Here is a 144,179-nt window from a genome sequence, read left to right on the forward strand (position 1 = left end):
TCTGTCGCTCCTGGCTAGAGAACAATGTTCCCATGATGGAATACATCTCATCCCACGTATAAGTATTTGGCCCCAGGAACTGATCTAATTGTTCAGCCAGGCCCATGGGGTCCTCCAGGAGGCCCTTCATCTCCCTCTTGTAATTCCGTACTTCAGTACTCGTTAAGGGGACGTTCACATATCCCGTCCCTCCTTCCGCGCCTCCCATGGGCACTTCCCGGAGTGGATTCACTCTTGCAATCGGGACAGAGTTCCGTCTGTGACTCTTTTCAGCTTGAGATCTAGTCTGTAATCCTGAGGCACCTGGTGGTTCCTCCCCACTTTCTTCCCCTTCCCCTGAATCGTCGCCACCCGAAGGACCATTTTGCGGGGCCGACGGGGTCACGTAGGGCGGCGGTAAGTGATCTAAAGGTTCCCATTCTTTCTGCCCTTTCGAGTCTTCATTGGTTACCTTCATTTTGCAAGATAGTGTGACTGGCAGCCAACAAAGGGCGTAATCACTTTCCCCCCGAGTAACATTAGGTTTCGAATTGACATATAAAATTAGAGCTTGCCGGACCCAGTCTTCGTCAGTGCCGAATTTAGGCCACCACACTGAGTCTCCCTGAATAGGTGTTTGGGACCACGTTTGACAGTATCTCACCATCTTCTTTCTAGATTTTCCTTTTCTCCTACCCTGATCCCAATTATTTAACATTATTCCTAACGGACTATCGGCAGATACCCCGGGGTATTTTTCATTGTCTACGCTCAAGCCTACCTTTCCCTTATTCGTCTTGGATCCCTTACTTCCCATTGCCGAGGACTTTGTAAAATCGGAGATTCCAGTATTATCCCGTGATAATCTATCACTATGTAGCCAATTCCCGGACCTTCAGTCCCGTGATCGCCCAGGTCCCTTTGCAGGCACCCCCGGTCTTTGGATTCCTGTGTCCTACGTCTCTGTGAAACAGATCACAGGCACCCCGTAGGTCCACATTCCTCCGCAAACACGGTCTCTGCAAAATCCCGCACAGACGAGCCCCGGTCTGTAGATTCCTGAGTCCCACGTCTCTGTAGAAAAATCTACAGGCACTCCGCAGGTCCCCAGTCCTCCGGAAAGACGGTCCCCGCAAGTCTGTTCTTACCTGGGTTCGGTGCACCGAAATTACTCGATCGTTAACCGTCCCCACTGCCTCGGCCACACCCCTCCTTTGTTCTCCTGAGCCTTCCGGATATCGCTCGCTCAAGCCGCGCGGGGCGACAAGCAAGGAATCAGGGACTGCCGAACTCGGCAGGGTGCACCTTCTCCGATGTCCTTCCTCAGCCCCCCCTCGCGGCCGGAGTGTTGATCGGACGAGCCCCCAAGTTTGTTAGAAACGAAAATCGCTTCTCAATAATCGCTCTAGACAAATTCAGGAAAACAAAGTTTTATTAGCAAGTCTGCAGAGTTGGGCACTCTTCTGAGAAAAGCGCGCCAGGCTAACAAAGTTTTCGATTAAATACAGTTCAAGCTCCTCCCTTCTATAGCTCTAAAGAGTCACGAGGTTCACATTCTGAACATTCATTATTTTTCCATTCTGGACCCTTATCACAAAGTCTGCAGTATATGTCTCCCTAGTTGTTTTTCTAGCCTGCAGTCTTATCAGTCAAGGACTTATTCTTCTCTGTCAGAGTTAGTGGTCTTATCAATCAAGGACTTGGTTTTTCTACTCTGTCTCGTCCTTTATTATAGAGAAGCATGTTTTACCCTACCCCCACGGCTCTATTCCCCTTAGACTCTGAGGTCATGCACATCTTAACTATTTGTACCGAAATCGTCTTTCACACCACCCATACCCCTACATTTACCCCTGCCCCTAACACTACGGGCAATTTAGCATGGCCAATTCACCTAATCTGCACATTTTTGGACTGTGGGGGGAAATCCACGCAGACATGGGAAGAATGTGCAAATTCCACACAGTCAGTCGCCTGAGGTGGGAATTCAAGCCGGGTCTCTGGTGCTGTGAGGCCGCAGTGCTAACCACTATGCCCATTACACTCCAACAATTGATATTCATTTTTACATATGACAGGCAGCTATATGAGATTTCTAATCAGCTGTCGTGACAATAGAAGAGTTCGTTTGTCAGAAATAGTTATTATTTTAAAGTTACTAAGAATATTAAACAAAGGTTCTAATTACAGATTCTTGACAATCATAGAGGTAATTTGTAACATAATTAGATACACGTAACCAATGCCTATCAAAAAAAAACATTATAGAAAAGCATTTAGACTTAGATGTGTAGTTAGCTAGTTTGAGGAATTAACTACAAGCTATGATGTTGACTGCCCATTAATTATAAAGTCCTGACAATAAGAGTAGCTGTATAATTTTACACAACGTAACGAACATTAGAACACAAGTCATATTACTAATCTTATAGCAAGTAAGTTAAAACTAACTGTATTTTGTATTTCTTTGTACATATATAATTAGGACAGTGACCAATATGAGAAGTAATTGACTTTGATAAAATAAAATATAATGAATAGCAGAATTCAAAATGTCCCAACTGATAAGGCATCCTGAGAGGCCCGAGGGAGTGCAGGAATAACTTTGGAATCTGAATTAATAAGATGTGTGGAAAGATCCCAATGTCTGGAGATTATCGTACCTGTTAAACAACATGAGATGAAAGGAATTTGGGAATGTCCATTAGAATGTCCATCTACGATTAAGTGTTTGAATTGGGTGAGGAGGAGAGGGCTGTAACTACAGTACATGTGGCCATTGTGATGCAGAAAGTCCATAAAAATGCTGATTTTTATTGTATATGTTACAGTGTGTCATGGATCTCCCTTCCGAGATTGGCCTCGGGGGATGATCCCTTCATTAACTGATTGCTGCATGAGTAAACATCTTCCACTTGCCTGAACTCAGCCTACTTCCAGAGTCTTCATTCCCTGTCAGGGGAAAACACTTCTACAACTATGATGACATTTCAATTCAATACATACATTTATTGTGTGTGAAATTATTACATTCAGAGTGATATAATTTTCATGATAAAATTGTTTTACATTTGCTTTTTTTGGTGTACAAGAAAACAATTTGATTATATCCATTTGTTCTTTAGTTCAACCAACAATAAGTTTTAAATTATTGTGAAGACTACAATCGAGGAAACGGGAACTAGTCTTCAGCTCAAATGTCACATTATGTGACTGTTTCTTTTTTTCAAATCTTGTGTCCTCCAAAATGATTTTTATTTTCATTTCATTATAAGAAAACAAATGCTTGGAAATGTTGGCAATTTCCCTTTCCCTTCCATGTTAGTTGGCAGTGAATAATAATCACACAATTATGAGAATTCCTTTCCGTACCAAATGTCATTGACACGACTGTTTGTTCACAATAATAGTCATTTTCATGGCCTAAAACTTTTCCTCCTAATTCTGAAATAAATATTGAAACCTTTATTGTGATAAAAAGTACATTAACAAAATTAACATGACTCTTCAAGAAAGCTATTGGAAGCATATAACTCTTGCATTGCCTGCAGTTTTGAACAAAATTGTTTTTTTCCAATTGTTGCTGAATAATTTTTTCACACCATCCAGCTAAGGTTTATGCTTTAATTTTCAGTTTCTTAACCTTAATGTATCCAATCAACATCAGAACAAAGTGCTTTCAAAATATTAAGTCAATTTATCTGTCAGTATTATAAAGGCATTTATCATTTACAATAATTACACAGCAATTTAACTTAGACTTTGTAAACATGCAGTGTTTTTTAAAATTTCTTTCATTATTTCTTATTGTCAATGCTACTATATTAATACCTATTTGTTCAGGCCAATCCAAATACAAAACGAGCAATAATATCCCTTGCAAAATTCTTTGTAACTATCTGATTTTTGCTCATTTGAAAGATTACAATTATCTCAGCCTTTGAAATTCAGAGAGCTCCAATTATGTTTCCCTGCAATATTATTCTTCATTTCTATATATTACTCAGTCTAATATCAAGATGAGATTTCTCATTAATCTCAAGTTCATGAATATGATTTTTAAAATCCCTTTCTTGCTAATATATCTTATATATAATAATTGTGCAATCCAGTCAGGGGTCTCAATGTGGAATAATGCTTCCGTACAATAAATATTGCAAGAACATTGCAAAGTGCAATCTTTCAATCATTGTGAATATTGTATTTATTTTAAACTTGGAAATATTTTTGAATTGATTTGATTATAATTTACTTTGATGCTGACATTTACTGTATATTGAATCACAATATCAGGAGATAATAAGGAGGTATCATCGTTCATTCCAATAATCACAGTATCTGCTATATACTTTCTTCTGGTCACTAATAGCAAGATGTATCTAATTCTACTCAATCAATATTCCTCAGAAAATATTTGAGAATGTTGCAGTCATATAGCTGAAATATACGAAGTCATGATAGTCATTAATTTTCTCTTGTTCTGTAGATCTTAGTTAAAACAACACATAGAATTTTATGTTCCAGTGCTATAAATATGAGAAAAGATCAATTAATTCTTCAGTAAAATAAACAAATGTCACATGATATTATTTATCATTTTTTAAATTACTGGTCAGTTTATGAATTGTGTGAGATTTGATTTTAGCTTTCCAGTCATCTATTTATATTGAATGTGACATTGAAATGGTGTGAAAATATTAGGGTCTGTTCATTTGAAAGTTGGATTTGCCAACTCTCACCTATCCCATTGATTGCATGATGGTTTAAGAACGTTTCACTCAGCAATCGTAGTAAATATCAAAAACTGTCAGATTTTAAATCAGATCATTCACATCCAATTATCAATCTGTTCCTAATTCATGTAAATATCTCAATTTTAGTGAAACCGATGTTCACACTAAACAGTACACATAGAGCTACACAAAGACTTCCATCACCATCTGATTATTGTTCAGTAGAATAACCTGAGTAAGTACTTACCGGTAGCGGGCAGCAGTGTTTTTTTTTCTCTCTACACAGAAAGACCAGGAGCAGCGGGGGACGTAACGACGACCAGAGGGGCAGCCGGGAAGGAAAGCAGTGAGTATATAAATCAGGAAGGCAGCTAAACCCGAGACTCTACAACCGTAGTGTCTCCTACCCGCACTCTTCCTCCTCCTCTAACCTCCTTACTAAGTACTGTTTATCTATTAATTGTTTTTTTAAAAAAGACTATAGCAGAGAGGTATCAGGAAGTATTTTAACTCAAACCTGTACAAAGTAATAAAATAATTAACTAAGCAGAGATGGCTGTACAGGTGGTGTGCTGTAGCTGTATGATGTGGGAGCTGGCTGATCCCATTGTGAATGGCAGTGACCACATCTGCAGCAAGTGTTGGTTGCTGGAAGAACTCCGGATCAGAGTTGATGATCTGGAATCTGAGCTTCAAACACTGCGGCACATCTGGGAGGGGGAGAGTTACCTGGATGCTTTGTTTCAGGAGGCAGTCACACCTGGGAGATTAAGTAATTCACATTCAGCTAGTGATCAGGGACATCAGAGTGTGACTATAAGTGAAGCAGGTAGGGGGAACCTGAGTGCAGGAGCCTCAGCCCTTGACCTTGTCCAACAGGTATGAGGTTCTTGCTCCCTGTACAAATGAGGAAAAGGGCTCTGGATAGGATGAGCCAGCTGACCATGGCACCATTGTGCAGAAAGCCATTCAAGAGGGGGGAGCAAAAAGACAAGTAGTTGTTATAGGGGATTCTATAATTAGGGGGACAGATCCCAATATCCTTTGCAAGCCGGATCGGGAGTCTCGGACGGTGTGTTGCCTACCCAGTGCCAGGGTTCGGGACATCTCTGACCGGCTTGAAAGGATAATGGAGCGGGAGGGGAGAATCCAGTTGTTGTGGTCCACACTGGGACTAACAACATAGGCAAAGCTAGGGTGGAGGACCTGCTTGGGGATTATCGAGCACTAGGAAGGAAATTGAAGTACAGGTCCTCAAGGGTCATAATCTCCAGATTACTGCCCGAGCCACGTGCCAATTGGCATAAGGATAAGAAAACTAGGGAAGTAAACACGTAACTCAGGGATTGGTGTGGGAAAGAGGGATTCCACTTCATGGGGCATTGGCATCAGTTTTGGAACCGGGGGGATCTGTACCGTTGGGACGGTCTCCACCTGAACCGATCAGGTACCAATGTTCTAGCGAAGAGGATAAATAGGGTGGTCAGTAGGACTTTAAACTTCTGAGTGGGGGGGGAAGGGAAAGTGAAAGCGACCGAGAGTATGGAGTTAAATGGAAAGATAAGCGGCAGGATTGCATATGTGCAGGCAGATTTAAACTTGAGACAGACTGGGAATGCAGCAAAAAGGAAGGATAACTTAGGACATCTTATGACTTCCAATATCTCTAATGATAAGAAAGTTAGTATTAAGGCACTTTACCTGAATGCTGGTAACATTCATAACAAAGCAGATGAACTAAGGGCACAGATCATCGTGAATGATTATGATGTGGTAGGCATCACAGAGACGTGGTTACAGGGGGGTCAGGACTGGCAGTTAAACATCCAAGGGTTTTCAACTTATCGAAAAGACAGGGAGGTGGGCAGAGGGGGCGGGGATGTCTTGTTAGTTAAGAACAACATTAAATCTATGTTGCTGAATGACATAGCGTCGGATGATGTGGAGTCTGTGTGGGTGGAATTGAGGAACCACAAAGGCAAAAAAACCATTGTGGGAGTTATGTACAGACCTCCTAACAGTGGTCTGGACCAGAGGCGCAACATGTACCGGGAAATAGAGAAGGCATGTCAGAAAGGTAAGGTCATGGTGATCGTGGGAGACTTCAATATCCAGGTGGACTGGGTAAATAATGTTGCCAGTGGATCCAAAGAAAGGGAATTCATGGAATGCTTACAGGATGGCTTTTTGGAACAGCTTGTCATGGAACCCATAAGGGAGCAGGCTATTCTGGACCTAGTGCTATGTAATGAACCAGACTTTATAAAAAATCTTAAAGTAAGGGAACACTTAGGAAGCAGCGATCATAATATGGTAGAGATCAGTCTGCAGTTTGAAAGAGAGAAGGCAAAATCGGATGTAATGGTGTTACAGTTAAATTTATTTATGAGGGCATGAGAGAGGAACTGACGAAAATATACTGAAAGCAGAGCCTAGCAGGGAAGACAGTAGAGCAAAAATGGCAGGAGTTTGTGGGTAAAATTGAGGACACTGTCCAGAGGTTCATCCCCAAGAAGAGAAAGATTATCCGGGGAAGGATTAGACAGCCATGGTTGACAAAAGAAGTCAGGAAATCTATCAAAGAAAAAGAGAGAGCCTATAAAGTGGCCAAGAGCACTGGGAAATCAGAAGATTGGGAAGGTTACAAAAACAAACCGAGGATAACAAAGAGAGAAATAAGGAAGGAGAGGATCAAATATGAAGGTAGGCTAGCCAGTAATATTAGAAATGATAATAAAAGTTTATTTCAATACATAAGAAACAAACGACAGGCAAGAGTAGACATTGGGCCACTTCAAACTGATGCTGGAAGCCTAGTGATGGGAGATAAGGAAATAGCAGGAGAACTTAATAAGTACTTTGCGTCAGTCTTCACAGTGGAAGACATGAGTAATATCCCAACAATTAAAGGGAGTCAGGGGATGAGTATGGTTGCCATTACAAAAGAGAAAGTGCTAGAAAAGCTAAAAGGTCTTAAAATTGATAAATCTCCTTACACCGATGGGCTACATCCTAGCGTTCTGAGGGGGGTGGCTGAGGAAATAGCGGAGGCGTAGGTTGAGATCTTTCAAAAGTCACTGCAGTCAGGGAAAGTCCCGGATGATTGGAAGATCATTGTTGTAACCCCCTTGTTCAAGAAAGGATCAAGGCAAAAGATGGAAAATTATAGGCCAATTAGCCTAACCTCGGTTGTTGGTAAAATTCTAGAATCCATCATTAAGGATGAGGTTTCTAAATTCTTGGAAGAGCAGGGTCGGATTAGAACAAGTCAACATGGATTTAATAAGGGGAGGTCGTGCCTGACAAACCTGTTGGAGTTCTTTGAAGAGGTGACAAGTAGGTTAGACCGGGGAAACCCAGTGGATGTGGTCTACCTAGACTTCCAAAATGCGTTTGATAAGGTGCCACATGGGAGGCTGCTGAGCAAGGTGAGGGCCCATGGTGTTTGAGGTGAGCTACTGGTATGGATTGAGGATTGGCTGTCTGACAGAAGGCAGAGAGATGGGATAAAAGGTTCTTTTTCGGAATGGCAGCCGGTGACAAGTGGTGTCCCGCAGGGTTCAATGTTGGAGCCGCAGCTGGTCACGTTAAAAAAATGATCTGGATGAAGGGACTGGGGCATTCTAGCGAAGTTTGCCGATGATATAAAGGTAGGTGGACAGGCAGGTAGTACTGAGGAAGTGGGGAGGCTGCAGAAGGATCTATACAGTTTGGAGGAGTGGTCCCGGAAATGGCTGATGGAATTCAATGTGAGCAAATGTGAGGTCTTGCACTTTGGAAAAAATAATAGAAGCATGGATTACTTTCTAAACGGTGAGAAAATTCGTAAAGCCAAAATACAGAAGGAAATGGGAGTGCTAGTCGAGGATTCTCTAAAGGTAAACATGCAGGTTGAGTCCATGATTAAGAAAGCGAATGCGATGTTGTCAATTATCTCAAGAGGGTTGGAATATAAAAGCACCGTTGTGCTACTGAGACTTTATAAAGCTCTGGTTAGGCCCCATTTGGAGTACTGTGTCCAGTTTTGGTCCCCACACCTCAGGAAGGACAAACTGGCACTGGAGCGTGTCCAGCGGAGATTCACACGCATGATCCCTGGAATGGTAGGTCTAACATATGAAGAACGGCTGAGGATCCTGGGATTGTATTCATTGGAGTTTAGAAGATTAAGGGGAGATCTAATAGAAACTTACAAGATAATACATCGCTTGGAGAGGGTGGACGCCAGGAAATTGATTCCGTTAGGCGAGGAGACTAGGACCTGTGGACACAGCCTTAGAATTAGAGGGGTTAAATTCAGAACAGAAATGCGGAGACATTTCTTCAGCCAGAGAGTGGTGGGCCTGTGGAATTCATTGCCGCGGAGTGCAGTGGAGGCTGGGACGCTAAATGTCTTCAAGGCAGAAATTGATAAATTCTTGATGTCACAAGGAATTAAGGGCTACGGGGAGAATGCGGGTAAGTGGAGTTGAAATGCCCATCAGCCATAATTGAATGGCGGAGTGGACTCGATGGGCCGAATGGCCTTACTTCCGCTCCTATGTCTTATGGTCTTATAAAAAATTGTTCTATAATCACTGAATGGATCATTTTTTTCTTCAATTCATAAAGATAGTTACTATATTGTATTCCACAATTTACCAATTTTAATAAATATTCAATCAACATCACAGCAAAGTGTTTTTGAAATATTGAATCATTTTAATTGCTCATATAACAACATTATCAAGTCATTGTCATGATAATAATTACACAATTATTTAAGAAAGTCTTTTGAACAAGTAAAGTGAGATTCACATTTTAATTTGACCAATTGTTTCTGAGTGCCAACACTGCAATATGAAACTTTATTTCCAGGTCAAGTTTCCCACGATGGATCCAAGGACTTCCCATCCAACATTAATTATGAATGTCTGATGTTTGCTTATTTGAATGATTTCCGTAATCACAGACTTTAAATTCACAGACCTGCAATTACTTTTCATTGCAATAATTCCTTTTTGTTTGCATATATTCCTCAGTCACATAGCAAAACGAGATTTCTCATTATTTCTAAATTCATTGATCGAATTTTATAATTCAGTTGTTGCTCACACCTAATAATCATTCAATCCAATATTTGCTGTAAATGTGAAATTACAGTTCTTTACATAAATAACTAAATAGATTGTAGTGTACAATCTCTCAATCATTGTTAATATTAATTCTTATTTTACCCGCGGAAACATAGTTGAATTCATTTAAATATATTTCACTTCGATGCGAACATTTATTGTACTTCTAATCACAATAAGATTTAAGTATTTTTCATGCAACAAAATCATGTAAAATTCCTGCGTTTTGTTAAGTCAAATGAAAAAGAATTAACAGCTCTGTATTGTCTCATTAAACAATGACAATGCATTTTGAATTTTTCGAAGTTGAGCATTTTTGCAAAGAAGGGATGTTGTCTTCAGCTGTGTAATCACATTTAATGACTAATTCACAGAATCTGCTGTTTATTCTCTTCGAGTTCCCAAGAAACCAAATTAACTAATTCTGCTGGTTCTGAATTCCTGGAAAGTAACTGAGAATGTTTGAGTCTTAAGGATGAAGAAGTCAATGTGATTGTACTGATTTTATTTAATTGGAAAGAGCTTAATTCAAACATTTCAGGCACATAAATCGCTATTCTACAGTATTGCAAAGATGAAAAGCAAGTCAATTTCTTCATCAGTAAAACAAACAAATGTCACTTCCCGTTATTCATTAGTTGGCTAATTCCCAAATTTGTAATTAAACAATGCAATTCACCTGAATATTGTTTTGTCCTTTGATCATATTAATTTTCTAATTATTGTTCATTCATAATTTGTTAGGGATTTTTACTTTTCGTTTTGCACGTCACTCATTTATTTCACTTGTTGCATGGGGGCTGGGCATTGAGAATAGAGGATCAGTGGTTAACACTCGTGTCCTACAGTGTTATGCACTTGGATTTGATTCCATCCTCGGCCACATGTTTGTGTGGAGTTTGCATGTTCTGGTTTTCTCCTACAATCCAAAGATGTGCAGATTAGATAAATTGGCCATGCTAAACTGCACGTTCTGTTCAGGGATGTGTAGGTTAGGTGCATTAGCCAGGGGTAAATGTCCAGTAATCTGAGAGCAGAATGGTGCTGTGTGGATTATTCTTTGGAACGTCAGTGTAGACTTGTTGGGCCAAATGGCCTGTTTCCACACAGTAGGATTTCCATATAATTAGAAATGTCTTTTGCTAAATAAAACTGACATTTTTTAAAAATGTTGCCTTTAAAACTTATCTTTAACAGTTAATTGTCAATCTTGTAAAATATCTCAATGTTACTGAAATCAATGTTCAAACAAAACACTGCACATAAAGCCACACAAAGATCTCCATGACCATCTAATCACTGTTCAGTGGAATAATCACAGTAAATATCTTATTGTTCCTGAGATCAATCACCACTATCACAGTAAGGATCTGGTTATCATTCCCTCCAATAAATGCAATCGTTATCCTCTGGTATTTCAGTTCAGTCGTTACACACCACACTGGCTGTTCAAACCATGGTTATTCTTTATTATGAAGGGCCAAGGGTTCTAACGGCAAGAGATGTTCGATCTGATTTGTTGCATGTTCTCAAACAGGTTTTCTCTATAAACATTGCAAAAAAAGTGTTAATTTGGTCTTGTTCAACAGCTGATTCTAACCTTTTCAGTTCATGTTCATTAAACATATTTGGGGAAAATGAGGAAAGCTGAAGCTGAAGATCAGAACCAAGAGTGTGGCATTGGAAAAGAGCAGGCACATCCAAAGAGCAGGAGGACCGGCCTTTCGAACATTAGGCCGTCATCAGAAAAAAATCCTGATGAAGGGCTTATGCCCAAAACGTTGATTCTGCTTCTCCTCGAATGCTGCCTGACCTGCTGTGCTTTTCCAGTGTCACACTTTTGACATTAGAAATATTTGACTGAATATTCACAGATTATACTAAAAGTGGCTTCTGTCAATTTAATTTACTTTGCTTACTATTCACTAAAGTTTTCAGAAACTTTAGTGAATAGAAAGTTTCTCCTATTCACTAAATTAATTGCTTCTCCTTTTCTTCTTAAATCTGACACTAATCTCAAAATACAGAACACATTAAAATTCACATGAACTATAAATTTGTATTCTCGCCAAAAATAAACAATGGAAGGCGATGTAGAATTCTTGAACAGCCTACACATTTGAATGAAAAAGCAATTCCTTCCAAAACATGTTTGCACGTCTGTATCTTTCTTTCAATTCAATAATCCCGCAAATAGTTTATAATTGTCAGTTGATCTCTCTGAATGATGACCTAATCAATGTCAATGTAACAGCTGAAACATTAACAACAGATTGATAACTGGGGGTTAAAGATCTTATTTGAAGTGAACAAATGTTGGGAATTTATTCAAATTCCACCAGAAAACATCCTTGAATCATAATTCAAGAAATGACTTATGTGAGAGATGTGCAAACCTTATTTTTAAATGAACAAACTCCAATATTTTCAAAGCATTTCAATCTTACGGTCAAAATGAACAGGTGAATGGAAAAATAAAAACAATTTTCTGACAATTCATAAACTGAACAACAATTACAAATTCACTTTGATCAAAGGACAGAGTAATATTTATATAAATCACAACATTTAGTTACAAAGTAGGTAACCAGCTGACTGGCAAGTAATAGGTGGTAGAATTTGTTAGTTTATTGAAGAAGAAATCAACTTTATTTCCAATTTATAGCACGACAGAATAATGTTTAATGTGTTTCAATTGTTTGGACTTGCCCCTTTGGAACAAAAAGAAACGATCAATCTCATTACTTAGACATTGTAATCTTTAATTCTGCAACATTTTCAAATATTCTCAAGGAACTTATAAGCAACAGAATTAGATACAGGTATCCCCACGATCCGAAAGTAGAGCGTTATGATGAAACCTTACATAAGCTGAAAAGGGGTAAATCAAAGAAGCATTAATCATTTTCCTTTTTTTTGGTACAAGTGAAAATCCTCTTCAGATTTCTTTCAGTTAGAGAAAGCAGGGACAGATGTAAATCTTTTGTAAAAGCAAAGTGGCTAAAGCAAACTTTCCAAAAGTGGGGGATACGTGTACACATATTTCTTGGTAACCTGACACAAATAAGTATCAGATTTTGTGATTATTGATATAATAGATAAAAGCAGATCTACTGTTGGATTGAAAAGCAATTCCATCTGTGCTTGGGTAGTCTCTAATCAACATTCAGAGCAGCTCCTGATATATTTCTGTTGAAGGTGTGATTTGAAACCTTCCCTCGGGTCTAGTAATAGAGACCCTGCCACAGCTTCACAAGCTCCTTTCAAAATGTTCCCATTCAGGACGCCAGGACTGCAATATTATGTTTAATGTGGTTACTCAAATGAAAACTAATCAGCTGTTTATTGCAGTAATTTGAATGGGAATTAATTCGGTAGTTTCTGTGTGTAATGGACTGGAAATTAAACAATATTTTACAATAACAGTAGACTGAAGGAATGATAGTCTTAAATAAACAGGAATCTCATGACAATTCTTTGAAAGACAAATTGACAAAACTGCGTGATCATTGTACTTTGATTTAAAATGCATCAGTCATTCAATGTGAATATTCAGCTGAAGACAATTTCCCTTCCTTTCAACAGTGTACAACTTCCACAAATTCAAAATGAACAGGCATTGATAAAGGAAGGAACAAGCAGATGTTAATTCTATTTTCTTTACATAAACATGCGATTAATTTTAAGTAAGTTTTATATATGTAAAAAGGAAACTCTTATTGTGGTTCGAAATACAATAAATGTTAGCATGAAGTGAAATAGTATCAAATCAATTCAAATTTTTTCTCAGTTAAAATATAGTTCAATATTCAAAGTAATCGAGTGATTGCACACTGCAACATATCTTGACATTAATTCAATGCTGAGACATAATTCTACATTTATACCCCTGAAAGTGAAGCAAACTTGTGCAGGCAGTCAGAGGAGGTAGGGGAGATCCTTAATGAGTATTTTGCTTCAGTATTCACGAGTGAGTGGGACCTTGTTATTTGTGAGGCCAACGTGAAACAGGCTGATATGGTCGAACAGGTCAATGTTAAGACGGAGAATGTGCTGAAAATACTGAAAAATCATGGGGGTAGAGAAGTGCCCTGGGCCAGAAAGGATATAACTTAGGTTGTTATGGGAAGGGAGGCAAGGGATTACTGTGTTTTGGTGACGATCTTTGCAACCTCACTGTCCACTTGAGTCATACCAGATGATTGGATGGGTGACAAACGTTATTCCCTTATTCAAGAAAGGCAATTGAGATAATCCTGGGAATCATCGATAAGTCAGTCTTACATCAGTTGTGGGCAAATTATTGGAGAGGATTCTGAGAGCCAGGATTGATGATTATTTGGAAAAGTATAGATTGATTAGAGATGGTCAGCATGGCTTTGTGAGAGGCAGGTTATGCCTCACAAACCTTATTGAATTATTTGAGGATGTGACAAACACATTGGTGAGGACAGAGTAGTGGATGTGGTGTATCTGGACTTTAGCAAGATGTTTGATTAGGTTCCCCATGGTAGCTCAATTAGAAAGTAATGAGGTATGGGATACAGGGAAACCTGCCTGGTTAAATAATAAATTGGCTGGCCCATTAAAGACAGGGTGAGATTACATGGATAGTTTTCAGCTTGGAGCACGGTGACCAATGGTGTTCTGAAGGGATTAGTTCTGGAGCCTCTGCTCTTTGTGATTTTTTTATAAATGACTTGGATGAGGAAGTGGAAGGGTGGGTTAGGAAGTTTCCAATGACACGAGAGTTGGTGGAGTTGTGGATAGTGTGGAGAGCTTTTGTAGGTTGCTAAAGGACATTGAGAGGATGCAGAGCTGGGCTGAGAAGTGGCAGATGGAATTCTACCTGGGAAAATGTAAAGTTATTCATTTTGGAATTTCAAATTTGAGTGCATATTTTCAGATTAAATGCAGGATTCTTGACAATGTGGAGGAACAAAGGGATCGTGGGGTGCATGTCCATACATGCCTCATAGCTGATATCCAAGGTGATAGGGTTATTAAGACGGTGTATGGTGTGTTGGCTTTCATTAGCAGGGAGATTGAGTTTAAGAGCCACGTGTTTATGCTGCAGCTCTATGGATCCGTGGTGAGACTACACTTAGAACATTGTGTTCGGTTCTGATCATCTCATTATACATAGGATGCAGAAGCTTTAGAAAAGCTGCAGATGAGATTTATCAAGATGTTGCCTGGACTGGAAGGCATGTCTTATGAAGAAATGTTGAGGGAGCTGGGGCTTTGCTCATTGCAGTGAAAGAGGATGAGAGCTTACTTGATAGCTTTGTGTAAGATGATGAGAGGCATAGATAGAGTGGATGATAAAAGACTTTTCCCCACAAAGTGGCATAATTTTAAGGTGAATGGGGGATGTTGTGGGGAGATGTCAGAGATAGTTTCTTTATAGATAGTGGTGGGTGTGTGGAATGCACTGCCAGTGGTGGTAGTAGATTCAGATCCATCAGGGACATCTAAGCGACTCTTGGATAGGCACATGGATGATAGTAACTGAAGGGCATGTTGGTTAGTTTGATCTTAGAGTAGGATAAAAGGTCGGAACAACATCGTGGTCAAAGGGCCTGTACTGTGCTGTACTGTTCTATATTCTATGGACTGAAATGAACAATGATTATATATTAGCAACATATAGATTTTCAAAATTCTATTAGCATACTTAAGAATAATGATAAATTTCATCTTGCTATTTGACTGTGCTATCTGCAAAAACGAACAGGAATTGTTGCAGGGAAAAGTAATTAGATTTTTCTAAATTTATAAGGCTGGGATTACACAGATCATTCAAATGAGCAAAAGTCATATTTTTAACAGTGCGTGTTGCATCAGAAATAATGGATTCTTTTGTAGGTGTGTTGATTGGAAATAAAATGGATTTTTATATTACTGTATAGGTACAAGGGAAGATTGGATTAAATTCAGATATAAACTTCACTGTAGTTGTTAGCAAGACTAAACTAAAGCATACTATAATTATTGTAATGCAAATGCCTTAATAATTACTGTTAGAATCCTGAAAAAAAGATATATTGTACCATTTTTCAAATAGTCAATAAATTAAATTGTGAACCTCAGTATACTTGTTACCCAGACCAATTATTATGCAATTATTGTAATGGTAATGACTTGATAACTAATGCTAAAACCTAAACAGATAAATTGGTTCAATACTTTGTAAGCATGTTGCTCTGAAATTGATTGGATATTTATTAAGATTGGTTAACTGAGGGACAAAATATAATAGCTCGCTTGATAGAATTGAAGGAAGAAATGAGACAGAGTTTATTGAACAGGATTGTTTTTGTTTAAAATGTAGTTGATGCAAGAATAATATATTTTCCGCCATTGAATTTCTTGTAGAGACATGATTTTTTCAAAACTTTTGTTATGATTCAATGTTGAGACACTTGTGTCAGAGTCTGCAAAGGGGAGAGTGAGAGAGAAAGAAATTTTAAAAAAAGCAGAAAGGAAAGGAACTAGCGAGCAATGAGCTCCAACTGTAGTGTCTCACCCTGCTGTCATCTTATTGGGTGAGCTGGAATGCAGACTAGTCAAGCAACAACCTGACACAATCATACGCACAGAATCATAGCTTACAGTGTCCTAGACACCACCGTCACCATCCCTGTATGTCCTGTCCCACTGGCAGGACATGGATGTCACTGAAATGCTGGAACATGCAGGGTTATGGACTAAGGTCTGCACAATGTGATCAGTGTGATTTATTTGACATTTCTCCAGAATATTAAACTCCAGTCCAATTTGAAAAGTTAATAGCATCATCAGACTTGAACTACAAATGTCAGGAAAAAAAATCAGCAAGTTACAGCACAGATCGAGGCCACTTGGCCCATCCTGTATGTGTTGGCTGTAATAGGCTTTACAGCTTTTTGTATTCACCATTGAAAGCAACAATTTCAGACTGTGAACTCTGCCCTCTATGCTTTTATAATCTGTTTTTTAAATATATTTCTTTGACAGCTGCACACCTTGTTTCCTTCTCAGCCCCAATTCTATTTCCCGTGGCCTTGAGGGACTACCATTTCTGCTGTTTAATCTCTCCTGTGACAGACAGTCTTTTTTTCCTTGTCTCACCCCCACCTTGCTCACAACCTGTTACATTTCTGATGGTTCCCAGACCTCTGGAACTTTCACTGCCCCCCCCGGGTCAACGGCACAAGTTTTGAATTCTCTTCCTCCTGAGATAATCAGAATTTTTTCCGGTTGCAGTTTCCCCCAGATTTTATTTTGAAAAGCAGAGCATTTGAGTCAGAGTCAAGTTTTTGTGAGCCTTCATCCACAATTCCCAGCATTTGGGTGTAATTTGTGACCCTCCCTCTAATGTGTAACGTTACTGGATTGGCCATGCTAACATGGCCACAGTGTGCAATTTAGGTGAGTTGGGCTAGCCATGGGTAATGTGTGGTTATGGGGGTTCGGTGGGTGAGCAGGTCATTGCAGACTCGATGGGCCAAATAGTCTCCTTCTGCACCCACTGGATTCTGTGATTCTAAGTAGTTGTGATTGTTGTCACATTTTCCTAATGCCAGGTTCATTCAACTCAGATACATATGATTGTGTGGGTGCTCACTCACTCCTTCCCTTCAGTTTTACATCAATTTCACACTGTATGTGAAGGTGGGAATGGATTTGTAAATATAAATACATCAACCGAAACCCCTCACAGGTCAGGAACTGTTTCTGCTACTTTCACCACTCACAAGGAACAGGAAAATAAAGGTTCAATCACAAATCTCACAGGAACACAGCGGTAATAATCACCAGAAAAGGCTGAACAGCTCAAAACGCTTTTCTCAAGAAAAGAGGAGGCTCAGAGACAGCCTGGTACAAGTACAAAGCTTTGTGTCTGTGTTTTCAGAGATTTGTGGTTGAAATTATTGGGTTGGAAGCATGCTTCATTGCCCCAAATCATCAAAGGTGCTATCTAAATGTGCATCTTTCTTTCTGTCTGAGCTAACAATCAGATGGAAAGGTCAGTGCCTGAGTGTCTTACCAAATCCCTGATTGAATCTGCCTCCCCCACAAACTCAGGTGCCTCACCACTCACTGGGTCATGGAGAAACTCTGCCGTTACAATGAGAACTGTCTTTGCTGTCGCCTCTCCTCGTGCTTCCGCCTAATCCCCACTTCTCTTCATTAAATCCCAGCTGCCTCTAGTCCACCCACATGGACATGTTGAAGAGCATGACAGGAGAATGGATTGAAACCGAGAGTTCAATAGCCAGAATGAGAGAGGAAGAATGAAATAAACGGTGATTGTGGACCCCAGTGGATACAGACTGCAGGCTGAGCCCTTTGTGGGCATTCCTGCAGTAATACGAGACAGCATTCCATGATGAGAGTTAAATCCGGGTAGCAGGAGAGGGAGCCACAGAACATGAGTAGGTTTAGTTCAAACAGAGGAGGTTTGTTCAGTCAGTGACAGTGTGTTCGACGTGGAGGCGAAGTGAGTAATGAGGTGAAATGTTACCACAAGTTGCCGATGGATAACTTTCATTGGAACAGGAGGAGGCCATCAGCCCCTCAACCCTACTCTGCCATTCAGGATGATCATAGCTGATGTGTGACCTAACGTACAACTTTCAAACCCCTCTAATCTCATCAATAAACTCCTCTGCAACAGACAAGATGAGTATTGGGAAAGCAAACATCTGGAAATGCTGGGAAATCAGAAATAAAAACAGAAATTAATGGAAACATTCAGTAGGTCTGGCAGCATCTGTGGAGAATGAACCGTTCATGTCCAGTGATCAGTCAGGTGACCAGCTGCAGCTGACCATTCTGCTGTTTCTGTAACACTGGAACGGGTTCTGGTGCGAGGGGAATGAGATTGTCAAAAACAACTGAGGAAACAAGAGGATGTACTCAGTTAGAATTAGGAATTCAGTGTGGGAGAAGGGATTCAGGGATTCATCCTGTCTCCGAGACCCCAGCGGGTTCACACTGGGTAGGAGCTGTTCACCCCTCTGTGTGACAAGGGATTTGCTGCATCTTCAACACGACAGAGCCCAGTGAGTGCTCACAGGGACGTGGTCATCCCCCTGCTCCGTGTGGACTGCAGGACTCTGATTCTGATGTTACTGTCCATCAGAGATATGAGTGGACCTTGTACGGGATGACTGTTGGAGTATTGATGTTGTTGTTAACCACATTAACTGGGCTGGAGGTGACTGAACTAACATTGCCACTTTCTAAACCTCAGGATATCTCTCAGGGCAGTAAGTCTCCACAAACAGCAATGTGACAATAAACAGGGATCATCTGCTTTGATTTAATTTGTGACTGTAGCACTGCTGCTTCACAGCATCAGGTACAAGGTTGGAGTCCAGCCTTGTCCAACGGCCGGAGTCCAGCCTTGTCCAACGGCCGGAGTCCAGCCTTGTCCAACGGCCGGAGTCCAGCCTTGTCCAACGGCCGGAGTCCAGCCTTGTCCAACGGCCGGAGTCCAGCCTTGTCCAACGGCCGGAGTCCAGCCTTGTCCAACGGCCTGTGTGGAGTTCCCACATTCTCCCCACGACAGTGTGGGGCCCCTCCAGGTGCTCTAGTTTCCTCCCATAGTCCAAAGATGTGCAGGTCAAGTGGATCAGTCGTGCTAACGTGTCCACAGTATACAGGATTGTGCAGACGAGGTGGATCAGCCATGGGAAATGCAGGGTTACAGGGATGGAGTGCTCTGGGTGTGATGTTCTTCGGATGCTCTCCTTCCACACTGTAGGGATTCTATTCCATGATTGAGGATAAAGGCTACACAGCTGGGTGTCCTTGGAGAAGGAGCATGTGGTGTGCATCAATTCTCTCAATGCCTTTAGATAGAGGTGGGCACCGCAGGGGATATAGTGCTTTATCTCCACTGCTGCCCCCTCCCCACAACTCTATTTTGATTTAGTCCCTTCTCACTCGGTCACTTGTAATGGTTTGCTTGGCGCGTAATGGGCTTTGTTTGGAAATATTCAATTGGTTACACAAATGGTTTACTGCTGGTGATGATATGTCTAGATCAGAGTGGTGCTGGAAAAGCACAGCAGGTCAGGCAGGATCCGAGGAGCCAGAAAATCCACGTTTTGGCATAAGCCCTTTTCCAGCACCACTCTAATCTAGGCTCTGGTTTCCAGCATCTGCGGTTCTCACTTTTGCACTGCTGGTGATAAAATGTTAACCAAAAGCAAAATGGCGGAATGATGATTTTGATGGTGGGAAGGCTGCTGTAATCACATTTCTGGGTCGGAGAAATGGGAAAAAGAACGCTTCACAGCTCACAGAACGAGAACTGAAAAGCAGTTAAATCAAACCGAAGGTTCAGACAGGGAGGAAATATTTCCCTGGAGTTTGAGTAGCTGGAAAGTGATGGTGTCCGGGAATAGACAGGGTTTTGTTTTACACAGGTTGAAAGTTTTAAAACTGTTATATTCAGACAGTTTACGTTATTTTCTTTAATTTTATTTGCTCTGCAAAAAACTTTTACAACATTTTAAAACCAAAATTTACAAACCTTGTGTTAAGGATAAATGTTAAATAAAATCCATCAAACCATCCCTCACTGAAAACTATTGTGGAAGTGCAATCTCCTGGAGAATCCCTGCCTACTCCTTCCTACCCGGGCTTCATGGGAGACCTGGGAGATAGCAGCAGGAGGAGGCCATTCAGCCTTTCAATCCTGCTCCACCATTCAGTGGGAAACAGCTGACCATCCAGCTCAGTCTCCTGTCCCTGCTGTGTTCCAATCCCCTTTCATGACTTTACCTCGAAGAACTATATCTAAGTCCTCCTTTGGCTTCACTGCCTTTTGTTCCAGTGACGTTGCTGTGTTACTGTGTGGGTGTAGGCAGGGGTAATGTGATAGTTCTGCCCCCTGGAGGATGCACTCAGCGTCCCTCATCATTCTGCAGGAACAGCAACTGGGTTTCAGCAACTAGAGATAGAAACCATTTCTAGGATATGGGCATCACTGGCTCAGCCAGCATTTATTCCCCATCTCTAGTTACCCTTGAGAAGATGGTAGTGAGCTGATGTCTCGTACCATTCACAGTCCATTTGGTGCAGAAAGACCGACAATGCTGGGAGGGATAGTGTTGCAGGATGTTGGCCCAGCGAGTCTCCATCTTTGGTTCTTCAAACACTGGGTAACTTAATCACAATCTGCAATGATTTTGAGATTTCAGTCTGCAAATCTTCACCATCTAGCAACCTGTATAAAGGAATATGTACAGGTTAGAAATTCAGAACAGACAATTCTAGTTTCTCTGGAATATCTTTTTCCACTTTCTTCCCCCAATACTGTAACCCTCCAGCCCACTTACTCTCTCCCACCATTCTGACTCCACTACCCCCTAATGTACACCCTCCCCATTCTCATGGAGTTGCTGATAAACAGATGCATGCCAACACTTCCCGTCCCTGGTTAGACGCTGCACCCTTTCTGGGTTCACTTCCTTTCCCTTCAGTTGCTGCAAGTCAATAATGTAACAGCAGAATGAGACAAAAGGAAACAGACAGGGAGGTGGCAGATCCTGGACAGAAGAGGAACCTTCAGGCTGGGAGAATGGGTCACATCCTTCTTAGTTCCCCATTAGTTGATTCCCACCATTACAATGAATTGGGGATGGAGAGTGGTCCTACATGGGTATAGTGACACTTTGACCCTCTCCCCCAACAGATCAATACTATGAGCAGATACATTCCTCCTCCAGCCAATCACAGTGTGAAATTCTTTACGCAAAGTATACTTACCCAAAGCACATCTCCAAAACCCACCCACATTCTGTACATGTACAGTGCCGGGTTTCCCCACACACGTGTGGCCCCTGCCTCAGGTATTGTGGGAGTTGTAGTCCCCCTGAAGCCACTGGAGCCCTGTCTCAGGAAAGTGAAAGAAAAGTGTGGACTGGAGGGTGTTGTATATAGGATCCCCATTCTATAGAACAGAGAACACCGAACGGAGAATTCACTACAAGGGTATACAGGAAAGCCACACACACAGACCAAGTCCTAAACTATGAAAGTAACCACCCCAACACACACAAACGAAGCTGCATCAGGACACTATTCAAAAGGGCCACAACACACTGCAGTACACCAGAACTGCAAAAAGAAGAAGAGGAACACCTATACAAGGTATTCGCCAAAAACGGATACCCGCGCAACTTCATCAACAGATGCCTAAGAGAAAGACCAGGGAACGAGGACATACCACAACCAAAAGGACTAGCCACACTACCATACATCAGGAGCATCTCAGAACTGACAGCCAGACTACTGCAACCCCTAGGACTCATAACGGCACACAAACCAACAGCCACGCTCAGACAACAACTCACCAGAACGAAGGACCCGATACCCAACATGAGCAAAACTAATGTAATGTACAAAATACCATGCAAGGACTGCACAAAACACTATATAGGACAAACAGGAAGACAGCTAACAATCCGCATACATGAACATCAACTAGCCACGAAACGACTACTATCCTTAGTAGCCACACACGCAGACAACAAGCAACATGAATTCGACTGGGACAACACTACTATCATAGGGCAAGCCAGACAGAACAGCCAGGGAATTCCTTGAGGCATGGCATTCATCCACAAACTCCATCAACAAACACATCGACCTGGACCCAATATACCAACCACTACAGCGGACATCTGAAACTGACAACCGGAAGCGGCAGGGACAGACCACTATAAACACCGGAGGAAACATCAAAGAAGCGCTTCGCAGGAGGCTCCCAAGCACTGATGATGTCGCCTAGCCAGGGGACGAAACGTTTGCAACAAAAACTTCCAGCTCGGCGAACAGAACCACAACAACGAGCACCCGAGCTACAAATCTTCGCACAAACTTTGAATCCCCATTCAGATACACAGAACATATAGACTGTCACTGGGTTTTACTGAGATATCTGCTTCCACAACCTGATTTTCTGATGTAAGGAATATAGATTCAGCCAACTGGGGCGTGGGGAGGTTAATAGGAGGAGGAGATTTTAAGCAGAGGTGGCTCAATGGTTAGCATTGCTGACTCACAGCGTCAGGGACCTGGATTTGGTGCCAGCCTGAGGCGACTGTGTGGAGTTTACATGTTCTCCCCGTGTCTGTGCGGGTTTCCTCTGGGTGCTCCAATTTCATCCAACAGTCCAAATATGAATAGGTTAAGTGGATTGGCTGTGCTAAATTGCCCACAGTATCCATGCGTGTGCAGGTTAAGCCAATAACCATGGGAAATACAGGGAATGGGAGAGTCTGAATGGGATGCTCATTATAGGGTTGCTGTGGACTCCATGGATGATTACCCTCTTTCTGCACTGTAGGGACTCTATTCTATTCTCATGAAGAAGAATGTACTTATCTCAAAGTGCTGTGAATCTGTGGAATTCCCTATTCAAAATGCAGTGGATGCCAGGACAATGAGCAAATTTACTGAAGAGATAGAGATGTCGAATTTGCAATGAGTTGAAGGGTGAGAGAGAGCAGGCAGGAAAATCCAGCTGAGACCGAGGTGAGCTCAATCATCATGGTATTAAATGATGGAGCTGGTTCGAAGGGCTGCATTGCCTCTCCTGTGCCCAGTGCTTATCTTCTTAAGGTAATAACTGGAAAGCTGAACCCAACACTCACCACCTTCACCAAAGGAGATTTTCGGAAAATGCAGGATAGTCAGGTGGATTAGCGTTCCAAACTTAGATAGTGAGGAAGCGTGTAGGAGATAATGATTTTACATTTTTAAACTGAGGTGAGTTAAAAATCACACAACAACAGATTATAGTCCAACAGGTTTAATTGGATCAGGATGACGGAGCAACTCTCCGAAATCTAATGTGTTTCCAATTAAACCTGACGGACTATAACCTGGTGTTGTGTGATTTTTAAATTTATACACCCCTGTCCAACATCGGCATCTCCAAATCATGTAAACTGAGGGGAGACAGTGATGTATGGTTTTAGACTGTGTAGTACATTCACACCGTCCAGAATACTCTGTTGTGAATATCTGTCCTGTACTTTATTACAAAGCCAAGGTCTCTGACAATGAAAACCAAAACACCCAGGAAACATTGTCTCACCTCGTAATCTGATAAAAAGACTTGTGATAAGTCTGGTTAAATTTAGAATACAGTTGGAAAGCAGGAAGATTAAATCCAATCCCAAGATCCTGTACTTCAACAAAGGAGACTACAATAGGATGAGGCAGGAGTTGGCTAATGTAGACTGGAAGCAAAGACTTTATGGTGGGACAGTTGAAAGACAGTGGAGGAATATAAAAGAATTTTTCAAACTGTTCAGCAAAAGTATATATCAGTGAAAAGGAAGGACTGTAGGAAAAAAAGAGTAATCTGCCATGGGTGGCTAAGGAAATAAGGGAGTCTATCAAATTGAAATAGAAAGCATACAAATTGGCAAAGACCATGGAGAAACTAGGAGATTCGAAAATCTTTAAAGATCAACCGAAAGCAAGATGGGATTGGGAGGGAAAAGTGATGAGTAGCTATCCCCAAGGCCGGAATAACAGTTTACCCTGCTAGAGGGGAACCTATTGTGTGGGGAACATATGGCCTCTGTAATTGTTGAAGCACTTAACCGTTACCATAGAGATAATCCTGATCAAGTTAAAAATCACAGCACACTACTAAAGCCTGTACTTCCAAATAAACCTGTTGGACTATAACCTGGTGTTATGTGGTTTTTAAACTTTGCCCACCCCCCCTCCAACACCGGCTCCTCCACTTCAGAATCCTGATAGACAGCCCCACTGAAACTGAAGTGCCTGTTGGATACCTGACTGATCCACAGGGCCGTGGGGGGAGGGGTATGTGCTTTAACCACAAAGTGTTGAGCTTAACTCTACTTTCTAACTGACCGTTGCCATGGAGATAATACTGAGAGACAGTCTCTATTCAAAGTCCCAAAGCACAAAGGTATAAGAATGGGAGCGGCACATCGGACAGGTAGGGAGTTACCTGATGCTGCCTGGAGGTGTTCTGCATGTACACTATCCAGGTAACTGCCATGTCTCATCAATAAAGACTCAAAGAAGACCTCTCAGACTTCTGTGCCCAGTTATTTCTATCCAGCAGGGTTCAGGAATATGAGGACACAGCAGTCAGTCTTCCGAGTGGAGATTACGAAGAACATGCCAGTAATTGATAAGGAAACCGAGGAAAGTGAGGACCAAGAAACAACCATCATCACAAAAGCGTTAGAGCTGGGCAAGCTAATGGAGCAAAAGGTAGACAAGTCTCTTTGCCCTGATGGAATACATCCCAGGGTGCTACCAGAGATAGCGGGAGAAATAGTAAATATACTTGGAGTCAGAGTCCTACAGCAGAGACAAGCACTTTGGCCCAAACTGGCCCATGCCGATCAGAATGTCCATCCACGCTAACCCCGTTTCCCTGCACTTGGCCCACATGCTTCTGACCCTTTGCTATCCATGTATTTGTCCAAATGTCTTTTACATGTTGTTAATGTACCCACCTCAACCACTTCCACTGGCACCTCATTCCATATATACATACCACCCTCTGTGTAGAACTGTTGACCCTCAGGTTCCCTTTCATAATTTCTCCTCCGACCTTAAACTGATGCCCTCCACTCCTCGATTCCCTGGGAAAGAGACGGAGTGCATTCACCTTACCCAAGCCTCTCATGGTCTTATATATTCCAGAAAAGATCACCCTCTGTTTCCACTGCTCTAAACAAAAAAAAAAAATCCTCGCTTGTCCAACCTCTCCCTATAATTCAGACCCCTGAGCCCTGGCAAAAATTCTTGTAAATTTCTTATGCACTTTTTCCAGTTTAATAACTGAAACCTACACTGCACTCATCACATTTCCAGTGTTTCCCCACGGCACTGGAACCGACGTGACAACGCCAATGGATTACAAGCCATGATCGATAATTAACTCCTTTACAACAATCCTGTTTTCATAGCATTTTCCATGCTGCAGGTATCCTTGTGTCTTTCTGGTTGCATGGTTAATTAAAAATTTGTCCTCATACAAAACAAATCTGTAGCTTAATTGTTCCTGGGAAATGTGCCATGTTTCTTCAGACTTTTAACAACAAATGAACTCTCTCTCCACACTCACCACACTAACATGGATTTGGCTGTGTCTCAGTAATGTTTCCAGTCACACTGACATTTGAAATATTTGCCCACGGACAGAATACACACCTTTCCTTCCACATGAAAAAGGCCAATGATATTCAGATCGGCACGGATCAAGTAACTATCAAAACGGAACGTGAAGTTCAATTTGAATTTCTCATCCACAAATCCACCCTTTCAGAACCCTACAACAGAGAAAACAGGTCACCACCGTTAACACAGGATGGAAATTCATAAGACAGTGAGAGTATTAAATTGTAGTTTCTTTGTTCCCCCAAAGCTTTAAATCTCAGTCTCACAATTGCTCTCTTCTGTGAACTGAAATCCAAACCAATCTCCTCACCCCTTTTCCTCCACACCCAGTTCTCACACACACTCTCTTCTCTTTGAAATCAGCTTCCTCGCTCCTGCCTGCAGACTAAGAACCAAAAAAAGGTCTCCTCCCACAATCCAAATATGCGCAGGTCAGGTGAATTGGCCATGCTAAATTGCACATAGCGTTAGGTGCATTAGTCAGAGGGAAATGGGTCTGGGTGGGTTACTTTTCTGAAGGTTGGTGTGGACTGGTTGGGCCGAAGGGCCTGTTTCCACACTGTAGGAAATCTAATCTAATCAAATCAATGAGTCTGACTCGGAGCCTCCTGGATGTTGGTGAATCCTTCCCCCACCTCCCAGGTTTCCTTCCTGGTCAGAACCAATCTGATTTTTTTGCCCCAATCTGGAACATTTTATTTATTTCCCTCACATTGACCCTCTGATGAAAACCATCCTGCACACACTGGCCAAGTCATATCTGATTGAACTAAGATGAACCAAATTAGAACTTTAATTGCAGGCCCATCTGTGTTCCTTTCCATAACATTCCTGAATCTTCACACGAGTTCTGATAACTTTCTGCAAAATGCTCCCCCCACTGATAGCCGACCACTTGTCACGATATCAGGGGCAGGGGCCATTTCCCTGGGTCCTGTTCCCAGTGGGAGGAAACTGCGAATGACAGATTAATCCTACATACGCACAGCCTCCCTCCTGGCCCTGACCAGCCCTGCACATACACTAACAATTGGCCAGCACTGCGCCCATGCACTGGTCTCCCCTCCTACAGCACATGCTCCAGATCACACACGAAGCTGGGTGACTTACAGCAGCTGCCGCCCAATAGGGTGGAGGGGGCGGGGCTGGAGAGTGTAAACAATGAATGAATGTGGATGACACTGGGGGATGGACAGGTCAGTGAGGGACAGGATCAGTGCAGCAGCAGGAGGGGACCCTGAATAAACTGAGCAATGGGAGAGTCTGACAGGAGAGAAACTACAGGAAGGTTCTGTTTGGAGGCTCAGGCAGGGACAGCTGGGAGACAATATGGCCTGGCGGCTTGGGCACGTTTTCCAATCAGCCTTTTCAAAGATGCTGTTACTCAACTCTGAGCCCGATCCTCCTGGTTCAGAAGTAAGGACACTACCACCAATTCCTGGTGGGCTAGTGGAAAGAAGGGAAGATTTTCTCAATCTCTCTCACATGGAAACTCCATGAGCTCCTCCCACTTACTGTCTATGGGGGGGATGGAGACAGAGCAGGTGGGAGGGGGTGAGGGATATAGGGACTGCCTTTCAAATGGAACTTACCTGTGTGGGTGATATTAACAAGACTCAATACACAGTCACTAACAGAAACCTGATGTACTTGAAGTTTATCCAGAATATTAACACTCATAACTCGGTGATACAGATCCCAATGTACAGAGTTAAGTCCTGGATATTAATAACGGCTTTGTGTATGAGAAATCACGTCTCATGAACTTGAGTCAATTTTTTTGAAGTAACAAAGAGGATTCATGAGGGCAAAGCGGTGGAAATGATCTTCATGGACTTCAGGAAGACGTTCAACAAGGTCCCCCATGGGAGACTGGTTAGCAAGGTTGATCTCATGGAATACAGAGAGAACTAGCCATTTGGATACAAAACTGGCTCAAAGGTAGAAGACAGATGGTGGTGGTGGAAGGTTGCTTTTCAGATTGGAGACCTGTGACCAGTGGGGTGTCACAAAGGATCGGTGCTGGATCCACTCATTTTCATAATTTATTTAAATAATTTGGATGTGAATATAGGAAGCATTGTTAGTAAGATGACACCAAAATTGGAGGTGTAGTGGACAGTGAAGAGGATTACCTCAGATTACAACAGGATCTTGATCAGATGGTTGAACGTGCTGAGGACTGGCAGATGGAGTTTAATTTAGATAAATGTGAGGTGCTGCATTTTGGGAAAGCAAATATTAGCAGGATGTATTCACTTAATGGTAAGGTCCTCGGGAGTGCTGCTGAACAAAAAGACCTTGGAATGCAGTTTCATAGCTCCTTGAAAGCAGAATCGCAGGTAGATAGGATAGTGAAGAAAGTGTTTAGTATGCTTTCCTTTATTGGTCAGAGCACTGAGTATAGGAGTTGGGAGGTCATTTTGCAGCTGTACAGGGACATTGGTTAGGTCACGCTTGGAATATTGCGTGCAATTCTGATCTCCTTCCTATCAAAACAATATTGTGAAAGTGGCCAGAATAGTATTACAAGCACGTTGTCAGGGTTGGAGGATTTGAGCTACAGGGAGAGGATAAATACATTGTTTTCCCTGGTGGAGTCAGATGCTGATGGGTGACCTTATAGAGGTTTATAAAATCAGTAGGGGCATGGATAGGGTAAATATACAAGGTCTTTTCCCTGCTGTGGGGAGGAGGCACGATGGGAGTGGGAGACAGAGGGGGGAGACCGAGAGGGGAGGGTGACCGTTATTTTGTAGATCTACAACACAACACTGTTCCTGTTTTCTCCGCATCCACTTCAATCCCTCTGAAGGGCTCAGAACAAGTGTACAGTCCCTGGAAAGTAGAGTTTCAGGGTGATCAAGTGCTGAAGGTTGCATTTGGGACGCTGACATTTATTGGTCTGTGCACTTATCAATAAATGGACCTGGGTTCAGTTCCACTGTCCTGGATTCATGTCTGTGGCCACAGACGCGCCTGTCACTGACCCTGACTAGTGGATCCCCTGTCACTACAGCTCTGCCATTCTCCTTCCTGCAGTTCTGTGCAGCGGAGCTATCTGTGGTGTCATGTCATCATCTGTTGCTGATTTCCCCTGAGAGTCCACCCCCCCCTTATAGAATCCCAAGCGGTGCACAATATCTGTTTGAGAAGCGGAGCGATCAGTGGAAAGTCCTGCACTTTCTTCCTGAGCCTCTTACTTGATCTGATGGTCACCCATTCCCTTTCTGCCTATGTAACCCTCACCTGCAGTGTGACTAACTCACTAAACGTACTCTCCATAACATTCTCAGTATTGCTCCACAGTGAGTCCACTCTCAGCTGCAGCTCTGAAAAGCAGTTTCCCAGTAGTTGCAGATGGACACTCTTCCTGCACACATTGCCGTCACGGACACAGGAAGCATCCCTTATTTCCCATATTGTGCAAGAGGAGCACACCACTGGTCTGAGGTCTCCGATCACAATGTCTCTCTCGTTTCAGTTAGTTACTCCCATTAGGAGAATTTAAATGAGCTAGTAACCTTCCTTCTCTTCAAACATTTCCATTATAATCAAAAGTCCCGATCTTTACTTAAGCTGATATTTTATACTTTAAAAACTGTTTTTTAAAAAAACTCAGCAGTTATCGCTTACAACTTGGCTGTTCCCATTGGGACCATGTGAATTTCTGAATGGCCTGCACTAAAACTGAAGCTGTAGTTCACATTCTCCCTGTCTCCCCTCGCTCTGTTTACAACCAACTCCAAAACACTCTCATTGAGCCAATCAGCACCCACAGTGCAGCCCAGTCATTTTCATTGTCTACTCCCACCTACACTGCCCCAACCTCCAATGCATCTCAATGGGACCTCAGGAACAGCATCTCATCTCTCAATTCAGCCCTTTGTAATCCCAGAGTCAACAAGGACTTCAGCAGTTTCTGAATGAACAGACAGTTGTCAGAACCTGGAACATTCCACCTGAAATGGTGCTGGAATTTGAGTCCATAAGGAATTTTAATGAGAAGTTTGCAGGAATTGAAAATAAGGAGTTTACAGATTAACATCATGAAGTGGGTGATTGGGTCTAAATCTGACAGTTCCTATAAAGAGACGAGGTGTAATTTGGATAAATCTGTGCTCCCTCTCAGGCCAATACCTCCTTCCACAGCCGCAGGGTCCAGAATTGAACACAAACCCCAAGGATGATCCAACCACAAATTTGAACATCTTTCTGCTTTTTGCTTGAAATAAAAACCAGATACTTGCCCACAGACAGAACAGAAACACCTTTCTCCTTCCACAGTTAAATGTCAATGGTATTCAGATCATGATGACCCTGCTGACGATAGAAAATTGCTTTTGAGATCCCTGTCTCAATTATTCTCAATTAATATCCTATAAAATGAATTGACAAAACAAAACTCACAGTCAGTGCAGGCTGAACAGTAAAGACAAATATTTCTCTTGGTATGTGTTTGATGTGTAAATGCTCCTCTTTCAATCACCCCGCCCCCACCCAGGCAGAGGACATGTCCATGTGCCTCACTGTACCTTGCCCCCAATAAAGATGGCGGCCATAACCCAGGACCTATCACTGCCTGAGGGCCACAGCCATTTTCCCATTTGCTGTAAACGTGGGACCAAGAGTTTCTAATTCAGGCCTAACTACCTGTTCAGAGTGTAATTAAACCCTCCCAGTCTAAACTGGATCCAACTCCCCTTTCCCATTTCCTCCTCCTGCACACACCCAGGGTCATTCTAGGTCCAGTGACCCTTCCTCAGAACTGACGGCAGCTGGGAAAATTAGAATCCCTACAGTGTGGTAACAGGCCATTCGGCCCAACAAGTCCACACCCACCCTCTGAAGAGTTTCTCAACCAAAACCATTCCCTGACCCTCTTATTCTACATTTCTCCTGACTAATGCACCTAACCTATACATCCCTGAACACTACAGGAAATTTAGCTGGGCCAATGCACCTAACCAGCATATCTTTGGAGATAGGGATATAAAGAGTAAATAATAGGTGGGGATGGAGCCCAAAAGTGTCAGTAACATTTGGAAAGACAAAGCAGTGGATAACAATCTGGCTGGGAGGGTGCATAGCTGTTAATGGAGGGGACAGGAAGCTGTGTCTGGCAGCATCTCAGTGGAGGTGCTGGAAATGGCAGCTGATGATCTACGTTCTGCTGCAAAACAGACCCTGAGCTTCCAGTTGCCTGTCACTGTAACACACGAGCCTGTTCCCTGGCCAACATCTCTGTCTCATGCTTACTGCAGTGTTCCAGTGAAGCTTAATGCAAGCTGGCAGAACATTCCAGAACATACCAAAACGTCCCGTATTTCAAGGACTGCAATTTCCCCTCCCATGTGGTCAACAATACTCTCTAGTGTATCTCCACCACTTCCCACACCTCTGCCATTGAACCACACCTCCCCAACTGCAACAAGGATAGAAACCCCCAGTTCTCACCTTCCACCCAGATACAATGCATCATCCTCCGCCATTTCCACCACCGACATTCAGATCCCACCAGAGATATATTTCCCTCTCCATTCCTTTCAGCATTCCACAGAGACCATTCCCTGTGAATTCCTAGTCAGATCCATGCTCCCCAACAACCCCACTCCCAGCCCCTTCACTTGTCAATGCAAGAGGTGTAAAACCTGTGCCTACGCCTCCCCCCTCACACCCAAAGGACCCTTCCACATCCAGCAGAGATTTTCCTGCACATCCAAACACCTCACCTATTACGGCCTTTGCTTTCGACGTGGTCTCCTCTCCACTGGGGAGTCAGGACACCAACTTGCGGAATGTTTCAGGGAACATTTCTGGGACACATGCACCAACCAACCCCACCATCCTGTGGCCGACCACTTCAACTTCCCCACCCACTCCACCAAGGACATGCAAGTCCTGGGCCACCTCCACCAACAAATCCCAGCCCCCCGACGCCTGGAGAAAGAAAACCTCATCATCCACATTGGGACCCTTTCACCACAGAATCAAGGTTTCCTCATCTCCCCGCCCCTGCCTTATCCCAGATCCAACCCTCCAACTCGACACCGCCCTCTTGAACTGTCCCACCTGTCCATCTTCCTTTCCAATTATCCACTCCACCCTCTCTCCATTACCGTCCACCTACATCTACCAATTGCCTTCCTAGCTCCCTTCCCACCAACCACACACATCCCTCTTATTTATCTCTCAGCCCTCTTACTACTCCCCCTCCCCCACCAATCCCGGCATTCCTGATGAAAAGAATATGCCCAAAATGTCAATTCTCTTGCTCCTGAGATGCTGCCTGACCTGCTGTGCTTTTCCAGCGCCACACGTTAACGCAAGCTGGAAGAACAACTCATCTTCTACTTGGGGACCCTGCACCCCTCTAGCCCCAGTATCAAATTCAATAATTTTAGGTCCTGAACTCTCCAATGTCCTTGCACCCTAGACTTTTACCCCACATACCAGGCCTTGTTATCACATAGCCTACCATTATACATTACCGATGGTTAGCCACTAACAGTCCCCATAAACAGCTATTCACCGTCCACCAGCCAGAACATTATCCACTCCTTTGTCCAACTGCTCCCATCTCTTTGGACTCGATCACCACCGATCATTTACTCCTTAACCCCTACCTTCTGCATATAAACTGACATTTCTTTTCAGTGACATCAGTTCTGAGGAAGGGTCAGCGGATCCAAAATATTAACTCTGATTTCTCTTCACAGATGCTGCCAGACCTGCTGAGCTTTTCCAGTACCTTTTGGTTGTTGTGTGAGATTTAAAGCATCCGCAGTTCTTTTGGTTCTAATTTACAAGGAATTTCTAATTCAGGTCTAGCAGCCTAAAACCGTGCGTTTATAAACCCTCCCAGTCCACAATAGCTCCATTTCTTCCCCAGACTTTGCAGTCTCTCTCATTCCCTTCACACTCACTAGGTCCCCCCTCACCAGGACACTGAGCCTGCACAGCTCATGGCCACATGTTGGCCTGCTGGACCCACCCCAATTCACTCCCATTGGCTGGAGGATCACGCCAATTCTCCTATTGGTCTGAAGCTGCTGTCAATCACCCAGGCCCCATTGTGACATGAGTGGGCTCCTCCCAAGAGCATCGGATGCTGAGGGGTGACCTCATAGAGCTTTATAAAATCCTGAGGAGTATGGATGGGAAAAATAGACAAGGTCTTTTCCCTGGGGTGGGGGGAGTCTAGAACGAGAGGGTGTAGGTTTAAGGTGAGAGGGAAAAAAATTAAAAGGGACCCTAAAGGCACCTTTTTTCACACCGAGATCGGTGCAAGTATGGAATCTTCTGTTCAGGGAAATGGTGGAGGCTGGTACAATTACACCATTTGGCATCTGGATGGGTATGTGAATAGGAAGGGTGTAGAGGGATACATGCCAAGTGTTGGCAAATGGGACTAGATTAGTTTGGGATATCTGGTCGGTATGGACAAGTTCGACCAAAGGGTCTAATTCCATGCTATAGGTCTCTATGACTCTGTCCTGGGATGAGCTTCATCATTCACAGTGAATGGGGCAGTAACACAGCACAGGGGTTTGGGGCTATTCAGCCCATTGGGGCTGTACTCTCCCCCGCTGGAGATGGTGCCAGTCTATCCCAACTCACCTCCCATTTGTCTGTAGCCCTCCAAATCCTTCCTTAAAAAAGTTAAAATTTCAAATTTGTTTTGACAATAACTACTGAATCTGCATCCAGCTGTCGGTCAAACTGTTCCAGATGATCAGAACTTAGTGAGTAAAATAATCTTCACATTTTTAACCTGCATTATTTGCCAGTTAACTGAAGGTAGTTACTAAAAATTGTGACGTTAATAATTTCTCCCTCTGTCTCTCTGTAAATTAAATATCCTGGAAACAAATCTGCTCCTGGTCGAAATCACTGCCTAACCTTCTCAGCTCCAAGGAGAATTATCTGACCTTCTGCTAACTCTCCATAAAAGAGAAACCCATCTTAATTTTAGTCGTGCCATAAAGATGTACAGCAGAGAAACAGACCCTTCGATCCAACTTGTCCATGCTGACCAGATATCCTAAATTAATCTCATCCCATATGCCAGCACTTGGCCTATATCCTTCTAAACCTTTGCTAATCACATACAACATCTCAAAGGCATAGTTGGGTAATTGTACCAGCCTCCACACTTCCTCTGGCAGCTCACTCCATAAACGTACCATGTTCAGCTGGAAAACATTGCCCCTTAGATCCCTTTTAAATCTTTTCCCTCACACCTGAAGCCTGTGCCCCCAAACTTTGGACTCACATATCCTGGGAATAAGACTCTGGGATTTCACCCTATCCATGCCCCTCATAATTGTATCCAATGCTCCAGGGGAAACAGCCCCAGCCTATTCAGCCTCTACCTATATAGCTCAAACCCTCAACCCTGGCAATATCTTTGCAGATCTTTTCCAAGCCCCTTCAAGTTTCACAATATCATTCCAATAGCGGGGAGACCAGGACTGAAAACAGAATTCCAGAAGTGGCTGAATCAATGTGCTGTGCAGCCGCAAAATGACGTGCCAACTCCACTACTCAATGCACTGACCATTAAAGGCAAGTACACCAAACATCTTCTTCACTACCCTGCCTATGATTCCACTTTCAAGGAACTATGAACCGGCACTCCAAGGTCTCTTTGTTCAGCAACACTCCCCAGGACCTTCCCATTAAGTGTATAATTCCTGCTCTCATTTGCTTTTCCAAAATGGAGCACCTCACATTTATCTGAAATAAACTCGATCTGACAATCCTCAGCCCATTTGATTGAAGTCCCATTGTACTCTGAGGTAACCTTCGTCGCTGTCCAGTGCGCCTCCAATTTTGATGTCTACTATAAACCCACTAACTATACCTCATATTTACACAGAAATCACTGATATAAATGATGACAAGCAGTGGACCCAGCACCGATCCTTACACCATATTGCTCATCACAGGCCTCCAGTCCGAAAAGCACTACCCTCCGTCTCCAACCTTCCAGCCAATTTGTATCCAAATGGCTGGTTCTCTCCGTATCCCATGGTGTCTAACTCGCTAACCAGTGGAATGGTTATGTGGAACCTTTTTGAATGTCTTTCTCAAGTCCAAATTAGTAATTTATGTACAAAGCCATGCTGACTATCCCTACTCACTTCTTGTCTTTCCAATGACATATAAACCTGTCCTTTAGAATTCCTTCCAACACCTTGTCTGCCACTAACTTCAGACTCACCAGTGTATTGTTCCCTGGCCTTTCCTCATCACCTTTCTCAAATAATGGTGCCTGTCTTGCAGCACCTCACCTGTGTCTATCAGTGATATAAATATCTCAGCGAGGGGTATGGCAATCACTTCCCTAACTTCCCACAAAGTTTTGGGATACACCTGATCAGGTCCCACAGATTTACTCAGCTTTATGTATAAGACACCCCGTACAACCTCCTCTGTAATATGGACAGTTGTCAAGTTATCACTATTTATTTCTCCAAAGTCTCTAGCTTCCATATCCTCTTTCACTAAAAGCTGACATGAAATCCTCAGATAGTATCTCTCCCACCTTCTGTGGTTCCACAGACAGCCTTGTTGATTTTTCAGGGTCCGTATTCTCTGACTGGTTACTCTTTTGTCCTTAGTGTTTTGTAGAATCTCTTTGGATTGTCCTTAAACTTCTTTCCCCCCAAAGCTATCTCATGTATCCTTTTTGCCCTCCTGTTTGCCCTCGAGTGTACTCCTACTGCCCCTATTCTCCGAGGGATTCACTCAAACCCAGCTGTTTGTACCTGCCATATCCCTGCTTCATCATTTTGACCAGACCCTCAATTTTTCCAGACACACAGCATTCTCTATACCTACCAGCCTTGGCCTTAACAGGAACATACTGTCTATGTACTCTTGTTGTCTCATTTTCACAGGCCTATGGAGGCAATGGCAGATGAGGACATGGAAACAGTCATTCTCAGTAAAGAGGTAATGTTGGGAAAGATAACAGCCCAAAAGTACATGGGTCTCCTGGCCATGATGGAATGCATCCCAGGGGACTAAAAGAGATGGTGAAGGGAATATTGTCCTTCATTGCTAGAGGGATAGTTATGCTGCAGCTGTATAGGGTGCTGGTGAGGTCACACCTGGAGTACTGTGTACAGGTTTGATCTCCTTACTTCAGCAAGGATGTACTGACACTGGATGGGGTGCAGAGGAGGGTCACTAGTTTGAGTCGGGAGTTGAGAGGGTTGGTATATGTGGAGAGACCGAATAGACTGGGACTGTACTTGTTGGAATTTAGAAGAATGGGTGGTTGTATTGGAAAAAATAAAATTAAGGGAATAGATAAGATAGAAGCAGGGAGGTTATTTCCATTGGGGGAGGGGCGGGTCAGCCGAGAGAGCATAGCGTCAAAATAAGGGGATATCTGATTTAGGACAGAGTTGAGGAGGAACTTCTTCAGCTAAAGGGTTATGAATCTGTGGAATTCCCTGCTGAGTGCAGCAGTTGACGTTATCAACTTGAAAGACAAAAGGTAGATTTGCAAACAGGAAATGAATTAAGGGTTATAGTGAGAGAGCAGGAAAGTGCAGCGGAGGCCATGAAAAACTCAACCCTGACCTTATTGAATGGCAATGCAGGCTTGAGGGGCCAGATAGCCTATTCCTGCTCCTATTCCTTCTGTTCCCATGTTCCCACTTTCCAGCCATCCCTTTACCTGGGGGTTGCAAAGAAATATTGAAAGTTCTCGCCTTGTACCGTCAGAATTGACCTTTGTCCAACTTCGAACACCAACTTTTAGATCTGGTCTATTATTTTCTGCAACTATTTTAAAACTAGTAGAATTATCGTCAGAGAATCCCAAGTGTGGAAGCAGGCCATTCGGCCCATCACATCCACACTGACCCTTAGATCCTCCTACCTTACCCCTGTAACGCTGCATTTCCCATGGCCAGTCCACCCAACCTGCACATCCCTGAACACTGTGGGCAATTCAGCCTGGATTATCCACCCAACCTGTACATCTTTGGACTGTGGGAGGAAACCAGAGCACCCGGATGAAACCTACACAGACAACCTCAATAAGGTGATCATCCTGTTCCTATTTCCCAGTTCCACCCAAGTAAGTTCACCGGGCGAACCCCCATGAATATCCTCCCTAAGCACAACAATAATGTTATCCCTAATCAAAAACACCATTCCACCTTCTCTCTTATCCCCCTTTCTATCCTTCCTCTTACATCTATTCCCTGGAACATTAAGCTACCTGTCCTTTTCAACCTAAGATACATTTCTGTAATACCCACTATATCCCAGTCCCATGTTCAAAACCATATCTTAAGCTCATCTGCTTTCCCTGTCAAACCTCTTGCACTGAAATAAATGCAGTGTGCAGTGCTATCAAAAGGACAGACTAATGGGCAGAGGGGGTAAGATGGCCCTGTTGGTGAGGGATGACGTTCAGCCCCTTGCGAAGGGGGAGACACAGAATCAGGAGATGTACCATTAGATTGGAGGGTGGCTAATGTTGTCCCAATTTTCAAGAAAGATGGGAGAGAGAAAACAAGGAATTATAGACCGGTTAGCTTGATGTCAGTGGTGAGAAAGATGCTGGAGTCAATTATAAAAGATGAAATTATAGCTCATTTGGATAGCGGTAATAGGATTCGTCAGAGTCAGCATGGATTTCATGTCGGAATGGCAGGCAGTGACTAGTGGGGTACCACAAGGTTCGGTGCTGGGACCGCAGCTATTTACAATATACATTAATAATATAGATGAACGTATTAAAAGTAATATTAGCAAATTTGCTGATGACAAAGCTGGGTGGCAGGGTGAAATGTGAGAAGGATGTTATGAGAATACAGGTTAACTTGGACAGGCTAGGTGAGTGGACGGATGCATAGCAGATGCAGTTTAATGTGGATAAATGTATGGTTATCCACTTTGGAAGCAAGAACAGGAAGGCAGATTACTATCTAAATGGAGTCAAGTTTGGTAAAGGGGAAGTACAACGAGATCTAGGTGTTCTTGTACATCAGTCAATGAAAGCAAGCACGCAGGTACAACAGGTAGTGAAGAAAGCTCACTGCATGCTGGCCCTGATAACAAGAGGAATTGAGTATAGGAGCAAAGAGGTCCTTCTGCAGCTGTACAGGGCCCTGGTAAGACCGCACCTGGAGTATTGTGTGCATTTGAGAAAGAGCATTGTGGCTATTGAGGGAGTGTTGGGTAGGTTCACGAGGTCAATTCCCGGAATGGCGGAATGATCATATGTTGAAAGATTGGAGCGACTGAGCTTGTATACACTTCAGTTTAGAAGAATGAGAGGGGATCTGATTGACACCTACAAGATTATTAAAGGGTTGGACATTCTGGAGGCAGGAAGTATGTTTCCACAGATGGGTGAGTCCAGAACCAGAGGACACAGTTTAAAAATAAGGGAGAGGCCATTTAGAACAGAGTTGAGGAGAAACGTCTTCACCCAGAGTGTAGTGGGCACATGGAGTGCACTGCCCCAGAAGGCAGTGGAGGTCAAGTCTCTGGATACTTTCAAGAAAGAGATGATTAGAGCTGTTAAAGATAATGGAATCAAGTGTTACGGAGATAAGGCAGGAACAGGATACTGATTGTGGATGATCAGCCATGATCATAATGAATGGTGGTGCTGACTCAAAGGGCAGAATGGCCTATTCCTGCACCTATTGTCTATTGTACCTTGTCAGTCCGACCTCATTCTGTGCCTTGCCCTTGCCTGTCTAACTTCTCAACTGTACCAGCCTCAGACTTACCTTCTTTCTCACTATCTCTTTAGGTTTCCCCTCACTCCCTCACTGGTTTAATGCCTCCCGTGTAGCACTAGCAAATCTCCCTGCTTGGATATTAGATACCTTCCAATTCAGGTGTAATCCATCCTTCTTATGCAGAGATTCCAATGATCCAAAAATGTGAATCCTTCTCCCCTGTATCAGATCCTTGGTCACGCACTCATCTGCACCTTAACAGTCCACAGACCTAGAAAAAGGCACACAGTCTTACAGCTTTACAAAACACTACTCTAGAATAAATTAGTACCAATATTTTATATTAAAAAAACTTAATCAAAGTGTCATAAGATGTGTATTTAAAGAAATAAACCGTCGCCCTACTGAATGCTGTAGCTTTACTAAAATAAGACAGACTAAGATTTATCTTTGAAGAGACCGAAACCGACTGAGCTGTGAGTCACAGATGAACAGCACTAAACAGAACCTTCAATCAAATTTGTCCATGCCGACCAGATATCCGAACCTAATCTTATCCCTCTTGCCAGCACCTGGGCCATATCCCTCTAAATCTTTCCTATTCATGTCAAGTATCCTAATGCCTTTAAAATGCTATAATTGTCAGCCTCCACCACTTCTTCTGGCAGCTTATTCCATACACGCACCACTCTCTGCGTGAAAAAGTTGCTCCTTAGTTCCCTTTTATATCTTTCCCCTCTCACACTCAACCTATGCTCTCTATTTCTGGACTCTCCTACTCAGGGAAAAGACCTTGTCTGTTTACCCTATCCATGCTACTAATGATTTTATAAACCTCTACGGAGGTCACTCCTCAGTCTCTGATGCTCCAGGGAAAGAAAGCCCCAGCCTTTTTGCTCTCTTCCTGCAGCTCAAACCCTCCAACCCTGGCAATATCCTTGTAAATCCTTTTTGAACCCTTTCAAGTTTCACAACATATTTCCGATTGGCGGAGAACAGAACCGCACACAATATTCCAAAAGAGGCCTAACCAATGTCCTGTACATGACCTTCCAACTTCTATACTCAATGCTCTGATCAATAAAGGAATGTATTCCAAACACTTTCTTCAATATCCTATCTACCTGCAACTCTACGTTCAAGGAAATATGAACCTGCACTGCAAGATATCTTTGTTCATCAACACTATCTCGGAATTTGCTACTAAGTGTATCAGTCCTGTTAAGATTTACTTTTCCAAAATGCAGCACGTCACATTTATCTGAATTACACTCCATCTGCCACTTCTCACCCATCTGAACAACATCCTGTTGTAATCTGAGGTAACCCTCTTCGCTGTCCACTATACCTCCAATTTTGGTGTCATCTGCAAACTTACTAACTATACCTCCTATGCTCATATCGAAATCATATTATTTAAATGACAAAAAGTAGTGGACCCAGCACTGATCCTTGCGGCATTCCACTGGTCACATGCCTCCAATCTGAAAAACAACCCTCCACCACCACCCTGCCTTCTACATTTGAGCCAGTTCTGTCTCCAAATGGCTAGTTTTCCTTGTATTCCATGAGATCTAACCTTGCTAACCAGTCTTCCTTGGGGAACCCTGTAGAGCGCCTTACTGAATTCCATAGATCATGTCCACCTCTCTGCTCTCAATCCTCTTTGATACATTTTCAAATAACTCAATCAAGTTTGAGAGACATGATTTCCCACGCACATCGTCATGCTGACTATCACTAATCAGTCTTTGCTTTTCAGGATACACGGGCATCTTGTTCCTCAGGATTCCCTCCAACAACTTGCCCAGCATCAATGTCAGGCTCACCGGTCAATAGTTCCCTAGCTTGTACTTACCACCTTTCTTAAATAGCGGCACCACGTTAACCAACCTCTTGTCTTTCGACATCTCATCTGTGATAATCGATGATACAAATATATCAGCAAGACACCCATCAACCACATTCCCAGTTTCCCAGAGTTCTAGGGTTCACCTGATCAGGTGCTGGGGATTAACCAAGCTTTACGGGTTACAAGACACGCAGCACGTCCTCCTCTGTAAGATGGACATATTCAACATGTCAACATCTATTTCCCCACATTCTATACTACCCATGTCCTTCTCCACAGTACAACTGATGCAAAACATTCAGTTAGTATCTCTCCCATCTCCTGCGGCTCCACGCGTAGGCTACCTTGCTGATTTTTGTGGAGCCCTATTCTCTCTCGAGTTACTCTTTTGTTCTTAATGTATTTATAAACACCCTTGGGATTATTCATAACCCTATTTGCCAAAGCTATCTCATGTTCCCTTTTTGCCCTCCTGATTTCCCTCTTAAGTATACTCCTATTGTCTTTAATGCTCAGGGTTTTTTGGGATCGTTGGATTGGAATAAATGCAAAATATTACATCTTCAAAAAACAAACGAGGGCAGACTTATACTAATTAAAGACAGGGCCTCGAGTAGTGATATGGAACAAAGAGGCCGAGGGGTTCGGGTCTTTCACGTCTGTGTCACATGTGGACAGGGTGGTTAAGAAGGTGCCTAGCACACTTGCCTTCATTGCTCAGACCTTTGAGTACAAGAGTTGGGACATAATTTTGGATGTTGGGGAGGCCTTTTCTGGAATTCTGTGTCCAGTTCTGGTCATGCTGATATCGGGAGGACATTATGTAGTTGGAGCGGATTCAGAAGAGATTTACCAGGATGTTGATGGGAATGGATAGTTTGAATTATAAGCAGAGGCTGGATAGGCTGCGACTTCTTTCACTGGCACGCAGGAAGCTGAGGAGTGACCTTATTAGACGTTTCTCAAATCATAGAGGGGTGGTATCAGTAATGTGAACAGCAGGTGTCCTTTCCAGGAAGGGACGCGACTCAAGACTGGGTACATACCTTTTAAGGTGACAGCAGAACGGCTTTAAAAAGGCGTTCGGGAATTTTTTTTTTAGTTTTGTTCAGATAATGGTTTGTGTGTGGAATGAACTATCAGAGGAAGTGGTAGTTGTGAATCAAATTACAATTTTAGGGTGGCACAATGATTAGTACTGCTGCCAGGACCCCAGGTTCAATTCCAGCTTTGGACAACTGTCTCTGTGGGACTTGCACATTCTCCCAGTGTCTGCATGGGTTTCTTCCAGGGGCTCCAGTTTCCTCCCTAATCAGAGAGCAGCCTTATGGTCTGGTAGGACAATGCTGCCTTTACCTTTTACACAGTGATGCTACTGTGTCTCTGGGATGGGGAGAGGGAATGCTGAAGGTAGTGGATGGGACACCACTCAGGCACAGTGCTTTGTCCTGGAGGATGTTCACTTTCTTTAATATTGTTGGGGACTGCACTGATGCAGGCAAGTGGAGAATGTTCCAACACAATCTGATGTGTACCTTATAGACAGCAAACAGACATTGGGGAATCAGGGGTTTGGGGAAACTGTGTTGTTCTCCTTGTAGCAGAGGAAATTGAGAGGAGCTGTGACAGAGGGGTTTGAAAAGTTACATGTTATAACAATAAACCTTACACACCCATCAGCTCATTATACAAGGATTAGAGGACACACAGTAAAGGTTTGAGGAGATTCAAAGGAGAACTTTTATGCAGCAAATGGGATTCAGATGGAATACAATACTCACACAATGCGAATATCCAGGTCCTGATGAATTGAGTAATTCAATCAGAGTTAGGTGTTACAATGACTGAGATTACCATCTGAATGTCCACCTGTAGTATCCTGTAATACAAGTTTATAAAATCCATCATTGTCAGTTCAAGTTAGAAACTCGCACCATCCCCTCCTCCTGGCCCAGGATGACTGGACACATTACCCCTTGTGGAGGTCAGCAGTCAATTCAGGGGGAAATCAATGTGGGTTTCTAGGAGTTTCCACCTTGGAATTTCATGTGACTGAACAGGACAGATCTTTGACAAATGGGACAGAATATTCCAAGAGTCAGTGAGATGTGGAGAGCAGGATTTGCTTCTTTTTCTTTCCTTCCGTGCTGCCGCTGTGCCTCATCAATAAGACATGGGGGGTGAAAGGCTCATGCAGCTCGATGGGCAAGTTGCCTCCATTCTGACCAATGGGCAGCAAGCTCCTCCCATAGAGTATCTCTAAAAACAGAGCCACTCTGCATGCTTCACACTGCCCAGGACTCCCAGTAAATGTTTAGAAGAATGAGGGTGGGGGGACTCCAAGAAAAGGCATAACTGTAAAGTTCTAAGACGATTGTGAAGAGAGAGAGATGCACAGGAGAAGGGGGCAACAAGTTGTCAGATGGAGTATAGTTTGGTAAAATGTGAAGTTGGACAATTTGGAGGAGGTCTATTTAAATGGTGGAAACTGTAGAAAGCTACGCCACAAAGGGACCAGGGGGTAATTGTGCAGGAAACATAGAAAGCAAGCAGATTCTGGGTCAGTCACGAAATCAAGGGTTCTGTTTCAGATTCATCAAGTTTAAGGCAACACAGACACGGGTAAGGGGTTTCAGTAGCAATGGAGCTGGGGTGAGGTAGAGACAAGCAACATTTTAGAGATTAGAATTCCTGGTGTTTGTGACTGTGTAGATGTCTGATCAGAAGGTCACCTTGGGGTCAGATATGAGAGCAATATTGTGAAGAGCGCAGTTCTGCCTAAGGCAGTTCCCAGTGAGGGGGAAGGGTTCAGCAGTAAGGGAAAGTAATTTGTAATAGCAACTGAAGGTAAAGGGTTTACCCATTACAATGTTTCATTGGAGGAAATTGCAGCTAATCGAGTAATGGAAGCGTGATAAGCAGTTTGATAACTTAGCACCAGTGCAGCAATGGAGAGGGATGATGGGGATGGAGAGCTGGGCATTGTCAGTGTACATGTGAATCCTAACACAGCGCTTTTGTACAATGTCACCTCCTGGCAGTATGTAGGTGAGATACAGGAGAGAGCAAGGATAGATCGTTGAGGGATACCAAATACAAGGAATTCAGAAAGGAAAGGGAGAGTGGAGATGGAGCAGGATTTACAAATGATGGTGAGGTCAAATGTTAGTGGGTTTTTTTGCAGAATGGATGAGAAGGACATAACCAGAAAAGACAGACAGACAGAACAAGGAACAATACCTGTGAATTGGCGAGGGGGAGTGATGAGGAGGAAACAGAGTTGGAATGTCTGTAGTTTAGCGAGACTAGTAAAAGATCAAGGTGAGTTCTGATAAGGCTTGACAAGAGACTGGAGAAAGATGTAAGTTTGGGACAAAAATCAGGAACACCATGTGAGGCAGTTTGTCTCGGTGGGTTAGTGGGAGGGAGGGAAGCAGCAGAGGCAGCTGATCAGATTGTCTCAGTCTTAGTGACAGAGAAACTCAATTTGCTTCTTGCTCTTGTTGTTGGAGGCAAGGATGAAGGAGACAGGATGATGGACAGTGTTTTACAAAGAAACAAAACCAGGGTTAGTGATATTTAAAACAAACCTAATGTATTTAACTTTTATTCAGAATATTAAAATGTTCAACTGAAGTCCTTGTTCGAATCCCAGATCGGCAGATGGTGGAATCTGATTTCAAGAAAAAATAACTGGAATTAGGAATCTCCTGATCTCCATGGAATCATTGTCAATGGCAGAAAAAATCCTGCCAACCTGACAGTCGCCCAACAAGCTACTCACTGTATTAATCACTGCAAAGTCTCAACATAGGAATGAAACTGGATGGACCACTTGGCATCTAACAAGGCATTAGGAGATACAATCACAGAATCAGCCTTCTCGACTCTGCAACATCCTCCTCACTAACATATGATTTTTGGTGCCAAAACGTGGCGGGCTGTCTCACAGACTAGTCAAGGAACATCCTGACATAGTCATACTCACGGAGTCATCCCTTACAGATAATGGCCAGACACCACCATCACCATATCTAGATATCGAGAGTGTGGTGATGGAAAGCACAACAGTCAGGCAGCATCCGAGGAGGAGAATCAACGTTTCGAGCCTAAGCCCTTCATCAGCCTGACCTGCTGTGCTTTTCCAGCACCAGACTCTTGACTCTGATCTCCACCATCTGCAGTCTTCACTTTCTCCTGAAATCTCTGGATAGGTCCTGTCCCACCAGCAGGACAGACCAGGCAGAGGTGGTGGCACAGTGGTGTACAGACAGGGAGGATTTGCCCTGGGAGTATACAGCATTGACTTTGGACTCCAGGAAGTCTCATGGCTCCTGCTGATTACCACGTACCATGCTCCCATGGCTGATGAATCAGTGCTCCTCCATGTTGAATAACACTTGGAGGAAGCACTGAGGCAATAAAATGGTGAGAAGCCTACTCTGGGTACAGGATTTCAATGTCCTCTACCAAGAGTAGTTCAGCAGCAGGATTACTGACTGAGCTGGTCGGGTCCTCAAGGACATAGCTGCTCAACTGGGTTTGCAGCAGGCGGTAACGGAACCAGCAAGAGGGAAAAACATACTAGATCTTATCAGTATGAATCTGCCAGCTGCAAACGCATCTGTCCATGACAGTATCGGTAAGAGCGACCATCCCACAGTCTTTTTGGAGACAAAGCCATACCTTAAAGTTGAGAAAAACCTCCATTGTGCTGAGTGGTACTATCACCGTGCTAAATGGGACAGATGTAGGAACTCAAACTGGGTATCTCTGAGGCACTGTGGGATAACAGCAGCAGCAGAACTGTTCTCCAGCACAATCTGTAATCTCATGGGTTTGTACATCCTGCTCTCACCCATTACAATGGACAGGAAAGGACAGCATGCCATGAGCAGCACCAGACAGACCTAAAAATGAAGTGCCAACCTGGTGAAGCTACCAAACAGGACCATCTGCACATCAAACAGCATCAGCATCTGCTAAACGATACCACACCCAATGGAACAGATCAGAGCTCTGCAGTTCTGCCACACCCAGTTGTGAATGGTAATGGATAATTAAACAACTCTTTGCAGGAAGCACCACAGATATCCCCACCCTTACGGATGGAGGGGTTTCACACATCCATGCAAAATATAAGATGACAGCATTTGCAGTAATTTTCAGCCAGATACAAAGTGAGATGATCCATCTTAGCCTTCTCCAGTGGTTCCTAACGTCACAGATGTGAGCTTTAAGCCAGTTCAATTTAGTTCAAACAATATCGAGTAATGATTAAGTAGTGTAAAGGCTACGGGCCCTGCCAATATTCTGGCAATAATACTGATGGCTTGTGCTCCAGAACTTGCCACCCACCAAGCCACGTACCGCTCCATCTCTGGCATTGACTGACAATGTGGAACATTGCCCAGGGATGTTCAACACAAAAACACAGGGCAATCCAACCCAGGCAATTTCCCTCTGTCAGTCCACACTCGATCAGCAGTAAAGTGATGGAAGTAGTCATCAACAGAGCTACCAAGCAGCAGCTGCTCAGCAACAGCCAGCTCAGCGACACATTTTAGGCTCCACCAGGGCCACTCAGCTCCCGATTGTGTTACCGTCTGATTCACAACCTGACATTCAGCTGAATCCCAGAGGTGAGGTGAGAGTGACAACCCAGTCCCACTCCAACACCACTATTTCTAGTTGATTCCACCCTCATCTCAGCTCATAGACTGAAACTCTCATCCATCGTGTGTTATCTCCAGACTTAATTATCCAGACACACTCCTGGCCAGCCTCCCAAATTCAACCTCCCTGTAATCTCAAGAAAAATTGAAAGCTCTATCGCCCATGTGCTCACTTCTCTCCAAACATGTTCATCCGTCAAAAGGGAGGAGAAAGTGAGGACTGCAGATGCTGGAGATCAGAGCTGAAAAATGTGTTGCTGGAAAAGCGCATCAGGTCAGGCAGCATCCAAGGAGCAGGAGAATCGATGTTTCGGGCATGAGCTGTCCGTGTCCTTGGATGACTGCATTCTTTGTCTTGTTATTATAAGCTTTATTGTGAAAATACCCTTACTTCTTCTTTTGTGGTCAGCTGCAACACTCCATAGTTATTTCCTAGCTTATAACTATTTTCTTTAAAACTACTTCTTTAAAAGACCCCCTATATTATCAAAGTCTTAGTCTTAAGTATACTACACGCTACAAGAATTCCATGACTGTTTGTATAATCTCTCACCCTTCCCCAATCTACAGAAATTACACTCCACTAGCACTTACAACAATTACATTTCTATAATCGCCTGCAGAAAACTACATTTCTTCTTTCCCACATAAACAACAACAATTTAAAATTCTCATTCTTGATTTGATTCCTGGCTGTGATCATCCCTAGCTCCCTGCACCACACATCCTTTGAGACCTCGACAACCCATTTTCTTCGAGACTCCCAACGATTTGTTAATTTGTTACTTCAACTGTGTGACTGATTCTACAGTTGCTAAAGCAACATGGTCGAGAATTTGCAGACAAAACCTGACAGGTTTGCTTTCCACCTTTAAGACATCCCTCAAAACCTGCTTTTTGGCAATGCTTTTGGTCACCTGACCTAATATCTCCATCTCTGGCCTTATATCTAAAGTTCTCAATAGTATTTTTGTGAAATTATAAGCATGATAATAAAACTACAATCTGTTCTTGATTTGGACATTATCTGCAAATAATCACTGTTGCTGTTATGAATAATCTGTAATGTCTCTTACCCAACCACATTGTGGGAGCACCATCACCACACAAACTGCAGCTGTACAAGAAAGTCAAACATCACCCTCTCCCCAGGCAACAGGGCTTTGGCATTAATCACTGGTATCTGTGGAAGGAGAAACACAGTTGATGTTTCAGGGAGTGCAAAATTGATTACAGGGAATGAAAATGGTGCAGAATTTAATAGTCAGAAATGGAAGGAAAACACACTTGCTTATTGGAAAAAAGAATTATTGACTGTCAAAAATATTCAAGAAAAAAGTAATCTGATAATAGAGCAGCTCATGGTCAGGGGCTGGGCCACAGTGAAAAACTCATTTACAAAGGGTCTATAAAAGTAATAATACAGGACTAAACAGACCAGAAATACACCCATGGTTCGAGACTGAGGAAGCTCGATATTGACAAAGTGGTGATGAGGGAGCCCAGGAATGACTCTTTTCTCGAGAAAGGCTGCACATGCGCCTGGCTGCACCTTGCCCCCTACAAAGATGGCGGCTCCGCACGTGTCCCGAATAAAGATGGCGGAACTCACTCAGGCCGGCAGCCGCGCTGAGGCAATTTCTGGATCATTGGTGCTGGAAGAGCACAGCAGTTCAGGCAGCATCCGAGGACAGGCAAAATCGACGTTTCGGGCAAAAGCCCTTCATCAGGAATAAAAGCTTATTATTCCTGATGAAGGGCTTTTTGCCCGAAACGTCGATTTTGCCTGTCCTCGGATGCTGCCTGAACTGCTGTGCTCTTCCAGCACCAATGATCCAGAATCTGGTTTCCAGCATCTGCAGTCATTGTTTTTACCGCGCTGAGGCAATTCCCCGTTTACTCCAAACACGGGACTGGGACGTTCAAATTTGTGTTTTCCGACGTGCACAATTTGTTTGTAAAACCTCTCCGCTCATGGCAATACAGTTTTTCTCCCATTTCCCTGTTTATTTCTTTCCTTACCGTATCCTTTCTCTCCACAACTTCCCGAGCATTCATTACAGCGACTGTGCGCCGCGCGCGAGGGTGATCACATGGTTTAGTTTAGCTCCGCCCGACATTCACTTTGATTGGTTGGAGGACCAACCTCCCGCTAGTCATCCAGTTCCGCCTGCCGTCCTTTCATTGGTCCGGTCTGACATCAATCACCCAGGGTCGCTTGTTGACTAGAGCATGCGCAGTGCGTCTTGCTTTAGCTGATATGTTGGGTAATGTGATGGGAGAGTTTACTGTAGGTAAGAATTCACTTTGTGTGAGCTCTGCAGTAGATTTCCTTTATTCATGGAGGGAATTGCCTTCCTACTCATGACTGTATAGCTGTGATTGATGAATCAATGCCATCTGAATCAGTACATAAACACCCCATTTTCACATCTGAGATCTTTAGCACATTGTATCACGCTCTTCTTTGGAAACAAAAAAAACATGAAATGGAACCTCAAGGAATCGGAGCAGGAGTAGGGCATTCATCCCTTTAGCTTGTTCCCCCATTCAACAGATCATGGCTGGGCCAACCCAGACCTCAACACCTCTTTTATGCTTGATCCGCATAGCCCTCAACTGCTCAATATTTCAAAAATCTATCTGCCCTCTTTTAAAATAATTTGAGATAGAATCTTAGATTCCCTACTGTGTAGAAACAGGCCCTTCAGCCCAACAAGCCAGAATAACCCTCCGAAGAGTAATCCCACATTTAACTTTCACAATTGTTTGGGTGAGAAAATTTTAGCCATTCACTGAGAGAAAAAAATCTTTACTTTTTCTAAAATGAATGTTCCCTTATGTAATGTCCCCAGGTTTGAGACTTCACTGGTGCTAGAAGATCTAGTCAACATCTACTCTGTCAACCTCCTCAGAATCTTGTTTCCATTATATCACCCCTGCTTATCTATTCTTGATAGGTCAACCCTTTCGCCCTCGAAGCACCTAAGTGAATCTTTTTTGAATGGTCTCCGATGTTGGTTTATCCTTTATTAAATATGGGAGCTAACATTGTATACAGCACTGCAACAGCTAGTGTGGTTAACCAATCCCCAATCCATGCTAATACATTAAGCCGATACCATGAGCTCCTAAATTGTGCAAATAACTTTTATGTAGCACCTTATCATTTGCATTTTTTAAATCCAAATACAGAACATCATTGGATTGCCCTTTATCAGCCCTGCTTGTTATCTCCTCAATGAACTGTCGAAAATTTGTCAAATATAGTTTCTCTTTCACAAAACCCAGTCTACCATGTTTAATGATATGTTTTTCTAAATGTCCTGCAATTTCTTACTTTAATATTCGATTCTGTAGATTTGCTAAGTATGATTCCCCTCTCTTAAATCCATGCAGACTCTGTCCAATCCTGTCACTGTTCAGGAAGAAACTTGGCTGTACTCCAATGTAGTTAGTAAATGTATCTGTATTTATTTTCTAAAATCGATTAGTTATAAATGCTGGACCCATGCAATATCAATAAATTAGTGACTCTGAATTTGGGTTATAATGTTTTTTCTGTTAATTCCTTTTCGTACTGTGTTATGCAGACAGCACCAAGTGATCACTCTTAATTGTGAGTAACTTTGAAAATGATATATTTTAAAAATGACATCCCAAAATGCTGCCTCATTATTGTGCAAGGAGAATTTTGCATTCAATAGTTTGCAGATAAAATTAAACAGACTTTTGCTGCAATTTGGCCAGACTGCAGGTTACACCAAAGTGGCAACTCTGCTCTCAAATTCTTACTTGACACTGCCCAAGGCGACACTGATGGGACGTCACTTTGCCATTCTTGTTCACCAGCTTTATTTCCAGGTTTAATCATATAATCATTCTAGAGCTTGTAATTTTAGACAGCTTCTCTTTTAGGTATATATGGAAAGATCATACTGAAATGTTGCACTGTATGGTACCAAATCTGAAATTAGTCTCTAACCTGATAGTAACGTGCTTTGACCCTTCTACATATGTATTGGCATAAGTCTATGCCAGTTATTTTTCTGAAGCCCGTGATTCCTGATGAAGTGCTTATGCCTGAACCATCAACTCTCCTGCTTCTCGGATACTGCCTGACTTGCTGTGCTTTTCCAGCATGACACTTTTCGACTCCAATGTCCAGCTTCTTTGGTCATCACTTTCTCCTTTGAGTAGATTAATCAACAAAAATTATTCTTGGTTTAAAGTGCAATAGGAACCAATTCATGAAATTCAGATATCTCACATGTACCTTAACTATGTGAAGGCTAAGACATTACTAAATTATTGTCAGTAATTGAAACCGTGCTGACAAACTTGCGCAGTATCAGTGCCTCACCTTTAAAAAATGTTCCCAGATATCACGCAGCTGCAGTATTTTGTTTTGCACTCAGCTATATGTTGTTCTCACTTGTGTCTTTGTGAAAGATTACAAAATTAACTTAGTTGACTGAACTTATGATTTCTTTAACCAATGTTGGGAGAAAAAAAAATGTCAGTATTTCAAGTGCTGATCAAGTAAAATAAACTGATAATCAGTAGAAAGGGTTTAAGATGGATATGGAACAAATGCTGGCAAATGGGATTAGATTAATTTTGGATATCTGGTCAGCATGGGCAAGTTGGACTGAAGGGTCTGATTTTGTGTTGTATAACTGTGACTTCATTCTCTCAATTATTCAAGAAGTTGAATACTTCGAGGAGGAAAAGGAGAATTTATGCAGAGAATGCACTTGAAATGATGATCGAGGTATATCAAACTCACATTATTTCATGACCTTTTCCTCTGGGTTCTTCAATGAACAAACTTGTTTTATTATCTGAATAACGATGTATCATGTGATTTGTTTTGCACAAAATATTTCGTTTGGATCTAGTGAATTATTAAGAACTGCTCATTTTACAATTTAGGCAGCGTGATTATTAAGCAAGAAAAGGTTAGCGTTTTACTTCCTCTGAATCATTGCTCTATAAAAGGTAACAAGCTTTTTATCTGTTCTGGGCACTGAATATATGGAAGTCAATGCTGAAGGAAAAAATCCTCCTCAGTAATGTTCCCACATATGTGGAGTAATTGCTTCTGGTCACTCTTCAGGCTATAGAGGCTCGGAAAGAAACAGTTGGCCAAAGTTAGCAACATCATTTGGATGGACTATGCTCATTGGGGAAACTTGCAGGATCTGTAGAAGGAACACGTGTTTCAGAGTGTATGCAATAAACCTGAACATTGTTATTTTTTCACAGAGCTTGGGACACGACTGGAGCAGCAATGAAGCTTGCATTGTTTCTAATTTCCGACCTTGCCAAATTATTGTGGGTAAATGCAGGTGACTTTATCAAAGCACATTTCACATGCCCCAGCCAGGAATTTGGTCCCAATTCTGTCAGTCCATCCATTCCTATGGATAAGAGGTATTTTAAATGTGAGCAGTCCATTTAACTATTTGAATTGAATACTTCAGCAGTTAATTCCTCTTGGATACTTAATTTCAAATTACTCAATGTGATTTTTTGTCCCCCCTGAATTTGCCAAACACTGGGCAGTTCTGGAATATTCCAAATATTTACAATAGATGCATTTACACTATTGAAGGCAACCTGGCAGATTTGAATACCATTCAGGTAGTCAACAAAAATACATAAGTAACTTTATGAATTACTTACTGTACAACAACAACATAAGTCAAGTACTATTTAAACCACGGATTGTCTCCCAATGATTCCCAAATCTAAACAGTGCATTCCAGATATGCTCACTATCACCATTTGGGAGCAGTCTCCCAAAGTGCTCACAGAATTTAGAAAGCGCACACACTGCCCTCCAAAGCTAAATCTGATGTCACAGGCTTCACTCTTATTGTATAAAATGACATTTATTGCCCAGTTCTTTAATGTGTCAAAGGATTTTACAAACAATTTATAAAATACTTTAAATCCTGAAGAAATGTGATGTCAGCCCTTTGTAGAAGTAAATGGAAAGTGTGATGTTTGCTTGACGTTTGGCTCTATGAATCAGGCCGAACTGAACCTTGAGCAAGATGTGGGATGCTTCCCACACACTGTTTAAAAAAGCAAAGATTATGCTCTGAGATTTAAATGTTCAATCAGGTTTAATAAAAATTCTTCCAAAAATTGAGTTTGACTTCAGCTCCTTTAAAGAGACATGCTCTTGGCCTTCAATTTTGTGACATGTGATCATTCTTTGGTAAAGGTGGCTGTGTGCAACACTGCAGGATGTTGTGCTGAAGTGCCTCATTGGGTGGATGAGCTTTATTACTGGTGTAACTCGGCTAATTTTGTGATGGAATGTTACTTTGAGTTAAATCTTGTTTTTAAACTGAGATGTGCTTGTGTAACTCACATGTGGAAACTATGCTCATGTTTGCAATGAACCTTTCACTTTTGGAGATTATTTACAAACAGATCGGAAAAATACAAAAGTTCAATTTAGAATGCACAGTGCTGGAGAACCGGAGGTTCAGCAGCATCTCTGAGGGGAATTAAACATTGTAAGTTCCAAGTCCAGTGACCTTTGTCCGTTCAGATGAAGAGTCAGTGAACTTGAAATGTAACATTTTTTTTCTCTTCACCGATGCCCTCAGAACTGCTGGGTTTCTCCAGCACTTTGTTTCTGTGGTGCAGATCTCCAGCACCTGCAGTTTATTGTTTTATATAGATCCTATGATTTGACTTGGGGAACGAGAGGCAGCAACTGTGATCAACTAGGATAAAACTCCCCAACCATGGAAAACACAGTTCTTTATACTTTGCAAAACACGACTGTAAATAAGAAATGCAATTAAGCTAAGTGCAAGGTGGCATACCACCTGCCTTGTCTCAAACTTGCTACTCACCTTTGAGGACTAATCTGTCAGAATGGTGTTTGCTCACTTCCTTTGAGATCACAGTCCACAAATGTCCCAGTTCCTGGGCCGGGCCCGGTTACCACATTGCAGTGGGGTGGGGAGCTTTGTGTCAGCCTGAAGTTTTTGTTAAGAGCAACATTGCAGGTTGAAGTTGACGGTTTTGACTAGTATTGAGTCATCAAACTTGGAGGAAATCCTTCCGAATGTATTGATTAACTGGATTGAGCCTGTTTACATGCAGCCCTGTTAGTAGTGCTGTCATATTCTAAGTTAAGAATCACACAACACCAGGTTATAGTCCATCAGGTTTAATTGGAAGCACACTAACTTTCGGAGCGCCGCTCGTTCGTCAGGTGATTGTGGAAGGCACAATTCTAAGGCACAGAATTCATAGCAAAAATTTATATTGTGATGCAACTGAAATTATGCATAAAAAAATCACAAAACCTGTTTTTAAAAGTTGCATTCCTGACAGTGGCCCACCCAATCACTCACTGTATTAATCACTGCACAGTCTCAACAAAGGAAGGAAACTAGATGGACCACATTACATCTCCCAATGCACTGGAAAGTACAACCACAAAGTCAGTCCTCTTGACACTGCAACTTCCGCCTCACTGTGGGCCAAAAACAGCAGCAGAACTGTACTCCAGCCCAATCTGAAATCTCATGGCCTGTTATATCCCCCACTCAACCAATAACATCAAGCCAGGGGATCAGCCCAGGTTCAATGGAGAATACAGGACGACATGCCAGCAGCAGTACCAGTACATAAAATTGAGGTGCCAACTGGTGCAGCTACCAAACCTGCACGCCAAACAGTGCAAGCAACACCAAATAAAACTATGTGATCCCACAACCACTGGATCAGATCTGAGCTCTGCATTTCTGCCACACCTCGTCATGCTTGGTGATGGACAATTAAACAACTCACTGCAGGAAGCATCACAGATATCCCCATCCCTACAGACAGAAGGGTCTCAATCATCCATGTAACAGATACGACAACAGCATTTGCAGCAATCTTCAGCCAGCAGTGCCAAGTGAATGAGCTTCCCCATTGGTCCCTGACACAGATGTGAATTGGATTAGTTGAAAACTCATTTCAAATCAGATCAAGAAATGGACAAATAGTGTAAAGGCTCTGGGCCCTGCCAACATTGTTACAATAAGACTGATGGCTGTGCTCCAGAACTTGCTGCCCACCAAGACAAGTCCTGCTCTAGCACTGGCATAATATTCTCCATCTTTGGCCTTTTGTCAAAAGTTCTCAACAATGTTTTTGTGAAATTAAAAACATATTGATTTTTACCGGTATCTTCTACTCTTCACTATCGCTGAGTGAATAATCTGTTCTGTCTCTTACCCAACCACGTTGTGGGAGCACCTTCACCACACAAACTGCAGCTGTACAAGAAGTCAAATATTACCCTCTCCCCAGGCACCAGGGCTTTGGCATTGATCACTGGTACCTGTGGAAGGAGAAATACACACGCTTTTTCAGGGAGTGCAATATGAATTATAGAGAACGAAAATGGTGCAGAATTTGGCTGTTAGAAATAGAAGGAAAATTTACTCACTTATTGGAAAAAAGAATTCTTCACTATCAAAGATATTGTGGGAAATAAAACCTGATAATGAGAAGCATATGGTCATGAGTTGGGCAGCAGTAGACAATTCATTTACAAAAGGGTCTGTGAACATAATAGTAAAATACTAAACAGAGCGAAAATACACACGAGAGACTGAGGAAGCAAGATAATGAACAAGTGGACATCAAGGAGACCAGAGGAGAATCAGAACAGTGTTCACTTTTATGATATCACAGTCAGAGATGACTAGCACTGAAACAGACTCTTTGGTCCAACCGTCTCTGCCAACCAGATATTCTAACCTAATCTATTCCCATTTGCCAGCATTTGGCCAACATCCCTCTGAACCCTTCCTATTCAAATGCTTTTTAAGTGTTCCAATTTTAGTTGCACTTTAGGTTCCTTTTGAATTTTCCTCTCTTAACCTAAACCTATATCCTCTAGTTCTGGACTCCACGAACCCAAGGTAAACACCTCGTCTATTTATGCTATCCATGCCCCTCATGATTTTATAAAGCTCTATAACATCACACTATGACACTCCAGGGAAAATGGACCCAGCCTATTATGCCTCTCCCTGTGACTCAAATCCTCCAACTCGCAACATCCTTGAAAATCTATTCTCAAACCTTCCATGTTTCAGTTCCTCCTTCTGATAGGAGGGAGACTAGAATTGTAAACAATATTTCAAAAGTGGCCTAACCAATGTCCTGTTCAGCTCCGTTACTCAATGCTGTGACCAATAAAGGAAAGCATACTAAACAACTTCTTCACTATTCTATCTACTTTCAAGGATCTATGAACCTGCACTCCAAGGTCTATTTGTTCAGCAGGAATCTCCAAGACCTTACAATTCAGTATGTGTCTTGCTTTTCTAAGATGCAAACCTCACATTTATCTAAATTAAACCCTATCTGCCACTCCTCAGCCCATTGACCAATCTGATCAATATCCCATTGTACTCTGAGATATCCTTCTTCACTGTCCACAATACCTCCAATTTTGGTGTCATCTGCAAACTTACTATCTGTACCGCCTCTCTTCACATCAAAATTTTTTAAATGAATGACGAGACATATCCAGAATAAAAAGCATCCATTTCCCTGGGTTTGAATGTGCTCTGTGTAAATCCTGCCCCATGACTCTCTATCAGGGAGAGCTGCACATACACCCCTCTGAACTTTGCCCCCTACAAAGCTGGCGGCCGCGCGCGTGTCCAGTGAGTCGTTGCCCCGAATAAAGATGGCGGTGCTCAGTCGGGCGGGATCGCTCGATGAGGCATTTTCGCCTTTGCTGCAAAAATGGGACTGTAAGTTTCAAATTTGTGTTTTCCGATGTGCACCAAATGTATGTAAAACCTCTCAGCCCATACCAACACCATTACCCTCCCACTTCCTGCTGTTTCATTTCTTTCCTTACCGACAGCCCTCCAGCCACACGTCCTGAACACGCGCGCCGATGGCGAGGATAATCACGTGGTATAGTCTAGTCCCACCCCCTCATTTACTCTGATTGGTTGGAGGACCAGGTCTTCCAGCTCTGCCCTGTCTTTCCATTGGTCCGCTGCTGACATCAATCACCCGGGGCCCATTGTTGTTTGGAGCATGCGCACTGCTTTCTGCTGCTGTTCATAACTTACGAGAGGGACAATGTTAAAAATCACACAACCACCTGATGAAAAAGCAGCAAAGTTAGTGCTTCCAAATAAACCTGTTGGACTCTAAAGTGGTGTTCACTAAATTACAATTTTGTCCATCCTAATCCAAAACCAGCACCTGCAAGTCACGAGTGAGGGAGGAATGCATAATATAAGAACAAAAGAACTAGGAACAGGAGAAGGCCGTCCTGCCCTTCGAGCCTGCTCTGCTATTCAACAAGATCATTTCGTGGACGCAGAACCATTTACCCGCGTTCTCACCACATCCCTTAATTGATTATTTCTTTTTTTAATAAAAATCTACCTTAGCTTTAAAAACGTTTGTTGAACTAGCATCAACTACTTTCCTGTGCAGTTAATTCCAGAATGGTTAAGAAGTTCCTTCTCAATTCAGTGCTAAATTTGCTGTCTCTAATCTTGAGATGATGCCATGTTGTCCTCGCTTCACCTGCCAGTGGAAACATTCTCACTACTTTTGTTTTATCCATTCCATACATTATTTTATGTGTTTCCATTCTTCTGAATTACAATGAATATAATCCTGTGGGATATAGGTGAAACAGTGTTTTACTGTCCTCCTGCGAACATTGAACAGCGAAATTGAGTACTAACTTCAGTGTATAATTGTGGGATATAGGTAAATAATTACTAACTTTAGTATATAATTGTGGATAATTGAGTAACTTTAGTGCATAATTATTCTTGCAAATAATTTCTTCCATCATGATAGTTTAAATAATTTACAATTTCAGCAAAAGAGCCGAGATAGCTGAAGCGCATAAACTAGGCAAGAAAAGACACATTGTTAAAATGTATTTTCAGGAATGGAATGTACCTATGAACAATAGAAGATGTTACAAGCAAACAGATAAAGTGAAAAGAACATCAAGATCGAGGTTTAGCAAAATCTCCCTTATGTCAGCACTTACAGAGGGGAGGGTCGCCAGCTTGGATAAGGGGGAAGTAATAATGGCAGAGCGCACCTGGGTAGTGGCACAACGCAATAAGGGAGATTGATAGGTATGAAGACCTATGAGGTAAATGGGGAATACCGAAAATCAAAACTGTATACATTGTAAAGCAATCCCTGAATGTGTGTGCCCACTGGTCACCCCTTCTTGCAAGAAGGTTCCAATAAAATTCGCTGGTTCAGATTTTGACTAGGACTGAAATTTGTTATACTGTGAGTTTTATTTCTCACAATCCCAATCTACTCAATCTCTGTTAAGCCAACCCTCTCAACTCCAGAATCAACCTAGTTTACCTCCTCTGCATGCCCTCTAGAGCCAGTACGTCCTCCCTCACGTAAGGAGATAAAAACCGCATGCAGTACTCCAGGTGTGACCTCATCCAACACAGCTGGAACATAATCTTTACATTTAAACACAATCCCTACAGCAATGAAGGACAAAATTCCATTTGCCTTCTGAATGGATCGTTGTACGTGGTGACCAACCCTCATGCAGAAGGATACCCTAGTGCCTCTGCATAGCAAATGGTGCAACTATTTAAAAGTCAAGTAATAATCTCCTTTGTAATGTTACTCCAAACAAACAGTATGACTTTACATTTATGAACATTGTATTCCATTTGCCAGACCATTGCCCACTCACTCAATGTATCTATGTTCCTCTACAAAGTTTCACAGTCCTCCGCACACTTTGTTCTGCTACTCATCTTAGTCTCATATGCAAAATTTGACACCCTACATGTGGTCCTCAACTCCAAATTATCTGTATCAATTGTAAATATTTGCAGTCCCAACACTGATCCCAGAAGCACACAACTAGTCACTGATTGCCAGCCGGAATAATACTCATTTATCCCCACACTTTGCTTTCTTTTATTCAACCAATCTTCTATCCATGCTAATACTCTACACCTAACACCATGCACCCTTATATCATGCAACAGCCTCTTGCACAGCACCTTGTTGAAGATCTTTTGGAAATCCAGGTACTCCACATCCATTGGGTCCCCGTTGTCCACCTTGCTCGTAATGTCTTCACAGAATTCTGAAATATTTGTCAAACATGACCTGCCCTTCATGAACCCATGCTGTGTCCGTCCAATGGGACAATTTCTATAGAGATTCCCTGCTATTTCTTCCTTGATAATAGACCCAAGCATCTTTCCCACTACAGAGAATAAGCTAACTGGTGTATAATTTCCCCATCTTCTGTCCACTTCCTTTTTAAAATAGTGTCATCACTTTTTGCTGCTTTCCAATCTGCTGGGACTGCCACAGAGTCCAGTGAATTTTGGAAAATTATTGCCAGTGCATTTGCTATTTCTCCTGCCATCTCCTTTCGTACCCTGGGATGCATTCCATCAGGGTCAGGAGACTTTTCTATCATTAGAACAATTACCTCCAACAGTCAACACTAGCTGTTTCATAATAATGATAATTTCCAAATCCACACCTACCGTTGTCTCTTTGTTAATTACTGGCAAGATATTAGTGTCCTCCATTGTGATATTCCATAACTAAATGCTTCTTCTCATTTTCCAAGGGACCAATATTTACTTTAGCCATTCTTTTCTCAAAATTATTTATTTATTTATTATTTATATGAAATTTTGCTCTCTGTCTTTATAGTCGGTGCTAGTTTATTTTTCTCCTGTTCTATCTTACTATTTTTTATAGCTCTGCTGTGGCTTTCTGTTGACCTTTAAAGTTTTCCCAGTTCAAGTTTCAGTCTGTTTTCGGCCACTTTGTATGCCTTCTCTTTCAATTTGATCGCTTCCCTTAGATACTCATCGCAGAGTATGCCTTTTCTCACAGTCCTTCCTTTTCACTGGAATATACCTTTACTGAGCACTTTGTAACATGTCTTTGAAAATCTGCTGCTGGTCATCAATAGTCCCACCATAAAATCATTGTTTTCAGTCGACTTTATCCAGGTTCTCCCTCATTCTATTGCAGTTCCAGTGTTCAAGCACAGGACCCAGGCCTATTAGATTTTACCTTCACACTTGCCATATCTATTCTAAATTCAACCATACAGAGATCACGTCTTCCAAGAGGTTCCCTAACTCTGAAGTCATTAATCATTCCTGTCTCATTGCACAGGGGCCAGATCTTGGATCGCCTGCTCCCTTGTCAGTTCCATTTCATACTGTTCAACAAAACTATCACGGATACAGTTAACAAACTCAAGGCTACCCTGACTGAGCTGGTTCAACCAATCGACATGTTGATTAAAATCACCCATGATAATAGCCGTACCATTTTTACAGGCATTAGTTATTTCTTTGTTTATTGCCCATCACAATGTGATGTTATTATTTGGTGGCCTACACACTGCACCTATCAGTGACTTTCTTGTTATAATTTTGAATGCATCATTCCTGTTTCTCCTAATGTACGGCAATAACAAAAACTACTTGCTTTGCATGGAATCTTTCACAATGGCAAATCTCCTAAGGTGCTTCATAGATGATCAAAACATTGATTAAAGAGAATGATTTTAAAATACATCTTAAAAGGAGGATAGAGAAGGTTAGGGAGGGTTTTCCACAGACTTCTGGCCTTGACAGCTCCAATTGTGGAGTGATGCAGGTGGGGTGGATTGGAAAGGGAATGTGCAAAAGGAAAATGGAGGAGCGCAGGCAGTGCAGATGGTCTTAAGGACAGAGGAGGTGCCAGACTGAGTCTGTCTGTCAGAGAGTATGGCTGCCTCATGGAGTTTGAAGCTCTGCAATGGGTCCATGCATGTCATGTTAGTCAAAGATAGTATAACAGCGGCTGAGAGAACTTTTGATGAGGACTCATCTACTGAGGTAGTGTGGGCTGAGGTTAAAAACAGGAGAGGAGAGGTCACACTGCTTGGAGTTTTTTATAGGCCTCCGCAGAGTTCCAGAGAGGATTAGCAAAATTATTCTGGGTAGGAGTGAAAGTAACAGGGTGGTCATTATGGGGGCTATAACTTTCCCAACATTAACTAGAAATGCTATAACTTTAGTATGTCTGATGGATCAGTTTTTGTCCAATGTGTACAGGAGGGTTTCCTGACACAGTATGTCGAAGGGCCGACAAGAGATGAGGCCACATTGGATCTGGTCCTTGGTAATGAACCAGACTAGGAGTTTGATTTAGTTGTAGGTAAGCATTTTGGAGAGAGTGATCATAATTCAATTACATTTAGTTTAGCATTGGAAAGGGATAGGTACATGCCACAGGTAAAGATTTATCAATGGGACTGGGGCTGGGGCAATTATAATGCGATTCAACAAGAATTAGGATGCAAAATGCAGGGGATGCAGACTATTGAAATGTGGAGCTGGTTTAAGGAACAGATATTGCATGTCCTTGATAGGTATGTCTCTATAAGGCAGGGAGGAAGTGATCAGGTAAGGAAACTGTGGCTTACTGCAGAAATTGCATCTCTTGTTAAGAAGATGTAGGAGCTTATGTGTTGATGAGGCAAATGATACAGATGAGGTGATGGAGAAGTACATATCAGCTAGGAAGGATTTAAAGAGAGAGTTAAGAAGAGCAAAGAGAGGACACGAGCAGTCTTCAGCAAATAGAATAAAGGAGAACCCTAACGCATTCTATAGGTATGTGAGGATTAAAGGGATAGGGTAGGAATAGGACCAATCAAACACAGAAGTGGGAAGTTGAGTGTGGACCCTGTGGAGATCGGAGAGGTGCTAAACGAACATTTCTCATCGGTTTTCACTCAGGAAAAAGGAGAATATTGTAGAGGAGAAGAACGAGGTAAGAGATGTTAGACTAGAAAGGATCGAGGTTAGTTATGAACAGATGTTATCAATTCTAGAAGGAGTGAAAGTAGACAAGGCCCCTGGGCTGGATGGGATTTATCCAAGGATTCTCTGGGAAGTTAGGGAGGAGACAGGTGAGCCTTTGGCTTTGATATTTAAGTCGTCATTGTCTACAGGTTTGGTACCAGAGGACTGGAGGATTGCAAATGTTGTGCTCTTGTTCAAGAAGGGTAGTAGAGATGACCCAGGTAATTATAGACCAATGAGCATTACTTCTGTTGTCAGAAAGATATTGGAAATGATTATAATGGATAAGATTTATAATCATCTAGCAAACAACAATTTGATTTCAGATAGTCAACATGGTTTCATCAAGGGCAGGTCGTGTCTCACAATCCTCTGAGTTTTTTGAGAAGGTGAACAAGCATGTAGATGATGGTCAGGCAGTTGACATGGTATACATGGACTTCAGTAAAGTCTTTGATAAGATTCCACATGGTAGGCTGTTGGAGAAAATGCAGAGACATGGAATTGAGGGTGATTTAGCAGTTTGGATTAGAAACTGGCTTTCTGAGAGAAGGCACCGAATGGTGGTTAATGGAAAATATTCAGCCTAGAGTCCGGTTATTAGTGGTGTGCCACAAGGATCTGTTTTGGGACTACTGTTGTTTGTCATTTTTATAAATGACTTAGATGCAGGCATAGGTGGATGGATTAGTACATTTGCAGACGACACTAAAATCGGTGGAATAGTGGTCAGTGTGGAAGAATGTTACAGGTTGCAGGGTGACATGGATAAACTGCAAAATTGGGCAGAGAGGTGGCAAATGGAGTTCATTGCAGCTAAATGTGAGGTGATGCACTTTGGGAATAATAATAGGAAGGCAGGGTACTGGGTCAATGGAAAGATTCTTGGTTGTGTGGATGTGCAGAGGGATGTTGGGGTCCATGTACATAGATGCCTGAAAGTTGCCATCCAGTTGGATAGTGCTGTTAAGACGGCATATGGTGTGTGAGGTTTCGTTCGTAGAGGGATTGAATTCCTGAGCTACAATATCATGCTGCACTTATACAAACTCTGATGCGACCATACTTGGAATATTGTGTGCAGTTCTGGTGCCCATATTTCGGGAAGAATGTGGAAGCATTGGAAAAGGTACAGAGGAGATTTACGAGGTTGTTCCCTTGTCTGGAGGGAAGGTCTTATGAGGAAAAGTTGAGACTTGAACCTGTTCTCATTGGCAAGAAGGCCAAGAGGGATTTGATAGAGACATACAAGATGATCAGAGGCTGAGATATGATAGACAGTGCAGGTCTTTTTCAAGGATTATGACATCATTGCGTATTAGGGTGCAGAACTACAAATTGAGGAGTGATAGATTTAAGACTAATATCAGAGGCAGGTTATTTATTCAGAGTGGTTAGGGCGTGGAATGCACTACCTGCTAATGTAGTTAACTCAGCCACATTATGGAGATTTAAACAATCCTTTAGATAAGCTCATGTGTGATTTTGGGATAGTGTAGGGGGTTGGCCTGAAAATAGTTCACAGGTTGGCGCAACATCAAGGAGCAAAGGGCCTATTCTGCGCTGTATTGTTCTATGACTATAGTGCTACAAGAGATTTCTGGTGTCTTAAACAGAGTGACAAATCTTGTATTGTGGGCTTACGAAATGTCACTGATATCTACCAAACATGTACGAGGTAGAATCAGGGCAATAATAAGATGCTGCAACAGGAGGGGAACAGGTAACTCCATACACAACCCTACTCCTTCTCAATTCTTATCACCTCCAAAACCGAACGCCTTTCAGAAAAGCACCTCTATCTCCCACCACAACACTTTGCCACACAATTGTGGTATTTGGCTGTGCACTAGAGGGAGTGCAACAGTCTGAACTGGGACCCACTGGGGCCCTGAAACACTTGGTAAAGACTAAAATCATCTGAGCATTGAGAGTCCCACCATATTGCATGGGTTTTGTTATTGTTTTAGTGCTGTTCCGGACTTCCCTTGTTTTTCCTAATGAACCTGTTCAAAGATGTTATTACAAACCTGCACAAGTTGTTAATTAATCTCTGGCCTCTCGGTCCAAGATTAGGATATTTTCACCGCATCAGAAGGCATCGACTCTAACTTCCCTTGTCCCTTAATGTTTCTTTTGCTTGGCCAGTTGAATCAACTCTGCAATTGGGAGGAAGGGGCGGAACTAGAGGACCGAGCAGCGGCCGGTCTTCCAACCAGAGTGAGTGAGGAGCGGGGCCAAAGCATTCTCGGGAGTGAACGCTTCAGGATTGGTCAGAAAGCAAAGTGTTTTGCACGATTGATCGTTCTCACTACATGGTACAGCGTTAAACCTCTCTCATAAATCTATGTGACATTTTAAGAAATAGTTGAGATGTAAATCTGATAACATACATATTTCCAATCGATTTACACAACTCGAGTAAGAAACTTATTTTCAAATTCCCAGAACGATTGGTAATTTATATACCTGGCCGGTATGGTTGAATTGGGACAAACAATTTATTGGCAAGCTAGACATGTCTATGACTGTAAGTCGACAGAGCAATTGTTAATGACTAATATTTCACCCATGATTCTGTGCAGATAGGAATATTATATATCAACTCACCGATAACCTCAGACGCACGCGCAGTTTGGTTTCTATGCAGAGCATGCGCAGTGTCACATCGATCAGGCCACAGAGAGAGACACATGGAGCTGCTTTCTCCGACAGCGGCTGCGATCGGCTTCAGAGAGCGGCGTTCAGAGCCGGTGTGTGGGAGCCTCGCTGGGAGAAAGGAGCGGAGAGATTTCACAAATCCCGAAAACAGGTAAAAAGAGCGAAAATAATACTCCAGGCCCGTGTAAAGGGGCGGCGATCTCTGATCAGGGAAGGGGCCCAGGGTCACGGCCGCCATTTGTTTGAGGGAAGAGGGAGCGCGGGCCTCAGGGCCGCCATCTTGAGAAGGTCAAGGTGCAGGAGGGCGGGGCTCTCGGGGTCTGTAGAACAATCAGAGGAAAGGGAAGACCCATTGTTACTGATTAATCCCACGGACACAGCGTCACTGGGCGGTCCCGCAGGAATATCCTCTCTCAGTCCTGCTGGGATGGTTCACCCAGTCAGAACCAGCAGCTCTCCTCCTCTCTCAGCTCCCCTTCTGTCCTTCCTGCAGCATCTGTCCCTGGAACATTGAGCTGCCTGTCCTGTCCCTTCCTCAGTTGTGTTTCTGTAATACCTGTGATATCCCAGTCCCATCTTAGATTACTTCACTAAAAACAGGAATGCACCCGATGGATTTTTCTTAACATCAGCAATTGTTTAATACTCATTTACAGGTTTTTAATTACATCGTTTTTGAAGCATTTACTTCACATTCAATCATTTGCAATGTTGGGATTTGAACCTGTGTCCAGAGAGCACTTGCTGAGTTTCTGGATACATTTTCACACAATAATGCCACTAGGCCATCACTTCGCCTGCTCACAGTTTGTGTATCCCAGTGGCAACATGAATCAAGACCCTTTCTTCCTGCACAATTGTTTGACCCGGCACTTTGGTGGTGTGACTCAGTACCTCTCCATGCGGTATCCCTCACGGTGTGGGTCTAATTGCTGCCGCTGTCAGCGTCTCTCACCTTTGAAGCTACTCCAGGTCATGAGCCAACAGAATTCTCCACTCCAGAGAGATGAGGCAGCACAGGTCAGGAATGGAGACTGGGATTTTCCAGATCTCTGTGGGCTCAGTGCCATTCTATATATGTAACCCTCAAAGCATTAGTCTAATTTCCCATTCTGCCTATTTCTGTGTCTTATTTCTACAGGTACTCATGGAGTTCCTCACTCAATAGACTTGCCAACTGCTGGTTGGGACGATGGTTGGTCAGCCAGAAAGACAAAGTCAGGGAGGTCGGGAGTCTTCAATAAATCCTGCTGCCAGGTAAGATCATTCCAGTGCACAGAGCAGAAAGTAATAAGGGGGATCCAAACATCAGCTAACAAGACATGACATAGAGAAAGTGCTGGAGGGGGAGCACAGTACAGACACACCCCAGGCTCAATCACCACGCCTGCTGCAAGTTTTGTTGTAATGAGACAGAATCAGGAGTTCCCAGTTATCAGTCCAGACCTGTGCTTTCTGAGGGAGCATCAGAACAACTGAGGGGAAAGCAGGCCTCCCACGAGAGGGTGGTAATGCTGCCTGGGATCTTTCTGTTCCCTATTCCCTCTCCAACATTGTATCTATGACTTGTATTGAGGACCAGTGTCTTCAATCATTCTAACTCCTGTAACAGTTCCTATCTCTGTCATCTCCTCCCCTCTCACCAATTATTTCACAGATTTGAAACCTCCAGTCCAGATGACCATCCGTATCACTGTAACTTGCTTCAGTCTCTACAGCATGCCTTGTCTCGATAGTCTCCTCCTCCAATAACTGGAGACATCGGGTCTGTTTCTGTGAAGCATGACTCTTCGGCTGAGGTTTCCTAAATGGAATCAGTCGCGTTTGCCTGTGTTTGGCTCATATCCCTTCAAACCTTCTCCTCTCCACGTACCTGCCCGAGGGTCTTTTCCATGTTGTAATTGTTCTTGTTTTTACCATTTCCTCTGGCGGCCCGTTCCATCTATGCGGATAATGTTGTCCGTCAGCTCCCTCTTCAAATCCTTGCTCTCTCACCTCACGTTTATGCTTCTAGCTTTGGAATCACCTACCCTTGGCAATTCACCTTACGTAGACCCTACATGGTTTCATAAACCTTTATAAGGTCACCCCGTGGCCTCCTCTGCCCAGGAGAAATATTGACGACAGTGTTACCAATATCTCCAATTCATGTACTCAATGCTCTGACCAATGAAGACAAGTGTGCCAATTGCTGCTTTCAACACCCTGTCGCCCTGTGATGCCAGTCCAAGGAACAATGTAACTGCACCCCTTGGTCTCTCTCTTTTCTACAACACTGTCCAGGGCCCAACCATTACCCGTGTTAGTCCTCCCTGGTTTGTCTTAACTAAATCCAACACCTGAATTAAACTCCATCTTTCATTCCTTGGCCCAGTTGATTAACATCCCCTTCGATAACTATATTCCCTGCCCACTCTTCCACTAATCTTGGTATCTATAAACATATTAACAGGGACTCCTATATTTTCACTCAAATTGTTTATGTAAGTGGTGCACAACAGTGCTCCCAGCACCAATCCTTACAGCACACTGCTGGTCAGAGGCCTCCAGTCTGAACAACAACCCTCTCCCACCACCCTCTGTCTCCCACTGTCATCCCATTTTGTATCCAGTTGGCTAGCTCTCCCTGATCCATTGTGATCTACCCTTACTAACCAATGTATCATGCTACATCCTGAACAAGGGTTTGCGGAAGCCAGAAACAACGTCTGTTGCTCTGCCTTCGTCTATCTTTTTGGTCACATCTTGAGCAAACTCCAGTCAAGTTTGTGGGACATGTTTGCCCATGCACAAAGCCATGCTGGCTGTCCGTAATCAGGCCTTATCTTTCCAAATGCATGGACGGCCTATCTCTCAGAATGACCTCCAACAACTGACCCACCATGATGTCTCGCTTATCAGTCTGTAATTCCCTGGCTTTCTCTTGCAGCCTTTCTTAATTGATGACACAAAATTATAATCATAGTCAGAGTCAGACCGTACTGTTCGGTTAACGCTAACCATACTCTAAAATGGATCTCATCCCACCTGCCTGTTCCTGGATCATATCCCTTCAAACCTTTCCTACTACTGTACTAATCCAAATGTCTTTTAAACATTGTAACTGTCCCCATGTTCACCCCTTCCTTGGGAAGTTCATATCACACACAACCCACCCTCTGTGTAACAATGTGCCTCTCATGTCTTTTTTTTAAATGTCTCTCCTCTAAACTTAAAAATGTAGTGCCTTGTCTTGAACCTCCCCTGTCCATGGGAAAAGACAACTCCCATTAACTCTATCTAGCCCCCTCATGATTTTATAAACTTCTATGAGGTCATCTGTCAATATTCAGGTTTCAGTGAAAAATACCAACCTATTCAGCCTTTCTTTATACTGAAGCCTTTCATACCCAGCCACATCCCAGTAAATCTCCCAACCCTTTCCAGCTTAATAATATCCTTCCTATAACTGGGCGACCAGAACTGGACACAGTATTCCAGAAGAGGACTCACCAATGGCCTGTATAGTCTCAATGCGACTTCCCAACTCCTATATCCAAAGGACTGAGCGATGAAAGCAAGTGAGGCAAGCAACCTTTTTTAAACTATCCTGTCTCTCCATGTTGCAAACTTCAAAGAATTATGTAGCTGAGGTTCCTCTGTTCTACAACACCAGCGAAGGTCTTGCATTAATTGGATAAGTCCAGCACATGTTTGTTGTACCAAATGCATTACCTCGCATTTATTCAGATTGAACTCCATCTACAGTTTTTCAGCCATTCACACATTTCATCAGGATCCCTTTGTAATCTCAGAAAACCTTCTTCACTGTCCAAATGGCACCCTCCAGTCTAACAGCCTATCACACATAGCACTCTATGGTACAAATATCTCTGTTGGAGGCCCTACAATTTCTTCACCAGCTTCCCACAATGTCCTGAGATCCATTTGATCAGGTCCTGGGGATTTATCTACCTTTGTGTTTTAAAACCTCCAGCACCTCCTTTTCTATAATGTGGATTCATTTCAAGACTTTGAGTCATAGAGATGTACAGCACGGAAACAGGCCCTTCGGACCAACTCCTGCATGACATTTCTAGTCACATTTGCCACAATTTTGCCAATATCCCTCTAAACCTTTGCTATTCATACACCCATCCACATGCCTTTTAAATGTATTTCTATCAGCCTCCACTATTTGCTCTGGCAGCTTATTCCATCCACTCTGCGGGAGCCAGTTGTCCTTTCGATCCCTTTGAAAAGTTTCCCTCGCCTGGGGAAATGACCTTGTCTCTTGACACTGTCGATGACCATCATGATTTTAAACACCTTTTATCGGTTAACTCCTCAGCTTCCCATGTTCAACTGAAAACAGCCCCAGCCTATTCAGGCTTCTCCCTGAAGCGCAAGCCCTCCAACCCTGGCATCATCTTTGGTCATTTCCTCTGAACCCTTTCATGTTCCACACACCCTTCCGATGGCATTGAGACCAGAATTGCACACAGTATTCCAATAGTAGTCAGGCCAAACACTGTTTAGTTCCCTGAGCGCCCAGTCTCTATCCACAGTCAGTTCCAAAGTGAAATATTTGTTTCGGATCTTGTACTTTCACACATCATTGGCTTCATTGATCATTAAGGATACCGGGTTTGCCCCTAGCTCTTCTTTTGCTCTTAATACACTTGTAGAGTCTCTTTGGATTCTCCTTAACTTTCTCTGCCAAAGCTATCTCATGTCCCCTTTTTACATTCCTGATTTCCATCCTAAGTGTATTTCTACAGCCCCGATGCTCCTGAAGGGATTCCCTTGAGTCAGCCAGTTATATCGACATGTGACCTCTTTTCTTCTTGACCACAGCCTTGAAACTCAGCCAGTGTTTCCTAATTCAGTCAGCATTGAGCTGCACACTAACAGGAACACGCTGGCGCTGAACGCTCCTTTTATCTCGGTTTTAAAATATGCCTACTTGCCAGACTTCCCTTTACCTGCAAATAGCCTCCCCAGATCTACTTTAAAAATTCATGTCTAATACTATCTTGCTCCATTGAATAACTTTAACTTGTGGACCAGGCTTGTCCTTTTCCATCGCTATTTTCAAACTAATACAATTGTGGTAACTTTCCAAAGTGCTCCCCTACTAATACCTCAGACCCGTTCCCTACCTTGTTTCCCAAGGGGAGGTCAGGTTTAGCCCCATTCTCCAGTTGGGCCACTTACATAATGACTGGGAGTTTTCAGAACACACTTAACAAATTCCTTCCATCCAAATGCTTAACTTAGTAGCAATCCCAGTCCAGGTTTGGCACGGTTAAGATCCCCTATCATTAAAACCCTATTATTCTAAGAGATATCTGAAATCTCCTGACATATTTGCTCCTTCATCTCCCATTGCCTATCGCTGTAGTCCGACCGTAGAAAACTAATGGCCAATTTTTATTTCTCAGTTCCACTAATATCACTTAACTGGGCGATCCTGTATGAATACTCCCTCTAGGTACTGCTGGGATGTTTCCCCCAATCAAAACCACCAGCTCTCCTCCTGTTTTGCCTCCTGTTCTATCCTTCCTGTAGCATCTGTCTCCGGAACATTGAGCTGCTGGTCCTGTTGCTCCCTCAGCTGTGTTTCTGTAATATCTATGGTATCCCAATCCCATGTTCCCATCCATGCTCTGGGTTCATCTGCCTTATCTGTCTGGCGCTTTGCATTGAAATAACTGCAGTTTAATCCACCAGTTTTCCCTCATTGTCTGCTATGTTCTTGCCTGCCTTGTCTACTTATATTCCTGTCTTGAACATTTGTACCAGCCTCAACTTTCTTTCTGGCCTTACGACTCTTTGGGGTCACACAGCCCTGCCAGACAAGTTTCAATCCTCTCGAGCAGCTCCAGCAACGCTCCCCACCAGGATGTGGGTCCCCCTCCTGCTCCCAGTTCAGGTGTATTCCCCACCCTGTCTATCTGTGCTGACACCTCCAGAGATCTCAGGACTTGCCCACCAAGATCCCTGTGTTCCTCAGTACTCCAAGAGGACCTACCATTCATGATGTATATCATTTGTTTATTAGACTTCCCACAGTGCATTACCTCACAGTGATCAGAAGTAAACTCTGTCTGCCATTACTCTGCTCAGTTTATCATCTGATCGATATCAGACTGCAGCCTGAGTCCATCCCGCTCACTGTAGACAACACCCTCCATCTTTTATGTCATCTGCAAACCTACTAGTGATTCCTTCTGCTTTCCCATCCGAGCGATTAATGTACGTAACATCCAGCCATGGTTCCTGCACAGATCCCTGTGGTACACCCGCTGGATAATGGCTTTCTATCACAAAAACAACCCTCCACCTATTGAGGACCCAATTTACCAACTTGCCTTGGATCCCATGGGCTCTTCCCTTTTGGACCAGCCTTCCATCTGGGACCTCGTCAAAGACCTTAATGAACTCCATATAAACCACATCATCTGCACTGCCCTCATCAATATCAGAGGACAGCCGTCTACCAACTCCATACAGACAATCCCAAATGAAATTGCGCGGGTATCCGTTTTTGGCAAATACATTGTAGAGGTGTTCTTCTTCCTCTTTTTGCAGTTCTGGTGTACTGCAGTGTGTTGTGGCCCTTTTGAACAGTGTCGTGATGCAACCTCTTTTGTGTGTGTTGGGGTGGTTGCTTTCGTAGTTTAGGACTTGGTCTGTGTGTGTGGCTTTCCTGTTTACCTTTGTGGTGAATTCTCCGTTCGGTGTTCTCTGTACCATCACGTCTCGGAATGGGAGTTGGGTGTCCTTTTCTTCCTCTCTAGTGAATCGGATTCCTGTGAGTGTGGCGTTGATGATCCTGTGTGTGTTCTCTACTTCTCTGCTTTTAATGATTACAAAGGTATCATCTACATATCTGACCCAGAGTTTGGGTTGAATTTGCGTTAAGACTGTTTGTTCTAATCTTTGCATTACCGCTTCTGCTATGAGTCCAGAGATGGGTGAGCCCATGGGTGTGCTGTTGATTTGTTCATATATTTGGTTGTCGAATGTGAAGTGTGTTGTGAGGCACAGATCCAGTAGTTTGAGTATGCCGTCTTTGTTGATAGGTTCACCGTCCTGTTGTCTGTTCTGCATGTCCAGCAGGTTGGCTATTGTTTCTCTGGCTAGGGTTTTGTTGATAGAGGTGAACAGTGCCGTGACATCAAATGAGACCATAGATTCTTCCTTGTCTATGTGTCCAAGAATTCCTGTGTTGACTGTACAAAGTGTCTGGATCCGCTGATCAGGTGTTTCAGTTTCTGCTGTAGTTCTTTATCCTGTTTGTGTGATGGTGTCCCTGGTCGTGATACTATGGGTCTGAGTGGGATGTCTGGTTTGTGCACTTTAGGTAGTCCATAGAATCTGAGGGTGTTGTTGCTTTCAGGTTTCATTCTCTGTTGGTCAAACCTGATTATCTGTCCGTTTTTTTTTGCAGGTTTCTCAGTGTGTTGTTTATCCTATTGGTGAGCTGCGGGGTGGGGTCAAACTCCACGCAATTTCATCCACAGATGCCTCAGGGAAAGACAACGGAACGAGGACATGCCGCAACCCAAAGGACGAGCCACACTACCATATATCAAGAACATTTCTGAACTGACAGCCAGACTACTGCGACCACTAGGACTCATAACAGCACACAAACCAACAGCCACGCTCAGACAACAACTCACCAGGACGAAGGACCCGATACCCAGCATGAGCAAAACCAATGTAGTGTACAAAATCCCATGCAAGGACTGCACAAAACACTATATAGGACAAACAGGAAGACAGCTAACAATCTGCATCCATGAACACCAACTAGCCACGAAACGACACGACCAGCTATCCTTAGTAGCCACACACGCAGATGACCAGCAACGTGAGTTCGACTGGGACAACACTACTATATTAGGACAAGCCAAACAGAGAACAGCCAGGGAATTCCTAGAGGCATGGCACTCATCCACAGTTTCAATCAATAAGCACATCGACCTGGACCCAATATACCGGCCACTACAGCGGACAGCTGGAACTGACAACTGGAAGCGGCAGGGACAGACCACTATAAATGCCGGAGGAAACATCACAGAAGCGCTTCACAGGAGGCTCCCTGAGGATGTCACCTAGACAGGGGACGAAACGTCTGCAACACAAATTCCCAACTCGGCGAACAGAACCACAACAAGGAGCACCCGAGCTACAAATCTTCTCCCAAACTTTGAACCCTTTAGACTCTACAAAGCTCCGTCATGAACAAGCCACCATCTCTCTATTTCCTTTGCCTTCTTCAGTGTCTGCAACTCTCGCTCCATTAACGTTCTTTAGTCACTGCAGGTCTGCCTAGCTCCCCAGACAACCTGTTCCATCCCCTACAACTCCCTCAATCACTGTAACACCCTCTGCTCTGTCTAATCCTCTTCTTTCCCATTGTCTTCCGGGCACAACGGCGATCCTGTAAGAGAGCAGTGCGGAATGGGATGTTATAAATCTCAGCTGAGGCTTGATGCCCACCATTACTTGGGAGTCACAAGGGGAGAGACCCGAGCGAGTGCAGCACAGAGCGGGAGAATATACATCAGCAGCGAGGGTCAAGGCCGACTGGGACCTGGATTTGGATAAAAAGCAGAGCAGGAGGCTCGAAATCCGCACCGAGTCACAGAGGGAGTGACCGTGTGAGGGAGCAACTTGGAGCAGGAGCTTGAGGCTGACTCACACCTGGGAGAATATAAATCAGCACTGAGGATCGAGGCCTAGTTGTACCTGGGAGTCACAGACGGTGACCCTGTGAGGGAGCAGACTGGAGTGAGAGCTGGACGATTACACGTCCGAAGAGACACATCACTGTGTGAGCACGTGTCCCTCCATTGTTCTGTGTTTGTGTGTGTGTGTGTGTGTGTGTGTGTGTGTGTCCCCTTCCCTCGCTGTGTGTGAGCATGTCCCTCCCTCACTGTGTGTGCGAGCATGTCCCTCCCTCACTGTGTGTGTGTGTGTGTGTGTGCGTATGTCTGCGTGTCTCCCTCCCTCACTGTGTGTGTCTGTCCCCTCGGGGGGTGTGTGTGTGTGTGTGTGTGTGTGTAAGTGTGTGTGTGTGTGTCCTCTAGCTTTCTGAGCACATGTCCCACCCTTGCTGTGTCTGCGTGTCTCAACCTCGCTGTGTGTGTGCGTGTCCCTCCCTCTCTGTGTGTGTCTGTCTTGCTGTGAGTGTGTGTGCCCCTCTTGCAGTGTGAGGGTGCCTTCCCCTCGCTCTTTATGTGTGTGTATGCGTATCACTCACTCACTGTGGGTCTGTTTGTCCCTCCCTCGCTGTGAGAGTGTGTGTGTGTGTGTCCTTCCCTCGCTGTGTGTGTGTGTGTGTCCTTCCCTCGCTGTGTGTGTGTCCTTCCCTCGCTGTGTGTGTGTGTGTGTGTGTGTCCTTCCCTCGCTGTGTGTGTGTGTGTGTGTCCTTCCCTCGCTGTGTGTGTGTGTGTGTGTGTGTGTGTCCTTCCCTCGCTGTGTGTGTGTGTGTGTGTGTCCTTCCCTCGCTGCGTGTGTGTGTGTCCTTCCCTCGCTGCGTGTGTGTGTGTCCTTCCCTCGCTGCGTGTGTGTGTGTCCTTCCCTCGCTGCGTGTGTGTGTGTCCTTCCCTCCCTGTGTGTGTGTGTGTGTGTCCCTCCCTCCCTGTGTGTGTGTGTGTGTGTCCCTCCCTCCCTGTGTGTGTGTGTGTGTGTCCCTCCCTCGCTGTGAGTGTGTGTGCCCCTCTTGCAGTGTGAGGGTGCCTTCCCCTCGCTCTTTATGTGTGTGTATGCGTATCACTCACTCACTGTGGGTCTGTTTGTCCCTCCCTCGCTGTGAGAGTGTGTGTGTGTGTGTCCTTCCCTCGCTGTGTGTGTGTGTGTGTGTCTTTCCCTCGCTGTGTGTTTGTTTGTGTGTGTGTCTTTCCCTCGCTGTGTGTGTGTGTGTGTGTGTCCTTCCCTCGCTGTGTGTGTGTGTGTGTCCTTCCCTCGCTGTGTGTGTGTCCTTCCCTCGCTGTGTGTGTGTGTGTGTGTGTGTCCTTCCCTCGCTGTGTGTGTGTGTGTGTGTCCTTCCCTCGCTGTGTGTGTGTGTGTGTGTGTCCTTCCCTCGCTGTGTGTGTGTGTGTGTGTGTCCTTCCCTCGCTGTGTGTGTGTGTGTGTGTGTCCTTCCCTCGCTGCGTGTGTGTGTGTCCTTCCCTCGCTGCGTGTGTGTCCCTCCCTCGCTGTGTGTGCGTGTGTGTGTCCCTCCCTCGCTGTGTGTGTGTGTGTGTGTCCTTCCCTCGCTGTGTGTGTGTGTGTGTGTGTCCTTCCCTCGCTGTGTGTGTGTGTGTGTGTGTCCTTCCCTCGCTGCGTGTGTGTGTGTCCTTCCCTCGCTGCGTGTGTGTGTGTCCTTCCCTCGCTGCGTGTGTGTGTGTCCTTCCCTCGCTGCGTGTGTGTGTGTCCTTCCCTCCCTGTGTGTGTGTGTGTGTGTCCCTCCCTCCCTGTGTGTGTGTGTGTGTGTCCCTCCCTCCCTGTGTGTGTGTGTGTGTGTGTCCCTCCCTCCCTGTGTGTGTGTGTGTGTGTCCCTCCCTCGCTGTGTGTGTGTGTGTCCCTCCCTCGCTGTGTGTGTGTGTGTCCCTCCCTCGCTGTGTGTGTGTGTGTGTGTGTCCTTCCCTCGCTGTGTGTGTGTGTGTCCTTCCCTCGCTGTGTGTGTGTGTGTCCTTCCCTCGCTGTGTGTGTGTGTGTCCCTCCCTCGCTGTGTGTGTGTGTGTGTCCCTCCCTCGCTGTGTGTGTGTGTGTGTCCCCCTCCCTCGCTGTGTGTGTGTGTGTCCCCCTCCCTCGCTGTGTGTGTGTGTGTCCCCCTCCCTCGCTGTGTGTGTGTGTGTCCCCCTCCCTCGCTGTGTGTGTGTGTGTCCCCCTCCCTCGCTGTGTGTGTGTGTGTCCCCCTCCCTCGCTGTGTGTGTGTGTGTCCCCCTCCCTCGCTGTGTGTGTGTGTGTCCCTCCCTCGCTGTGTGTGTGTGTGTCCCTCCCTCGCTGTGTGTGTGTGTGTGTCCCCCTCCCTCACTGTGTGTCCCCCTCCCTCACTGTGTGTGTCCCCCTCCCTCGCTGTGTGTGTCCCCCTCCCTCGCTGTGTGTGTGTCCCCCTCCCTCGCTGTGTGTGTGTCCCCCTCCCTCGCTGTGTGTGTGTCCCCCTCCCTCGCTGTGTGTGTGTCCCCCTCCCTCGCTGTGTGTGTGTCCCTCCCTCGCTGTGTGTGTGTGTGTCCCTCCCTCGCTGTGTGTGTGTGTGTGTGTGTCCTTCCCTCGCTGTGTGTGTGTGTGTCCTTCCCTCGCTGTGTGTGTGTGTGTCCTTCCCTCGCTGTGTGTGTGTGTGTCCTTCCCTCGCTGTGTGTGTGTGTGTCCTTCCCTCGCTGTGTGTGTGTGTGTCCTTCCCTCGCTGTGTGTGTGTGTGTCCTTCCCTCGCTGTGTGTGTGTGTGTCCTTCCCTCGCTGTGTTAGTGTGTGTGTGTGTGTCCCTCCCTCGCTGTGTGTGTGTGTCCCCCTCCCTCGCTGTGTGTGTGTGTGTCCCTCCCTCGCTGTGTGTGTGTGTGTCCCTCCCTCGCTGTGTGTGTGTGTGTCCCTCCCTCGCTGTGTGTGTGTGTGTGTCCCCCTCCCTCGCTGTGTGTGTGTCCCCCTCCCTCGCTGTGTGTGTGTCCCCCTCCCTCGCTGTGTGTGTGTCCCCCTCCCTCGCTGTGTGTGTGTGTCCCCCTCCCTCGCTGTGTGTGTGTGTCCCCCTCCCTCGCTGTGTGTGTGTGTGTCCCCCTCCCTCGCTGTGTGTGTGTGTCCCCCTCCCTCGCTGTGTGTGTGTGTCCCCCTCCCTCGCTGTGTGTGTGTGTCCCCCTCCCTCGCTGTGTGTGTGTGTCCCCCTCCCTCGCTGTGTGTGTGTGTCCCCCTCCCTCGCTGTGTGTGTGTGTCCCCCTCCCTCGCTGTGTGTGTGTGTCCCCCTCCCTCGCTGTGTGTGTGTGTCCCCCTCCCTCGCTGTGTGTGTGTGTCCCCCTCCCTCGCTGTGTGTGTGTGTCCCCCTCCCTCGCTGTGTGTGTGTGTCCCCCTCCCTCGCTGTGTGTGTGTGTCCCCCTCCCTCGCTGTGTGTGTGTGTCCCCCTCCCTCGCTGTGTGTGTGTGTCCCCCTCCCTCGCTGTGTGTGTGTGTCCCCCTCCCTCGCTGTGTGTGTGTGTCCCCCTCCCTCGCTGTGTGTGTGTGTCCCCCTCCCTCGCTGTGTGTGTGTGTCCCCCTCCCTCGCTGTGTGTGTGTGTCCCCCTCCCTCGCTGTGTGTGTGTGTCCCCCTCCCTCGCTGTGTGTGTGTGTCCCCCTCCCTCGCTGTGTGTGTGTGTCCCCCTCCCTCGCTGTGTGTGTGTGTCCCCCTCCCTCGCTGTGTGTGTGTGTCCCCCTCCCTCGCTGTGTGTGTGTGTCCCCCTCCCTCGCTGTGTGTGTGTGTCCCCCTCCCTCGCTGTGTGTGTGTGTCCCCCCTCCCTCGCTGTGTGTGTGTGTGTCCCTCCCTCGCTGTGTGTGTGTGTCCCCCTCCCTCGCTGTGTGTGTGTGTCCCCCTCCCTCGCTGTGTGTGTGTGTCCCCCTCCCTCGCTGTGTGTGTGTGTCCCCCTCCCTCGCTGTGTGTGTGTGTCCCCCTCCCTCGCTGTGTGTGTGTGTCCCCCTCCCTCGCTGTGTGTGTGTGTCCCCCTCCCTCGCTGTGTGTGTGTCCCCCTCCCTCGCTGTGTGTGTGTGTCCCCCTCCCTCGCTGTGTGTGTGTGTCCCCCTCCCTCGCTGTGTGTGTGTCCCCCTCCCTCGCTGTGTGTGTGTCCCCCTCCCTCGCTGTGTGTGTGTGTCCCCCTCCCTCGCTGTGTGTGTGTCCCCCTCCCTCGCTGTGTGTGTGTGTCCCCCTCCCTCGCTGTGTGTGTGTGTCCCCCTCCCTCGCTGTGTGTGTGTGTCCCTCCCTCGCTGTGTGTGTCCCCCTCTCCCTCGCTGTGTGTGTGTGTGTGTGTCCCCCTCCCTCGCTGTGTGTGTGTGTGTCCCCCTCCCTCGCTGTGTGTGTGTGTCCCCCTCCCTCGCTGTGTGTGTGTCCCCCTCCCTCGCTGTGTGTGTGCGTGGCCTTCCCTCGCTGTGTGTGTGTGTCCCCCTCCCTCGCTGTGTGTGTGCGTGGCCTTCCCTCGCTGTGTGTGTGTGTGTGTGTGTCCCCCTCCCTCGCTGTGTGTGTGCGTGGCCTTCCCTCGCTGTGTGTGTGTGTGTGTGTGTGTCCCTCCCTAGCTGTGTGTGTGTGTCCCCCTCCCTCGCTGTGTGTGCATGTCCCTTCCTAGCTCTGTGTTCGTGTCCCTCTCTCGCTGTGTGTGTCTGTAATTTTGCGCATGCGTGTGTCCCTCCCTCGCTGTGTGTGCGTGTCCCCCTCTAGCTGAGTATGTGTGTCCCTGTTGCAGTGTATGTGAGTGTCCTTCCCTTGCTGTGTGTGTGAGTATGTGTGTCCCTCCCTCGCTGTGTGCCTGCATGTATCCCCTTAACTGTGTGTATGTGTGCGTGTCCCTCCCTCGCGTTGTGTGTGTGTGTGTGTGTGTGTGTCCCTCCCTTGCTCTTTGTGTATATCCCCCTCAAGTGTGTGTGCTAATCTCCCCTTGCTGTGTGACTGCATGACCCCCTTGCTGTGTGTGCATGTGTCCCTCCCTCGCCGTGTCTGTGCGTGTCACCTCTCGCTGTGTGTGTTTATGTATGTCGCTCCCTCGCTGTGTGTGTGCATGTCCCTCCCACGGTGTGTGTGTGCATGTCCTTCCCTCGCTGTGCGTGTGCGTGTCCCTACCTCGCTGTGTGTCTCAGCAAGCCTCTCGCTCTCTGTCTGTGTCCCTCGCTCGCTGAGTGTGTGTGTGTGTGTATACGTGTCACACCGTCACAGTATATGTTTGTGTGTTGCCCCTTCGCAGCGTGTCCCTCACTCGCTGTTTGTGTGTCACTCCCTCGCGTTGTGTGCGCGTGTCCCTCCCTCACTCTGTGCGTTTCCCTCCTCGCTGTGTGTGTGCGTGTCCCTCCTCGCTGTGTCTGTGTGTGTGTCCTTCCCTCACTGTGTCTGTGTGTGTCCCTCCCTCGCTCTGTGTGTATGTGTGTGTCTCTCCCTCGCTGTGTGCGGTCCCACCCTCCCTTGCTGTGTGTGTGTGTGTCCCTCCCTCACTGTGTGTGTGTGTGTCCCTCCCTCACTGTGTGTGTGTGTGTCCCTCCCTCACTGTGTGTGTGTGTGTGTCCCTCCCTCGATGTGTGTGTGTGTGTCCCTCCTCGCTGTGTCTGTGTGTGTGTCCTTCCCTCACTGTGTCTGTGTGTGTCCCTCCCTCGCTCTGTGTGTATGTGTGTGTCTCTCCCTCGCTGTGTGCGGTCCCACCCTCCCTTGCTGTGTGTGTGTGTGTCCCTCCCTCACTGTGTGTGTGTGTGTCCCTCCCTCACTGTGTGTGTGTGTGTCCCTCCCTCGCTGTGTGTGTGTGTGTGTCCCTCCCTCACTGTGTGTGTGTGTGTGTCCCTCCCTCGATGTGTGTGTGTGTGTCCCTTCCTTGCTGTGTATGTGTGAGTTTCCCCCCTTGCTGTGTGTGTGTGTGTGTCCCTCCCTCGCTGTGTGTGTGTGTGTCCCTCCCTCGCTGTGTGTGTGTGTGTGTCCCTCCCTCACTGTGTGTGTGTGTGTCCCTCCCTTGCTGTGTATGTGTGAGTTTCCCCCCTTGCTGTGTGTGTGTGTGTGTCCCTCCCTCGCTGTGTGTGTGTGTGTCCCTCTCTCGCTGTGTGTGTGTGTCCCTCCCTCGCTGTGTGTGTCTGTGTCCCTCCCTCGCTGTGTGTGTGTGTCCCTCCCTTGCTGTGTATGTGTGAGTTTCCCCCCTTGCCGTGTGTGTGTGTCCCTCCCTCGCTGTGTGTGTGTGTGTCCCTCCCTCGCTGTGTATGTGTGTGTCCCTCCCTCGCTGTGTGTGTGTCCCTCCCTCACTGTGTATGTGTGTGTCCCTCCCTCGCTGTGAGTGTGTGTCCCTCCCTCGCTGTGTGTGTGTGTGTCCCTCCCTCGCTGTGTGTGTGTGTGTCCCTCCCTCGCTGTGTGTGTGTCCCTCCCTCGCTGTGTATGTGTGTGTCCCTCCCTCGCTGTGTGTGTGTGAGTTCCCCCCCTTGCTGTGTGTGTGTGTTTCCCTCTTGGTGTGCGTGTGTATGGCCCTCCCTCGTTGTGTGAGCATGTGCCTCCCCCGTCGCTGTGTGTGCGCGTGTCCTTTTCTTGCTCTGTGTGTGTGTTTGTGTGTTTCCCTCCCTCGCTGTGCATGCATGTCCCTCCCTGGCTGTGTGTGTGTGTGTCCCTCTCTCGCTGTGTGTGTCTGTGTTTGTGTGCTTCCTCATGCGCGTGTCACTCCCCCGCTGCATGTACATGTCCCTCCCTCACTGTGTGTGTGTGTGTGTGTGTGTGTCCCTCCCTCCCTCGCTGTGTGTGTCCCTCCCTCCCTCGCTGTGTGTGTCCCTCCCTCCCTCGCTGTGTGTGTCCCTCCCTCCCTCGCTGTGTGTGTGTGTCCCTCCCTCGCTGTGTGTGCGTGTCCCTCCCTCGCTGTGTGTGTGTGTGTGCGTGTCCCTCCCTCGCTGTGTGTGCGTGTCCCTCCCTCGCTGTGTGTGCGTGTCCCTCCCTCGCTGTGTGTGCGTGTCCCTCCCTCGCTGTGTGTGCGTGTCCCTCCCTCGCTGTGTGTGTGCGTGTCCCTCCCTCGCTGTGTGTGCGTGTCCCTCCCTCGCTGTGTGTGCGTGTCCCTCCCTCGCTGTGTGTGCGTGTCCCTCCCTCGCTGTGTGTGCGTGTCCCTCCCTCGCTGTGTGTGCGTGTCCCTCCCTCGCTGTGTGTGCGTGTGTGTGTCCCTCCCTCGCTGTGTGTGCGTGTGTGTGTCCCTCCCTCGCTGTGTGTGTGTGTGTGTGTGTGTGTCCCTCCCTCGCTGTGTGTGTCCCTCCCTCGCTGTGTGTGTGTGTCCCTCCCTCGCTGTGTGTGTGTGTGTGTGTGTCCCTCCCTCGCTGTGTGTGTGTGTGTGTGTGTCCCTCCCTCGCTGTGTGTGTGTGTGTGTGTCCCTCCCTCGCTGTGTGTGTGTGTGTGTCCCTCCCTCGCTGTGTGTGTGTGTGTGTGTCCCTCCCTCGCTGTGTGTGTGTGTGTGTGTGTCCCTCCCTCGCTGTGTGTGTGTGAGTTCCCCCCCTTGCTGTGTGTGTGTGTTTCCCTCTTGGTGTGCGTGTGTATGGCCCTCCCTCGTTGTGTGAGCATGTGCCTCCCCCGTCGCTGTGTGTGCGCGTGTCCTTTTCTTGCTCTGTGTGTGTGTTTGTGTGTTTCCCTCCCTCGCTGTGCATGCATGTCCCTCCCTGGCTGTGTGTGTGTGTGTCCCTCTCTCGCTGTGTGTGTCTGTGTTTGTGTGCTTCCTCATGCACGTGTCACTCCCTCACTATGTGTGCGTGTCCCTCCCTCGCTGTCGGTGTGTGTGTATCCCTCCCTCGCTCTGTGTGTGCATGTGTGTCCCTCCCTTGCAGTGTATGTGTGTGTTCCTCCCTCACTTGCTCTGTGTGTGTATGTGTGTGCGTGTCCCTCCATTGCACTTTGTGTATATCCTCCTCACTGTGTGTGCGCTTCTCCCCTCGCTGTGTGTGTGTGTCCCTCCCTCGCTGTGTGTGTGTCCCTCCCTCGCTGTGTGTGTGTCCCTCCCTCGCCGTGTCTGTGCGTGTCCCCTCTCACTGTGTGTGCGTGTCCCCTCTCAACTCCTGTACACATGCCCTCCCCCTCGCCGTGTGTGTGCTTGTCCCTCCTTCCCTGTGTGTGTGTGTGTGTGTGTGTCCCTCCCTTGCTGTGTATGAGCATGTCCCTCCCTCGCTGTGTGTGTTTGTGTATGTTCCTCCCTCGCTGTGTGTGTGTGTCCCCCTCCCTTGCTGTGTATGAGCATGTCCCTCCCTCGCTGTGTGTGTATGTGTGTCCCTCCCTTGCTGTGTATGAGCGTGTCCCTCCCTCGCTGTGTGTGTGTGTATGTTCCTCCCTCGCTGTGTGTGTGTTCCTCCCTCGCTGTGTGTGTGTGTCCCTCCCTTGCTGTGTATGAGCATGTCCCTCCCTCGCTGTGTGTGTGTGTGTATGTTCCTCCCTCGCTGTGTGTATGTTCCTCCCTCGCTGTGTGTGTGTGTCCCTCCCTTGCTGTGTATGAGCGTGTCCCTCCCTCGCTGTGTGTGTGTGTATGTTCCTCCCTCGCTGTGTGTGTGTTCCTCCCTCGCTGTGTGTGTGTGTCCCTCCCTTGCTGTGTATGAGCATGTCCCTCCCTCGCTGTGTGTGTGTGTGTGTCCCTCCCTTGCTGTGTATGAGCATGTCCCTCCCTCGCTCTGTGTGTGTGTGTCCCTCCCTTGCTGTGTATGAGCGTGTCCCTCCCTCGCTGTGTGTGTTTGTGTATGTTCCTCCCTCGCTGTGTGTGTGTTCCTCCCTCGCTGTGTGTGTGTGTGTGTCTCTCTCGCTCGCTGCGTGTGTGTGTCCCTTTCTCACTGTGTGTGCGTTTTCTTCCGTGTGTGTGTGTGTGTGCACGTGTCCCTCCCTCGCAGTGTGTGTGCGTGTCCCTCCCTTGCTCCGTGTTTGTGTGTGTGTATCTGTGTGTCCCTCCTTCGCTGTATGTATGTGTGTATGTATGTGTGTGTGTGTCCCTCCCTCGCTGTGTGTCTGCGGGTAACCCCCTCACTGTGTGTGTTTGCATGTTGCTCCCTCGCTGTGTGTATCCCACGCTCGCTGTGTGTGCATGTGTCCCTCCCTTGCTCTGTGTTTGTGTGTATATATCTGTGTGTGTCCATCCTTCACTTTGTGTGTGTGTGTGTGCGTGTCCCTCCCTCGCTTTGCGTGTGTGTCCGTCCCTTGTGTTCGTGTGTGCATGTCTCTCTTGCTCTGTTTCTGTGTGTGTATGTGTGAGTGCGTGACCAGCTTGCGTGTCCCACCCTTGCTGTGTCTGTGTGTGTCCCCTCTCGCTGTGTGTGCATGTCCCCTCTCAATTTCTGTGCACATGCCCTCCCCCTCGACATGTGTGTGCTTGTCCCTCCTTCGCTGTGTGAGCGTGTCCCTCCCTTGCAGTGTATGTGCGTGTCTCTCCCTCACTGTGTGTCTGCGTGTATTCCCCTCACCGTAAGTGTGTGTGTTTGTCCCTTCCTCACTGTGTGTGTGGGTCTCTCTCTTGCTCTGTGTTTGTGTGTGTGTGTGTGTTTGCGTGTCCCTCCTTCGCTTTGTGTGTGCTTGTCCCTCCCTCACTGTGTGTCTGCATGTATCCCTCTCACTGTGTGTGTGTTTGTGTGTCTCTCCTTTGCTTTGCGTGTGTGTCCCTGTCCCTCGCTGTGTGTGTCCCTCCCTCTCTGTGTGCCTACGTGTATTCCCCTCGTTGTGAGTATGTGTGTGTGTGTGTGCATTTGTGCGTGTCCCTGCCTCGCTTTGCGTGTGTGTGCCCCCTCTCAATTTGTGTGCACATGCCCTCCCCTTCGCGGTGTGTGTGCGCTTGTCCCTCCTTCGCTGTGTGTCCCTCCCACGCTGTGTGTGTCTGTCTGTCCTTCCCTCACTGTGTGTGCAAATCCTTCCCTCGCTGTCTGTGTGTGTGTCCCTTCGCTGCGTGTCTCTCCCTTGCTGTGTGTGTGTGACCCTTCCTCGCTGTGTGTGTGTGTGTCCCTCCTTCGCTCTGTGTGTGTGTGTGTCCCTCCTTCGCTCTGTGTGTGTGTGTCCCTCCTTCGCTCTGTGTGTGTGTGTCCCTCCTTCGCTCTGTGTGTGTGTGTCCCTCCTTCGCTGTGTGTGTGTGTGTCCCTCCTTCGCTCTGTGTGTGTGTGTGTCCCTCCTTCGCTCTGTGTGTGTGTGTCCCTCCTTCGCTCTGTGTGTGTGTGTCCCTCCTTCGCTCTGTGTGTGTGTGTCCCTCCTTCGCTCTGTGTGTGTGTGTCCCTCCTTCGCTCTGTGTGTGTGTGTCCCTCCTTCGCTCTGTGTGTGTGTGTCCCTCCTTCGCTCTGTGTGTGTGTGTCCCTCCTTCGCTCTGTGTGTGTGTGTCCCTCCTTCGCTCTGTGTGTGTGTGTCCCTCCCTCGCTCTGTGTGTGTGTGTCCCTCCCTCGCTCTGTGTGTGTTTGTCCCTCCCTCGCTCTGTGTGTGTGTGTCCCTCCCTCGCTCTGTGTGTGTGTGTCCCTCCTTCGCTCTGTGTGTGTGTGTCCCTCCTTCGCTCTGTGTGTGTGTGTCCCTCCTTCGCTCTGTGTGTGTGTGTCCCTCCTTCGCTCTGTGTGTGTGTGTCCCTCCCTCGCTCTGTGTGTGTGTGTCCCTCCCTCGCTCTGTGTGTGTTTGTCCCTCCCTCGCTCTGTGTGTGTGTGTCCCTCCCTCGCTCTGTGTGTGTGTGTCCCTCCCTCGCTCTGTGTGTGTTTGTCCCTCCCTCGCTCTGTGTGTGTGTGTCCCTCCCTCGCTCTGTGTGTGTGTGTCCCTCCTTCGCTCTGTGTGTGTGTGTCCCTCCTTCGCTCTGTGTGTGTGTGTCCCTCCCTCGCTCTGTGTGTGTTTGTCCCTCCCTCGCTCTGTGTGTGTGTGTCCCTCCCTCGCTCTGTGTGTGTGTGTCCCTCCCTCGCTGTGTGTGTGTGTCCCTCCTTCGCTCTGTGTGTGTGTGTCCCTCCTTCGCTCTGTGTGTGTGTGTCCCTCCCTCGCTCTGTGTGTGTGTGTCCCTCCCTCGCTCTGTGTGTGTTTGTCCCTCCCTCGCTCTGTGTGTGTGTGTCCCTCCCTCGCTCTGTGTGTGTGTGTCCCTCCCTCGCTGTGTGTGTGTGGGTCGCCCCTCGCTGTGTGTGTGTGTGTGTCCCTCCTTCGCTCTGTGTGTGTGTGTCCCTCCTTCGCTCTGTGTGTGTGTGTCCCTCCCTCGCTCTGTGTGTGTGTGTCCCTCCTTCGCTCTGTGTGTGTGTGTGTGTGTCCCTCCCTCGCTGTGTGTGTGTGGGTCGCCCCTTGCTGTGTGTGTGTGTGTGTGTGTGTGTGTGTACCTCCCTCGCTGTGTGTGTGTGTGTGTGTGTGTGTCCCTCCCTCGCTGTGTGTGTGTGTACCTCCCTCGCTGTGTGTGTGTGTGTGTGTCCCTCCTTCGCTGTGTGTGTGTGTGTCCCTCCCTCGCTGTGTGTGTGTGTCCCTCCCTCGCTGTGTGTGTGTGTCCCTCCCTCGCTGTGTGTGTGTGTGTGTCCCTCCTTCGCTGTGTGTGTGTGTGTCCCTCCCTCGCTGTGTGTGTGTGTCCCTCCCTCGCTGTGTGTGTGTGTGTGTGTCCCTCCCTCGCTGTGTGTGTGTGTGTGTGTGTCCCTCCCTCGCTGTGTGTGTGTGTGTGTGTGTCCCTCCCTCGCTGTGTGTGTGTGTCCCTCCCTCGCTGTGTGTGTGTGTGTGTGTCCCTCCCTCGCTGTGTGTGTGTGTGTGTGTGTGTCCCTCCCTCGCTGTGTGTGTGTGTCCCTCCCTCGCTGTGTGTGTGTGTGTGTCCCTCCCTCGCTGTGTGTGTCCGTGTCCCTCCCTCGCTGTGTGTGTCCGTGTCCCTCCCTCGCTGTGTGTGTCCGTGTCCCTCCCTCGCTGTGTGTGTCCGTGTCCCTCCCTCGCTGTGTGTGTCCATGCTCCCTCCCTTGCTGCGTGTCTCAGCGTGTCCCTCCCTCGCTGTGTGTGTGGTCCTCGCTCTCTGTGTATGTGCGCGTGCATGTCCTTCCCTCGCTGTGTCTGTGTGTGTCCCTCCCTCGTTGCGTGTGTGTCCCTCCCTCGTTGCGTGTGTGTCCCTCCCTCGTTGCGTGTGTGTCCCTCCCTCGTTGCGTGTGTGTCCCTCCCTCGTTGCGTGTGTGTCCCTCCCTCGCTCGCTGTGTGTGTGTGTGTCCCTCCCTCGCTGTGTGTGTGTGTCCCTCCCTCGCTGTGTGTGTGTGTGTGTGTCCCTCCCTCGCTGTGTGTGTGTGTGTCCCTCCCTCGCTGTGTGTGTGTGTGTGTCCCTCCCTCGCTGTGTGTGTGTGTGTGTCCCTCCCTCGCTGTGTGTGTGTGTGTGTCCCTCCCTCGCTGTGTGTGTGTGTGTGTGTGTGTCCCTCCCTCGCTGTGTGTGTGTGTGTCCCTCCCTCGCTGTGTGTGTGTGTGTGTGTGTGTCCCTCCCTCGCTGTGTGTGTGTGTCCCTCCCTCGCTGTGTGTGTGTGTCCCTCCCTCGCTGTGTGTGTGTGTCCCTCCCTCGCTGTGTGTGTGTGTCCCTCCCTCGCTGTGTGTGTGTGTGTCCCCCTCCCTCGCTGTGTGTGTGTGTCCCTCCCTCGCTGTGTGTGTGTGTCCCTCCCTCGCTGTGTGTGTGTGTCCCTCCCTCGCTGTGTGTGTGTGTGTGTCCCTCCCTCGCTGTGTGTGTGTGTGTCCCTCCCTCGCTGTGTGTGTGTGTCCCTCCCTCGCTGTGTGTGTGTGTGTGTGTCCCTCCCTCGCTCTGTGTGTGTGTGTCCCTCCCTCGCTGTGTGTGTGTGTGTGTCCCTCCCTCGCTGTGTGTGTGTGTGTTCCTCCCTCGCTGTGTGTGTGTGTGTCCCTCCCTCGCTGTGTGTGTGTCCCTCCCTCGCTGTGTATGTGTGTGTCCCTCCCTCGCTGTGTGTGTGTGAGTTCCCCCCCTTGCTGTGTGTGTGTGTTTCCCTCTTGGTGTGCGTGTGTATGGCCCTCCCTCGTTGTGTGAGCATGTGCCTCCCCCGTCGCTGTGTGTGCGCGTGTCCTTTTCTTGCTCTGTGTGTGTGTTTGTGTGTTTCCCTCCCTCGCTGTGCATGCATGTCCCTCCCTGGCTGTGTGTGTGTGTGTCCCTCTCTCGCTGTGTGTGTCTGTGTTTGTGTGCTTCCTCATGCACGTGTCACTCCCTCACTGTGTGCGTGTCCCTCCCTCGCTGTCGGTGTGTGTGTATCCCTCCCTCGCTCTGTGTGTGCATGTGTGTCCCTCCCTTGCTGTGTATGTGTGTGTGTTCCCTCCCTCGCTGTCTGTGTGTGCGTGCGTGTTCTTCCCTCGTTGTGTATGTGTGAATTACCCCCTTGCTGTGTGTGTGTGTGTGTGTGTGTGTGTGTGTGTGTCTTACTGTGCATGTGTGTGTGTGTGGCCCTCCCTCGCTGTGTGTGCATGTGTCTCCTCCTCACTGTGTGTGCGCGTGTCCCTCTCTTGCTGTGTGTGTGTCTGTGTTTGTGTGTGTCCATGTCCCTCACTGGCTGTGTGTGTGCGTGCCCTTTTCTCACTGTGTGTCTGTAATTTTGTGCTTGCGCATGTACGTGTTCTTCCCTCGCTGTGTGTACGTGTCCCTCTTGCAGTGTATGTGAGTGTCCTTCCCTTGCTGTGTGTGTGTGTGTGTGTGTTTGCGTGTGTCCGCGTGTGTCCATGTCCCTCCCTGGCTATGTGTCTGTGCTTGAGCATGCGCGTGTCCATCTCTCGCTGTGTGTGCATGTCCCCTCTTGCTGTGAGTATGTTTGACCCTTTTACAGTGTATGTTAGTGTCCTTCCATCGCTGTGTGTGTGTCTGTATGCGTGTCACTCCCACAGTGTGTGCGTGTCCCTCCCTCGCTGTGTGAGTGCGTGTTCTCCTCGCTGTGTGTGCGTGTGTCCCTTCCTCGCTGTGTAAGTCCCTCCCTTGATTTGTGTGTGTGTCCCTCCCTCGCTGTGTGTCTGCGTGTATCCCCCTCACTGTGTGTGTGTGTGCATGTCCCTCCCTCGCTGTGTGTCTGCGTGTATCCCCCTTACTGTGTGTGTGCATGTCCCTCCCTCGCTGTGTGTCTGTGGGTATCCCCCTCACTGTGTGTGTGTGCATGTCCCTCCCTCGCTGTGTGTCTGCGGGTATCCCCCTCACTGTGTGTGTGTTCATGTCCTTCCCTTGCTGTGTGTCTGCGTGTATCCCCCTTACTGTGTGTGTGCGTGTCCTTCCCTCGCTGTGTGTCTGCGTGTATCCCCCTCACTGTGTGTGTGTGTGCATGTCCTTCCCTCGCTGTGTGTCTGCGGGTATCTCCCGCACTGTGTGTGTGTGTGTTGGTGCATGTCCTTTCCTCGCTGTGTGTCTGCGTGTATCCCCCTCACTGTGTGTGTTGGTGCATGTCCTTTCCTCGCTGTGTGTCTGCGTGTATCTCCCTCACTGTGTGTGTTTGCGTGTCGCTGCCTTGCTGTGTGTGTGTGTGTGTGTGTGTGTGTGTGTGCGCATGTCCTTCCCTCGCTGTGTGTCTGCCTGTATCCCCCTTACTGTGTGTGTGTTCATGTCCTTCCCTCACTGTGTGTCTGCGTGTATCCCCCTCACTGTGTGTGTGTGTGTGTGCATGTGCATGTCCCTCCCTCGCTGTGTGTCTGCGTGTATCCCCCTTACTGTGTGTGTGTGTTCATGTCCTTCCCTCGCTGTGTATCTGCGTGTATCCCCCTCACTGTGTGTGTGTGCGCATGTCCTACCCTCGCTGTGTATCTGCGTGTATCCCCCTCACTCTGTGTGTGTGTGTGTGTGCGTGTGCATGTCCCTCCCTCGCTGTGTGTCTGCGTGTATCCCACTTACTGTGTGTGTGCATGTCCTTCCCTCGCTGTGTGTCTGTGTGTATCCCCCTCACTGTGTGTGTGTTCATGTCCTTCCCTCACTGTGTATCTGCGTGTATCCCCCTCACTGTGTGTGTGTGTGCGCATGTCCTTCCCTTGCTGTGTGTCTGCGTGTATCTCCCTTACTGTGTGTGTGTGCGCATGTCCTTCCCTTGCTGTGTGTCTGCGTGTATCCCCCTCACTGTGTGTGTGTGTGCATGTCCCTCCCTCGCTGTGTGTCTGCGTGTATCTCCCTCACCGTGTGTGTTTGTATGTCGCTGCCTTGCTGTGTGTGTGTGTGTGTGTGTGTGTGTGTGTGTGTGTCCAATATTTGCACCATCAGAGGATTGGCGATCATAAATTGACTGTAGTATTCAGGAATGTGTGGTTGAAGTAAGTTCACCACGAGAAATGCAGGGTTTAATGTACAGGTAGAGGGGTGGGTCTGGGTAGGATGCTCTTCAGAGTTTTGCAATGTACTGGTTGGGCCGAATGGCCTGGTTCCACACGATGGCGATTCTATTCAGGTTATTGTCCAGCCCTGTCAACCATCCCCGTCTCCTACACCTTGCCTTATCCCCAATATTCTCCTTAACACTGTCATCTCCTCCAGACTCTAAAACACTCCTTGGCGATGTAACCTTCTCCAGTCCTTGCAAAGATCGATATGTCTGTCACCTCTTCCTGCTTTTAGAACCCTCCCTATAACTATTACCATTTGGTACAGCACTCCCAATCACTGTTCCCTCTTGAAACTCCCATAAATATTTGTATCTCTGAAAACCCATCTGGACTGTCTCAACTTCCCTTTGACAGTTACGTGCTGAGACCTGCTCTATATCAGTGAAGTAATTAACTCTTGGCAACACGCACTGTTATAACCTCCCTCCAGCCTTACAGCACTGAGGGTCTGTAGAAGCTCTTTTCAACCCGACAGCCATCTCTGTGTCTGTAATCTCCTCCACTCCCCATAATACATTCTCTCTGAGCTCCTCTGTAGTCCACTAAACACCCCCTAACACTGTCTGTATCAGTGTAACCTTCTCCAAAAACACAACCTTCTCTATCTGTGTAAATCCCTACACCAGTCCCTGTCCCTCTCAGCTCGGTCTAACAATACAACCCTCCATGTCTGTGTATTCACCTTCAGTCCCTACTCACCTCCCTATCTGTGTAACCTTCTCCATGCATTTTTGCTACAGTCTCTTCAACGGTCCCTGTCAGTGTAACCTCTTCCAGACCCGAAAACCCCCCTCTCTTTAACTTCCTCAGGCCACATACCCCTCACTATCTGTAAGCTACTCCTGTCGGAGAACCCTCCCTCTGTGAACTGCTCCTACTCTTTAACTCTCCATAAGCTCCTGCAGCTCTTACAGCCCTCCCTATCTACCAAACCTCTTCCAGTCCCTAAACACCAACAGTCTGTGGAGACCCGACTACCATCCCTATCAGTGTAATCCTGTCAGGTCCCTGCAGTATTCCTGATCTGTCGAACTCACTCCATGCCTGTGCCTCTCCCAATCCAGTCCCTACAAAACCCACTATCTATTTAACAGCCACCTGTCGCTATCACCCCCATGTCAATGTAAGTTCCTCCTGTGTCTCCACCATCTACCCATCTCCATAACCTTGTCCAGCTCTTACCCAACTATCTGTTTAAACGTTACCCTCCCCTACAACTTCCTCCTGTTTGTGCTATGCTCCCTTACCTGTGAAACTGTCTCTGACCAAAATTGCTATCCCAATCTCTGAAACAAAATCCAGATTCTACAACCTGCATAACCCCTAGAACCTAAGCCTTCCCTACATCTATTAACATCTCCAGTCACGACTACCCAGCATATCTCTGTTTGTTCTTCCAGTCGATACAAACATCTTTATCTCTGTAATCTGCTCAGCTCCCTAAAACACTCCCTGCGGTGATCCAGCCCTGTCCTACAATCATCCTTATCCCTGAAAGCTTCTCCATCCCTCCCAACATTCCCAACTCCATGAACTTCTGCAGGCCCTATAGCTGTCCACATTTCTGTAACCTCCTGTGGGTCTATGGTCCTTCTTCTCTGTGTAACCTTGTTCAGACCCCATACTCTCCAGTTTCCTGAATCCTCTTCCTGCATTGCAACCAAAACAACATGTTAATATCCACCAGTGCTTAAACCCTCCGCAACTCAGTAACAACTCGCAGTCCTAACAAAACAACTAAACTGTGAAACCTTTCATTTCACTACAATCCTCCCTCCCTCCCTCCTCAAATGCCTTCGTCACCATGAAACCTCACAATTACTGAAGCCACCTTTTGGCTCTGCAACCCTCCTAATGTCTACAAAATCCTCCTGTCCTGATATCCCTCTCTATCTCTGTAATCCCCACCACCCTCCAGTGCCCTTCTGGGGAACATGGCAGAGGAGGGAAGATTTGCAGAGTCCGGGCCATGTTACGGAGGTAGAATTCTGTGAATTACAGATTTGGTCGAATGTCTGTGGTGTGCAGAGTATTGGCGAGGGTTCTAAAGACAGGGTGTATGACTATTTGGGAAACCATAGTTACATTAGAGACAGTCAGCACGGGTTTGTGAGGGGTCAGGTCATGCCTCACAAACCCAATTGCATTCTTTGAGGATATGACAGAATACGTTGATGGCTCATTCAGAAATGAAGGATGATTTTGGTTACAGGGGAATCTGTCTGTCTGGATACAGGATTGGATACCCCAGAGTAGACAGAGGGTGGCAGCAGATGGAGAGTATTGAGCCTGGAGCTCAGTGACCAGTGGTTTTCTGTAACAGTCGGCTCTGGGACTCTGCTCTTTGTGATTTATTTTAAAAATAATGTGCATGTGGATGTTGGAGAGTGGGTTTGTAAGTTTGCCAATCACATGAAGGTTGGTGGCGTGGTGGGGAATGTGGAGGGCTGTTGTAGGTTGCAATGGAACATTGACAGGACGCAGAGCTGGCAGGACGTGACAGATGGAGTTCAATCTGGAAAAGAGTGAAGTGATTCATTCTGGAAGGTCGAATTTGAATACAGAATACAGGGTGAAAGGCAGAATACTTGGCAGTGTAGAGAAACAGAGATCATGGGGTCCGTGTCCATAGATCCCTCAAAATCACCACACACGTTGATAGGGTTGTTAAAAAGGCATATGTTGTGTTGGCTTTCCTTAGCAAGGGGATCGATTTTAAGAGCCGTGAGGTTTAACTGCATCTTTATAGCGTCCTGGTGAGACCACACTTGGAATATCGTGTTCAGTTCTCGTCCCATCTTTACAGGAAGGATGTGCACGTTTTAGAGAGTGTACACAGGAGATTTACCAGGATGCTGCCTGGAATGGAGAGCATTTCTTATGAAGAAAGGTTGAGGGAGCAAAGGCTTTTCTCATTGGAGTGACGAAGGGGGCGGGGCAACTTGGTAGAGGTGAACAAGATGATAAGAGGCACAGAGTGAGTGAATAGTCAGAGACTTTTCCTCTTATGGCATAAATGGCTATTACAAGGGGGTGTAATTTTAAGGTGAATGGAGGATGGATCCGAGGGTAGAGAATGGTAGGTGGTTGGAATGCACTGCCAATGGTGGTAGTAAAATTAGACACATCCGGGACATTTACTAGACTCTTGGACAGACACATGGATAATAGTAAAATGAAGGGAATGTAGGTTAGTTTGATCTTACAGTTGGAATAAAGGTTTGCATGAAATGTCCGAAGGGTTTTGGGCGGAACTGTTCTGTGTGGTAAACTGGGTAATAAGCTCAGATCAGTGCAAAAAAGAATATGGCATTCAGGAGGAGCTCGTGAACTGGATACAAAAGTTGCTTGATGGTAGGAGCTAGAGGGTGGTGCAAGACATGTTTTTCTGACTGCAGGCATGTGACCAGCGGTGTAGTGGGCCCACTGTTGTTTGCCATTTGGATAAATGGTTTGGATGGGAATATTGGTTTCCTGGTAAGTAAGGTTTTTGGGTGACACTGACATTGGTGGTAAAGTGGTTAGTGGAGAAAATTACATATGATACAACAGGATGAACAGTACTGCTGGGATAGTGGGCTGAAGAATAGCAGATGGAGTTTAATTAGATAAATGTGAAGTGTGCCATTTTGGTGAAACAAACCAGGGTGTTACTTGTACAGTTAATGTTCGGGCCCTGGGTAGTGTTGTCAGTCAGTGACCCAGTGACCCACGTACACAGTTCTTTGAATGTGGTGTCACAGGTAGACAGGCTGGTGAAGCAGGTGTTTGGGGTGGTTACCTTCATTGGGGAGAGCATTGAGAGTAAGAGTTGGGATGTCATGTTGTGGCTGTAAAAGACATTGGTGGGGCCACCATTAAAACATTGTTGATCAGTAGGAAGAACTCATCTAGTTCACTAACCTCCTTTCGGGAAGGACACCAAATATTCTAACCTGGTCTGGCTGACATGTGACTCCAGACCCACAGCAATATGGCTGACTCCGAGCTACCCTCTGGGTAATTACCAGTGTGGTCAAAAAATGTTAGTTCAGGCGGTAACACCCACATCCCATGAATAAATAAATAAAACTAAATATGTTCTTCCCTACCTCTGCAACCCCTCCAGCTGCAGCAATCCGTACTGGCTTTGTAACACCATTCAGACCCTGACCACTCTCTGTAACACTCTCACCACCTCCAGCACCTTCACCTCTCCCTGTTCCTAACGTGTCTATAAACCCTGACAATGATTCCCCTTCCCTCTGCCCTCCTCCTGGGAGCAGACCCATTCCAATACATTAACATTTACTCCTAAAGCACACTTTCAGGATTTTAAGTACTTTTTGGTGATCTTCTCAGCCTTATAATCTAGCCTTTTGTCCTGAGTGAGGGATAAGTGGGAATTTCTTGCTGAGGTGTTTACTGTTTCAATGGAGTGTTCTTTTGTTGAGTGTTTTACACTGTTCCTTCAAATGGTTCCCACTTTTCATTTACAGACATATGTTTCAGTCTGTTTAGCCTGTTTACCTTGGTCAGTTCTCCTCTCAAACCCATGTAATTTGCATTTTTGTTTCTAGTTGTAGCTTGTCCTTTCTGTGATTCACTTTAAAACTTTATATTTCTTCAAAAACTGCACTTTATCACAATTTCCCAGAGGATCTCTCCAGGTGACATTACTCATTCACTAAGTTTCATCACACAACGGTCGCTCTGCGATAGTTATGTCCCTTGCCAGTTGCACAATGTGTTTTTCAAAGAAACACTGAAAAAAACATTCTCCGAACTCCTCTTCAAATATCACTGTTGACCGTGTGATTGTCCCAGATTATACAAATATTGAAGTTTTCCAAAATTGTCACCATGTGTTTGTCAAAACATTCCAATGAGTTCCTGTTTAATGCAGTGATGAGCAATGGAATGCTGTTCAGTGGTTAAAACTGTTCTGTTGCTTGTGTCCTTGGCAAGTAGTAGCCAGAATTTACATTCAGACTGACTCTACTTCATGATCTGATGCCAAATGCTTTCTCTGTAATGCCTTTGTTACCCATCATTGTTAGCGTTGCCCATTTTGCCTGAGTTTCTGCAAGGTTGTGAACCATTGAATATTTATGTCCATCTTTTGTTCACCCTGTAACCACATCTCTCTGGTGTCTAAATTTCTTCTATCTCTGTGTCAGAAATCCATCTGTCTTATTGATCAGACTTCGTCCATTCAAAGAAAACCCATAATTTACTCTTTCCCACAATTTCCTGTCACAAACCTATTCCCTGATGTACAGTTTTAGTTAATCGCTGTCCCATTCTGTTCCTTCTTGCTTGTCTTCAGTCACATTCCCATGCTGTTCCGATGCTCCACCTTTTCTCTTTGGATTTGGAAAGCTCCTTTCACCTGGACCCTGTCCCTGCATCCTCTCTGTCAGTTTAAAGCCCTGTCCTTAAACCAACTGACATGATTGGCCAGGACACTGGTCCCAGCACAGTTCCAGTGGGACCATCCTAATGGATTATTTTTTTAAAAAACAGGTAGGGGATGTGGGTGTCTCTGGCTGACCAGCCTTTCTTGCCCATCCCTAGCTGCCCACGAGCTGAGTAGCTTGCTCGGCCATTTCAGAGGGCAATTGAAATGCAAACACTTTGCTGTGGGTATGTCATGAAGACCACGTGAGCATGATCAGATCTCGTTGTCGAAACGGCAAGTGGGCTCAGTGATTAGCACTCCTGCCTCACAGCACCAGGGTTCCAGGTTCGATTCCAGCCGCGGGTGACTGTGTGGAGTTTGCATATTCTCCCCGTGTTTGCGTGAATTGCTTCCGGATGCTCCGGTTTCCTCCCACAGTCCAAAGACGCGCAGGTCAGGCGAATTGGCCATGCTAATTTGCTCATCATGTTAGGTGTATTAGGCTGAGGGAGATGGGTCTGAGTGGGTTACTCTTCGGCGTGTTGGCATGGACTGATTGGGCCGAAAGGCCTGTTTCCACACTGTATGGAATCTAATCTAAGGGATTGGGATTTTTGTACATCAGCAATGGTTTCATATTTGTTTATGGATTGTTAATTGCTATTTTTAAAATTATTGGTTTTAAATTCCACCATATCTTATGATGGGATTCAAACCTGCCTCCCCTGAACATTAGCTGAGGTTTTGGATAAATGCCCTAACAATAATGTTACAAGGCCATCACTTCACCTGCTCACTGGTTGCTCATCCCTGACCACTGATACGTGAAGCTAAACCCATTCTTCTAACATGACTGTGTGATCCTGAAGTCTTCCAGAACTCTGGTGATATCACTCAGTCTCCTTCTGTGTGGTATCCCTCACTGTGTGGGTCTAATTGCTGCCTCCCGCTCTTGCAGTTACTCCAGTTCCTGAGCCAACAGAATTCTCCACTCTCAAGATACACAACAGCTAGGCCAGGGATGGAGTTTGGAATTTTCCAGATCTCTGTGGGGCTTATTTCCATTCTCCATGTGTAACTCTCGCTGCATCAGTCTAATTTCCAATTCTGTCTATCTCTCTGTCTCCTCTAGGTACTCAGGAAGTTCTTGACCGAATAGATTTCCCAACTGCCGGACGTCTCATCCAACACCCCATTGAAGATGGTTGGTCAGCCAGAGAGACAAAGGGAAGGGGGTTCTTGAGCCTTCAATAAATCCTGCAGTGTGGTAAGATCACTCACAGTGCACAGAGCAGGGAGCAATGAGTGGGCTCCAAGAATCGGCTAACAAGACATGATATAGATACAGTGCTGGAGGGGAGCACAGTATAGGCACACCCCAGACTCAATCACCACATCTACTTTAACCTATGTTGCACTGCGACAGCATCGAGAGTTCAGAGTTATCAATCCAGGCCTGCGCTGTCTTCGTGACCATCAGGACAACAGAGGTTAAAGCAGGCCTCCGACGAGAGCTTGGGAATGCTGCCTGGGATCTTTCTGTTCTGTGTTCTCTCTCCAACACTGTACTAAGACTCACTACTCTGCAACACTGTACCTATGGCATGGCTTGTGCACCAGTGTCTTCAGTCATCTTTAACTCCTATAACAGTAGTTGTCCCTGTAACCTACTCCATTCCCGATTAGTCCCTCCACATATTTGAGATGTACTGCACTCCAGATTACCATCCCTATCGCTGTAAATTGCTTCAGTGTCTACACCATGCCTTATTTCGGTACTGTAATCCTCTTTAACTGGATACAGAGTGATACAGCATGGAAACAGAACCTGTGGTCCAACTCCTCAATGCTGCCCATGTTACCTAAACTGAACGAGTCTCATTTGCCTGCGTTTGGCCCTTAGCTCTTCAAACCTTCTCCCCTCCATGTACCTGCCCAAATGTCTTTTCCATGTTGTAATTGTTCTTGTTTCTCCCATGTGCCTGAGGCAGTCTGTTCCATCTATGCACCATCCTGTGGAGATAATGTTCCCCCTCAGCTCCCTCTTTAAATCCTTGGTCTCTCACCTCCCGTTTATACCCTCTAGTTTTGGAATCACCTACCCTTGGATATTCACCATTCTTAGGCCCCGCATGGTTTTGTAAAACTTTATAAGGTCACCCCGTGGCCTCCTCTGCCCAAGGGAAATATTTAGGACAATGTTACAAATATACCTAATGTATGTAACAAAGTGCTGGCCAATGTTGGCAAATGTGCCAAATGTCGCTTTCCCCACCCTGTCCACCTGGTATGCCACTTCCAAGGAACAATGTAACTGCACCTCTTGCTCTCTCTCTGTTGGACAATACTGCCCAGAGCCCTTCCATTAACTGTATTAGTCGTCCATGGTTTGTCTTAACAAAATCCAACGGCTGAATTAAACTCCATCTTTCATTCCTTGGTCCACTGGCCCAGTTGGTCACGATCCCCTTTGATAACCGTATTTACTGCCCACTACACCATTCATTTGATCATCAACAAACGTTCGCACAATCACTCCTATATTTTGAACCAAATCGTTTATGTAGATGATGCACATCAGCGGACCCAGCCCTGATCCTTTCTTCAATAATGGAATAAAACCATATTCTTGTCATAGAGCCATACAGCATGGAAACTGACCCTTCAGTTGATACCCACTATAATCTAAAACTAAACTCTTCCCAGCTGTCTGAAGATGGTCCATATCACTCCAACCCTTCCCTATTCACCTGTTTATCCAAATATCTTTTAAATGTTGTAATTGTACCCACATCAACCCCTTTCTCAGGAAGTTCATTCCACACTCAAACCACCCTCTGTGTAATAAATTGCCCCATATCTTTTTTTGAACATCTCTCTCCTCTAACCTTAAAAATGTGACCCCGCCTCTTGAGACTCCCCCATCCTGGGGAAAAGGCAACTACCATGAAATCGACCTATATATCTCATTTTTTTTCATAAACCTTTATAGCATCATGTCTCAACCTCCAGGCTCCAGTGAAAAAAGACTCAGCCGACCCAGCCATTTTTCAGAACTCAAGCTTTCCATACCCAGCAATATCCTGGTAAATCTCTTCTGAACACCCTGCAGCTTAATAATATCCTCCCTGTTAACTGGGTGACCAGAACTGGACAGAGTATTGCAGAACAGGCCTCACAAATGTCTCTTTCCTCATTCCTGAAGAAGGGCTTATGCCCGAAACATCGATTCTCCTGTTCCCTGGATGCTGCCTGACCTGCTGCGCTGTTCCAGCAACACATTTTCAGCTCTGATCTCCAGCATCTGCAGACCTCACTTTCTCCTCACAAATGTCTGCGCAATCTCAACATGACGTCCCAAATCCTATACTCAATGGACTGAGCAATAGTCAGGCATGCCAAGCACTGTCTTATCCATCCTGTGATTGCCAGCTTCAAGATTTATGTAGCTGAACCCAGAGGTCCCTCTGCTCTAAAACACTAACTGAATCCTTAACATTAATTGTATAAGCTCTACCCTTGTTTGTTTTACAAAATGCATTATCTCGTATTTATTCAGATTGAATTTCATCTCTACTTTTTCAGCCCATTCACTCACTTCATCAAGATCCCTTTGTAATCTCAGAAAACCTCCTTCATTGTCCATGATGCCACCCTCCAGCCTGCCAGCCCATCACACATGGCTGTCAGTAGTACACATACCTTTGCTAGGGGCTCCACAATTTCTTCCCTAACATCCCACAGTGTCCTGTGGTACACTTAATCAGGTTCTGGGACTTGCCATAGCTTCGAGTTTTAAAACCCCCAGCACCACCTCTTTTATAACATGCACTCTTTTCAAGTCATAGAGATATACAGCATAGAAACAGACCCTTCGGTCCTCAACTCGTCCAGGCTTACCAGAAGATCTAAATAAATCCCATTCCCTTTTCCAGCATTTGGCCCATATATGTCTACACCATAACTATTCAGATGCCCATCCAGACACCTTTTTAATGTTGTAATTGTATCAGTCTCCATTACTTTCTCTCTCAGCTCATTCCATACACACATCACCATGTGTGTAAAGAAGCTGTCCCTTCAGTCCCTCTGTAAACCATTCACCTCTAACCTTAAACCTATGCCCTCTAGTTTTGGACTCCCCAACTTCTGGGAAAAGACCTTGAATGCTTACCCAATCCATACCGCTCATGTTCATATAAACCTCTGTAAGGACATCCCTCAGTCTCCGATTCTCCAGTGACAGTAACCCCAGCTTATTCAGCAACAACCCGGGCAATATCTTGTTAATCTTTTCTGAGCCCTTTCAAGTTTCACAACATCCTTCCTGTAGCAGAGAGACTGGATTTGCAGAGAACTCCAATTGTGGTCTAATGTATTACTCTTGTTCCCTGAGCTCCCCAGTCTTTCTCCACAGTAAGTTCTGGAGTGAAAAAATTGTTTTGGATCTTAGCAAATATCCTGCAGTTCCACAGATCGATGGCCTCATTGATCTTTAATGGACACTATGTGTCCTGAGTTACTTGTGCACTCTTAATATACTGATACAATCACTTTTGGATTCCCCTTTCCTTCTCTGCTGAGGCTATTTCATTTAGCCTTTCTCCATTCCTGTTTTCTACTCAAAGTGTATTCCTACAGCCCCTGTATACCCTCAGGGATTCCCTTGATGCAGCTGACTATACCTGACATGTGCCCCCTTTTCCTTGACCAGACCCTCAATAGACAGCCAGTGTTTCCGAATGTTGTCAGCGCTGACCTGCACACAAACAGGAACATGCTGGTGGTGATCGATCAGTTTATCTCACTTTTAAAATATTCTCACTTGCCAAACTACCCTTTTCCTGTAAATAATTCCCTTCCCCAATCACATTTTGAAAGTTCCTGGCTAATACGATCAAGATTGGTCAGGCCCCATTTTATAACTTGAACCTGTGGACCAGGCCTGTCCTTTTCCAAAGCTATTTTCAAACTACTACAATTGTGGTCACTTTGGCAAAATGCTTTCCCACTAACACCTCAGTCCCTTTCCCTACCTTAATTCCCAAGTGGAGGTCAGGTTTTGCCCCTTTCTCTTTTCAGGCCATTTACATATTGATTGGGAGTTTTCTGGAATAAAATTACCAATTTTCTCCCTTACAAACCCTGAACACTGGCAGTCCCAGTCGAGGTTTGGAAAGTTCAAAATCCGTACCATAACAGCCTTATTATTATGGTTGATATTTAAGATGTCCCGACATATTTGTTCCTCAGTCTGCCACAGATTATTCGGGGTCAGCAGTTGATCGTATCAAGATGATGACCCATTCTTATTTCTCAGTTCCACTAACATAGCTTCACTGGGTGATCCCACAGGAATATCCTCTCTAGGTACTGATGTAATGATTCATGCAATCATTACCCACCACCACACGTCCTCTCTTGCCTCCCCTTCCTGTAGCATCTCTACCTTGAAACAATGAACTGCCAGCCCTGCCCCCCCCCCCTCAGCTGTGTTTCTGTAATAACTATAATATCCCAGTCCCATGTTCCAATCCATGCCTTGAGTTAATCTTCCTTAGCTGTCAGGCCCCTTGCATTGAAATAAATGCAGTTTCATCATCAGTTTTCCTCCATTCCTTGCTATGTTCTTGCCTGCCTTGTCTGCTGAAATTGCTGTCTTTAACTCATGTACCAGCCTCAATCTTCTTTCTGGCCTATGTTTATTTAAGGTCCAAAACCCTGCCAGACTAGGTTATATCCTCTCAAGCATCTCTCGCAATTCACCCCACCAGGATATGGGTCCCTCTCCCGCTCTCAGTTGAGGTGCCTTTCCCACCCTGTCTCCCTGTGCTGACACCTTCAGGGATCTATGGACTTGTCCACCAAGGTTCCTGTATTCCTCAGTACTCCGCAAGGTCCTACCATTCATTATGTCTGTCTTTCGCTTATTGTACCTCCCACAGAGTGTTACCTCACTTCGATCAGACCTAAACTTTGCTTAGATTATCATCCAATCGACATCAGACTGTAGCCTGAGACCATCCCCCTCACTGTGGACTACACCCTCACCTTTCATGTCATCCGCAAACCGACTAACGATACCTTCTGCTTTCACATCCGAGTTATTAATGTTCTCTGGTTCCTGCACAGATCCCTGTGGTACACCCGCTGGTGAAAGTATTCTATCCACCAATTTTGCATCCAATTTGCCAACTTGCCTTGTCATCCAGTCCTTTTGGACCAGCCTTCCATGTTGGATCTTGTTTAAGGACTTCGTCAAGTCCATGTAAACCACATCATCTGCACATCCTTCATCAATATGCTTAAGCACCATTTCAAAAAAACTGAACTGAATTCCTCAGACAGTATCTTCCTCTGCCAAATCCGTGATGACTAAACCGAATTGATCCTTACCTTTAAGTGTCGGTTTATCCTCACAATTGTTTCCAATAATTTCCCTCCCCCTGCTGTCAGACTATCTGCTCTGTAATTACCTGGCCTACCCCTGCTGCCCTTCTTGAACAAAGGAACCACATTAGTGATCCTCCAGTCATTCAGCATTTCACCTGTGGCCAGCAAAGTATTAAATACATCCACCAGGGCCCCAGCAATCTCTGGGTAATTAGCATGGGGTCAAAGAATGCTGGTCTAGGCAGTGACACCCACATCCCATGAATGAATCAATAAAAATACATATGTCTCTCCCTACCTCTGCAAACCCCTCCAACTGCAGCAATTCATACTGGCTTTGTAACACCATTCAGGCCCTGGCCCCTCTCTGTAACACTCTCACCACCTCCAGCACCTTCACGTCTCCATGTTCGTATTGTGTCAATAAACCTTGACAACGATTTCCCTTCCCATTGCCCTCCTCCTGCTAGCAGACCCATTGCAATCCCTTTAAAACTTACTCTAAAACTCTCTCTTACTTCAGGATTTTAAGTACTTTGTGGTGATCTTCTCAGGTGATGGAAATGTGTTGCTGGAAAAGCGCAGCAGGTCAGGCAGCATCTAGGGAACAGGAGAATCGACGTTTCGGGCATTAGCCCTACTTCAGGAAGCCCGGTGATCTTCTCAGCCTAATAATCTAATATGATCCATTTTGTCCTGAGTGAGGGACCGGTGGGGATTTCTTGCTGAGTTTTTGTCTGTTTCAGTGGAATGTCCTTTTGTTGAGTATTTTACACAGCTCCTTCAAATGTTTTCCACTGTTCATTTACAGGCACATATTTCAGTCTGTTCAGCCTGTTTATCTTGGTCAGTTCTCCATCAAGCTCATGTAATTGGCTATTTTTGTTTCTAGTTGTAGCTTGTCCTTTCTGTGTTTCACTTTAAAACTTTATAGTTCTTTAAACTGAACTTTATCACAATTTCCCAGAGGATCTCTCCAGGTGACATTACTCATTCACTAAGTTTTATCACACAACAGTCGCTCTGAGACAGTTACGTCCCTCGCCAGTTGCACAATGTGTTATTCTAAGAAACACTGAAAAAAATTTTCTGAACTCCTCTTCCAATATCACAGTTGTCAGTGTGATTGTCCCAGACTTTGTGAATATTGACGTTTCACTAAATGTTCACCATGCCTTTATTAAAAATTCCAATGAATTCCTATTTATTGCAGTGATGAGCCATGAAATGCTGTTCGGTGCATAAAACTGTTCTGCTGCTTGTGTCTTTGGCAAGTAGTAGCCAGAATTTACATTCATACTGACTCTACTCCATGATCTGATGCCAAATGGTTTCTCTGTAATGCCTTTCTTACCCATCATTGTTAGCGTTGCCCATTTTGCCTGAGTTTGCACAAGGTTGTGAACCATTGAATATTTATGTTCCACCTTTTGTTCGCCCTGTAACCACATCTCCCTGGTGTCTAAATCCCTTTTATCTCTGTGTCACAAATCCATCTACCTTGTTGCAGAGACTTTGTCCATTAATAAAAAAAGATAATTTATTCGTTCCCACAATTTCCTGTCACAAATGGATTTGCTGATCTACAGTTTTAGTTAAACTTTGTCCCATCCTGTTCCTTTCTGTTGTCTTCGGTCACATTCCCCGTGCTGCTCTGATGCTTCACGTTTTCTCTCTGGATTTGGAAAGCTCCTTTCACCTGAAGCCTGTCCCTGCATCCTCTCTGTCAGGTTAAAGCTCTGTCCATAAATCTACCTACGTGATTGGCCAGGACATTGTTCCACTGGAACTGAGCTGGGACCAATCTGAATGGATTTTTTTTAAAAATCAGGTATGGGATGTGGGTGTCTCTGGCTGACCAGCCTTTATTGCCCATCCCTTGCTGCCCTTGAGCTAAGCAGCTGGCTCGCTCATTTCACAGGGTAATTGAGAGACAAACACTTTGCTGTGGGTATGTCGTGCAGACCACATGAGAGTGAACTGTTGTCTTTCTCTGAAGGTCAAGTGTTTGGATTTTTATCAATACTTATTTATGGATTGTTAATTCCAATTTTTAAAACATATATTCATTTAAAATTCCTCATGGTTAGAAGTTAGAAAGAAGAAGTGGGGTGGTCACTTTGTTGGGACTGTATTGTAGACTGTTGTAGACCCAACAGATATCAGAGGAGCAGCTGTGTAGAGAGATTGCAGATAACTATAGGAATAATAGAGGAGTGCAGGCTGGAGGTTTTAATATTCCCTGTACTGACTGGGCCACCTAGAGTATAAGAAGACCTGGATGGAGGGCAATTTTTCAAATGTGTCCAAGGAATGTTCCTAAATAAATATGCAGAGGGCCCTACTCTACTCAGGCAGGTGCAACACTGGACCTCCCCTCAGAAAACGTGGTCGGGCAAGAGAGTGAAGTGTCATTCAGAGAGCACTTTGGGTCCAGTGCCCATAACTGTCTTCGTTTTAATATACTTATGGAAAAAGATCAGCAGGTCCACAAATTGAAGAGGAAAACTGAAACAGGGCCAGGTTTGGGGCCATTCTGCAGGACCTGGCTAGCGTCAATGCCGTGAATTTAAAATTGCACAACGCCCAGTTATAATCCAACTCGCTTTGGAAGCGCTGGTCATCACTGTAAAGATGAAAGGCTTAAACTAAATTTGTTTGATATTATATTCCATGACATGCCATCCTGTACCTTAGGATTGTGCTCCACAACCACCTGATGAAGAAGCAGTGCTCTGACAGCTAGTGCTTTCAAATAAACCGGTTGGACTGGAACTGAGTGTCGGGTGATTTTTAACTTTGTCCACCCCCAGTCCGACACCGGCACCTCCATATTATGATTCTAATCGATTGGGTGAGTCTGTTTGAAGGAAAAGGAACAACTGGCAAATGGGAGACTTTTCAAAGTGTGATCTCAAGAATCCAGGGCCAGTATGCTCCATTGGGATAAAGGGAAACGCTGGCAGGGTTAGGGATCGTTGGCTGATGTGGGATAATAAGGTTCTGGTCTTGAAATGAAGACTGCATGCATTGGGTTTAAGATTTCCGTATCTACATAAACTCTTCTATTCTTAAAGACATGCTCAATCTGTGGAGACCCTACAATCTTCTCAGTCCCTGTAATACTCCCAATCTGCAGAAGTCATTCCAATGCCTGTGACTCTTCCAATCCAGTTCCTACAAGACCCTCTGTCTGTGATATATTTTCATTGCCAGCACCCACCCTGTCAATGTAAGCTCCTCCAGTGTCTCCATCCATCTACTCATTCCCATAATCTTCTCCAGCTCTTACATGTGTAAACATCACCCTTCCCCACAACCCTTCCCACTTTGACCAAACTGGAGGAGGTTACTAATGCTCCCTAATCTGTGAAACTGTCTCCAACCAAAATTGCTGTCTTTATCACATGGAAAATCTGTATGATTCCACACCCTCCATATCTAAATAACCTGCAGAACCTCAGCCTTCCTGTATCTATAAACATCTTCAGTCACGTCTGTTTGGTTTTCCAATCAGTACAACCCACTTTATCTCTGTACTCAGCTCCATTCACCTGAAACATTCCTGTCTGTGTAAAACACCCCAATCTACCAACATCCTTACCAAACTGATCCATCCCTCCCAACGTCCCTAGCTCCATGAAACCCCTGTAGGCCCTACAGCTTTCCACATTTCTGTAACCTCTTGTGACTCGATGCTCCTCCCTCCCTGTGAAACCACCACCAGTCCCCACAACCCTCTGTCTCTGTTACCTCTTACAACCTTAGCAACGCCTCCTCTTTGTGTCTCTTCATTCAGACCCCATCCTCTTCAGCTTTCCGAAACCTCTTCCTGCCTTCATAACCCTCGCTATTTAGAACATAGAATAGGACAGCCCAGTACAAGCCCTTCAGCCCTCGATATTGTGCTGACCTTTTATCCTACTCTTAAGACTAAACTAACCTACATACCCTATATTTTGCTATAATCGCTGTGCCTATGGAAGAGTTGCTTAGATGTCCATAATGTGTCTGAATCTACTACCACGGCTGGCAATCCATTCCACGCACCCACCACACTCTGTGTAAATAACGTACCTCTGATATCTAAGCTAAATCTTCCGCCAATTGCCTTAAAAATAATCCCCTTGTGCTAGCCATTTTGCCATGGGAAGTTGTCTCTGGTTATCCACGCGATCGATGCCTCTCATTGCCTTGTACACCTCTATCATGTCGCCATTCTTCCTTCTTCACTACGATCAGAAAAACCCTAGCTTCCACAACCTAACTTCAATTGGCATGCCCTCCAGTGCAGACAGCATCTTGCTAAGTATCCTCTGCACTGTCTTTAAAGCTTCTACATCCTTCCTATAATGAGGTGAACAGAACTGTTCACAGTATTCCAAGTGTGGTGTAATTAGGGCTCTATAGATCCAGCTCTATAGACCTGGATCTCTTAAACTCAATCCCCCGCTAACGAAAGCCAACGCACCATATGCCTTCTTAATACCCTCTCAACTTGGGGTGGTAACTTCAGGGACACAAGAACCCTCTGTTCGTGCACACTGCTAAGTATCCTGCCTTTAACCATGTAAACTTTTTTTTTCCTTCAGAATCCTCCAATGTGAAACCATCCCTATCTTTGTAACTTCCTCCAGTCCCTGCAACACTCATAAACTGTGAAACCTCCTCAAGTCCCTATATTCCTAATACCTGCAAAATCCTCCAGTCCCAATATCCCTCCCTAACTCTGTAAATGCCCTTCTGGGGAACACTGCAGAGGAAGGAAGAGTTGTCGAGTCCGGGCCATCTTACAGAGGTAGGAAGGGCTGCAGAACCTGGAGGATGGTGCAAACATGGGAAGGGACGTGGGTCCTGTAGGAGTGTAGAGGGAGCGGGATTCATAGAGCCTGCAAGATGGAACCAAGAATGGATTACAGAAACTGGAGGATGTTATGATTTGAACCACAGATAATTTTCGATTGGACCATTCAGCCCCTCTTCGAATCATAGAGATGTACAGCATGGAAACAGACCCTTCGGTCCAACCCGTCCATGCTGACCAGATATTCCAACCCAATCTGGTCCCACCTACCAGCACCTGGCCCATATTCTTGCAAACCCTTCCTATTCATATACCCATCAGATGCCTTTGTTTCAGCCTCCACCACTCCTCTGACAGCTCATTCCATACACGTAGCACCCTCTGCGGGGGAAAAATGCTCCTTACGTCTTTTTTATATCTTTCCCCTCTAAACGTAAACCTATGCCCTCCAGTTCTGGACTACCACAGCAAAGGATAAAGACTTTGTCTCTTTACCCTCTCCATGCCCCTCATGATTTTATAAACCACAATAAGGTCACCCCTCAGCCTCTGACACTCCAGGGAAAAACAGCCCCAGCGTATTCAGCCTCTCCCTCTAGCTCAACCCCTCCAATCCTGGCAACATCCTTGTAAATATATTCTGAACCTTTTCAAGTTTCACAACATCCTTCCGATAGGAAGGTCACCAAAATTGCACACAAATTCCAAAAGTGACCTAACCAATGTCCTGTACAGCCACAACATGACCTCCCAACTCCTGTACTCAATACTCTGACCAATAAAAGAAAGCATACCAAATGCATTCTTCACTATCCTACCTACCTGTGACTCTGCTTTCAAGGAGCTATGAACCTGCACTCCAATTTTTACTGTATTCAGCAACACTTTGTCAGACCTTACCATTACGTGTATAAGTCCTGCAAAGATTTGCTTTTGCAAAATACAGCACCTCGCATTCATCTGAATTAATCTCCATCTGCTACTTCTCAGGCCATTGGCTCATCTGGTCCAGATCCTGTTGTAATCGGAAGTAACCTTTTTTGCTGATGACTACACCTCCAATTTTGTTGCCAAATGGACACTTACAAACTATACCTCTCATGCTCACATCCAAATCATTCATGTAAACAATACAAAGTATTGGACCCAGCACTGATCCTTGTGGCATCCACTGTTCACAGGCCTCCAGTTTGAAAACCAACCCTCCACCACCACCCTCTGTCTTCTACCTTTGAGCCAGTTTTGTACTAATTGGCTAGTTCTCCCTATATTCCATGAGATCTAACCTTGCTAACCAGTCTCCCATGGGGAACCTTGTTGAACGCCTGACTGAAGTCCATAGAGATCACATCCACCGCTCTGCCCTCATCAATCCTCTATGTTACTTCTTCAAAAATCTCAATCAAGTTTGTGAGACATGATTTCCCACTCACAAAGCAATGTTGACTGTCCCTAATCAGTCCTTGCCTTTCCAAATACATGTACATTCTGTCCCTTACGATTCCCTCCAGCAACTTGGGGGCGGCACGGTGGCACAGTGGTGGGGGCGTCACGGTGGCACAGTGGTGGGGGCGGCACGGTGGCACAGTGGTTAGCACTGCTGCCTCACAGCGCCAGAGACCCGGGTTCAATTCCCACCTCAGGCGACTGACTGTGTGGAGTTTGCACGTTCTCCCCGTGTCTGCGTGGGTTTTCTCCGGGTGCTCCGGTTTCCTCCCACAGTCCAAAGATGTGCAGGTTAGGTGAATTGGCCGTGCTAAATTGCCCCATAGTGTTAGGTAAGGGGTAAATGTAGGGGTATGGGTGGGTTGCGCTTCGGCGGGTCAGTGTGGACTTGTTGGGGCGAAGGGCCTGTTTCCACACTGTAATCTAATCTAATCTAAACTTGCCCACCGATGTCAGGCTTAACAGCCTATAGTTTCCTGGCTTTTCTTTACTGCCTTCCTTCAATAGTAGCAACACGATAGCCAACCTCCAGTCTTCTGGCTCTGATGTCCTTTTTCTAGAGATCTTTACCGGAACGGGTGAGCACAGCTTCAGATTGCCAGGATGGGAGATGTGAATTCAGATGTGAATCTATTTGCTCATTCTGTCTGTGTGCCTGACACTGACCTGATAGAAAGCACTGTCTGTACATTGTGGTAACCTCCAGATCTACATGACTGACCACAGCTCACTTAATCAAAGCCTTCATTTAGAATGTTCTTTATTTTAATATTTTTAAATGGCAGTTATGTGAAATGCAGGAATTGAGGAGTTGTGATTTTTAAAAGAATGAAACTTTTGTCATTGACCCTGACCCATGCAATGGGGATTCGTGGATTCTGTAGTTCCCTGCAGACAATCACTCAGAGGGTTGTATCACCAGGGAATCTGAGTGCAGATAATCTTTGCTTAGTTGAGTGTCAATTTACCATTTATGTCGGCTAGGACACAGTGTTTCTGGAGAATGTATAACTGTGTAAATACCTCACTGACAGGTTCAGGGGTGAGTGCACTGGGCCCTGAGCACCAACAGCTGGGAAACCTCATGCTGTTTGTATGTTGCAAAATTGAGAATTGCAGATGCTAGAGATCATGGTCTCGATTAAGTGGTGCTGGAAAAGCACAGCAGGTCAGGCAGCATCTGAGGAGCGTGAAAATCGACGTTTTGCCCAATGTCAATTTTTCCGCTCCTCAGATGCTGCCTGACCTGCTGTGCTTTTCCAGCACCACTCTAATCTTGACTCTGTGGGGCTTGGCACAGACTGGGTGAGAGCAACTCCATAAATAAATGACAGGTATGGAGCTTGGGATCCTCCTGCTGTGTTTGACCTTGTGCCATATCGTCATCTCCCTCTCATGAGTGAGCGTGTCATGTTTCCCAGTCCTGACAGTGTCCACTCCCTCGAAACCCTTCCAGCTGTTGAACATCTCCCTTCTCTCTCACTGCCTCCAGTCCCTCCAACCTGGCCTTGGTCTTGTATCTCCTGCAGTTCCAAAAAGATCTTGCTCTTTGTTATCGCACTGCATTCCTTTGAGCTGTGTGGGAACAAACCTGAAGGAGATTTGGGCCATTGGAAGAAAAAGACAACTCCCCCTTCTCCACCTTTGTCAAACAGAGTCTGTTTGTTTGTCTCTCTCCCATAAGGGGAAGTGGGCATCCTTTCAGCATCCACCCTGTCCATTCCCCTGAGGATCTGTACATTTTATTGAGGACAACTGTCGTCCTGATGACCCGCAGTGGCACAGCACCGAAGTGACAGGTATATGTTCCTATAATGTTTACGACCACTTCCTTTTGCTCGACCCCTTCATCATTCTGAAACCTCCCCCAGTCTGGACAGTGTTCCAAACCAATCATTACTGAGAATGCTCCACCCTCCCAACCTCTTTAAACTCCTCACTCTGCGACAATCCTCCTTGTCTGCGTGAACCCCTCCAAGTTTCTACAGTCCATCCAACTTATTCCATCTCCTCCAGCCCTCACCATCTCCGTATGCTCCAGTCACTACATTTCTCCATGCCTCTGTAAACCCCTCCAGCCCCTCCAAATCTACCTATCTCTTCAAGGTCCAACAGTTCCAAAAAGCATCCCTCTACCTGGAACTTCCACCAGAGACCACTAGCCTCCAGATCTCTCTCATCCCCTGCACTTCTCTCTATCTCTGTTCCCAGCTTCAGTCCTGACAACCCTACTTCCATGTACAACATCATCAAGTCCATGCAATCCTCCCGAACTGTGGGACCTCCAAAAGACCTTACAATTCTATCTCGGTGTCTGACTGCCTGCAGTGATTTGAAACTTCCCCAATTAGCGTCAGAGAATCATAGAGGTGTACAGCATGGAAACAAACCCTTCGGTTCAACACGTCCATGCCAGTCCAGTCGCACCAACCAGCACGCAACCCATATCCCTCCAAACACCTCCTATTCATGTACCCTTCCAGATACCTTTTAAATGTTGAATTGTGCTAGTCTCCACCACTTCCTCTGGCAGCTCATCCAAACATGTACCACCCTCTGTGTGAAAACGTTGCCCCTTAGGTCTCTTTTATATCTTTCCCCTCTCACCCTAAACCTATGCCTTCTAGTTCTGGACTCCCCAAATTCAGTGAAAAGACTTTGCTTATTTATCCTATCCATGCCCCTCATAATTTTGTAAACCTCTATAAGGTCACCCTTCAGCCTCTGAAAATCCAGGGAAAACAGCCCCAGCCTGTTCAGCCTCTCCCTATAGCTCAAATCCTCCAACCCTGGCAACATCCTTGTAAATCTTTTCTGAACCCTTTCAAGTTTCATAACATCCTTCCGATAGGAAGGAGACCAGAATTACACACGGTATTCCAAAGTTGGCCTAACCAATGTCCTGTACAGCCGCAACATGACCTCCCAACTTCTGTGCTCAATACTCTGAATAATAAAGGAATGCATACCAAGTGCAGCCTTTGCTATCCTATCTACCTGTGACTCTACTTTCAAGGAGCTCTGTACTTCATTTGAAAAATTGGAGAGACAGATGGAGTGGCCTGAGGTCTTGTGGGTAAAGCTAGTTCAGTCTAAACTGTTAGGCAGAGCCAGTGAGGTATTTGCAGTGCTGTTTCATGAGTGGTCAGGAGATTATGCGCATGTCAAACAGGCTATTTTAAGTGCTTGTGGCTTAGTACCAGAAGAACTATTAGTGCCATTACAAAAGAGAAAGTGCTAGAAAAGCTAAAAGGTCTTAAAATTGATAAATCTCCTGGCCCCGATGGGCTACATCCTAGAGTTCTGAGGGAAGTGGCTGAGGAAATAGCGGAGGCGTTGGTTGAGATCTTTCAAAAGTCACTGGAGTCAGGGAAAGTCCCAGATGATTGGAAGATCGCTGTTGTAACCCCGTTGTTCAAGAAAGGATCAAGACAAAAGATGGAAAATTATAGGCCAATTAGCCTAACCTCGGTTGTTGGTAAAATTCTAGAATCCATCATTAAGAATGAGGTTTTTAAATTCTTGGAAGAGCAAGGTCTGATTAGAACAAGTCAACATGGATTTAGTAAGGGGAGGTCGTGCCTGACAAACCTGTTGGAGTTCTTTGAAGAGGTGACAAGTAGGTTAGACCACGGAAACCCAGTGGATGTGGTCTATCTAGACTTCCAAAAGGCCTTTGATAAGGTGCCAAACAGGAGGCTGCTGAGTAAGGTGAGGGTCTATGGTGTTCGAGGTGAGCCACTGGTATGGATTGAGGATTGGCTGTCTGACAGAAGGCAGAGAGTTGGGATAAAAAGTTCTTTTTCGGAATGGCAGCCAGTGTTGGGGCCACAGCTGTTCACACTATATATTAATGATCTGGATAAAGAGACTATGGACATTCTAGCAAAGTTTGCCGATGATACAAAGTTAGGTGGACAGGCAGGTAGTACTGAGGAAGTGGGGAGGCTGCAGAAGGATCTATACAGTTTGGGAGAGTGGTCCAGGAAATGGCTGATGGAATTCAATGTGAGCAAATACGAGGTCTTGCACTTTGGAAAAAAGAATACAAGCATGGACTACTTTCTAAACGGTAAGAAAATTCATAAAGCCAAAGTACAAAGGGATCTAGGAGTGCTAGTCGAGGATTCTCTAAAGGTAAACATGTAGGTTGAGTCCGTGATTAAGAAAGCGAATGCAATGTTGTCATTTATCTCAAGAGGGTTGGAATATAAAAGCACCGATGTGCTACTTATAAAGCTCTGCTTGGGTCCCATTTGGAGTACTGTGTCCAGTTTTGGTCCCCACACCTCAGGAAGGACATACTGGCACTGGAGCGTGTCCAGAGGAGATTCACACGGATGATCCCTGGAATGGTAGGTCTAACATATGAGGAACGGCTGAGGATCCTGGGATTGTATTCATTGGAGTTTAGAAGATTAAGGGGAGATCGAATAGAAACTTACAAGATAATACATGGCTTGGAAAGGGTGGACGCTAGGAAATTGTTTCCGTTAGTCGAGGAGACTAGGACCCGTGGACACAGCCTTAGAATTAGAGGAGGTAAATTCAGAACAGAAACGCGGAGATATTTCTTCAGCCAGAGAGTGGTGGGCCTGGGGAATTCATTGCCGCAGAGTGCAGTGGAGGCTGGGACGCGAAATGTCTTCAAGGCAGAAATTGATGAATTCTTGATGTCACAAGGAATTAAGGGCTACGGGGAGAATGCGGGCAAGTGGAGTTGAAATGCCCATCAGCCATGATTGAATTCGGAGTGGACTCGATGGGCCGAATGGCCTTACTTCCACGCCTGGGTCTTATGGTCTTAGTGTATCGACAGCGGTTCAAAACATAAAGAAGGAACCAGGACAGACTTATGTAGAGTTCTAAAGCATTAAACATAGTAATCTTTCTGCAACATCTCCAGTCTCCATGCCCCTCCCCATCATGTTGAGCTGCTCCAACCCCCACAAGCATTCCTGCCTGTGTACACGATCAAGTTGATACAACTCTTCAGATTTCTGTTGTGTCCTGCAGACCCGTTTTTTGTGAATTCTGCCGATCACTAATACTCTCCCCATCTGTGTAAATGTTTCCAGCCATTACAATTCACTTTACTGTGCAGCCCCCACCAGACCTGACAGCCATCACTATCTGTCAAAGCTACTTCTGGTCCATATCCTCCGAATTGTTGAAACCTGCTCTCACCATTATTTCCTAACGATGTTGTCTCTAAAGCCATCTCTATCAGGTTAATCTCCTCCACTGCATACAACACTCCCAGTCTGTGTAATCTCTTCAATTCCTTCAGTTCCTATATATCTATGTATAGGTGTGACTGCTTTGTGGCCATTGTATCCTTGTTTATATCTGCAAAAGGCTCTGCTCACTGTAACACATCCTATGTTCATAAGTGAACCTGGTCTCTCACAAGCCTCTCCATGACTCTCTCCTCCAGTCTCTACAAGCTTCCCTATCCCTGTCGCATCTTGCAGCATGCACACCTCTCACTCTGTCTGACACTCCTTCCAGAACATAAAATCATCTCTCCTTCTACCTTTATCCATTCGACAACTTCCTCCCTCTCCCTGCAACATTCCCCAGTGTATATCATCGTCCATGTGGTTGCAACATTCTCCAGTCCATACCAGCCTCCCTTTCCCTGTAATATTCTCCAGTCCATACCATCCTCCCTATTGCTGTGATATTCTCCAGATCCCACAACTGTTGTTAAATGTACGACGTTCTGGAATCATGCGAATGTTTCTACACCCTGATCAACATAGTCCATGTAACGATCCACAACCCTACACACGTCCCTCTCTCTGAAGTCTAATCAAAGACGCTTTATCTCTCTAAAGGTTTTCTCCTGTCAACATTCTGTACCAACTGTAACCATGTTTAACCCTGCAACATTGTTGCGTCCCCAAACATCTCTCCCACTCTGTGACCTCTACCCATCCCTCAAAGGCCCTCTCTCGGTGACACGCGCCATGCATTTGCAACAAGGCAGATGGAATGACAGGATTACCTGAAGGGAACAGATATATCGAAATGTTATTGTGGAGGTGTGGCTGCAGAATGACCATGACAGCAATGTGATTATTGAGGGATTGTAGGGAATTAGGCAGGATCAGCAAACACCCAAACAAGGTCCCGTTTTGTTGTGAAGAAAGGACACAGTCAGTGCTTTCGTCAGACAGCCAATTTAATCTGGGAATCAAAATATAGAGTCATTTTGCATGGACAGCTTCCAAATAGCAAGGGGGACCTGGAAGATCAAATCACAATCCATGCTCGTTGGTAAGTTGGATACAATATTTTCTTGGTGAGAGTAGACAGAGGCATGTGGAGTGGTCACTTTCTGACTGGACGTCTGTGGGCAATGGTGTTTCACAAGGATCAGTGCTGCGATGTCTGTGTGTAATTTATATCTGTGATTCAGATGGAAAGGTCAGCAGTTTGAGTGGTAATTTTGCAGACGACATTTGGAAAGGCATGTAATGATTAGGGATAGTTAGGGGAATTGTGGACAGTGAGGAAGAGTGTTCAAGGTTGCAGCACTATGTCGATCAGCTGGAACGTTGGGCAGAGATGTGGCAAATTGAATTTCATCGGGACAAGTGTGAAGTGATGCATTTATGAAGTCAAATGGAAGAGAGAAGTGCACTAATTGACTAGTTGGAAACATTGATAAACAGAGAGACATTGGAAGCAAATCCATAGCTCCCTAAAAATAACAACCCAACAGGATGTGGTGGGAGAGGGGGTGGATGGTATGCTTACCTTTATTGGGCACAGTATTGAGTACAGACGTTTGCATGTCATGTTGTGACTGAATGAGACTTCATTTGGCCATGTTTGGAAGGTTGCGTGTCGTTCTCATCGCCACGCTACAGGAAGGATGTGGAGGTTTTGGGGAGGTTGCAACAGAGGGTTGGAAGAATATGGCCTGGATGTGAATGTGTTTACTGTAAGGAGGTTGGATGCAGTTGGATTGTTTTGCGTGAGTATCGGAGACTGAGGGGTGACCAGATACTGGTATACAGCATTAGGAGAGGCGTGAATAGTGTGGATAGTTGGAATCCTCCTTCCTATGTCGAAATGTAAAATACTAGGGCGCATCTGTTTAAGGTGAGAGTGAGAAGTTTTAAATGAGATGAATGAGGCCAGTTGTCTTTATCGAGAGGGTAGAAGCTGCTCAGGAGGTGGGAGAGGTAGCAACGAGAGCAAACATTTGAAGGGCATTTAGACAGAAACATCAACAGGCAGAGAATAGAGGGATATCGCCCATGTGCAGGCAGATGGGATTAGTTTAGAATAGCATCATGGTCAGCACAGCCATGGTGGGCCGAAGGGCCTATTACTCTGCTGTTCTGTTCGATTTTCTAACTTAACGACATCGAACCTGTCAAAGCCCCTCCGAATCCTGGATGTTTCATTCAATTTCTCTCCCATTCTTCAAAACCCAATAGGTTCAAGGGCAATCTACTCCACCTCCTCTCATTGGAATATCCCGCCATCTCCAGGATCAGCCGAGTGAAGCTTCCCTGGCCTGCCTCCAATACAAGAATGTCTTTCCTTAGGGCACGCATACTGTTCATTATCATCTAGGTGTGGTCTGACTTGTACCTTGCATCGTTATAGCAAGACCTCCCCATCACTTCGTTTTGCTCACTGGTTGCTCATCTCTGAGTACTGATACGAGAGCAATATGAGGCTAAACCCATTCTTCCAACATGACTGTGTGATCCTGAAGTCTTGCAGCACTCTGGTGATATCACTCAGTCTCTCTCCATATGGTATCCCTCACTGTGTGGGACTAATTGCTACCTCTGTCAGTGCCTCCCGCTCTTCAAGTTACTCCAGATCCTGAGCCAACAGAATTCTCCACTCCAGAGAGACGCAACAGCACAGGCCAGGGATGGAGACTGGGATTTTCCAGATCTCTGTGGGGCTCATTTCCATTCTCCATGTGTAACCCTCACTGCATCAGTCTAATTTTCTATTATGTCTATTTCTCTGTCTCCTGTAGGTATTTAGAAAGTTCCTGACTCAATAGACATCCCAATTTCTGGGGTCTCGTCATTGAAGATGGTTGGTCAGCCAGAGAGACAAAGGGCAGGGAGATGTGGAGTCTTCAATAAATCCTGCAGTGAGGTAAGATCACTCAGAGTGCACAGAGCAGAGAGCAATGAGAGGGCTCCAAACATCGCTAATAGGACATGATATAGATACAGTACTGGAGGGGGAGCACAGTACAATACAGACACATCCCAGACTCAATCACCACCTCTACTTTAATTTACGTTGCACAGAAACAGACTGGGGAGTTCATAGTTATCAATCCAGGCCTGTGCTGTCTTAGTGAGCATCAGGACAACAGAGGGGAAAGCAGGCCTCCAACGATAGTTTGGGAATGCTGCCTGGGATCTTTCTGTTCTGTGTTCTCCCTCCATTACTGTGCTAAGACTCACTACTCTGCATCTCTGTGCCTATGGCATGGCTTGTGCACCAGCGTCTTCAGTAATTTTTAACTCCTACAACAGTTCCTGTCCCTGTAATTACTTCCCTTCCTGACTGTCCTCCACATATTTGAAACATAATGCATTCCAGACTACCATCCCTATCGCTGTAACTTGCTTCAGTGTCTACAACATGCTTTATTTCGGTACTGTAATCCTCTTTAGCTGGATACAGAGTGATACAGCACGGAAAAAGAACCTGTGGTACAACTCCTCAATGCTCTCCATGTTTCCTATAATGAATGAGTCTCATTTGCCTGAGTTCGGCCCTTAGCTCTTCAAACCTTCTCCCCTCCATGTACCTGCCCAAATGTCTTTTCCATGTTGTAATTGTTCTTGTTTCTCCATGTGCCCCTGGCAGTCTGTTCTGTCTGTGCACCATCCTCTGTGGATAATGTTGCCCCTCAGCTCCCTCTTTAAATCTTTGCTCTCTCACTTCCCGTTTGTACTCTCGAGTGTTGGACTCCCTTACCCTTGGCTGTTCACCATTCTTAGGCCCAATCCTTGTGGCAATCCACTGGTCACAGACCTCCAGTCTGATAAGCAAACCTCCACCACCACCTTCTACCTTTGAGCCAGTTCTGTATCCAAATAGCTAGTTCTCCCTGTATTCCATGAGATAGAATCTTGTTAATCAGTCTCCCATGGGGAACCTTGTCGAATGCCTTACTGAAGTCCATATAGATCACATCTACAATCCTCAGCCCTCTTCAATCCTCTTTGATACTTCTTCAAAAAACTCAATCAAGTTTGTGAGACATGATTTACCAATCACAAATCTCTATCTCTAATCAGTCCTTGCTTTTCCAAATACATGTACACCCTGTCCCTCAGGATTCCCTCCAATAACTTGCCCACCACTGATGTCAGGCTCACTGCTCTATAATTCCCTGGCTTGTCCTTACCACTCTTAAACAGTGGCACCACGTTAGCCGACCTCCAGTCTTCCGGCACCTCATCTGTGACTATCGACGATACACATATCTCAACAAAAGGCCCAGTGATCACTTCTCTAGCTTCCCACACAGTTTGAGTGTACACCTGATCAGGTCCTGGGAATTTATCCACCTTTATGCATTTCAAGACATCCAGCACTTGCTCCTCTGTAATATGGACATTTTGCAAGGTTTCACCATCTATTTCCCTACATTCTATATCTTCCATATCATTTTCCCCAGCAAAAGCTGATGCAAAATATTCGTTTACTGTCTCTGTCTTTTAAACGTTGTAATTGTAACCACATCCACCCTTCCTCAGGAAGTTCATGCCACAATCAAAACACCCTCTGGGTAACAATTTGCCCCCATGTCTTTTTTTTTGAACATCTCTCTCTTCTAACCTTAAAAATCTGGTCCCTCCTCTTGAGACTCCCCCATCCTACGGTAAAGACAACTACTATTCAATAGATCTATATCACATTTTTTTATAATAAACTCTTATCATATCACATCTAAAACTCCAGGCTCCAGTGAAAAAAGACTCAGCCTATCCAGCCATTTTTCAGAACTCAAGCCTTCCATATCCAACAATGTCCTGGTAAATCTCTGCTGAACACCCTGCAGCTTAATAATATCCTCCCTATAACTGTGCGACCAGAACTCGACAGAGTAGTGCAGAAGAGGCCTCAAAAATGTCTGCACAATCTCAACATGACGTCCCAAATCCTCCACTCAATAGACTGAGCAATAGTCAGGCATGCCAAGCACTGTCTTATCCATCCTGTGATGCAAGCTTCAAGATTTATGTACCTGAACCCGGAGGTCCCTCCGCTCTAAAACACTAACCGAGGCCCGAACATTAATTGTATAAGCTCTACCCTTGTTTGTTTTACCAAGTGCACTACCTCGCATTTTTTCAGATTGAGTACCATCTACAGTTTTTCAGCCCATTCACCCATTTCATCAAGGTCGCTTTGTAATCTCAAAAACCCTCCTTCACTGCCCACTATGCCACCCTCCAGCCTGTCCAGCACATCACACATGGCTGTCAATGGTACAAATATCTTTGCTCGCGGCTCCACAATTTCTTCCCTCGCGTCGCACAATGTCCTGTGATGCACTTAATCAGGTCCTGGAGCTTTCCATTCCTTTGTGTTGTAAAATCTCCAGCACCACCTCTTCTAAAACATGCAGTCTTTTTAGAGATGGGCAGCATGGAAACAGACCCTTTGGTCCAACTCATCCATGCTGACCAGAAGATCTAAATAAATCCATCCCATTTACCAGCATTTGGCCCATGTACCTCTAAACCCTTTTTATTCATATACCCATCCAGATACCTTTTAAATGTTGTCATAGTATCAGTATCTGCTACTTTCTCTCTCAACTCATTCCATATACACATCACCGTGTGCATAAAAAAGCTGTCCCTTCAACCTTAAACCTATGCCCTCTAGATTTAGACTCTCCAACTCTTGGGAAAAGACCTTGACTGTTTACCCAATCCATACCCCTCATGTTTATATAAACCTCTGTCAGATCACCACTCAGTCTCCGATGCTCCAGGGAAAATAACCCCAGCTTATTCAGCAACAATCCTGGCAACATCTTGTTAATCTTTTCTGAACATTTTCAACTTTCACAACATCCTTCCTATAGCGGGGATACTGGAATTGCAGAGAACTCCAAATGTGGTCTAACGTATGACTCTTGTTCCCTGAGTTCCCCAGTCTTTGTCCACAATAAGTTCTGGAGTAAAAAATGTGTTTACGGCCTTAGCCATATCATGCGGTTCCAGACACCAATGGTCTCATTGATCTTTAAGGGACACTATTTTGTCTCGAGTTACTCTTTTACTCTTGATATGTTTTATACAATCACTTTTGGATTCTCCTTATCATTCTCTGCTGAGGCTATTTCATGTACCCTTCCTGCATTCCTGATTTCTACCCAAAGTGTATTCCTGAAGTCCCTGTGATCCTTAGGGATTCCCTTGATCCAGCTGGCTATACCTGACATGTGCCCCCTTTTCCTTGACCAGATCCTCAATAGACAGCCAATGTTTTCTAATGCTGTCAGCATTGGCCTGCACATAAACAGGAAAATGCTGGTGGTGTTCGCTCAATTTATCTCAGTTTTAAAATATTCTCACTTGCCAGACTTCCCTTTCCCTGCAAATATACTCCCCAATCACCTTTTCAGAGTTCCAGGCTAATATTATCAAGATTAGTCTGGCCCCATTTTATAACTTGAACCTGTGGACCTGCCCTGTCCTTTTCCATCGCTATTTTCAAACTAATAGGCTTGGGTCACTTTGGCAAAATGCTTTCCCACTCACACCTCAGTCCCTTTCCCTACCTTGTTTCCCAAGGGGATGTCAGGTTTTCCCGCTTTCTCTTTTCAGGCCATTTACATATGGATTGGGAGTTTTCTGGAACACAATTACCAAATTCCTCCCTTGCAAACACTGAACACTGGCAGTCCATGTCTAGGTTTGGAAAGTTTAAAAACCCCAACCATAACAGGCCTATTATTATGATCGATATTTGAGATCTCCTGATATGTTTGTTCCTCAGTCTGCCACTGATTATTCGGGGTCATTAGGACAATCGTGTCAGAGTGATGACCCATTCTTATTTCTCAGTTCCACTAACATAGCGTCACTGGGTAATCCTACAGGAATATCCTCTCTCGGTACTGATGTAATGATTCATGCAATGAAAGCCCCACCACCACACGTCCTCTCTTGCCTCCCCTTCGATCCTTCCTGTAGCATCTCCACCTTGAAACACTATCACCCACCCTATCAATGTAAGCTCCTCCTGTATCTCCATCCATTTACCCATCTCTATAACCTTCTCCAGCTCTTACCCCTATCTGTTGAAACATCACTCTCCACTCGAACCCTCCCTACCGCAGGAACTTCCTCCTGTTTGTGCAATGCTCTCTTATCTGTGAAACTGTCTCCAAACAAACTTGCTACCCCAATCTCTCAAAAACCAATCCAGATTCCACAGCCTCCATGTCTAAATAACCCCCAGAACCTAAGCCTTCCTATATCTGTAAATATCTTTAGTCACGATGACCCTCCATATCTCTGTTTGTTTCGCCAGATGATACAAACCACTTTATCTCTGTAATCTGGTCAGTTCCCTAAAACAGTCACTGTCTGTGTAATCCAGCCCTGTCCTACAAGCATCCTTATCCCTGTAAATTTCTCTATCCCTCCCAACATTCCCAACTCCATGAATCCGTCAGCCCTACAACTCTCCATATTTCTGTAACCTCCTGTGGGCCTATGGTCATCCCTCCCTGTCAAACCACCTCCAGTTCCCATATCCCTCCCAATCTGGGTCCTCTGCTCCAGATCAGACCATTGCTGTCTCTGTAAACAGCTGCACTCCTGACAACCCTTCCCATTTGTATAACCTCGTTCAGACCCCATACTCTCCAGCCTCCTGAATCCTCTTCCTGCATTGCAACTAAAACCACATGTTTATGTAATATCCACCAGTGCTTACACCCTCCCCAACTCAGGAACCTCTTACAGTCCTAACAAAGCAATTAAACTGTGAAACCTCTCATTTCCCTACAATCCTCCCTCCCTCCCTCCTCAAATGCCTTCATCAACATGAAACCTCACAACTACTGAAGCCTCCTTTTGGTACTGCAACCCTCCTAATGTCTGCAAAATCCTCCTGTCCTGATATCCGTCCCTATCTCTGTAACACCTACCACCCTTCAGTGCCCTTCTGGGGAACATGGCAGAGGAGAGAAGATTTGTAGAGTCCAGGCCATGTTACGGAGGTAGAATTCTGGGGATTACAGATTTGGTCTAATGTCTGTGGTGTGCAGATTATTGACGAGGACCCTAAAGGCAGGATTTATGACTACTTGGAAAACCATAGTTAAATTAGTGACAGTCAGCATGGGTTTGTGTGGGGCAGGTCATGCCTCAAAAATCTTATTGAATTCTTTGAGGATATGACAGAATACGTTGATGGATCATTCAGAAAAGGATGATTGGGATACAGGGAAATCTGTCTGTCTGGATACAGGATTGGATGGCCCAGAGAAGACACAGGGTGGCAGCAGATGGACAGTATTGAGCCTAGAGCTCAGTGACCAGTGGTGTTCTGTAACAATCGGCTCTGGGACTTTGCTCTTTGTGATTTTTGTAAATGACTTGGATGTGAATGTTAGAGAGTGGGTTAGTAAGTTTGCCAATCACATGAAGGTTGGTGGAGTAGTGGGTAATGTGGAGGGCTGTTGTAGGTTGCAATGGGAGATTGACAGGACGCAGAGCTGGGCTGGAAGTGGCAGATGGAGTCCAATCTGGAAAAGTGTGTAGTGATTCATCCTGGAAGGTCGAATTTGAATACAGAATATGGGGTGAAAGGCAGAATACTTGGCAGTGCGGAGGAACAGAGAGATCATGGGGTCCGTGTCCATAGATCCCTCAAAATCGCCACGCACGTTGGTAGGGTTGTTAAAAAGGCATATGTTGTGTTGGCTCCCCTTACAAGGGGATTGATTTTAAGAGCCGGAAGGTTTTACTGCATGTTTATAGCGTCCTGGTGAGACCACACTTGGAATATTGTGTTCAGTTCTGGTCCCCTGTTTACAGGAAGGATGTGCAAGTTTTAGAGAGTGTACACAGGAGATGTACCAGAATGCTGCCTGGAATGGAAGGCAGTTCTTACTAAGAAAGTTTGAGGGAGCTAAGGCTTTTCTCATGGGAGTGAAGAAGGGGGTAAGGTGAACTGGTAGAGGTGAACAAGGTGATGGAGAAAGTGAGGTCCGCAGATGCTGGAGATCAGAGCTGAAAATGTGTTGCTGGAACAGCGCAGCAGATCGGGCAGCATCCAGGGAACAGGAGAATCGACGTTTCGGGCATAAGCCCTTCTTCTGGAATCCTGAAGAAAGTCTTATGCCCGAAATGTCGATTCTCCTGTTCCGTGAACAAGGTGATGCGAAGCACAGAGTGAGTGAATAGTGAGAGACTTTTCCTCCTATGGAATAAATGGCTATTACAAGGCGGCATAATTTTAAGGTGATTGGAGGATGGATAAGAGCATAGAGAATGGTAGGTGGTTGGAATGCACTGTCAAAGGTGGTAGTAAAATTAGATACTTTCGAAACATTTAATAGACTCTTGGATAGACACATGGATAATAGTAAAATGAAGGGTATGTCGGTTAGTTTGATCTTACAGTTGGATAAAACATAGGCTTGAAGTCATGGCCGAAGGGTCTTGGGCTGAACTGTTCTGTGTTCTATGTTCTGTCTGATAAACTGGGTAATAAGCTCAGATCATTGCAAAAAGGATATGGCATTCAGGAGGAACGAGGGAACTGGATACAAAATTGGCCTGATGGTATGAGACAGAGGGTGATGGGATACATGTTGTTTTTTCTGACTGGATGCATGTGACCAGCGGTGTAGTGGGTCCCCTGTTGTTTGTTATTTGGATAAATGGTTTGGATGGGAATATTGGTTTCCTGGTAAGTAAGGTTTTTGGTGGTAAAGTGGACAGTGAAGAAGGTATCTGTGATTCAACAGGATGAACAGTACTGCTGGGATAGTGGGCTGAAGAATAGCAGATGGAGTTTAATTAAATAAATGTGAAGTGTTCCGTTTTGGTGAAACAAACCAGGGTGGGAATTGTACAGTTAATGCTCGGCCCCTGGGTATTGTTGTCAGTCAGTGACCCAGTGACCCATGTACACAGTTCTTTGAATGTGGTGTCACAGGTAGACAGGCTGGTGAAGCAGGTGTTTGGGGTGGTTACCTTCATTGGGTAGAGCATTGAGAGTAAGAGTTGGGATGTCATGTTGTGGCTGTAAAAGACATTGGTGGGGCCACCATTAAAACGTTGTTGATCAGTAGGAAGAACTCATCTAGTTCACTAACCTCCTTTAGGGAAGGACATCAAATATTCTAAACTGGTCTGGCCGACATGTGACTCCAGACCCACAGCAATATGGCTGACTCTGAGCTACCCTCTGGGTAATTAGCACGGCGTCAAAGAATGTTAGTCCAGGCAGTGACACCCACATCCCATGAATGAATATATAAAAATACCTATGTCCCTCCGTACCTCTGCAAACTCCTCCAGCGGCAGCAATCCGTCCTGGCTTTGTAACACCCTGACCACTCTCTGTAACACTCTGACCACCTCCAGCACCTTCACCTCTCCCTGTTCCTATCATGTCAATGAACCCTGACCGTGGCTCCCCTTCCCACAGCCCTCCTCCTGCGAGCAGACCCATTACAATCCATTAACATTTACTCCTAAAACACACTCTCATTTCAGGATTTTAAGTACTTTTTGGTGATCTTCTCAGCCTCATGACCTAGTATGATCCCTTTTGTCCTGAGTAAGGGATCAGTGGGAATTTCTTGCTGAGGTTTTTACTGTTTCAATCGAATGACCTTCTGTTGTGATTTACCATGTTCCTTCAAATGTCTTCCACTGTTCATTGACAGGCACATATTTCAGTCTGTTTAGCCTGTTTACCTTGGTCAGTTCTCCTCTCAAACTCATATAATTGGCTATTTTTTGTTTCTAGTTGTAGCTTGTCCTTTCTGTGATTCACTTTAAAACTTTATATTTCTTTAAACTGCACTTTATCACAATTTCCCGAAGGATCTCTGCAGGTGACATTACTCATTCACTAAGTTTCATTACACGGCCGCTCTGCGATAGTTATGTCCCTTAACAGTTGCACAATGTGGTTTTCAAAGAAACACTGAAAAAAAGTGTCCGAAATCCTCTTCCAATATCAATGCTGCCCGTGTGATTGTCTCAGATTATACAAGTATTGAAGTTTTGCAAAATTATCACAATGCCCTTGTTAAAAAATGTCAATGAGTTCCTGTGTAATGCAGTGATGAGCAATGGAATGCTGTTCGGTTGCTAAAACTGTTCTGTTACTTTTGTCCTTGGCAAGTAGTAGCCAGAATTTATATTCAGACTGACTCTACTTCATCATCTGAGGCCAAATGCTTTCTCTGCAATGCCTTTGTTATCCATTATTGTTTGTGTTGTCCGTTTTGCCTGAGTTTGCACAAGATTGTGAATCACTGAGTATTTTTGTTCATCCTGTATTCATGTCTCCCAGCTGTCTAAATCTCTTTTATCTCTGTGTCTCAAATCCATTTTCCTTATTACAGCGACCTTGTCCCTTCAAAATAAAACACAACTTACTCTTTCCCACAATTTTCTGTCACAAATCTATTCGCTGATGTACAATTTTAGTTTAACTCTGTCCTATCCTGTTCCGTTCTGTTTGTCTTCAGCCACATTCCCATACTGTTCCGCTGCTCCACGTTTTCTCTCTGGATTTAGAAAGCTCCTTTCACCTGAAGCCTGTCCCTGCATCCTCTCTGTCAGTTGAAAGCCCTGTCCATAAGGAGAAAGTGAGGTCTGCAGATGCTGGAGATCAGAGCTGAAAATGTGTTGCTGGAGAAGCGCAGCAGGTCAGGCAGCATCAGGGAACAGGAGAATCGACGTTTAGGGCATAAGATTTCTGAAGAAGGGCTTATGCCTGAAACGTTGATTCTCCTGTTCCCTGGATGCTGCCTGACCTGCTGCGCTTCTCCAGCAACACATTTTCAGCCCTGTCCATAAACCTACTGACATGATCGGCCAGGACACTGATCCCAGAACATTTCCAGTGGGACCATCCTAATGGATTATTTATTAAATCAGGCATGGGATGTGGGTGTCTCTGGCTGACCAGCCTTTCTAGCCCAGCCCTAGTTGCCCTTGATCTGAGTTGCTTGCTCAGCCATTTCAGAGGGTCTTTGAGAGGCAAACACTTTGCTGTGGGGATGTCGTGCAGACCACGTCAGGATGGGCAGATGTCTTTCTCGAAAGGACAAGTTTTTGGGTTTATTTGTACATCAGCAATGGTCTCATACTTATTTGTGGTTTGTTAATTACTATTTTTAAAATTATTGATTTCAAATTCCACCATTTCAGATGGTGGGATTCCAACCTGCCTCCTTGAACATTAGCTGAGGTTTGGGATACATGCTCTAGCAATAATACCACTCGGCCATCACTTCGCCTGCTCACACGTTGCTCATTCCTGACTTATACCAGTGCATGATGAAGCGAAACCTGTTCTTCCAACATAATTATGTGATCCTGATATCTTCCAGTACTCTGGTGATATCACTTACTATCTCTCTCTCTCTCTGTCTGTCTCTCTCTGTCTCTCTCTCTCTGTCTCTCTCTCTCTGTCTCTCTCTCTCTCTCTGTCTCTCTCTCTCTGTCTCTCTCTATTTCTCTGTCTCTCTCTATTTCTCTGTCTCCTGGAGGTACTCAGGAAGGTCCTGACTCAGTAGACTGCCCAACTGCTGGGTGTCTCGTCCATCACCACATTGAAAATGGTTGGTCAGCCAGAGAGACAAAGGGCAGGGAGATCTGGAACCTTCAATTTATCCTGCAGTGAGGTAAGATCACTCACAGTGCACAGAGCAGAGAGCAATGAGAGGGCTCCAAATATCGGCTAACAGGACATGACACAGATACAGTGCTCGATGGGGAGCACAGTTCACACATACCACACGCTCAATCACCACTCCTGCTGTAAGTTCTGTTGTACTAAGACTCACTACTCTGTAATACTGTATCTATGGCATGGCTTATTCAGCAGTGTCTTCAATAATTTGTAACTCCTATAACAGTTCCTATCTCTGTAATCTCCTCCTAGCCCGATTTTCCCTCCACATATTTGAAATGTACTGAATTCCGGACTACCATCACTATCGCTGTAAATTGCTTCAGTGTCCACAACATGCCTTATCTCGGTAGTCTCCTCCTCCAGTAACTGGAGACCGAGCCATGCAGCACGGAAACTTTTCCTTTAACCAAACTAGTCCATGCTGACCAGTGTCCATGAACGAGTCGCGTTTCCCTGCATTTGACCCGTATCCCTTCAAACTTCTCCTCCCCCCCCAAATTGAACATTTCTCTACCACTTCCCCTGAACATTTATTCCATAACTGCACCATCCTCTGTGTGGAAGCTTTTCTCCTAAAATTGCTTTTATGTCTTTCGTCTCCCATCTCATATTTATGCCCACTGGAACACAGAACATGACAGCGCATTACAGGCCTTCGGCCTTCGATTTTGCACCAACGTGTGGAACCAATCTGAAGCCCAAGTAACCAACACTATTCCAATTCTTGTCCATATGTTTATCCAATGACCGTTTAAATCCCCTTCAAATTGGCGAGTCTACCACTGTTGCAGGCTATGCATTCCATGCCCCGGCTAATCTGAGTAAAAAACCTACCTCTGGCATCTGTCCCATATCTATTTATTCATGTTAATATCTACCTCAATGTAAAGCTATCTCCCCTTGTGGTAGGCATCGCCATCCAAGAGAAAAGGCTCTCACTGTCCAACCCATCTCACCTGCTGATTATCTTATATGTCTCAATTAATTGACCTCAAACACATTCTTTTGAACAAAAACAGCTTAAAGTCCCTCAGCCTTTCCTCATAAGACCTTCCTTCCATACCGGGTAACTTCCTAGTAAATCTCCTCTGAATCATTTCTAAACTTACACATCCATCCGGTAATGCAGTGTGAACAAATGTGGCCACACTCAGAAGTTTGTATAGCTGCAGCATGATCTAATGGTTCAGAAACTCAATCCCTCTACCAAGACAAGCTCACACACTGAATGCCTTCTTAAAAAATCCATAAACCTAGGTGGAAACTTTTAATGATCTCTGTACATGGACATAGAGATCTCTCTGTTCATCTACACTACCAACAATCTTACCATTATCCTAGTACCCTTTTTTCCTGTTACTCCCTCCAGAGTGAATCGCCTCACACCTTTCCATATTAAATTCCATTTGCGAGCTTTCAGTCCAGCTGTGCAGCTTATCTGAACTTTTCTGTAACCTACAACACCCTTCGTCACTATCCACAACTCTACCGACCTTAGTGTCTTCTGCAAATTTATTAACCCATCCTTCAATGCCCTCATTTAGGCCATTTATTTATTTGACAGCAACAGTGGATCCAAAACACATCCTGGAAGTACCCACCAGTAACAGAACTCCAGGATCGATATTTCCCATCAACCACTACCCTCTGCCTTCTTTCAGTGCGCCAATTTCTGATCCAAACTGCAAAATCACCCACAATCCCATGCCTCCGTATTATCGACAATCGCCTACCACGGGGAATCTTAAACAAAAGCCTGACTGAAATACATATACACCACATCAAGTGCTTTACCCTCATCCATCTCTTTGTTTACCTTCTTAAAGAACTCAATAAGGTTTGTGAGGGCACGACCTGCCCCTCATAAAACCGTTTTGACTATCCCTAATCAACTAACTCATCTCCAGATGATTATAAATCCTATCCCCTACAAGCCTTTCCAACAGTTTACCCAGAATCAAAGTAAAGCTCACGGGTCTATAACTACCAGGATTTCTCCACTCCCCTGCTTGGGGTGGCATGATGGCACTGCTTCCTCACAGCACCAGAAACCCGGGTTCAATTCCTGCCTCAGCCAACTGTCTGTGTGGGTTTCCTACGGGTGTTCCAGTTTCCTCCCACAGTCCAAAATGTGCAGGTTAGGTGAATTGGCTATGCTAAATTGCCCATAGTGTTAGGTGAAGGGGTAAATGTATATAAACATGTTTATATAAATGTCTGTAGGTTCACCCCTCAGTCTCCGATGCTCCAGGGAAAATTGCCCCAACCTATTCAGCAACAACCCTGGAAACCTCTTATTAATCTTTTCCAAACCCTTTCAAGTTCACAACATCCTTCTGACAGCAGGGAGACTAGAATTGCACAGAGTACTCCAATTGTGTTGTAATGTAGTAATCTGAGTTCCCCAATCTTGGTGCACAGTAAGTCCTAGAATGAACAAATTGTTTAGGATCTTAGCCATATCCAGAAGTCATGCACATCGACGGCTTCATTGATCTTTAAGGGCCCCTACATTGTCCCAAGTTAATCGTTTACTCTTATTGTATCTATATTATCTAAAATCAGTTTTGGATTTTACTCATCATTCTTTGCCGAGGCGATTTCATGTCCTCTTTTTGCATTCCTGATTTCCATCCTACAGCCCCTGTGATCCTCAGGGATCCCGTTGATCCAGCTGGCTATACCTGACATGTGCCCCCTTTTCCTTGACTAGACCCTCAGTAGACAGCCAGTGTTTCTGAATGCTGTCAGTATTGACCTGCACATAAACAGGCACATGCTGGTGGTGATCGCTCAATTTATCTCATGTTTAAAATATTCTCACTTGCCAAACTTCCCTTTCCCTGCAAATAGACTCTCCAATCACCTTTTGAGAGTTCCTGGCTAATATTATCAAGATTAGTCTGGCCCCATTTTATAACTTGAACTTGTGGACCAGGCCTGTCCTTTTCCATCGCTGCCTCCAAACTAATAGAACTGTGGTCACTTTGGCAAAATGCTTTCCCACTAACACCTCCGTCCCTTTCCCGACCTTGTTTCCCAAAGGGAGGTCAGGTTTTGCCCAATTCTGTTTTCAGGCCATTTATATATTGATTGCAAGTTTACTGGAAATCAATTACCAAATTCCTCCCCTGCAAACGCTGAACACTGGCAGTCCTGGTCTAAGATGGAAAGTTAAAAAAAAACCCTACCATAACAGCCCTATTATTATGATTGACATTTGATATCTCCCGACATATTTGTTCCTCAGTTTGCCACTTGTTATTAGGGATTAGTAGGACAATCAAATCGAAGTGATGACCCATTCTTATTTCTCTGTTCCACTAACATAGCTTCACTGGGTGATCCCACAGGAATATCCTCTCTAAGTACTGCTGGGATGATTCATGCAATCAAAACCCATCACCACGCGTCCTCTCTTGCCTCCCCTTCGATGCTTCCTGCCGTCCCTCTACATTGAAACAATGAACTGCCAGTCCTGCCCCTCCCTCAGCTGTGTTTCTGTAATAACTATAATATCCCAGTCCCATGTTCTAATCCATGTCCTGAGTTCATCTTCCTTAGCTGTCAGGCCCCTTGCATTGAAATAAATGCAGTTTAATCATCAGTTTTTCCCCATTCCCTGCTATGTTTTTGCCTGCCTTATCACTTGAAATGGCTCTCTTTAACTTGTGAACCAGCCTCAATCTTCTTTCTGGCTTTACGACTGTTTAAGATACAATACCCTACCAGATTAGATTATATCCTCTCAAGCAGCTCCAGTAATTCGCCCCATCAGGATGTGGGTCCCCCTCCCGCTCCTAATTCAGGTGTCTTCCCCACCCGGTCCACCTGTGCTGACACCTTCAGGGATCTTTGGGTTGTCCACTCAGGTCCCTGTGTTCCTCACCATTCCACAAGGTCCAAGCATTCATTATGTCTGTCCTTCGCTTTTCGTACCTCCCACAGGGTATGACCTCACATTGATCAGAACTAAACTCTGCTCAGATTATCATCTGATCGTCATCAGACTGTAGCCTGAGACCATCCCCCTCACTGTGAACAACATCCCTCACCTTCCATGTCATCTGCAAACCGACTAATGATACCTTCTGCTTTCACATCGAAGTTATTATTCCCCAGAATAACCAGCGATCGTTTCTGCACAGATCCCTGTGGTACTCCCACTGGTGAAACAATTTCAAACACGAAAAAGATTATCCACCAATTTTGTATCCAAATTACCAACTTGTCTTGGATCCCATGGGCTCTTCCCTTTTGGACCAGCCTTCCATGTGGGAACTTGTCAAAGGCCTTAATGACTCCATGTAACCCACATCATCTGCACGGCCCCCTTCGGGGTTTGTAGACACCATTTCAAAAAACTAAGCTGTATTCCTCCTACAGTATCTTCCTCTACCAAATCCGTGATGACTAATCAGAGTTGATCCTTGCATTTGCAAGTCATCCTCAGGGGTTTCCAATAATTTCCCTCCCTCCTGCTGTCAGACTACCTGCTCTGTAATTACCTGGCCTATCCCTGCTGCTCTTCCTGAACAAATGAACCACATTACCGATCCTCCAGTCATTCGGCACTTCACCTGTTGCCAGCAAAGTATTAAAGATATCCACCAGGGCCCAGCAATCTCCTCTCTTACCTCCCATAGCAGCCTGGATACATTTCATTGGGCACTGGGGATTTCTCCACCTTTTTATGCCAGTGAAAATATTTAGTTCCTCCTCCTTATTGATCTTAAAATGTTATAGAACCTTACCATCCCGTCTGAAATCCCCGGCTACAATGTCTTTCTCCTGCATGAATACAGATGGGAAGTATTCATTGAAGACCTCACCTACTTCCTCTGGCTCCATGCACAGATTGTTTCTTTGGTTTTTAATAGGCCTCACCCTTTCCTCAGTTACCCTTTTATTCTAACTATCCTGACAAAGTGCCTTGTGGCTTTTCCTTCATAGTATCTGATAAGATTATTTCACAGCCATTTCTAAGGACCCCGTTGCACTCCCTATCCTTGTGAATGGCTTCACCTGGTTTTATTGCACTGTGTTTTCTTCATCAAACTCACGATATCGCCTGATCTGTATTCGCTGGACTTGCTGTCTTCACTACTCCCTCTTCATGAACACAATGGGATGGGGGTCCTATGAAATGAGTATCAGGCATTAGCTAAGAAGTTAAAAAGCAGACCTCAAGGGCAGTGATCTCTGGATTACTCCTAGTGCCACATGCCCCAGTGAGGATAGACATAGAAAGATAGGCCGGGGGGTGGATGTATGCCTGAGGAGGTGTTGGAGGGGGCAGGGTTTTCAGTTTTTGGATCATTGGGATCTCTTCTGGGGTAGAGGTGACCTGTATGGGGGGGCCGGGGGGGGAGTTGGGGTGGATGGGTTAGACTTGAACCAGAGGGGCACCAGTATCTCTGCGGGAAGATTTGCTCGTGTTAGCCTGGAAGGTTTAAACTAGTTTAGCAGGAGGTTGGGACTCTGACTAAGAAAGGGAACATCAAAAAGTCAGGGAAAATACATTAGCCATCGAGAGCAAGTTTCCTATTCAGGATGTCCAGAGGCACATACGAGGGAGGGAAAAGACTTCAGGTTTAAAGTTCATTTAGTTCAATAAATATTGATGTTCACATTGGATAACAGGATGGTTTAAAATGAAAGGAGGTTGATAAAACCTTGGGACATGATCAGATGTATCCCAGCGCTCCGTGAGAAGCTCGGGAGGAATTTACAGGGCACCTCACAGGAATATTTGTATCATCAACAGCCACTACAGACCAGTGAGACTGATGGAAGAGGGGGGTAAGTTGTTGGAGGAGATTCTGAGAGAAAGGATCATCATGCATTTGGAAAGGCAAGGATGGATCAGCGATGGTCAGCATGGCCTTGTGCACGGGAAACCATGTCTCACAAACTGGATTGAGTGCTTGTGGAGGTAGAAAAGTGATAGAGCAAGGCAGAGCAGTGGACGATGTCCACATTAACTTTAACAAGGCCTTTGACAAGGTTCTGCATGGCAGACTGGTTAATAAGTTTAGATCACACATAACCAGGGATCACTCACCAACTGGAAACAAAATTGGATTGACGGTAAGAGACAGAGCATGCTCATAGAGAGTTGCTGCTCAAACTGAAGGCCTGTGACCAACGGTGTGTCATGGGGTCCAGTGCTGGGTCACTGTTGTGCATCATTTATATGAATGGTTTGGATGATAATACAGGAGTCATGGTTGGCAAGTTTGTGAGTGAGACTGGAAGTGGTGGTAAAGTGGACAGTGAAGAGGATTATCTGAGAGTGGGCCAGTGAGTTTAGGAATAGCAAGTGGAGAAATACACAGTGTTGCACCAGAGCTGGACTTGTACAGTCAGAGACCCAGAGAAAAAGGGGAATCCAGGACAAAACAGCACAAGGAGCGCGCTGTCACACCAACGTCTCACCCATCCCCATTCCCATCCCACGGCCACCTTCTGCCCCAAGTGTGGAAGGTCACGTTGGCCTGTACAGCAACACACAGACTCCCCTGAGAGAGGGAGAGAGTCAGCCTGGTTTGTGACCCACCGCCAATGAGATGGTGAGATAGGGAAGTTGAATCCCCTTTCAGTTGTCCTACTGTCTTTGTTTCAAATTCCAATAATTCCCTGTCCAATGCCATGCCTCACAATGTAATGCTGTAATGGGGCCTTAACACTGCCCTTCACCTTCTGTGTTCTGACTCTTATTACCCAGAATTTGGTTTCCTAATGATTGATAATCTGAGGTCACATATAATCCCATTGTTATCCCTAACGATGAGAGTTCCCCATTCTCCTTCCCACTCTGCCTGACTTTCCACAATGTTGTGTAGCCGTGAATATTAATGCCCCACCTTTTGTTCACCCCTGTGACCACGTCTCCCTGATGGTGATTAGATAGAAATCACAGTCGCACCAGCATATCCCTTATTACAAATGCTTCGTGCATTCAAATTACGAAATAGTAATTTACTTTTAAATCACAAATTCCTGTCACAAACCTATCTGCTGATGTATAGTTTTAGTTAAACTTAGTCTCTTCCTGTTTCTTCCTGTTTTTCCTCAGCCTCAGCCCCATGTTTCAATATTTGATCATTTCTCCATGGAATTGGGAATTTCCTTTCAGATGAGCCCTGTCCCTCCTTGTCTGTGTCAGTTTAAAGCAGACTACATTGTCCTGGTCATATGATTGCCCAGGACACACACTGATCCCAGCACTGAACCATCTCAATAAAATAGCTGACTCCTCCCTGAGTACTGGTAGCAGTGCCCACTGCATCAGACCCACTTCTTCTGACACTATGGTTTGATCCTGAAATCTCTGGTGATATCACTCAGTCTGTCTCCATTTGGTATCCCTCACTGTGTGGGTCTAATTGCTGCTCCTATCAGCGTCTCTCACTCTTATAGCTCCTCCGGATCCAGAGCCAAAAGAATCCTCCAATCCGCAACAGTACGGACCAGGGATGGAGACTTGGATTTTTGTGATCTCTGCTGGACTCAGTGCTACTCGACATGAGTTATCCTCACTGCATCAGTCTAATTTCCCATTCTGTCTATTTATGTCTCATGCAGGTAATCAGGACGTTTCTAACTCCTGTCTCATCCATCACCTCATTGAAGACACTTGGTCAGTCAGAGAGAGATGGAGAGGGAGATCTGGAGCCTTCAGTAAATCCTACAGCCGGTAAGATCAATCATAGTAAACAGCACAGGGTGGAGGTAGTGGCCTTCGTTATTCAGACCTGGAACACAGGACAGAGTTATAATGTTGGGCGAGGAACAGCAACATTCTAGGCTTCATTCCCACCATATTGTGAGGGCCCTGCTGTCACGTCTGCTGTACTGGAACTCCCTGAGACTGCACAGGAGGTCCCAGGCATCAGTCTTGGTCATACTCTATTAGTGATCTCTGTAATATACTACAGTCACGATAATCCTTCCTCTATTTGGAATCTCCTCTAGTACACACAATGCTGTCTGTCTCTGTCAGGTTCTCCAATCCCTGACACCCTAATTCCTAAACTTGTCCAGTAGATACTAAATTCCTTCATCCCTGTAATTGCCGAGCCCTGTCTATCCCTGTAAGCTCCTCCGACCAATGCCACCCTCCATGTAAATGTGTTTTATCTCTAACCTCTCCATCCATCCCTATCTGGGTAAACTTCTCCAGCTCTTACAACCCTTCCTTACCTGTGAAAAAAATCGTAACCTCCTTATTGTTCTACTAATCTTCGATCTTAATCTATTTAAACCTCGCCCTCTCCCCACCAACCCTCCCAACCACAGGAACCTCTTTCATTTTGTGCAACCCTCCCCATTTGTGTAACTGTCTCCAGCCCAGTAACCTGGCATTCTCCATTGCCTTCCTATCTGTGCAGCGTCCAGAACCTAGAAGCCTTCTTATATCTGTAAACATCTGCAGTCACTACAACCTTCCATATCTCTGTCAATATACACAATAATCTCCTACTGAAGACTCCCTGTCTGTGCCTCTCAGTCTGCCTGCCTCTCCCTATATCCATCCCTATCCCTATCTCCAGAATCTAATCCAGCTCCCTCTACCTCTGTAAATTCCTCCAATCCGCAAACCCCTTTCTCCCATGAACATTACTGCCCAGATTTCGCTCTAAAATCCTCGAGTCCCTGTAAGCCTCCCTGTCTCTGTAACCTCTATCCATCCGTTCAACCCCCCCCCCCCCCCCCCACTACTGAGGAATGACACCCTACATTCGCCATAAGGCAGATGGAATGACAGTGAACAGATATGCTGGAACCGTCATTCTGGAGATGGAGCTGAAGAATGACCATCGCTGGGAAGGGAATATTGAAGGGTTGTTGGGATCTAGGCAGGATAGGCAAAAATCCAACAAGTTGTGAAGAAAGGATGAGGTTAATGCATTAATGAGAGAGCCACGTGGAACTGAAGATCAAAATTTGGAGTCTATTTGGATGGAGCTGGGAATGAACAAGCAGCTGCAGCAGTCATTGGCTGGAATTCCTTTAAAGGAATCAACCAGTGATGGGAATGTCAATATGGTTACAGTCAGGACACTGAATGTACTTGTAGCAAGGGCAGTACAGTAACTGTGTGTGACAGTGGTCTCCATCCCGACTGGATAACTAATGAGGATCAGGGCTGTAATGGATGGAATCCTGGATTGTATACGAGATGGTTTTCTATAACATCATATCAAGGAGCCAGCAACAAAATTGTCCATTGGATTTCAAATGCTGTGTAATAATAAATATCCAATCGTCCCATTTTAGAGGAGTTTTGTGAGGAAAGACCCATAGTGTGATAATGCAGATATTGAGTTTGAGTTAAGACCATAAGATGTCGGAGTAGAATGAGGCCATTTGGCCCATTGAGGATGCTCTGCCCTTCAATCAGATCATGACTGACCTGATACACTCCAACTCTACATTCCTGCCTTTTCCACAAAACCCTTGTTTCCCTGATCCATTAACATCTGACCATCTCTGCTGTCAATATTCTTAATGACCCAGCCTCGACAGCCCCCTGCAGTCAGGAATTCCCACAGATTCCCTACCCTCTGAGTGAAGACATTCCTCCTCATCTCCATCTTAAATGGGTGAGCTCTTGCTGGGATTTTCTGCCGTCTGGTTACACATTCTCACACAATTGAAACGAAAGGAAGTCACAAAGGTAATTATTGCAGAGGATATGAAAATTGGTGGAGTTGGGTGAATGAGCAAGGAGATCCAAGGTTGCAGGAGGTTACTGATCAGTTGGAAAGATGTGCAAAGAAATTGCAAATTAAGTGTAATCTGTACAAGTGTGAGGTCATGTCAAATTCAAGAAGAAAGTTAGGATACTGAGGGACATTGATATACAGAAGGATCTTGGTGCACTGAGTGGTAAGGTCCTAGGGAGTGTTACTGAACAAAGAGACCTTGGAGTCCAGGTTCATAGTTCCTTGAAAGTATAATCCCAGGTAAATAGGATAGTGAAGAAGGTGTTTATTCTCCTTGCGTTTACTGATCAGAGCACTGAGTAGAGGAGTTGGGAGGTCATGTTGTGGCTGTACAGGACATTGGATAAGCCATTTTTGGAATATTGCATGCAGTTCTTGTCTCCTCCCACCGGAAGGATGTTGTATAAATTGCAAGGTTTCAGAAAAGATTTACAAAGATGTTGCCAGGATTGGAAGATTTGAGCTAAAGGGAGAGGTTGAATGGGCTGAGGCTACTTGAGGCTGCGGGGTGACCATATAGAGATTTATACAATCATGAGAGGCATGGATAGGTTTACCAGACAAGGTCTTTTCCCTGAGGTAGTGGAGTCCAGCACCGGACGGCCTAGGTTCAGGGTGAGAAGGGAAGTAAATAAAAGGAACCTTCGGGGCAATTTTTTCAGGCAGAGGGTGATGCGTGAATGCAATGAACTGCTAGAGGAAGTGGTGGAGGCTGGTACTATTACTGCATCTAAAAGGCATCTGGATGGGTATCTGAACAGGAAGGGTTGAGGGCGATTTGGGCCAAGTGCTGGCAAGTGAGACAAAATTATGTTAGCGTATGTGGGCAGCGTGAACGAGATGGACTGAAGAGTCTATTTCTGTGCTGTACACCTCTACGACTAAATGTTTTGCACTGTTCCTTTCTACTTGTCTTCAGCCACATTCCCATGCTGTTCCAATGTGTCCCCTTTTCTCTTTGGATTTGGGAAGCTCCTTTCACCTGAACCCTGTCGCTGCCTCTTCTCTGTCAATTAAAGCACTGTCCATTTCCAGCCACAAACTTCACTGTTTCCCCTGTTTACCTTGGTCAATTCTCCCATCAAACACATGCTTGGTTGTGATTGTAGGGTGTGCTTTATGGTCAGTTTAAAAATCCATCATCTCGCTGAATTCCACTACACTACAATTTCCCAGAAGATATCTCAGTGTGACATTACTCCTTCACTCAGCTTCATCACCCAACGGTCGATCTGAGATAGTCACGTCCCTGGTCATTTACACAATGTGTTATTCAAAGAAACACTGACACAAACACTTGAAGAGGAGTTCGGAGAATATCATTTTTGACAAAGATTGAAGTCTCCCAAAATTATCACATTGCCTTTGCATTACACAGGAATTCACTGGAATGTGCAGCAGGGCTGAGCAATGAAATATTGTTCGGCAGCCTAACCACTGTTCTCTTGCTTGTGTTTTTGACACGAGTTACTCATAATCTGCATTCAGACTGATTCAGCTGCATCATCTGAGGCCACATGCTTTCTCTGTTATGCCTTTGTTACCCATTACTCTCAGGGTTACCCATCCTACACTCCCTGAGACCCCTCAAGGATGGGTACGATTGAATATTTATGTGCTGCCTTTTGCCTCTCCTCGAACCACATCTCCCTGGTGACTAAATCTTATTTATCTCGGTGTCACAAGTCTATTACCTTATTACAGATACATTGTTCATTCTAAAAAAACGAACACTGTAATTGACTTTTTCCCAGAATGTCCTGTCACAGCCTAATTCACTGATGTACAGTTTTAGTTAACCTCTGTCCCTTCCTGTTCCTTTCTGCTTGTCTTCAGCCACATTCCCATGCTGTTCCAATGTGTCCCCTTTTCTCTTTGGAATTGGGAAGCTCCTTTCACCTGAACCCTGTCGCTGCATCTTCTCTGTCAATTAAAGCACTGTCCATAAACCCACCGACATAATTTGCCAGGACACTGGTCCCAACGATGTTGTTTTCAATTCACTCAATGGGATGTTGCTGTTTCTGGCTGGCCAGCATTTCATGCCCCCCCCCCCCCCCCCCACCCCACCACCACCCCGAGCTGCCATTGAGCCAAGTGCCTTGTGAGACTATTAGACAAGGCAGCTTAGAGTCAACCCTATTGCTCTGGGTCTGGAGTCATATGTAGGTCAGACCAGCTGCCTATCGCAGATTTCGTTCTTGAAAGGATATTGAGCATTCAGATGGGTATCCCTGCCACTGTCATTAAATTCTGGATGAACAGTCTAGTGAGAATAACACTGCCCCACTGACAGCTCCCTCATCCCTGAGTACTGATCCCAGTGCACCATGAATCAAAACCCTTCTTCTTGACCGTGGTTTGATCCTGATACCTTCCTGCAATTTGATGCTATCACTCAGTCTCACTCCATGTGGTATCTGTCACTGTGAGAGTCTAATTGCTGCCAGTGACTGCAGCTTTTGTAGTTACTCCAGACCCTGAGCCAACAGAACTCTCCACTCCAGAGAGACGCAGCAGCACAGGCCATGGATGGAGACTGGGATATTCCAGACCTCTGTGGTACTCAGCGCCCTTCTCCCTGTGCAACCCTCACTGCATCAGTCTAATTTCCCATTCTGTCTATTTCTCCTGCAGGTACTCAGGATGTTCCTGACTCAATAAACCTCCCAATTGCTGGGTGTTTCATTCATCATCTCATTGAAAGCAATTAGTCAACCGGAGGACAGGGAGATCTAGTTTCTTCAATAAATCCTGCAGCGAGGTGAACAGAGCAGAGCGAATTTAAGGGATCGAAGTTTAGTCCAGAAGACATGACACTGATATAGTGTTGAAGGGTGAATATAGAGCATGATGGGCCCAGACGCAATCCACACACTCTTGTTTACTTTCATCACTGCTGTACTGAGTCTTCCTATGTCAATATAGGAAGTTGAGAGTTATCAATCCAGACCTGTGCTGTCTTAGTGAGGATCAGGACAACAGAGGGGAAAGCAGGCCTCCCTTAAGAAGGTCGTAATAAAACCTGGAGTCTTTCTGTTCTATATTCCCCCTCTCACACTGTCTCTTGTCATGTGATAGTCATACAGCAAGGAGACATACCTTTCGGTCCAACGCATCTGTGCCAGTGTCTTGAATGCTTGTAATTCCCAGAAAAGTTCCAATTTCTGTAACCTCCACCCCTCCCATAATCCTGCTGTTTATTTGAAACCTACTCCAATGCTGACGACTCTCCCGATGTATAATTTGCTCCAAACTCGGTAACTTGCCCAATCTCAGTAACCGCATCCTGCACTCAGTACAATAATCTCTATTTCTGTAGTTTTCCACAATAACTACAGTCCACCCTGTCTCTGTAAAATCCTCCAGCCTGGACCAAAATACCCACCTGTGTACCTTCCCCAAGCCCCAAGAGAACATGACATCACTGTAACCTTCTGCAGGCCAGATCCCATTCCTGTCTCCTGGCCTATAGCACCACATGACCTCTGTAACCATCTCCCATCCCGACCCAATTCCTTATCTGTGTAAACACCTCCAGACCCTTTTCCAGCTGCAGCAACACTTCCCATCTCAGTGTGCTCCTCCCTGCCCCTCGAACACCCTCTCTATGTGTAGCTCTGCAGTTTGGGTGGTTCAGTGGTGAGCACTGCTGCCTCACAGCGCCAGAGACGCAGATTCAATTCCAGCCTCGGGTGACTGTCTGTATGGAGTTGGCACATTGTCTCTGTGTCTTCATGGGTTTCCTCCCACAGTCCAAAGATGTGCAGGTCAGATAAATTGGCCATTCTAAACTGACCGAGCGTTAGGTGCGTCATTCAGAGGGAAGTGTGTCTGGGTGGATTACTCTTTGGAGAGTTGGTGTGGACGTGTTGGGCCGAAGTGCCATTTCCATATTGTAGGGAATCTAATAAAATCTAAACTCTCCCTCTGCGTTCCATATTAATGACCCTAAAAATGTCCCTCTAACAATTAAACAGCTCCAAACATCCCAAACTCTGTAAACTACGACAGCTCCAACATCCCTGTGTAATTGGTGTAACCTCTTCCTGAAAACCTCTCAACATGTGGAGACCCCACAATCCACCCTATCTGTGTAATCCAACAGGTCCCTGCATTACTCCCGATCTGTAGAACCCAATCCAATGCCTGTGACTCTCCCAATCCAGTTCCTGCAAGACTCACTGTCTGTGTAACAGTCTCCCCTCACTATCACTCACCCTGTCAATGTAAGCTCCTCTAGTATCTCCATCCATCTAATCATCTCCATAACCTTCTCCAGCTCTTGTACCCTATCCAGTAAATGCCACCCTCATCTATAACCCTCCCTACGGTAGGAACCGTTCCACAGATTCATCACCCTCTGGCTGAATAAATTCCCCCAGATCTCCATTCTAAAGGGTTGTTCCTTCCCTCTGAAGCTGTGCTCTTGAGCCCTGGTCTCTCCAGCAGTGAAAACATCTCCCCACCCCCTCCACTCCATCTAGGCCCCTCAGTATTCTGTAAGTTTGAATGAGATCCTGCCACCGCCAACTCTGAAAATTCATCAAGTACAGACTCAGAGACTTCACCAGCTTCTCATATGACAAACATTTCATCCTGGGCTCTTTCGTGTAAAATTAGTTCTTGTACCCACTCACATCCTTTGTCCAGACTGTTAATGTATAACATGTACAGTGTGGTCCCAACACTGACCCCTGCGGAGTTCCCCTCGTCACCAGTACCCATCGTGAAAACGACCCCTTTATACCTACTCTGTGTTCTGCTAATCAGCCAATCCTCTACCCATGCCAAGCATGTTGTTCTGAAACTGAAATTTTATTTCACAAACCCTGCTGGGTTTGTTTTCCTGTCTGGCTGTGGAAAAAGCAGTGTAGATAAAAGAGAGGAATGGTTTGTCGGGGTTTTCAGAAACCTTTCAACAAGGTCCCACTGAAGATGTGGATAAGCAAAATTGTCAAATGTGGGATTGGAGGGAATGTACTGGCATGGATTGGGAATTCTTTAACAGAAAACTAAGTGGGAATAAATGGATTAGTGCTTGACCCCCAACTATTCACAAAGGGATTCGATGCATTTGATAGATGAACAAAATCTACTGCTTCCATGTTTGTTGCTGACACAGAACGAGATGGGAATGTGGGATGTGTGGAGGAAGCAAAGGGGTCATGAACAGTCCATGAGTTTCCCTCGTACAAATTCACTGATGTGATGTGGCCATCACTTGCTTGGCCATCATTACCTTCCCATTTGTAATTCCCTGGAGAAGGTGGTGGGGAGCTGCCTTCCTCACCCATTGCGGTCCTTTAGGTGTAGGGACAGACACAGTGCTAGGAGGATGGAGCGTGGCTTGGAGGGCACCTTGGAAATGCTGATGTTACCATGCACCTGGAGCTCCTGTCCTTCCAGGGTATAGTTGCCCCGGGTTTGTGAAGTGCTGCTGAAGGGGCCTGCCTGAGTGACCTCAGTGCTGCTTGTAGATACTTTATTTATTTATTTATTTATTCACTCGTGGTCATGAGCATTGCTGGATGTATTGTTGATTTGGAGTTGGCCCTGAGAAGGTGGTGGTGAGCTGCCTTCCTGAACCACTGCACCAGCCATTGGAACTGTTGTTATCTGTGTCCCCTCCAGCAGGCGCTACATCACTCCACACATCTGTAACTGCATACAGACAATGCAGCTCTTCCTGTATATGTGACATCCTCCTCTGCTGACAACTCTTATTGTTCATCAGAATGTCTCACCACTTCCATTGCCATCTGTGCTAGTGATCTCTCAAATTTCTGTATTCTTGTTTAAACTTCTGATCACCCATAACCTCTTCCTTTCTAAATTTGTAACCCCTCAGTACCTGTAACTCTCCATATAACTGTATTCAATGACAGCACAGGTTCCCTTCCTTAAATCTCTGTGAATTACAGCGGCTGGTTGTGCTGCATTGGTACTTTTCATCCTCCTCATCCATCCTAGTTCTCCCAGCCCCTGCAATCCCACTATTTAGAATGCTCCCATTCTCTGTACCTCCTTATGTTCTGAGGGTCCTTGAACACCACGAGTGCTTCAAATATCTGTAACCCCCCCCCCCCCCCCCCCACCCCAGTTACTGCGAGTCTTCTAACTCTATAACATCCAACAGTCTCCAGTGCCAATCAACACTCCCTGGCTGTCAATTTGAATTTGTTGAAGTCTTCACATCTCAGTAAGCAGCTCACAAAAATCCCTTTAGACTCTACAAGGCTCCATCACCAACAAGCCGCCATCTCTCAACTTCTTTTGCTTCCCTCAGTGCCTACAACCCTCCCTGTATCTTCTAGTAACCTGCTTTAGACACTGCAGGTCTGCCTACCTCTCCAGATAACCTGTTCCATCCCTAACAGCTCCCTCAATCATTGTAACACCCTCTGATCTGTCTAATCCTCTTTTCCACTATCTTCCAGGCACAACGGCGATCCTGTGAGGGACCAGTGTGCAATGGGATGTTATACATCTCAACTGAGGCTTGAGGCCTACCATTACCTGGAAGTCACAAAGGGAGAGAACCTGTGAGAGAGCACCACAGAGCTGGAGAATATTAATCAGCAGCGAGGATCGAGGCCGACTGGGACTTGGAGTTGGAGAAACAGCAGAGCTGAAGGGGCGAAATCAGCAGCAAGTCACAGAGGGTGTGACCATGTGAGGGAGTTACTTGAAGCAGGAACATGAGGTTCACTCACGCCTGGGAGTTACAGAAGCACCAAAGTGAGAGGATATAAATCAGCACTGAGGATCAAGGCCTAGTCATACCTGGATATCACAGAGACAGTGAACCTGTGAAGGAGCAGAGTGGAGTGGGAGCTGAAAGATTACATGTCCCTGGGAGTCACTGAGACGGTGACGCTGTGAGGGAGCAGAGTGGAGTGGGAGCTGGAAGATTACACATCACTGGGAATCACAGAGACAGTGACCCTGTGAAGGAGCAGAGTGGAGTGAGAGCTGGAGGAGTACACGTCCCTGGGAGTCACAGAGACGGTGACCCTGTGAGGGAGCAGAGTGCAGTGGGAGCTGGAGGGTTACACGTACCTGGGAGTCACAGTGATAACTTCCTGCTGCTGGGACCTGCCTGCACTGAGTTTGAAACAAGTACAAGAGCCATCACAGAAAATGCTGTAAGTTCATTGGCTGATAAATTCGCTGTTATTAGCGATTGTCAGTTAATTGCTATAAGTTAGCAATTTTTTTCAACTTCTGAAATAAGGGTTGAACACAGAAATAAGAGGGAGAAGTAAAATTGTGAGCCAATATAATAAATTACCCTCAGTAAGCCACAGTTGAATAAGGGATTGAAGCATATTGTTATTTCCTGGATGTTAACTTAATTCTAAGTAATTAATTAAGTAACTCGAGACAAAATTTATTTTAGGCCATGTTTGTCAGATGTAAAATGTGTTCTGTTAATTGTGAAGTCATAGCCCCTGCTCGTGTCCTAGATGGACACCGGATCATGGAGCTCAGACAGTGGCTAGAGACACTATGGGACATCTGTGATGCTGTGATTAAGTGGAAAGCACACACACAGAGCAGATCACCCTACAGTCATGACGGCCTGGAAGAAGGAAGGGTCTGGGGTCTAGGCAATCGGAGAGAAACAGTCAGGGAATACAAGCATATCCTGGTGTCTCCCTCCCAATTCAATCTCCCAGTTTGGAAGCTGATGAAGATGTAGGCTGCTCAAGGGAGGGCAGTCAGAGCCATGTCTGTGGCCCCACAAGCAGCCTGACTGTACAGGAGGGGAGGGAGAAGGACGGAGGGGGATTGGTCACAGGGGAGTCAGGGAAGTGAAGAAGGTGTCAGCGTGTCTGTAATTCCAGGATAGTGGGGTTACGAATGTCACTGTGTCTGCAGAGCATTCGTCTGGGGGACAGTGAGCAGTCAAAGATCATGCCCATATTGGTAGGAATGACCTGGGTAGGAAGGGTGACGTGGTCTGGGAGTCAGAATTTAGGGAGCAAGTTGGATTGTTAGCAAGCCGGTCTGCAAATGTAGCAATCCCTGGAATACTCCCAGTGCCGTGTTCAAGTGAGAACAGGACTCAGAGTTTTAGGTAGATGAGAGTGTGACTGGAACGATGGTGCAGCAGGAAGGGCTTCAGATTCCTGGGATATTGGAACTGGTTCTGGGGAAGACAGCAACTGCACAAACTAGATGGGCTAACGTGACAGAGCTGGGACTGAATTTCTTACGGTTTTTTTTGGAGGGATTGTAAATAACTTGGTGTGTGCTTAGATCCAAAAAGAAATAGTATAGGAGAGTACCAGGATTCTCAAAATAATGGGAGATACAGTTGGTACTAACTTACAACAACACGATTAACAGTGGAAGACGGAGTGAGAAAGAAAGCCTTAATCTGAGGTCCTCTGCATGGACCTGAATACTGGGAGTGTGCGGAGTTACAGAAGCAGTTTGGTGTGTGGAAATCTGATGTACTGATTACCGAGAGCTGGCTCAAGGAATGGCAGGACAGGATATTAAATATTGCTCGGTATAAGGGATTCTGAAATGATAGAAAGGAAGGGAAAGGATGAAGGTAGAAGTATTGGTTTAGATTAGCGTTAGTTAAGGAGTCCAAGAGAAAGAGGATCCGTTCTAGGACAGAATGAATTTGGCTGGACCTACAGAACAAAAAGTGTACAATTAAACTGTGAGGTACAGTCTGTGAGCCAACAACCAAAGAAACGATGGAGAGAATAAATATGCAGAGTCATTTGAGAGCGAAGACAGTATTACAGATTAGTTATAATGAGAAACTTAATTTATTCAGGTATTGACTGGGTTACTGGTGGTGCAGCGTCCTGAGGGGCGAGTGTTCCTGGATTACATGGAGGAGAGCTCACTGCAGGAGTATGTGTCCAGCCGAAGAGAGCATGTACTGTTGGACCTGGTCCTTGGGGAAGAGGTGGGGTAAGTGGATCCATTGGGGAACGTTTTGGGGAGCAGCGATCATTTTATTGTAACGTTCAGGATGATGATAGAGAATGCTATGCAATAATTGAGAGTGAGAAACATTAGTTGACTGAGAGCAGCCTTCGATGGGGCAAGAATGAAGCTGGGAACTTTTCAACGAGGCCAGTGAAATGTTAACTTGAAACAGGGTGATCCAGCTCAGATGTAGCAGGGATTATGGAGATGGGGCTGCAGTGTGACCATGACTGGGAACTGGATAATTAAAGGTTTTCCCCATTTCTATAGGAAGGATAAATAGGCCAACGCAGTGACGTAGCATTGTGTATAAAGGATGGGATCAGTATTATTGTGATGCTAATCAATTCACATACTGCTTCTCCTTGCCCTCACCCTCATCTCTGCGTATTGATTCTATCAGATATTGGTAATCTTTGAAAACTTCAGAAAATAGCAGTTTCGACAAGATCAATCTGTCCACTGTCTGCATTGGACAAGAGGTAATGTTGTTTTTCTTTAAAGTCCTAGTTCTGTCTCCCCGGATCCTATAGGCCTTCAGCTGCAGATCCCGGCACCTTTTTAAAATGGTTTGAGATTTTCTGCCTCTACTCGGCTTCCATGTGTGACTCCCAGATCCCAACCATATTCTGGGTAAAATAACAACTTTCCTCACCACTTTTCTGATATTTCAGCCAATTACATTAAATATTCACCACTGGTAAAGCAGTTTACCAACAGGAACAAGATGTTATTTCCCTCTCTACCCAGGCCCCTGACAGCATGTGCATCCCAATCAAATCTCCTCTCAGCATCCTCCATTCCTATCTTTCCTCAGAACTGCACTTCCACTGTCACAGGGTAACGGATCTTTTAATTACCCTCTCCAGTCCAATTCAATCCTTCCATGTGATGGGGTGACCAGAACTGCACACCATCCTCAAGCTGTCACTGAACTCATTATTTATGCAGTTCCAGCATAGGTTTCCTGCTCTGAAATTCTGCATTTCGGCTGATAGAGGAAATTGTGCCATTTGCTACATTAACGAGATTGATGTTTCCAGCTACCTTCATTTATCTGCCCACACTGACCAGACTCTCATTTATTGTACATTTCTCTCTATTGCTGATGTCCCCAAATGCCTTGCCTTGCACTCCTCTGGGTTGTTTGCTCCGTTCACCTGGACCCCATGGTTTCTGTTTTTAAACAGTCTGCCATGGGATCTCTCGTCAAATCCAAAGAAGTCACATGCAGTTCCAAGTTACTGCCTCAGACCGATACAGTCAGATTAATTACACACGATCTTCCTTGCACAAATCCAGACCGACTGTCCTGGAGTCCCTGGACTTCCTCAGTGACCGTTTATCCACTGTCTCAGAATTCCAGCCGCGACCTATTAAATCTTGTTCCACATTAAACAAAGCTGCGGTGTTAGCCGTTCTCCAGGCCTCCAGCACCATCCCTGCATCCAGTGAGGATTGGATAATGTAGGTAACTATAAGGCAGGGATTTTCCCCCTGCTCCTTTTAACAGTCTGGAACATTGTGTTACCCCTTTTTAAGGATTTGAATCTCCTTTGTAAATCTCCGCTCCAAGTTTGTTGCTCCCAATTTTTCACACTGCATCCCTACTTTGATTCAGACAAACAGAGGCCTAACCCAAATTATGATTTGGTCAAGTCTCATTTTAGTCAGGATTTATGGAGGGTTTCTCTCCAAAAGGTGAAGTGCATTTTCTCATGATACCATCCCCAATCTGCCTCATTAACTACACTCCCTCCACACGTGATTATCTTCTCAACTGACACGAACACGATGATTTTCCCCTTCATCATAACAACTGCCCACTGCCTTGATATCCCAGAA

At 45.5% G+C, this 144,179-nt stretch overlaps 2 long non-coding RNA genes across 3 annotated transcripts; one reads left to right on the forward strand and one right to left on the reverse strand.

Moving 5' to 3' along the window:
* Positions 1 to 20,512: 20,512 nt before the first annotated feature.
* LOC148135029 (uncharacterized) lies at positions 20,513 to 48,292 on the reverse strand. 2 transcript variants are annotated; one of them, XR_015755480.1, is made up of 7 exons: positions 48,274 to 48,292; positions 47,328 to 47,434; positions 42,358 to 42,455; positions 38,872 to 38,995; positions 30,256 to 30,384; positions 26,039 to 26,157; positions 20,513 to 21,050 (listed from the first exon to the last, which is right to left on the reverse strand). It is a non-coding gene; the product is annotated as an uncharacterized LOC148135029 (long non-coding RNA). The 2 variants fall into 2 exon arrangements; XR_015755481.1 differs by lacking the exon at positions 48,274 to 48,292 and adding an exon at positions 44,167 to 44,249 and having other exon boundaries at positions 47,328 to 47,435.
* A 15,640-nt stretch (positions 48,293 to 63,932) lies between these two features.
* LOC148135030 (uncharacterized) lies at positions 63,933 to 101,267 on the forward strand. The gene is made up of 4 exons (XR_015755456.1): positions 63,933 to 63,957; positions 64,948 to 65,063; positions 71,242 to 72,633; positions 94,219 to 101,267. It is a non-coding gene; the product is annotated as an uncharacterized LOC148135030 (long non-coding RNA).
* Positions 101,268 to 144,179: the final 42,912 nt, after the last annotated feature.

Source organism: Chiloscyllium plagiosum, unplaced genomic scaffold (genome assembly GCF_037043375.1).
Source record: "Chiloscyllium plagiosum isolate Xiang-an unplaced genomic scaffold, Cpla_swu_hap1 HiC_scaffold_51, whole genome shotgun sequence".
Classification (NCBI taxonomy): domain Eukaryota; kingdom Metazoa; phylum Chordata; class Chondrichthyes; order Orectolobiformes; family Hemiscylliidae; genus Chiloscyllium; species Chiloscyllium plagiosum.